The sequence below is a fragment of the Caloenas nicobarica genome, chromosome 18 (genome assembly GCF_036013445.1).
Source record: "Caloenas nicobarica isolate bCalNic1 chromosome 18, bCalNic1.hap1, whole genome shotgun sequence".
NCBI classification, from domain to species: Eukaryota; Metazoa; Chordata; class Aves; order Columbiformes; family Columbidae; genus Caloenas; species Caloenas nicobarica.
In genome coordinates, this window is record NC_088262.1 from 7543437 (window position 1) to 7682897 (window position 139461).

At 44.1% G+C, this 139461-nt stretch overlaps 2 protein-coding genes across 11 annotated transcripts; one reads left to right on the forward strand and one right to left on the reverse strand.

The window, feature by feature from the left end:
- The first annotated feature begins 23846 nt into the window (after window positions 1–23846).
- TNRC6C (trinucleotide repeat containing adaptor 6C) lies at window positions 23847–117580 on the forward strand. 10 transcript variants are annotated; one of them, XM_065647509.1, is made up of 25 exons: window positions 25332–25429; window positions 34417–34480; window positions 43261–43360; window positions 44291–44312; window positions 67049–67378; window positions 82125–84716; window positions 90275–90484; window positions 91697–91863; window positions 92528–92632; window positions 93079–93159; window positions 93825–93882; window positions 94082–94227; window positions 100772–100921; window positions 102160–102306; window positions 102780–102902; window positions 104227–104310; window positions 104603–104834; window positions 106549–106716; window positions 107837–108028; window positions 108176–108319; window positions 109689–109805; window positions 112172–112366; window positions 114034–114104; window positions 114748–114887; window positions 116821–117580. In XM_065647509.1, exons 3-25 carry the CDS (start codon window positions 43298–43300, stop codon window positions 117179–117181), a joined length of 5898 nt encoding a protein of 1965 aa, XP_065503581.1. In that variant the 5' UTR covers window positions 25332–25429; window positions 34417–34480; window positions 43261–43297; the 3' UTR covers window positions 117182–117580. The 10 variants fall into 10 exon arrangements, with proteins under 10 accessions (XP_065503572.1, XP_065503573.1, XP_065503577.1 ...); XM_065647500.1 differs by lacking the exon at window positions 34417–34480 and having other exon boundaries at window positions 23847–25429; XM_065647501.1 differs by lacking the exon at window positions 34417–34480 and having other exon boundaries at window positions 23847–25429; window positions 90278–90484.
- A 10297-nt stretch (window positions 117581–127877) lies between these two features.
- On the reverse strand, window positions 127878–128504 carry LOC135996270 (GTP-binding protein Rhes-like). The gene has a single exon (XM_065648091.1). The coding sequence runs from the start codon at window positions 128502–128504 to the stop codon at window positions 127878–127880; it is 627 nt and encodes a 208-aa protein (XP_065504163.1).
- Window positions 128505–139461: the final 10957 nt, after the last annotated feature.

A 139461-nucleotide genomic window follows, 5' to 3' on the forward strand; every position in this document is an offset into this window, starting at 1 on the left:
AAATACTCTTCATCCCATATATATTTTAAAATTTTGCTCACGCTAAGGAAGTAATGAGTGAAATCAGTGTTGGAGCCTGCCCTCTCCATCAGGAGTATCTATTGCGTGGACTTCATTACACTGCCCGACAGAAACAAGGTTAGAGAGAGTGGTCAAGAGGTGATGAGCTACTTTATTTATAAATGCCCATAGAAGGGCGTCCTGGGAAGTGTAGAACTGATCTGCAATTGCTCAAAGGACATGAAAGAGGTAGAAATGAATAAATCAACTATGAAAATTATACCCTTGCCTTTCCACTTAGGAAAACATTATCCGTTCACCCTGGTAGAGGTCCAGATAATGATAAATGGGTGCTAATGGAAAAGAGTGAGTAGATCTGCCAGTCATCATTACGTTTTACCCATTTCTTACCCAGCCTGCATCATGAGCATTGGGTTATGGGTTGAATCTTCATGCTCTTCATCACTTGTAGGAAAATAATGAGAGGGGCGTATGTGGGCACGCAACGAGTGTCTCTGAAGAATCATTTGAGCAAAGGCCACATCTCCTCCCCAGGGAGCTCCTGACACCGTGGGCTGAGGCTGTGTTGTGGACGCAGCTCACCTAACTGCAATTAAACATTTTAATAAGTAAAAGCTCATAACCAGCTGTGTGGAAACAGCGTCTTTGGCATTTGCTCTCACTGTGGTGTACATGTCTTTGTTTTGCAATACAACCTTGTTTGAGTTTAGCTCCCATTTCTTAGCAGGACTACAGCAATTGGGTTTACCCCAGTATGACAGTGCACAAGGCTTTTTTTCCCCCTTTCTGCAAATTATTCTATTTTAACACTTTATTTTTTCTTGGAGAAAGTCTTAACATCAAGACAAACCTGGCGTGTGTGTGGATAACGGCGTGATGAAGAGTGAATTCTCTCAGCACCGATCCTCCCTGTGAGCACAAGTAGGGCTGGAGCATAAAGTACCTGAATTTTGATGCGGTTTGGATCCAAATCTGCATCTCATTCTGGATGGGATTAGCCAAATCAGTCCCTTCAATCTTGAGGGTGGGTTGTAACTCATTGAAAAAAACAAAGCAGTTTCCTTTGTCCTTTCCCCTTCACTAAACATGCAAACCCCATTCTTTTATCGATCAGTCTCAAACATATTCACATTCTTCCTAACTATTATTGCTTACCTTAGTAATTTCATTCTATTGTATGGTGCTTCTTATATCAGGCATTAATACATTTCTCAAAGGTAATCTTTAAACACCAAGGCTGGTTTTGGGAAGGGGAAGATATTGTTGGTCTTTTCTAAATTATTTGTTTTGAGGGAGTCTTGCAGGAAGGGTTATATGTATATATTATGAAAATGCAATAGCATTTTAATGAGAAAATACTGCGTTAAATATATATCTCATGTAGTTATTTCTGAGAGAATTCATATTGTTCAATCTTTGGGTGAAAGCCAAGCACTTGTAATAGTTACCTGACATGATGTGGCCCCGTGACAGAAAGTCTAATGAAGACTTTCTTGATAGGAATGTAATTGTAAAGAAAAAAAATGATTAAAAAATTGGTTCCAGTGCTCTGTGATCCAAGAGTTCATTTGTTTCCTCATTCATGCACTAAACAAGTCCCTAATTAATCTTGAGCCTTGCAGAAAGGAGACTAGATTGGCATCTTCTGAATACGAACATACTTCTCATTTTGGAAAGTTTGAAGAGGCTCTTAAGCATTCTCTTTTAATGGTATTTTTGCAAGGGTTTAAAGTGGCTTCATTAGCCTGCCAAAGCCGTTAATTGCATTACCATATTTTTAAACTTCGGAGGTTCAGTTTTTAAAAAAAATAAAAAAAAAAAAAAAAAGAAAAGATTAATTTGCTGGTTGAAACCGACTGAAGTGTTGAAGTGTTCGGTGACTGTCACAGTCCCCAGCCAGAGCGGCGCGTGTGCCCCTGGGGCTCCTGCCACCCTCTGCCCACGGCTGGGCTGATTTAAACCTGCCCTAAGCTTAGTCCTGCCAACCTCAGCGCCTGAGCCAGACCCAAGTAAATACTTGTGCAGAGACCAACCCGCCCCTGTGCGAGATCTGCCGCTTTGACTATTTGGGTTAAAAAAGCAGAGCTAACATTTGGAGGAGCTCTTCTCCATCAGTGGGGGATCTCGAGCACAGCAGCCCAGGCTCAGGGAGCGCAGACCATCCCGGGGGGTTCGCTGGGCTCTGCACCTCTGGCCATCACCTGCTTGCAAAAGTGTCCTTGTGTAATCCCCGGCCTTTTGGAGGAAAAGTCCCCGTGCTGATTAACTCCGGCTCCTCCGTTCCTCTGTGCTGTGAAGTGTGAAAGGGATGGAGTCAAAGCCTGGGCTGGGAAGTGGCAGCCAAGTTCAAAGCGTGGCTGTGTTAGTCCAGCTGTTCTTATTACAGTAAATAGGCGTCTGAACTTTAATGAGGTCACTTTCTTGAATCTTGCTTGTGTTCAGCCCCAGGTGGCTTATCTAAGGTAATATGAATAATACGAACAAGATAAGATAAGGCTGTTAGCCCCAAACAATATTATCTGCCTGTGATTTTAGCTGCCTACCTACTCCATCCTGACAGTGAGGGATAAAAGAAAACCTAACACTCCAGCCTTGGAGACTTATAAAAGCTGTGTTAAAACCCGTATGAGAGCTCCAAGAAGAAATATTATCCTGGCTGGGGGAAGGGGGTGGAGGAGAATCAAGGGCACCAAGAAGAAAATACAGCTCACAGTTGAGGGAGTTGTTTTTTTTCCTCCTTTGCAAATGTGTTCTTGCTCATTTCATTGTGAGCACCGTGATATATTATCAGCTTTCAGGGAAGTGAAGAGTCGTCAGGGTTTCATTAGTTATGTTTATGCCAATAGAAATAAATCTTGGCAGTCATCAGAACAGGTTTGTTCATACTCCCGGCCCCATCTAGGGAATTTCACTGGCCACATCCCTGTTGTGCTGGTGGAGCAGATACAGTTTGAGATATACTTTGGCCTTATTGATTTGAAGGCTTCTTCATTACTTCTCCAGCACTGCAGATCAATAGCTGTGCCTAGAGCAGCATAATAGATTTTTTAAAAAAAATCAATTAAACAGAATATTTTTAACAGAGCCTAGTGCGAAATTCTGTTGCATTTTGATATGTGTGGTTGAAGCTTTGCTGCATTTCCCTGCCAACCCGTATGCCTTACTAAGGGATGGGAGTCTTTGTTTCGGCATCCCTGTACTGTGGTATTCACGCTTAACCCCCAAAGGAGGAGGAACGACTCAAGATTAGAAACAAGAACCACCCAGCTTTTCTCGTTTGAAACTGATATTCATCACTGCAGCCTCACTAGAAAGTGAAATAATGTTTGTGGTCTTAGCTCAATCCCCAGTGGACAATAATTCAGTTAAAATATACCAAAATCTGTCATGCTTTTTCCTTGCTCCGTGTCTCTGAACACAAGGAGATGAGTTCCTTTTAAATTAGCTTTCACGCTCCAAGGGTTTTCTTGTGTGTGCAGAGCCCGATCCCGTCCCCACCGAGGCCAGTGACAAATTCCCTATTGATTTGGGTGGCCCGGACTGGGGTCAGGCAGCAGCGCGGCCGCAGGGCAGCCCCGGGGCTCGCTGCCATCCCCGAGCTGGGAAAAGCCACCGGCAGCCACTCCTGTCCTGAATTCCTGTAGGATCGTGTAGGCACAGAAAACATTTATTTTTCAAAAGCTTTTCCCCAGTGGACGGATGTAATGAAGGATCCTGGTGATGTTCTGGATGGTGATGCTCAGTGAAACTTTTCTCCGGCCACCAGGTCCCCCGGATGGGACCACCTGAGATCATCTTACAGGCAGTTAAAACCAAATCTCCCCACCTTTATTCTTCGTTCTCCCTCCTTCCAACCTTCTCCAGCTCAACAGCAGCCTCTCTGGGCCGTCTCTCAGCCAGCAGCCACTCTCCCACCATTTCTTCCTAAGCCACGGGTTGAATTGTTTCTTTGAAACATTTGCATGTCAAATGACAAAAGTGGGTATTTTCAGAACCTGCATTTTCAGGTCCCAGCACAGCAGCTACAGCTGCATTGGGTTCGATCGGCCGGCACCCTTTTGCTTTGGAAAGTGCAAATATTTGTGGCCGTGATTCCCAACGCACTTAGACCCGATCCTGGAGGCTGCCAAGTTGTGAGGGTTTCTCGTCGATCCCAACCAGGTGTGGAATCAACACACCAAAGCCTGATGGCAGAGGGACCGACCAGCTCCCAGTGTGGGGGTGGCCTCAGTGCGTCACCAAACCAGCCGCTTCAGCCCGGTTCCCAGAGAGATGCTCTCCCAGGGGATGGTTTGGAGGAGATAAGCTGCTACAGGAGCGGCTCGTTGGCCAGGAGGAAGGTGAGGCTAATCTGACATAGCCAACTCCTCAGAAGTGTCCTAAGGAGACATCTGAATGTCTGCAGCTGAGAGGTCTCGAAACCATTTTTCTTCTTTCTGTCGTCTGTGTGTGTTGGGGGTGTGAGAACCACTTCCAGAAAGCCATTACCTCCCTCTGCTCCCCTCTTTTTATGCTTTAGCATCTCAAGCAATCCAAAGAGTTGGACTTTTATTTAAAAAAAAAAAAAAAATTTAAACCTGGAATGGCAAAAGGAGGGAGGCAGAGCCCGGCGTTGCTGAGCACATGGATTGGAGCCCACCCAGCCCTTCACAGCCCTGACAGCTCAAGCTCAAAGCCAAGTGGGGTGTTTTCTGTGTGGATGCAAACTGGGTAAGAGAAAAATTGTCCAAGCTGGTGCAGGTCTGTCGCCGGCAGCGGAGGCGAGCTGGGTGCCGCGGGGAGGGCGGCTTTGGGCTGCCAGCCGTGGTGGGCTCCGGCACGGAGCAGGTCGGGGCGGCAGCGCTCGCACCCGCGCTCTATTCATTCATTTTTCATGCCTCACTTTCAGGCCTGCCTGATTTATGAACCTCATTCTTGCTTCCCCTTGGTTTAAATTTATCTTCTGAAAACAAAGCCAGGCTTTAGAGCAGACCTTCCCTTCCCTTGAGACAGAGGAGCCTGAGTTGGTTTGAGGCCACTGGCTTTAGCAAGGGCACAAGCAGTGTCCTGGGGACCTGGGAGCCTCTCGGGGGAGCAGCTGCCACCAGAAATGACTGTCTCGCTTCCCCATGCCCTGCCTTTGCCCTGACGCCCATCCAGACCTGGACAAGCCAGCAGAAAGCTGCCCCGTTTCCCTGGGAAGCACCAGAGCTGAAATCTGGAGTGGGCTGAGAGCCCAGGGGAGGAACAGCAGGGAGATGGGACTGTTCATCCTGGAGAACAGGAGCTGAGGGGAGACCTTCTGATCTCTGACCTGCCTGAAAGGAGCTTGGAGCCAGGGGGGGTCGGGCTCTGCTCCCCAGGAACAAGCGCCAGGACCAGAGGAAACGGCCTCAAGTTGCACCAGGGGAGGTTGAGGCTGGATCTGGGGAACAATTTCTTCCCCAAAGGGCTGTGGGGCATTGGAACAGGCTGCCCAGGGCAGTGGTGGAGTCACCATCCCTGGAGGGGTTGGACAGACGGAGATGAGGTTCTCAGGGACATGGGGCAGTGTCAGGGTTGGGTTAATGGTTGGACTTGACGATCTTGAGGGTCTCTTCCAACCAAAATGATTGTATGATGCTATGGGGGGGAACGTGGAGAGAAGGGGAGCAGCTGGGTACTGTGGGGATGGGAGGTATCCTGCTGCTGGTCCTACTGTCCCACCCGTGACAGCCTCTGGCTGGTCCCACCGTGCTCTCTAACCCATCGGGGACCATGGCAGGGGCTGCAGCAGCTCCTCCCTCCCGCTGCTGCAGTTCCTCATTGGTGGCACCGCACGCCGTGATGTCCTGCACTGAGACAGTTCCTCTGGAATTGCCCCTTCTCTCTGCAGATCCGGAATAGGCACAAATTATCCACCTTCGCCTCTTGTGAATTCCTCATAGACAATGGGGGAGCAGAGGCATGAGCTGAAGTGCTCTGATTTAGAGGGAAAAAACAGCCCACGGAGCTGGGATGGTGCTTGCAGCCCTCCGTGGTGGCATCGCTGATGCCGAGCTGTCCCCTGGCAGCCAGGCTGTCGCCCGGGGCAGGTTTGATGGCTCAGGACTAGCTGGGTTTTGCCTTTCCCGTGCTGCAGGACTGAGGCGAGTCTCCGGCCCTTCCAAGGGTCATCCCGACCCCGCAGCAACCTTCTCCGCTGCGAGCCGCAAAGGTGCAAATGCCGGGAGGCAGCAAATCCCACGGTGGCACTGCCGCAGCACAGGTCCCCATGTGCCTGCGCATCTTCTGCCAGGCAGCGCTGACCTTCCAGTGGCATCGGCAGTGCCAGAGCTACAAATAATTACTCAGAGTGCTAAGAAGAGACTTTGTTATTAGCAAGTTTTTTTTTTTTCCCCCAGTTATTTTTCTAGCTAATTTTTCCCCCCTTAATTTGCGCCTCTCTCCTCGGAGTCGTTTCAGATCTGTCAAGCGCTCTCCGTGAAATGCTTGTTTTTGTTTGACTAACACGTTCTGGGGGAGGGGGACGCGCGGTGCTTTGGAAGAGCGGGTCTGTTTGCTTTGGTGATAGCAGTGATATTTGGGAGAGACAGATGGAAGGCACTTTTTATTTTCTGCAGACACTTCATGATCCAAGCTGCTCATATTGTATAAGAGAGGCCAGATGCCTTGTTAATTCATAGACATGTTTACAGCATGGAGCTTCTAATAGGTGAATATGAATACTAAATAGCGATTAGTGCTTGTCTGACAGACGTCTCCCTCCTGACTGAAATTGGATCTAAGTTTGACCTTTGGTGAGCAATGAAGGTATTCTGGTATATAATAAGCTTTTTTTTTCTTTTTTTTTTTTCTCTTTTTTTTTTTTTTTTTCTCATATCTTCTCTGCATGTAGAAAGACAAATCCTTTTCCTTCTTGCTGAAGGATGTATTTGCCCTAAAGACACACCAGCCTCCCTGTCCCTGTGCCTCTGCGGGAATGAAGGGGAAACACACGGCTGGGTGCAGGGAAACTGGGTGTTAAGTGCTGAGCGTGCACCTGATGGTGATTTAATGCCCATGGGAAGGATGGCATCTGGGCTTTCTGGAGAGGTAATGAGGAGCTCTGCAGCTTTTCTTTCGCACTGATGGGCTTTTCTGGGATGCACTGGATTGTACAAGAGCTGATGTGGCCCACGAGTGTCTGAGCATCCTGGGCAGGGGGTGAGAGCCGGTGCCTTGGAGTCCTGACACCAAACCAGACACACGGGATGAAAGGATTACACATGGAAGAAGGGAGAGGCAGTAGGGAGAGAAAAAAAAATAGCAAAGAGACTTAATTTAAGAATAATCTCCAGCACTGCTGGTGAAAGCGGCCGCCGGATCTTGAAGAGGATGGACCACAGCGCCGGGACCCTGTTCGTCCCATCCACAGGGTTTGTATCGCCTTCCTGCAGGACCCTAAGCTACTGTGTACATGAAAAGCTCATCTAGGAGCAGCGTTCAATGTACATTTAATTGTCCTCGATGGGATAGAACCCCTGAAAACCAGCAGAGAGCCAGCACCTGGGAGGGGAGTGCTGCTCCGGCGGGTGGCCGGGATGCTCCGGAGGCAGCAGCGGTAGGAGGGTGGTTGGTGGAGGTGAAAGCGAGGAGAGCAGGTCTCAAAAGCACAAAGAAAATAGGAACTGGGGGAAGCTGAGCCTAAACTCTTAAAATTCCTTAGGCAGAGTTCTGGGGTCCCACAGTGCATTGCCAAGTATTTCCCCCCAAAATGTCTGGAAATTGCATTAACGATGCCAAATTCCGCACATGCTTCTGTCTAGTAATTTATGGAGAGCACTGTATTTGTATGGGCCTTCATGGGCGCCTCTATAGAGTTCAAGGAGCTTCTGTATGATGCTCTTAGTCATAGGATTTAGTTTTAGGCAGTCCTGTGAGGAGCAGGGAGCTGGACACGATGATCCTTATGGGTCCCTTCCAACTTGAGATATTCTATGATTCTCCTTTGAAGCCGAGGGACAGCGAAGGTGCTCGTCACCCAGGAATCATCCCATTCGAGTGAGTGGAGCTGCACCCGAGATACAGGAGGTGGAGCTCAGCCCCGCACCCAGCACCCACCATCCCACCCTTCCCAGCACACAGAGGTTCAAGTTGAGGCTGCTCATCATTTTCCAAGCTCCGGAGGTTTCCCGTGCTGGCTGGCACCCCGTTCCCACCAGCTGTGTAGGAAAGCGAAGGGGCCGACTCCTGCCGCAGCCCCGCGGGCTGGGAGCCCAGCAAACAGAGCTGCTGGTTCCTCCAGAGATGCAAACCCAGCCTGCTGCTGGGGACCGCGGCAGGCTGCAGCGCTCGGCTTGACTTGCTTTCACCCCTTTTCACTTCGTCCTTAGAACTAGTTGTTAAGTTTATTCCCCAATTACATCAGGATAGGACAAAATGTTTGGTTTGGGGGATTTTTTTTTTTTTCTTTTACAGCCTTGCTCTTGCTGTGAATTTATTGGGTATTGCTGACTGCAGAGGAAATCTTGTGGTTTTTTGCTTTCCTTGCTTGTTGTTCAGATGTGAAGGTGCAGAGGACACCTCAACCCTTGAGTGAGCTCAGCTCTCACACAAGGCAAAGAGCTCAACCGGTTGAGCAAAATCAGCCCACGACTCTGGTTTCTGATCTCAGACTCCCCTCCGCTCGGCCTGGAAGCCGAAGCAGGAATGTGGTTTTGGCAAACAACGTCAAAAAGTAAATTGCTTGCTCTGTGGACCGAAAAACACACTCTTTCTCCTCTAACCACTGCCTTTCTGCAGGGAAACAAGCCGATAAATGAACAAGAGAAGAGACCTGGCCCAGAGAGCTCAGCAAAGCAAAAAGGCTCATGGGGGTGTTGTGGGTTATGGGGCTGATGCTGCAGCCGCGCTCTCAGCCTGGGACCAGCTCTGCCCCGGGGAGGAGGAGAAAAGGGGTTTGCTGCATGAAACACCATTAAGAACTTTGCTTTAGGTACCAGCTGAGTGCACTTTGGTGGCCGTAAATCAAATTACGTGTATATATTATGTATGTTTGTATGTATATGTACATATGCGAGCTCTTTGCTGACGGCACGGTGACACCGCTGTGGCTTTGCGGTCGTGCCCTGCTCCCATGTGTTTAAAACCCTCTGGGTCAGCAGGCAGGCGAAATGTCCTCTTTTTTAACAAAGCACAAAATGACTCCTCCGTTCTGCGTCTGTAACATTTACGCGGGGGCCCTGGCTGCCGCGCTGGGCTCTGGCGCTGAACTTCGCCCAAAAAAAATGCTGGTGTGTGGAGCTGGGATTTTGGCTCGGACCCATCTTGAGTAATACTGTTTCTGTTGCTTTTGAAACCATAATGCACTGCACTTGGTGGTGATGTCAGGTACTCGGGGATCATAATTACTGTGTAACCCGGCAGCCTGGAGAGAGATGTCTCAGGAGGGGCAGCCTGAAGGGAAGGAAAGTTACTTCTTTATGAAATGCAGATGTTTTTAAATGGCTGCAATTAACTGGACTGGATGCAGAGCATTTAAGATATAAACGCTAAACAGGCTTTCGTTTTTCTATGTTTGCTGAATGCTTCAAGGGGTCACTCCATTCTGTAGTGCGTTATTTCAGCCCCGTCCACGCTGCCCCCAGCATCACACTCTTGCTTCAGGTTCAGGTTTTTTTGTGGAGCTTTTTCTTCCTCATCCGAAAGCTGAGGAGCAGCTAAACGCTGCGTGCAGGGCTGCGTCCTCGGCTCCATCCCCCGACACAGCACAGGCTGGATACCGGCTTCGGGAGGACGCAGAGAATGAGGCGAGATGGGCAGCGTGAAAAAGAAAAACAAAACCCCCCCCAGCGCTCGCAGCTGAATAGGAGCGAGCTCTCCAACCCCAAGTTATGAATTTTGTCAATGAAATTAGCCAACCATGTTTGGGAAAGAATAAAAATAAAGCAGCGAGGGCTCAAAGAAAAGCCAGCAGAGCCCCGCAGTGAATGGGGGCTTTGTTCGGGGTCTGGCCCCTTCAATGGGCAGCCTGCAGCCCTGTGAGTCACCGCGCTGCCGGCCAGGCGCGGGGCCTCCCGAACGCGCCAGTGGAAAAATCTGCCTCGCTCTCATTTGACAGGCTAACCAGCAAAAGAATCAAGTTAATTTACTGTTAAAGTTAATTTGTTGAGTAAGAGAAGGGAACGAGGAGCATGTTGGCATAAATGCGGCAGCAGAGAGGCTGGCCTGCGGGAAGGGGTGGCCGAGGCGAGGGCTGGCGCTGTCCCCGCTAATTACTGGGTTCGTTATACCTGTGAGTGTCACAGCGCCAGGGACCCCGGGAACACTCTCTACAGGGAGAAACCGCCTTTACGTAGGAAGTCTGGTACAGCAGCGGCGTGATGGGGATGCAGGCATACGTGTGAGCCCAGCCACATCCACGCCTGCGCCTTCCCAGGACCCGCGCCCAGCCCAGTATTGGATCTATAGATATACGTTAGCGTGAGCTGGCTCTGCAGCCTGGCGCGGGTTCCAGGAGCTGAAATGCAGGCGGGCAGCCCACCTGCAGTTGGGGTGGGGATGGTTTGAGGGCTCTGCCGGGGCCGCACAAAGTGTCACATTCCCGGGCTGTGATTTCATCCCCCGTGGAGAATTGGGAAGCGCTCCCGGTGCCCTGCCAGCTCACGCTGTGCACACCTGTTGGGTTAGCACCGGGGATAGCAGGTGTTAATACCATTTTGTGCAAAATTATTTTGTATGTAAGCGGGGTTTTGCTCGCACTGATGCCCCGTGCCTGTTTCTGTGGGAGCAGCGGCTGTTTCCAAACAAAGGGCTCCTTTCTTCCCAGCAAATAGAGGTGGCTGGTGTGAGCCGAATACGACCTGCCTGCAGCCTTTGTTCTGCCGTCCCTAACACACCCCGTTGCTTGCTGTTTGGCATCTTCACAGAATCACACACAGAATCACAGAATGTCAGGGGTCGGAAGGGACCTCGAAAGCTCATCCAGTCCAATCCCCCCGCCGGAGCAGGAGCACCCAGGTGAGGTTACACAGGAAGGTGTCCAGGCGGGTTGGAATGTCTGCAGAGAAGGAGACTCCACAACCTCCCTGGGCAGCCTGGGCCAGTGTCCGTCACCCTGACTGAGAAGAAGTTTCTTCTCAAATTTAAGTGGAACCTCTTGCGCTCCAGCTTGAACCCATTACCCCTTGTCTTACTGTTGGTTGTCACCGAGAAAAGCCTGGCTCCATCTTCGTGCTGTATATCTTACAAATACAGGGCAGAAAGCGGTGGTCTGTCTCTCCGCGGGGCTCAGCGGAGCTGCATCGCTTTGTCCCACCGTCCCTGGTCCTTCCCGCAGCTGGGGATGCCCCAGCAAGGGGGATGGTTGTGCAGGGTGAAGGATTCCCTGCCTGGCACTGACCCGGCACACCAGGAGCTGTGCAAGTGCCTGTTCCCCCATGCCAGCCCCGCCACGGGTTCAGACAGGCATGGCTCGTCTGTGGAGGCTGCTGCCGAGCAGGGGAAATTAGGGCGTTTCTGAGTCTACCCGGGGAGCACAGCGGTGGCAGCTGAGCTGCTCAGCCGCTCCGAAGTGGAGCTGAGCCCGTCCCATCAGCCCAGGCACGGGTCCAGCATCCCCAGGGGCTGTCCTGCGGTCCAGACGTCGGGTCACATCACCTTCCTTGCCGTGGAAGCTGTATCTAGTGAAGCAGAGAGGTACCAAGATCGTTTCTGGATCACACCTTGTTTGGGAGGAGATTTTAATAATTTGTTACAATATTTTAAAATCTGGGTTAAGCCCGGAAACGACACAGCAGAGGCAACCGTTGGGCAACCAGCAGAACTGTTCCATCTCCCCTTCCTAGCTTTGAAAGGCCATGTCGTGACCAGAGTAATCCTCCTTTCTGCTCACATCACCTTTCTGGATTTATCATTTTAATGTTCTCTGGGCCACCAAGCCCCACAGCTGTAAATTAATTTTTAAAGTAATACAGGTTTTAAAACTTCCATCTGCTTTAATGAGCTTGGGGGAATCCTGTTGTATTAAAAAACATGCATGCAATTATTTTTCCATCTTGGGTTTCGCCAGCTCCCAGCACCACTTGGCAATGACATCTTCTGCCCCTCTCAAAAGTGTTTTCTTGTGATAATGTGGCGTTGTATCCTGATGGTGTGTGTTTTGCCGCACGTGGGCAAGGCTAGAGAGGACTTCTCTGAGGACAAAGCAGTATCATTAGCAGGTCCCTCGGTGGCTTCCCAGTCACCTTTCCATTAATCCAGTTCTGCATCACAGAATTACGAAGCGGCTAATGAACAGCTCCAGTGCCGGGAGCCTGGAGGTACCATATTAACTGGACGTCTCTTTGAACTGCAAGATTTCTGGTGGGAAAACTTCATGGAAAAATGAGATTGTGTTTGTTTTCACAGCCTTCTGCATCTGTTTTTAAATATTTGCTCACAGTAGATCTGGGGTTTTTTCTTTTTTTTCTTTCTTTCTTTTTTTTTTATTAGCAATTAGCCTAATAAGCCACCTTTTCATTGCTCCGCATGTAGATTAACCACTTCAGAGAGTACAAAATAAACATTTTGCAATGCATGCATGTATCTTCTGGAAAAGATGAGTAACCTGCTTCCACTGAGACAAAGTCCTCCTAACATCAGGGTTTTGCTCTAATCATTAGTACCCGAGATTTTTTTTCACTTTTATTTCCCATAAGACAACTTCTTGCAGCATTCGTTAACCTGAATTTTTAACACAATTACTTCTTATTTAGCCAGTGCATTCAAAATTATGTTCTTTATAAGTAACAAATAAATAGCCTGGGAATGTGCAGCTTCTGGTACCTGAGCATTCAGAAGATTCATCTCTGCCGAGATCAGGCAGAATTGAGCAACTCGGACAGATTTCAGCTGTCACATTATAAACGAGGCTGTAAGAGACAGTTCTTTGCAGCCCATGGATGAGCTGCTGGGTCTTTTGGAGGGACAGGAGATGCAGCATTTAAAAAGAATGGGTACACTGCAGTGCCTGCCCTTACTGCCTGGTGGAAATCGTGTTTTAATAGCAAAATCTCAGCGACTAAAATATTCCTGGTCCTGATGATGTGTAAAGGCAGAGCACCAGGCAGCGCTGCCGTCTCTTTGGTACCTCCGTGCTCGTCACTCCCGCGGTGCTCGAAGGCAGCGAAGCCAGAAAGGGCTGAACCGGCACCGAGGTGGAAGAGGCTGAAACCCACGGCTGGATGGGGCAGAATTATGGGAGATGCTGCCTGTGCAAGCTCTTTGCTGGGGAACGGGAGGACAACATCCACTTGATGTTTTCTGAGCTTTCAGGTAACTTGTTCCAGAACCAGTGGGATGAATGAAGCCTTTCCTCCAAATGGGAGATAAACCCCTATCTCTTGCCTGCTAGAAGAGCTCAGCACCCACATCTCCTCTTGCCATCGTCTCAGCAAGCGGTGGCACGGCTGGGACGGGGCCACGCGCAGTGGCCAGCCAAAGCAGGAGCACAGTCACTGTGCATCTCGGTGGAGACCCTCCTCTAGTCTTTTTTCCCCCTACATGCAAAATTTGTAAGATCTTAACATCTTCCTGACTTCTTCATCAAGCACGGCAAATGTGGTTTTCCAAAACGAGCTGGGGACAGCGGGTAGAAACCGGCAGCATGACTGCACGAGCTCGATTTCTTTGGCAAATAGGGTTAAAACTAACCAAGTTGTTTATGCTTATTCCTCGCAGTATTGCCACTCCTGCTGCAACACCTCCCTGCTCCTAAAGCAGAGGTCCTGGATGCAGCACTCTGCGTTTTCACGTTAAGTTTTGCTGTTCAACTTGAACTACCCAGCACTCGATTCGAAGGCACCGAGCACAAGCAAAGCCCTGAAACTGCAGCCAAAAATCAGGCCCTGTGAAGCCAAGTGTCCAAAATGACCCGAGATGGCCAGGAACGTGGCGGTTGCCTGTTCTTCGCACCCCGCGCTGAGCCCCGGGGGATGTGCCGGGCAGCCCCTCCCCGGCTGGCCCGGGCACAGCCCGAGCTCTAATATTATCTAACAAGATCAGTCCTGCAGCGTGTTTCCTGAGCAGCACGAACAATGAGCCTCTGTCCCACATGCCGCTGCAGTGAGAACAAGAACCAGACCGAAAAAAAGAAGAGGGAAAAAAAAATAGAAGAGGGGGAGGAGAAAGGTCTTAATCTTTCAGCAAAGCTGTGCTTGTGTTCACCTCCTGCGTTTGCAAAGCTGAACGCTCAGTGCCTACGCCCGCAGACAGACAATAAGTTGTCAGTGCTGGTGAAGGACAACATATATATTTTTTTTTTTTCCAATGCAAAGCCTTAACCACCCGCTCCAGGGACCCCTTGGCCTCCTTTCATGCCCGCGCGGCCCATTTCCAGAGCCGGTGACAAATTCCACATCACCGCAAAGGAATTTCCTTTCCCTTCCAGAGATGAGGGACCACAGGGGACGCAGCAGAGCTGTCCCCCCCGCCCCCGCGTCCCGGCTGGCATCTCCTGCCAGAGGGACCTGCCAGGTAACAACCTCCTCCCATCAGCAAATGAGCTCGGTGGTCCAAATGTGGGGGATAACTAACCAGTGAAACAGAGATCAATAAATGGTTGGACACCAGACTGTCTTAAGATCTCGTTTTGCTGTTGTTTAAGGCTCTCACCTAGATGACGGCGGCGGGTTCTTGGGGAATTTGATCCCTACCCCACCCTCACAGCCCTGCAGAGCTCCCCGGCCCCTGCCTCTGGGCTGGCTCCCCAAAAATACCCCTTACCCTCCCCGCCGGGAGCCCGTCCGCAGCACAGCCAAGGGCTTCAATGAAACAGTGACAGCCTTGGACCAGCCGGGCTGCGCTGGCCCCACTGCTCTGGATTTTCCTTTGGAGAGGTTTTTGGGAGAGAAGCTCTCCTAAAAAGTCCTTCAAGTGTGGCATGAATCGTGTTCTTCCCCTGCTGCTTTTCTGCCTGAAGCTTTCCCCTGGGCCAAGTGATTAGTTTGTGTGACTCAGTAGCTTTGATGGAGCAACGCTGATTTACACCAGTTGATGAGCTGCTCTGATTTTCTTATAGAAAATCACTGTTAGGCTGTTACACTTAACCTGTACTAAACTGTTCATGAATGATTTATTGTGTACTTCTCATGCAAATGACATTAATAGACTCTGTCATACATAGCAGAAGATGCTAGAAGATTGCTAAAAGCTGCTGCACTTAAAAATGTTTCAGAAGAAAATAATGTCTTATATTGTATTACCTGAGAAACACATCTGACTCTCCCCTTGAAGGCACATACATGAGAGAACAGCGTGAAGGTTGCATTGCGTCACATCGTGCATGAAGCACCTTGAGGCTTTAACAGAAAAGCTACAAGAAGTATTTTAAAGGAATATATATCGATAACCAGAGCTGCATTAGGGGGAAGGTGAGAACTGTTTTCCCTATGTATCTTGTTCAACCCGATTCACGATCCAGGCGTGTTTGATGACTTCAGGATCAGACTGCAGAGAAGAAACAAACCAAAAGCAGTCCTGTCTAATTAACTGAACATATTTACATGTGTAAAATTCTCCTGTAGTCCTCGTAATGACTAATGCATAATTATGCACAGACAAATCCCCACAGTAAACACAAATATTTTTTGTTTGTGATTATTTATCTCGGGAGAGCTTAGCAATTTGTCAAGGCTTTGCTGAGCTTCTCAGCTGAGCCCAGCGAGGTGTGGGCAGCAGGTGGCTGCCTGGGGTCACCCCAGGAGCTGTTTGAGCCAAGCGGCACTAGAGCTGGGCAGCCTCTTGCTCACAAACTGGGTTTTGTATTAAGGAATGTAAATTTGGGCCAAAAAAAAAAAAAAAAAAAAAAAAAGTATTCTGCAAGATTATTCCAATTTCACAAAAAATACTGTGGTTTCTCCCAAGTTTAGAAAACATTCCCAACCTTTTCATGCTACAAGCCTCTTTCTTATGCACTGCCTCCCCCGGACTGCCGGGATGCGAGCGGGCTCGTGTGTACTCATCGGGTCTAGATGTAATGCTACCAGCTGATGTTTGTCCAGTAAGAAAAGCCGTTTCCCTGTGGCTCCTGCCTCAGCCCGTGTTCAGTTCCCTGAACCGCACAGCTGAGCTGCAGGAGGCAAGGACAGGCATCCTCGAGGATGCAGCATCCCGGAGGGGCTGTCTGTAGAGGACAGGGACATCCTCCGGTGGCCAGATCACTCGTTCCCTTCACCATGAGAGGACCAGCATGGACACAGCAGGTTCCTGTAGGGATAGACCATATTTTCCTATTGCCTGCAGGAGAAATGATGAAAAAGCACTTGGAAAAAAAATTAATCCTTGTAGCCAATTTGGAATGAAGATTTTAGCTGGGATGGAAGGAGTCTATTGGCACATGGATCCGTGCACCATGCGTGCTGGGGAGCCGAGCGAGTGCTGAACAGAGCAGAAAGCAAGAGCGCTTGCAGGGTATAAAAATGTAGTTTTAAAGTCTTTCCACTGGCCTCAGCAGATGCCAGATTCTCATACTTTGACTTCAGCTTTTGTTGTCTGCTGGCTTGCACCAGAGCACTTCTCAGCTCAGCAGCAGGGATGGACAAATCTCCCCTACACACATGCCGACCGATGCATGTTTGACATCAGCTCTGATGCCCCCTGGTTTCAGTGTGGCATCTGTCTCAGAAAATGTGCGATGCTTTCCTCTTACGCAGCATGTCAGGCTGGTCTGGAAGCATCGGAACAGGCTGCCCAGGGCAGTGGTGGAGTCACCATCCCTGGAGGGGTTTAAAAGGCGTTTAGACGAGGTTCTTAGGGACATGGTTTAGTGCTGGAGTTAGGTTAGGGTGTGGTTGGACTCGATGATCCTGAGGGTCTCTTCCAACTGAAATGATTCTATGACTCTACGGGGGCCAAGGAAAGCAGGAGGCAGCATCCCCAAACCGACACCGCGGCTGTGCGCGGGCAGGGTCAGGCAGCTGTGGGTTTGTCTGCCTGGTGCCCCGAGCTGCCTGGACATGTGGGAGCTCTGATCCACCCCACCGGTGTCCCATCTCCTCCCTGACCGTGCTGTCACCCTGCCTGGGAGCAGCGTGGGCATCTCACCCCTCTCTGATACCCGTGTGGTGCAAAGAGCCTTCCTGAACCTCTCAGGAGTCACCAGCTCTGCTCTCCGAGTCCTCTGTGCCATGTCATCTTAATCCATGGAGCCATGTAACCTCTAGTGATAAATTCATCACTTAGTCAATGGCTTTCCTCCTAAAATCCTCTTCTGGGACCAATTCTCCTACGTCTGATACAGTGACTAATTGATAACTTTCTTTAAGGGAACTGCATGATAACTTTCTTTAAAGCAGTATATTACGATCAGTGGGTTTTCCAAGGAGCGTGCTGCTCTCTTAATTCTCACCTTCATTATTTTAATACCCCCGTAAAATGGATTTCTAATGGATCTATATTGCCATAAAACTTTAGGGGTGGTGGGTGCGTGTCAATAAATTCTTTGCAAACCGAGCGACTCCGCCAGCCGGGTCGGGCGCAGTGACAGGCGCTGAAGGAGAAGCCAGGTCTTGACTCAGGACTGCAGCTTCCAGCAGCGCGACCTTCCCTGATCTGACCCCATCCTGCTGTCTCCAAACACCTTGCAAAACTTCATTAAGCAACATGACTAGTATCTGTCACAAGCAATTCTTTCTCTCCCACCTCCTCACCCCAGGGATAAATCATATCAGCTGTCAGGAACACAGAAGCTGCTCTAGGTACAATCCAACCCGAGGTGTTGACACCTGGCAAGTCCGCGCAGAATAATACTCGTCATATCAGAGCATTTTCACCCAAAGATCCCAAGGCAGGCAATAAACGTACATTATATTGGCATCAACCCGCTTCAAAACGTTCTCTGCTACCAATGGGCCGGAGGGCAGCAGCCACTATCTCCAGCTTAATCAAAGGAAAAAAAGAAGTGGATGTTATGGCCTTACAAAAACGTGGGGAGATTTTAGAGAGGTCAAATTATTCCTATGATGATTAGCTAGGGCATTGGGAAAAACTCTTTTACCACTGGATCCATCACCTGGTCTCACAAAAACGGCCAAGAATCTTATTTTTGTCTCATCCAGGTTCTTGGGCTATAATAACTCATCTTTACATTGGACATTGAAGCAGAGGGCTCAGCAATTGCTTAGAAATAAGCTGCAGTCACGAGCATTTGCCATTTTGCCATCCCCTGCACTGAAGAGCTCCCAGGAACGGGAGGTGTTGGGGTGACGGTGACACCTGCACGTCCCAGCACATGTGTGGTACAAAGGAGTCCCCTATCAGAAGTGCAGGAGACTCAAATCAGATGTGTCAGCTCATTTAATTACTAGGATTTGAGGTCAGGTGTCTCATTTATATTTTAAACCCCACCAAAGGCTGTTGTTTGTGCTAACGAAATGATGTTCAGCTGCTACTGGTGTTGCAGAGGCACTAGGGGGAAAGTGCCTGGCCTTTTTCTTTCTTAAGTATTTCCAAGTCCTTTAACTGATGTTTTGATAGCTGGGGGGTGTGAGAAGATATTCTCCTCTCTACCACTTGTTTCTGAAGAATTTTTGTCCCTAGAGTTCTTTGTTGTGGTACAGCTGTTTGATCTATCCTTGTCAAAAAAGGTCGGGCTGGTATATACAGTGAATTTACCTTTTTGTGGACTGCCTCCCTCTCTGCTTTATTTCCATCAGGATAAGAGACTTGCAAATTGGTAGGAAAACTAAAAGCAGCTTGAGTTTTGAGTACATCAGTTCCAGTGCTTTCCATATGTGCATGAGGCTCTGTGTGGGATGAAGATAAAAATCAACAACCTGAAGGAAACTCTGAAAAACCTTTTTCTGAAAGGCCTTTTCAGCAAAGAAGCACTGGCACCTTCCTCGCAGTTCACCGAAAGGTTGGGTAATAGCTTTTTTTTTTCCCCCTTTCTGCTGCTGGATTTTTATTACAGACGCTTGGCTTGGCGTCCCTCCCGTCAGCCTGCCAGTGCCAGATGTAACAGCTTCAGTATTTCACTGGGGTTTTGCACACTCGGTGGTGGGGTTTCTGTAACATCTGCAGCTGTGGCTGGATGATGAGCACACTCTGTGCCACCAGAACACGCTGTGTCTTCCCTCTGCTTGGTCCAACCCCTGTGTACCAATAAATGATGTCCACGAAGGTAAAAACCAGAGCAAGAGAAACCTGTTCTTGGAAACACTTTTACTATCTGGAGCACAATGCATCTCTGCACATTTTTCCAGCCTCTAGACTTAACTCTGGGAGCTGTGTTCATATGTTACAGCCTCTAAAACATTGCTTTCCTTCCCTCAAAGTACGCTATAGGGGAGACTGTAGGGTCAAGTCCTGGGCTCTGCCCCCTCTGTTCAGGGCAGATTATGCGTTCGATGTTAAACAGCTATTGATAATAAGCAGAACGTGTTATCGCAGCTGCTGTGTGCTGTGGCAAGGAGGGTAGAGAGTCATGCGCCTCTTGCTTGCTTTTTGGCCTCAGGACACTTGTGTTCTTGTTTATACAATAGCTCTGCTTGGAGAGAAAGAATGAAAAATACATTGTTTTTCCCCCTTACCAGATTGCTGTTTAGCATCATGCTACATCTCTCTCGTGGGAAATACATCTTAGAGACGCTCAGGTTGGGAAGGGAATTGAATCCAGGTGTTACCTTTTCTGGGCAAGTGTTTGAAGTATTTGGTTATTCTACAAAAAGGGGAAGCAGATCATCCAACCTGGGAGTAATAGATGGGCTTTCAGACTGCCGTGACGGTGCTCGCTGCAGTGGGCTCACTGATGTTAAACGTCTGTGCCAGAGATCGGGAGGAACCTGGGGTACCCTGTTCTTGGGAGTCCTTTCTGCTTCTGGGCCAGCGCCATGGGGAGGACATTGCACAGCTGGACACAACCGCTGCGCTGCTGGTTGCCTCACACCGGGGCATGGTCACACCAAGCGGCCAAAGAACGGTTATTCTTTTTGCAGGAAAATGTGGGAAGAGCAGCATAAGATATTAAAATAAATTTTTCCATAAAAATAGTGACCTGTAAGTCCATTTAAGCATTCACCTTAAGGGCGCAGTTTGTTGGTAGGATGGCCAGGGGGTGTGTTTGCAACCTTCAGAGGGAACGGCCTCCACACAAGCGTCTTGCGCGTCCATAACCCCCTTGGAAACCTGAGGAAGGGCCTGTTGTATCCTGGATTCTGCCCTCCCAGTGCAGCCATATATATAAAACGCTGTCTCTGAGCATCAGCTCCGACAAGGGAAAGCTTTTGGGATGCAGCTTCACCTTGTGTGAGCTCTGAGGAAGCTTGTTCAGCATCAGAGACCAGGCTCTCCGTAAGGCATGAGGGTGCGTTTGTCATTAAAGCATGGCTAGTGCTGGTGTCAGGCTTTGAGATTAATTTTGTGTGTGCTCGTTATTGCTTGGTGACTATTTTGACCCACTTTTGTACTTGGATCATAGAAAAACAAGCAAGAGGTGTGAATTCTGCAGTGTGGGTTGAACTAGATGATGTCCAGAGGTCCCTTCCAACCCTAACCATTCTGCGATTCTGTAATATTTTGCATGAAGACCTCCGCTTAGCTTAGCTTTGTCGCTCTCAGCAAAGAAAATGCCATATCTGCATGAGTGCCTGGTTCCTCACACTCACGTCCATCCGTTCAGCGTGTCCAGCCCCCATGAACTTTTCTGTCACAGCCCTTTCCCCGAGACACGGGCGTATGAGGAAATTTGAGGTTTACAAGGCAGCAGTGAAAGCACAGGAATTCAGTGAACTGCTGGCATCGTATGTCCCCTTTCCTTCTCTTTGCACTAGATCACATCTGTTTTTACTCATGTGTGACAAAAAAAAAGGTACCTGAGCGCTGGGGGGAAGGAGAGAGTTCAAGGCAGCAGCAGATGCCCGAAGCGATGGTGCCCGTGCTGGAGCATCTCTGGGAAACAAAGCTCGAGGAGACCTGCCGAGGTCCTGCGATGGTGGCTCGGCTCGGGTCGAGGGGCTGTTTGGGGACAGATGTGGGGACACGGTGTGTGGTGGCAGCAGGGGGCACAGCCAAGGGAGGGCAAAACTGGGTCAAAAGCCCAGAGGGAGACCAAGGCAGGGGGAAAAAAACCCAAAAATGAAATTTGCATTGGATAAAGCCCTGCATTGAATGGTAAAAGAGCTCAGGTAAGAAAGGAATGATTTACTAGAATGTATTTTTCCCCATTACAGATAGTATTTTAGAACATGAGTATCAAACACAAGAGGCTGTGTCTGTGCGGCTGAGGTTACATCATGCTTTTTATGGTAGTTTTGCCAAGGCCAAGAAAACATATTAGTACACAAACCACTTTCAGTTTTATTCCATTTTGACATTTCAGGGTCTCCAGCAACTTGGCATCACTCTGTCGAGCCAGCCATTCTTGGAAATATTTGTGTGTTCAAAGTGTGTTTTGAATTACAAATATTTGCACATTCACAACACATAATTTAGGGCAACATTTGTGCAGGGACGTTCATGTGTGCGATTGCCAAGCAGAGTTTTTGGTCCAGGGCAATCTCCTGTAGGTACATCACGAGTACGAGGATGCTTGTCCCACACGCAGGCAAAAAGGGCACTTGCGGCTTTATCTGTTCTGCTTATTTGGGGTTGTTGGCTTATCAGAAGAGCAGAATCTCTTTCGAAAGAAGCGGTGTGGCAACCTCCTGCTGCTCTGGGGCGGGCATTGTGGGAAGGAGTCTATAGGTGCTGACCTACTTTTAAGAAAGAAGCCGGTGGGAGCTGTGCTGGCTGCAGCTGCTGCTCCTGGGACTGCACAAACCAAGGAGCACAAGAGCAAATATTCTCACTCCGGTCCAGGTCTGCCACCCTCGTGGTGTATGAATTCACTCCTGCTGAAAGGTGCCAGACTGACATTCAAAATGTGGGGGGGGAAAAAAGACCAACCCACCTCGTTCTTAATTTTTTTTCCTTTCTTTGTGCTGATGAATTACAATGGGACGTTTAAATCTGGGGTTTTTAATAACATTTTGCATATATATAGATCATGCTCTGACCTGGAGAAGACACTTTGTTCTGACTACAATGATCCGATATTTCATATTTTATTATTTTTTGTCTTCCGCGTAGTATTTCTGTGGCATTCTGGCACAATATGGGCTCCCTCCAGTGGTCGCGGGGCTCCGGGCTCCTGTGGCCGCTTGCCCAGGCGCTGGAGCTGGCAGGGTGGCTTTGGTGCACGGCATCACCAATCCAAACAGAAATCATATCGGGACTGCTCTTTTCTTATTCTTCCCCAGTCTCCTGCTGTGTGTGTCATCCCACTTGGAATAGTAAACGCCCTGCTCTGCAACCCACATTCAATTAATATTTAAATGGAACGACCTGCGCAAATAAAGATTCAGGCTTTAGATTGCCTTGCAGTTCCCCAAACGTTTGCTGCAGAAGGGGGAGAGGAAGCCAGAGAGGAGAGAGAACTGGAGAGGATCTGCTAAAAGACGCAGACACAACAATTTGTAGCAAAAATGACTCATTTTTGCATTCTCCTTTCCCCCGTGGTACTTGAGAACAGATCCTGACTTTCTCCTCAAACCTGCAAACAGTCAATGTGGTTGTTGTGGGGGGTAAACTGGTTCCTGTGAAATGCTGCATTCCCATCTCCCCTGTCCTGGGTACACCATTCCATCGGGTTCATTTAAAACATTGCAATTATATTTTGTAGGCACCTTGGCAGGGACGGGCATCCTCTCCCAACACCCGGGGCCAGCCTGACCCGAGGCGCTTGCAGAGTGGTTCAGGAGCACGCCCTGGAGCGCTGGGCCATGGAGCTCTACGTGTGGTTTAACACAAATGTATAAACGTGTATGTGTGGATATACATATATGCATACGTACTATATGAGTGTATCTGCTCAGAGATGCTATACATGCAGCCATGCGTGTCTGTGTCGCTGTAGGTGCTCGGGTACAAAGCCAGCTGGATGTATTTCTGGTGGCGAGGGGACCCCGGCAGGTGGGAGGGCTGGGGGCACCTCAGGGTGCTGCAGGGCCCCGTTTCACCTCCCCCCCAACGCCGGCCTCGTCTCGCTGCCCGCGACCCCTCCACCCCATCCTGCTGGAGTTGTTGCAGGATGGTGCTTCTTCGCACGGGGTGGGGTGTGAATGCACCGACACCCATTTTCACGGGTGGAGGTGTGAATGCACCGACACCCATTTGCACGGGGGGGCGGTGCGAATGCACCGACACCCGTTTGCACGGGGGTGTGAATGCACCGACACCCGTTTGCACGGGGAGGTGGGGGGGGTGAATGCACCGACACCCGTTTGCACAGGGGGGGTGTGCGAATGCACCGACACCCGTTTGCACGGGGGGTGTGAACACACCGACACCCGTTTGCACGGGGGGTGTGAACACACCGACACCCGTTTGCACGGGGGGGTGCGAACGCACCAACACCCATTTGCACGGGGGGTTGTGAATGCACCGACACCCGTTTGCACGGGGGTGTGAATGCACCGACACCCGTTTACACGGAGGGGTGCGAATGCATCGACACCCGTTTGCACGGGGAGGTGGGGGTGTGAACGCACCGACACCCGTTTGCACGGGGGGGTGAACGCACCGACACCCGTTTGCACGGGGAGGTGGGGGGGTGAAGGCACCGACACCCGTTTGCACGGGGGGGTGAACGCACCGACACCCGAGCGCAGGGCAGCTCTTCTCCCCCCGCAGGGCGCGGGCTGAGCGCGGGGGGCGGGGCCGGGAGCGCGCGGCCTCTCCGCTCTTTGGCTGCGGCCGCCGCTCATTTGCATGTGGCGGGGGCTCCCCTGTCACGTGTCCGCGCGCGGGCCGGAGAGGAGGGGGCGGGGGGGGGCAGACTTCCTGTTTGAGGTCAGCGCGGGGAGGGGAGCGGGCGCGCGCGGCAAGCCTCCCCGCGGTCTCGCGCTGCCTGGCGGGGCTCTTGTCAGTCAGCAACAAAATGGCCGCGGTGGCAGCAGCTCTGCTCCTGAGGACGGCGGCGGCGGCGGCGGCGTCCCTGGCGGTAGCGGCGGCAGCGAGGAGGAGCGGGGGATCGGCCCGGCAGCACTGAGCCTGACACCGCCTGCCTGCGAGCGGACGAGGCGAGAGCGAGCGGGAGAGACGGAGAGAGGCGCTGCGGCCTCCCCCCCCCCCAGCGAGGCCGGCTGACTGACCGACTCTGCCCGAGGAGCTGCTGCAGCCCCCTGGGGAGACGCTGCCGCCTCGGCCTCCCCCGCTCCCCGCCTTCCCCCGGGGGTTCGGGCGCCCGGGTTCGTCCCCCAGCGGCGAGGGGCTCCCGCCGCACACCCCCCGCCCGGAGCCGCTGCCGGATCCCTGCGGAGGAGACGGAGAGAGCCCGCGGGATCCCTCCCCCCTGCCCCCGGATCCCCTGTGCGAGCGGCGCACACAGACTGTCGGGTTTCCCCACTCCCCATCGTCTCGTCCCCCAGTCTCCGTGAAAGACTTTGGTGGATCCTCCTCCTCGGGTCCCCTCCCCGCGCTCGCTCTTTCCTGCGAGAGAGGCCGCCGGATCCTCCTCCCGCCGGAGAGGCCGCTGGATCGCTCGGCTGGGGCCCTGCCAGAGAGACGCGGATCCTCCTCCCGGCAGCGGCTGCTGCGGATCCTCCGCCCCTCGGATCTCCCTGGAGCCAGAGACTCGGCGGGATCCTCCTGCCCGGAGCCCCATGTGAGACTTTGGGTCCCCCCGTGGCTCCGTGGTGGTTTATTTTTTTTTTTTCGTTGTGTTGGTTTTTTTGGGGTTTTTTTTTTGTTTTTTTGAGGGGGGGATCCATCTCAAAACTATTTTCTGCGTCCCAGTTTCTCCTTTTTGATTTGCACTTTTAAAAAAAAAGACAAAACACCCTCAGATGTTCCTCCATGTGGACTGAGAACCCATCAAGACACACACTCGAGAACTCATCCCGATCAACCCCAAATCCTGGCTTTCGTGGGTTTTGCTGCAACACATAAAAGCAAACTTGTATCTAAGACACACTCGTGCAAAAATTTAGCTGGGGACTTCAAGGTGTATTCTGTCTTGGTTTCTTGTTCGTTTTTTTTAAAAAATTTTGCTTCACTGGAAGTCAAAAGCTTGTTTTGGAATTGGACCTGCCTTTGCTGCACTTCTCCTCTGGGCTGGATAACACTGAAGCTCTTTGCTTTTCTACTTGGATAGTGTTTTCCTGTTGATCTGTTGTGTGTTGGTTTTTTTTTTTTTTTCTTCTGTGTGGCAGACTTTTTTTTTTTAGGGAGGTAAACGACAACGACAAAAACTTACTTTTTTTGGCCGTGTGAGATTTTTTCGTATTCAGAGTCGTGAAATTACGGGTACATTTACAAAAAAAAAAAAGGCATTAAAATAAGAAAGGAACACGTCAGAAAGACCCCTACACAGTAGACAAAATACTCACTTGTTTCCTTACAGCAAGACTGAATCGAAAGCTGCCAAAGAGCCCCATAAAGAAAAGACTAAAAGGTAAGAAGGGATTATAGCCTCTTTTAATCTGGGCACGGTAGAAGTTAGCAGTGGAAGAGACCTGCTAAGCCAGTGCATACCTCCTTTTCTCACAAGTCTAAACCAGATTTTTTGTTTGTTTTTACTGTTTTTTAGCGTAGTAACACCCCCAAAATTTCAAAATCCATTTATTTCTGTTAGTTCTGCCTTTTTTTTTTTTTAAACAACTTGCAGAACTATTGTTTTAAATGCTAGAATTAATTCGATATTTTTCTCCGTACCATTTCCCAGTTCGAATAGCTGCAGTGGGCAAAACAGCAAAGAGAAGTGTGGTTTGTGAGTGTGTTTGTGCCACTTAAGACATGAAACCGGCTTCTGTTGCAGACATGGTCGTGGGCGCTTGCTTTATAACTCACACGTGTGAAAATGCCTGCAGAGCCTGTTGGAAATGAACCTAAATGTGGAAAATGAGCGGTGTGGGTATGGGCAGCACTGCTGCTCTGCTCGGTGAGCAGAGGAGGCTGCAGCTTTGTCCTTCGTGCTGCTTTCTGTTCAAAGTTAACATTTCTAGAGCTTTTTTTTTTTTTCCCCTCTCTTCGCCCACGTAATGAGATTATGGGGGAGCTACTGTAGTTTTCTCTTGGGTATTCAAGGAGCTTCGTCTAAACCTGAAATGTCGTCCGGTGAGGGAGAGAACATTAAACAGAATTTATACTTTTAACTGCGACGCTTAAGGGGAAGGAAATGGGGAGGGTTCGGTTGTTAACCTGAGAAATCTTGAAACGCTGGAAGTTTATTGTTTGAATCTTCTTTGTTTGTATCACAAGTTTGTGTCAAAGGTTAATCTTCTTAATATGTAATCAGTTGAAGGCCCAATTATGGGATTTATTGAACTCAATTGTTTACCCCCCTCCTTTTTCCATTAAATATCATACTGCTAGTCATACTTTGTGGCTGTTTTGTTTTGTGCTAAAATTGGAGTGTATCTATGGGAAGATATTTGTTCAATTAAAACAGCCAGTTTAAATTTAGAAACAATCTTTAGTACGTCATACCCATGTCTGTTGCATATTCTTCCTCTGCTATGCATATGTATGTATCAGACGAATTGACGCTAATTTATATACTGAAATTTGCTCTGGACATGAGACCAGTTAAGGTAATTAAAAATCCAATAAATCCTGCTGTTAGTGTCTGCTTGATGATGCAGAGCTTTAAATCAGGTGGATGTTGGTGGTGCTCTGAGGACAATGCAGTAGAGGAGCAGGAGAACATCTGCACTGCTCTTGGGTATCGCTGCAGAACAAAGTCGTGTCCTTAAAATCTTACCCTAGTTAAATACAGTGGGTGGGATTTTTGGATTCACTGAAGACTGAGAATTAAAATGTAGTTTCCTATCGGGTGTTACTTTCTTGACACGATCAAAAAAATAGTGGAAAGGCAGCACACACTGATTCTCACTTCTGTGTTTTCTAAGGAAGCAGTAGGTGACTTGCAGTGGGTGCAACCTGTGCTTAGCAAATTACAGGGTTTTCCATAATTACCATTCCTCAAATTCAGGAAGCTCTCGGATATGTGTCTGGCCAATTCCCTGTGTTATTGGTGAACCCAAAATAGCGTGCTGATGCTCTGCCGTTTGCTCCGGCTTCTAGAATTATTTCCAGAACGTTAGAGCAGAAATGTCGGACTTGTATACAACTAGTGAGAAATACCACTTTGGCCTGTGGCAGACTTGTTCTTTAATTTGTGCAACAACTAAAGATGCTTTTTGGGGTGAGGTTACAGAGGCTATGTTATGTGCAGGTGTTGGGTAACCTTGTTGCTTCTGAATCTGTGACTGTGGAGTCTATGAGACAAGCTATAGTAAGACAGATTAATCTGAACCTTTTTTAGTGGGTATGACTTTCTGGGGACTAGTAGTGTAGTAATGCTTTCCGTTGCTTTGTCCTTATCTTCAAAGGAGAACGTATCTTTTCGACTTAAGGTTTTCTGACTGGCATGTAGGTTGTGAAATGCAAAAAGGTGCTGCCATCAGAAAAACTGCTGGAGCCTGGGGGCAAGACTTGTTTCAGGGCAAGAGTGATGCAAATTGATAGGGATTGTATTTTAGAAAATATTCTGTACTTTTGACTAAACATTTCTAATAATAAAAAAACCCCAGGGCAAACCAACCTCTTTATTTAGAGCTCATCTGGATTGCAGCATAAAATACTTAAGATTTATTAATGTTTCTGTTCTCTGTACATGTGGGTGCTCATATTGACAAATTTAAGTATCGGTATGCATCAGACTAAAAGCTGACTTGGACGGAGCAGCGTATTATATATGTTTGGTTTATGTATGCTGTTACATCTGTTTCAGTCCATGAATTATTTTGTAATTAGGCTGTCATTGGTGCAGGGTGTTAGGGAATGGACTTGGGGGAGCCTTGGTCTGTGCCACTTCTGTACCAGTACAAAGCATAGTGGAATTTACTCCAGGATACCGCCATGGGGTTTCGATTCGGTGTTAAGAAGAATTTGGTACCTTTAATGTCCTCCCTCACCTTGCAGGGATGTCTGCAGCTTTCAAAATCTGGCTCTGATCACGGGTGAATGGGATGGGGTTCCCTTGGTCTGCTGCTGCAGCGCCTGCTGGAGCTTGCTGGGATGAATGAAAAATCCACCTTTCTGGCTTGGTTTATTTCCGGGGTTTGTCTTTCCTGTTGCAATAACAAGCTTTTGATGACTTCTGTCATCTTTTGCTGATGTTTAAGGGAAGGAAGATAATTCTCTCCTTTTTTTGTTCCAAAGACCTTGGAAAAAGTAATAGGATAAAATTTTATTAATGTGAGAAATAACATAATTGGGCATGAGTACTTCTAACTTGAAGATTATTTGCTGAAGTTCTCAAAGCTCCCAAGTTACATACCTTGCCAAACTGGAGTAAAAGGGTAAAGTTATGGGTTTTGTCAAGCAGAGGCTTGTAATCGCTTTGGGTCTTGAAGCAAATGGTTGCTGAATGGCAGCCTTATAGAAAGTGTAGCTTTAAACGAGCCTAGAAATAAAACCTCTCATTTTTCTGTTTCTCATACACTTCATTCAGAAAGGTCAGGAAATTTTATTCAAGTAAGGGATTTACTGCCTGCCGTTAGCTCAAAATGACCTGCGCTTTTACAGTCCATTCAGATACTAAATGCGATGTAGACACCTTTTCTCTTTCGTGTGCAGTTTGTTATTAAAAGCCTAATAGTAGCATTTACTTTCAGTTTGAGCTGTTAAGACTTAACCAAGGCTGGTGGATGTGGGAATGGGTAATATGTTAACTTAGCAGCTGGCCTTGCTGAGATAAACATGCGCTTTTCCAAATGCTGTCATCTGGCCCCTTTCCAAAACAAGCTGGAGGAGGAGGTCGGGGTGGAGCCATCCTTTGCTTTAGTAAAAAGAGGCTTTCATTTGGAAAGAATTGCTAGACAGCATTGATTTTTTTTTTTTTTTTTTTTTTTTCTCCTTCCCCCCACCCCCCACCCGCAGATTTAAAGATAAAATGACCAAACCTTTCCTAAGTAAACAAAATAGTCTCTGGTGATTACTTGTATCTCAGCGCCTGTTACTGTGCTGCTTCTTTTTGAAGGTACAGCAACTTAATGTCAAATGCGTGTTACTTTTTTTTGAAAAAAGAGTGCTTTTATATAAGACTTTGAACATGAGAACTGATGAAAAATTTATTATCTTTGGTTACAGTAGAGATGTACAACGCAAAAGTGCTATTGTTTTAATTGTTTAAAATTCAGATTACAAGATAACGGTAATACCATTAGAAGGTTTCCCTTTGGCCTAGAAGCTGCAGGTAGGCGCCTGTCCATCCCTTAGTATTAAAGATGAATGATAAGGAAACCTCTTAAATGCCTGTGACACTGCAGTCTAGCCAATTTAGGATCAGCTGATGCCTTCTAGTGATAATGGCTTGAGGTTTTCAGCTTTATTATGAAGATATCAGCCAGGGCAAATAGTATTTAGAAGTATACTTTATTGAATGGGAAGATGATCTAGAAGTGACAGTAAATTGCATTACTAAATGATCTATGCGCTCCACACAGTCTCTTCACTGGTAAATGCTAGTGGTAAAATGAAAAATGGTTATTCTTAATGTATGAAAGCAGAGGAATCAAAGTACTATTTGATCTTCTTTTAGGAATTTGAGCTATTTATGAAAATTGTCTACCAAAAGCACGGCTTAATTTTACATCTTAATTACCAAGTGTAGACGTACTTATGCTTATTTTATCATTACTTATTCATGATTAGCTTCACTGTGGATTCCCATACATCTTTATAACAGTTTTCTGAAACTTTCCTTTTGCAGCTTCCTACTTTGGCACTAGTATGTTTTAAAATCTCCTGCACAAGATAAAAATGTCTGAATTTGATCGTAGTAACAAACTGTCTCTTGCACAGTGCTCTTTAAGATTGTATCAATGATTATACTACTTGCAGAAATTGCATCAGTACTTTTAAATATGCAGCTGATTCTTTTGTAGTTTTTTAAATGTAACACCTCCCTCTCTTCATCCCAATAAAAAGGCTTCTTTCAGTGAAGACATCTGTAAAATAACTAGCTGTCCAGGGTACCAAGCATGCAAATCGAGGTTAGTTTTGGTCTTAGTTCTGAATGTGAATCAGCACTGTAACTTTTCAGTGTGGAGGTCTTGAAGGTAGTTTGTAATTGAAGCTCATGAAGCGGTAGAAGCTTTGAGCTCTGCTTTCTGGAGCTCTTCCCCGTGGGTTTCCAGCCAAGGATGGCTTGAGAGGAGCACAGTTATCTGTGCTGCAGCAGTGATGGGTTATGGCTGGATGCCCAGATTGCCTGGCTCTGCACACAGCTTTAAGAGTTTGCCTTTGAGGGCTGTGGAGGTGGAAGTCGTTGGTAATAAACAGCTATCTGCTGCTTGCTTTTTCTGTGTTTTGCAATGTACATCCATTTAAAAAAATTGCAAGCTAGATTCACATTTACTTAGATTCCTATCAAGAATTTCTGTGTTTTAGAAGCTCACTCATGAGAAATGTTAACGATTGCTTATTGTTTTGTATTTAAAAATAGCTAATATTTATCTCATGGCTGCCCAGGCATTTTTAGCAGTACGTTCTGAATTGCTAGAGAATGAGATTGGGGGGGGGCGGGGGGAGAAAAAATGACTTGTCAAATCAGTTGGCATCCTTCGTGGTAATTAAGCCCCAGAGAAAAAAATGTTTATCGGTCTCAAAATAGTTATCATGCAACTACCAACTATAGGCTCATTTAGGAAAAGATAACACCACCCTCTCCACTGAAAGGGAAAGGAAAAAACAAAAAGAACAGACAGAAAAATAACCCCTGGGCTATGAAGTGTTTAATATCTGCCCATGGGCAGTTTACTAAGGCAGATCCATTCCTTTTTTTCTTCCTATAGCTTGTTAATGGGGTCAGTGCCTGTTTTCCCATGGTGACTTTCTGAAGGGATAGTGGGAATGCCTTTGTTATGATCCTTCCTCAAGAGCATTCTCCTAGAATGGCATATCTGTTTTTTCTTAGCTGTGCTGTTTGCTTTCCTGTTCCTTACTTTCCTCCTTTTGCTCTGCCTGTGTGTTGTCTGCCCAAAGTTTACAGTTTTCTCTCTCAAACTGCATTTGCAAGACTTCCCGATGAGAAGTGGCAGAGCTTTTAGTTTTGTTTGAGGGATACGGAGTACTCCCAGTGGTTTGGATGCCATTCTGGGTGGTCAGTATGTACACGTATCGATTGTTAGTTCAAACTGGCTTCTGCCAAGTCGATTTTAAACTCAGACAGATATCTGTGTTATGTCAGTCTGCTTTTCAGTCCTACTCTGGTCTTGGACTCGCAGGTCTTTTAGCTCTTCAGAATTCCAAAATATTTTCGTGGCTGATGCTGATGTTACTGCTGACAATGGAGGTGCATATTTGTAAACAGTAGCTGGTTACTGGTAAACAAAAGATCATCAGCCCAGTGCTTTAACAAAAACAGTTCTAGAAAAGAGAAGCAGTTCAGTGAGAATGCAAAAGAATAATAAAACCCCCCCACAACTGTACAGATACGTATGTGCTGGTTACCATTTTACTATATTTTCTTACAAGGTTCTTAACAGAAGACTGTAGAAGGTGATCTTTTACATTGGTGATAATGTTTTTGCTTGAACTTAATGTATGTTTGCAAAGCCTTGAAGATTATATTTCATATGAAATGAGAAGTTAAAAACTTTACTAGCACTACAGGCATAGACTAACGGCATGTGTGTAAATCAAGACTCTACACAGTGTGTTAACAAAGCCAGTCTAGAGTAGGATTCCTGATTATTCTTCTATCTCTAGGTCTCAATGTTGTTAATCAATTACACAAGCTTAATTAACATAGGAGAATTGCTTCCAATGTCTGTTTTTTTCCAACTTTTCAACTTTGAAATGGATGCTCCACTTGCAAGTTTGTCTTTTACTCCCTGGCTATGGAATGAAAGGTGTTACATCTCTGCAAATCTAATCGTTTTTGTGTCTTTATGGCGTCATGGCTGTAATGCTGTAAGAGCACAGCATTGTACCTTGTTCTTGTTTTGTGATGCTGCAAAAACTTCCTCTTAGTTAAAAATAACCAATTTGCTTAAGATTGCTGATCACATCTGTTCATAACATAGCTCTTTGTTTTCCTGACTATGAAACTATTTGGTTTCTCTTTGCATCATCTGATGTAAACTATAAAGAGGTATGTGTTTATATTTTTAAGCCATTTAAAAATTAATATGGAAAATACAGCATCTTCTGATATGGAAGGAGAAGAGTCTGGTGGTAGCAGTCTAAATGCTATTTAGTATTTTCTAGTATGATCATCATAAAATATAACTGTCTGATCCAGGTGTGGAACTAAATTTGGTCTGTCACAGTAACAGAACTGCTGCTATTGAGGAGGAGAGTGTATAAATAGCACTGTTTCAGGTGAAAAATGTTATTGTATGTGACTTACTGGAGCTTGGTGGATGTGTAATTTTTACCGTTTCTATTCTTTTAATCAAACTTTTAGAAATCCTTCTCTTTTTGAAGAGAGCAATCCAAGATAAGTCTCATTGGGCACCAACAGTTCATTATCTAGTGATGTCAGTCTTTATACTGTGCTACCACACTTATCTGTAATAATTGAAGAAAGCAATGGTGGTGTTATTCAGTAGATGCTTACATAATGACTTGCTTAAAAATGGCCCTCAACTGTAATTTTTTTGTTGCATTTGTGAACATGAAATGTTCTTCACAAATTTCTAGGTGAAATATTACAGTGACAACACCACCACCCCACCCACCCCCCTTTTGAAGCAAATGACCCAGACTGATAGATATAATCTATTTTATCTGGATGATATTACAACACTCTTATAGTCCAACTGTATTGAAATCATGATTCTCCTCCATCCCCCATCCATCTATCAGCATCCAGACAAGCAAGAGCTGATCTTTCTGGAATTCTGTCTGCATCCACTGATCAGATAACATACTTGGAGACATTTTGGATATATTTCTGAGAACATTTGTTCCCCTGGGCATTTCATGGACAAACTGAGGGCATAAAATAGTTTTTACTAAGATCATAATTGACCATAAATTGATTTCCAAAGTAGTATTTACTGCAACTGGTTTTCCAGTCTCAGATGATAATTTATGGCTGTTTCCTTCCCCCATCTCTCCTCCACCCTGTCTCTCCTCCCCGCATGGAACCACTATTCATTTGCTAAGTGGATGATGGCCCATTCTGATGGTGGCTCTGATATTCTAATTTATTATTGACAGGGTTTGGCTTCAGATGCTTTTACTGTGGAAGGTGAAGTGGAGGAACAGAGAACTTTGAAAGTTGATTAAATGAATGGAAATCAGGATTACCTTTTCAGCAATGCCGAGTTAATCTTCTAGAATCTGGTAGATTTATGGAGGGAAGGGTGCTACGCTGGACCTTTCCATTTCCTCAATTTTTGAATGATAGAATAAGTTTTTCTGTATTTTATGGAGTCAGTTTCCAGCCCGAGGCTAGATACAGAGTAATGTAGGGGGTTTTTATCTCGCTTGAGTTATGTAGCAGAACAGCATTGTAGCTGAAGATGCAGTGAAACAAAAACAGAATTGCTTCAAAATTTATTATCTTTAAGTAGAATGAAATTATCATGGTGGGCAGTGTTTTGATTTTTGTGGTTAAACATTAAGAATGTATAAAAAGCGTGCAAAACAATTAAGTAGATTTTCTTCATTTGTGTTTAAACTTTCACATATTCGCAGTGCACAATTTTTTAGTAGAGTTTATTAGTCTATAGTATGTTTTGTCTTCCTTGACTCGGATCAAATTTGGTGTTAACCTCCTGTGGAGAATTCCAGGACCTCTGACATTTTATTGTGACTCTTGATTAGCTCACCAGGGTTCCTGCTAAGAATTCTTCTTTCATTCATTTGATAAATTGAATTCCCTATTCACAGTGCCTTTAAATAGAATGGTATTTGGAAAACTTGAAGACAACAACTTGAATGTTCAATGAGCTCACCAAGCAGATTTTAAAATGCAGGAGGAGGAAATTACGGGTTTGCATGTTCTGAAATTTTTTAAAAGAATAAACATTTTACAAAAACATAAGTCTCTATCTTCATATTCCCTTTAAATTTATTTTTGCAACAAGGAGTTCTGTTGATGTCTGCTTTCCCTTTTTCATCTTATCTTGCCTTGTTATGTCAGGAGCTGTGCATTCATTAATTTACCTCTGTATCTGAGCGCAAGTATACTAAGATGGTGTACACCCATATGGTGGAACTTCAGCTTTCCAAGGCAGCATGTGTGCAATGTGGAGGGCATCTTGTTCTTTAGACCCAGCATAGCCAAGCCTAGCTTATGCACACCTTATGCCATTCACCCACTCTTACTGTGTATTGGGATGCTGGCAGGGCCTGCACTGTGGAGTACCAGTCTGAGCTCTGCAGTGTGAGGGAGCGTGTAATCCTTTTTTTTGTTTCTAGGTCTGGAGGCACATCTTCCCTGTGAGGCCACTGTCCTTTCCCCATCCCATCTGGATCTTTCTTGGTGAGCTTGACCTGCAGCAGCATCCTGCACGTCCCTGCTGCTTGTGTGTCCTGAGGTGACACTCGACAGTTATATCTGGAGAGCTTGGTAGTGAGATGGCAGAGGCCCATTTACTGTATCAAATGCCATATTCCTAGAGGCTGGCTTCTGCCACATATTTGTGAAATAGTTTTAATATTGTAGGAAAACTCAGGCTGGAAGGGACCTCAGGAGGTCATCTCAGATAGGCAGGTCTGGATTTGAGTGACACGTGTGTGTCTGGTAACGTCTGCTGCTACTCACTGTGTTGCTGGTGTGTGTTGGTGTTATTCTTAGACTTGTCTGGCATGGTTTCCCTGCCTGTGGGTAGGAGTGAGGGAAGTGCACGTGCGTTTTTCTATTGCGCTTGTGGCAGGAATTCTACCTAAAGGAGAGGTATTTCTTTAAGACCTCACCTTCCAGCACACTGGAGCTACTCACGTAGGTGGCAATGGCTGCTGCAAGCTGGTGTCTTGTGGAAGATACGTCAACACCGCCTTTTCCCCAGAATAAGCACGAAGACAGCATCATTAACATATTTGTCTTCAGCATAAATTCTGCGGCCTGCTTTTCGATCCTATAGGTTGTCTTGTCTAGCTTGGCCTGTGGGAGAGTAGCAGCTTGGTCTTCAGCTCCTGCAATATGCACGTTGAATCTGCTTTTACCTGCGGATATCAAAGAGATTTGGCTCAGAAATAGTTTAGTGCTGGCATGTGACTGATGGAATGGGGGAAAGGAGGACTAGGGGTGTTGGAAATCCCTACAGGCAAAATGGTGCAAGCTCCCTTTTTTTTTTTTTTTTTTTTAATGAGCATGAAGGTTTAGCTATGCTTGCTTGAAGGGTGTGAAGGAATGCTACACAGAAACAGTGTTCCTACCTGTCTGTCCTGCAGCATGTGTCGTCCCTCCTGACCCTGTTACTGTTGGACAGGTGACACTCTGACTGGCTCCTCCATCCCTGGGAGTGCTCAGCTCTGAGAGCCTGGGGGGCTGTGGTGCATGGCATAACATCCTGTTCCTGGCATCCTGCTTTGCAGTATCCCTGTGCACCTGCTCCAGAGAGCAGTGCTCCTCTGACATGTTCTTCAAGTCCAGCTGAGTAATTCAAACCAGAAACTTGTCCACAGGTTGCTTCAGCTTCTAGGTCAGTTAATCTGGGTTATTTAGTTTAACAATTTGTCAGTGTGGGGCTTTGCCTCGGCTGGCACAGGACTCTTGTCATCTGAAGTATTTGCAGAAACCAAAATAACAAAGAAAGTACCTGGAAAGAAACAAACATGCTGCAGTCTTGCTGAGGTACTGGATTTCTTTGTATATTATGTCCCAGGAAGACTATGGAAGAGCTCTGGACTATATGCTGCATCAACTTCTGGTAAATATCAGGCCTGGGAGAGAGGCAGCGCTGTGCAAGTAAATCTAGTTATCTGCACTGTTCCCAGTCTGTAGGTTAATTGTCCAATACAGGAGTCAATCTGTGGTTGCTGGGGAGAAGAGATGTTCATAACATGTTTCTTGCTATTTGTAGCCTGCTTTGAATGGTGAGTGTAATGCAAGTGCTTTGGTTTGTGTTGTTTGGGGTTTTTTTGTTGGTTTGTTTTGGTTTGTTTTTTACTTGGTTCTTGCATAGCCTGAGTGGTGCACAAGATGAGATACTTGAGGTCTGCTGGGGTGTTGTCAGCAAACTGAGGGAGCAAATTCTGATATGGTTTGTGCCTGAAATGTATACAAGGGTGAGGTTTTGTGTACAGTGTTCTAGCCCATGCCCAGATTTCCCTACTAACTACTTAAGGTGCCCCAGGATGGAGCTTGTATGTACATCAATAGACCTGCACTGTGGAGAGCAACAACACCTTCATGGAAGATGTGGGTACCTGTGTGACAGCAGCTTCACACCATATAGGATTATCTGCTGAAATGTGTTAATATGGATTGGGAGTTTCATGTTGAAGCAAACCTTCTGACTGTCCTGCTTGCTGTGCTTTGATTGACATAATAGAGCGGTCTTGGAGGGCAATAGCTGGATTCTTCTTAAATAAAATTACACTGGATTATGTGCTCCAAAGGTCCAGTTAATGCTTTTGTGCTGCGAGCGGTCAGTACATTGGAACAGATTGTAGCTAGTCTCAAGTAATAAAATCACCTAAAACAGGGATAGTGTGGCTGTCAAGTCAGTTTTGCTCTGCAAATCCACTCCTATTGGTCTGTACTACTCTGTAATGAAGACTTAACATACATCTCCTGAAACACTCCCATTTGTACTCCAGAGCTCTCATTAGAATGCAGTCTCTCTCTGGTAACAGTCCAGGAGGATCTGAACAAAAGGAAGTCTGTAGATGATAAACAAAACCCTCAAACCCTACAAACGTTTACTGGGACCTGGGCAGTGCTCAAATAATGGACTTGTCAAACTCCTGATGTCTGACCTACCACTTATAGCTAATCTGCATCCTTAATTTATGAAGGCTTTTTCTTCTCTGGGACTTTTCCCCACTTCTAGTGCCTGGTACATAGGGATCAATCTGCTCCCTCACAGTTACAAGCAGCAGTGGAGAAGGGGCCACAGAGCAGCACAGATAGACCTGAAGATACCTACCAGCATTTTGTAACAAATCAATCAAATCGCTCAACACTGGTGGAATTTCTAGGTGACTTAAGAAATCAGACCGCAGTTCCTGTGAGGTGATCAGTTTTGTCTTGCATGCTTCAAGAGAAGTTGACCAGATACAGAAGCGTCAAAGTACCAGGCGTACAGTTGTTAGCAGTAGGTGATATTTTGGTGTTTCAGAGGAAGGGAGGAATCCCTCATCAAGGCAAATAATGTATTAAGGAGTGACAGGGGCATAATTTGATAGCTAGAAACCCCAAAGCATGGGATTAATAAGTTATAAATTGCGGTCAAGCAAAACCACTCAGCTAGCTTCATTTATTACTCCCCAGAGAAACAAATTTTGCACCCAGACTTTCAAATTACAGGGTTTAGTTTCAAGCTGCGTGATCACACCTATACATATAACCTGTCCATAAATTTATCTTGTCCACAGTGGTGTAGCTGAGGGCTTTCCCCCGTTAATTCTCTTGAAAGGATATTGTAGGATTCTAACCAAATGAAGAAAAATTAATTTCAGTTAAACCAACAACACATGCTTTAAAAAAAAATGCCTGTAACTATGCCAGAAGGAAAAAATTGGGCTTTTTTCCTCCACCAATCCTTGTTAGCTGTTAGTGATGTTTTTATTCCTTCCCCTTTTAAGTTATATGCACAGTCTTTGCCGTTTTCTAGTCTTCTGAAGTACCATCCATCTTCTGCTGATTCTTGAAGATAATCTGTGATGACTTAGACACAGTTGTTCTTATGATAAGTTACATCACGCCCAGCCAGTGGAAAAATATCCAATTTCTCTAGGGACTTTTTAAGCTATTCTTTCTTTTGTTGGCCTAGTTTCCTATTTGGAGTGGTAACAACATCTTTACTTCCATCTCCATTTTTTCCATACCAGTTCATGGAATTTTTCCTCAGAAATTGGACTGCTCCTTCTTCCCAGATTTGGGAAAAGACACTTAAGAAACACATCTTGAGATTCTCGCATGGAGCTGTGTTCACCAGCCCTTTTTGGCGAGGAAGCCAGGATGCATGATGTGGTGGTGGTGGCAGAGGTCATAGGGCAGGAGCAGCCTGGTTGTTGGCCCTTTGCTGTCCCTGCCACCAGCCTGGTGCAAAGCCCTCCTATGTGAGGCAGAGCACCACGAAATCCCTCCGTGTAGCCATCGTCATCTGTGGGCTGGGCACTAGTTCATGTCGTTTTTAGCATCTGTTTCCAGCTGACCTCTTTAGAGAAGGCTAAAGCAGAAAGAAAAGCACTGTCGCCTCAGCACTCGTGGCATCGTCCGGCATAGTCCTCCTTTCCCACTGAGTATCCAAACTAATGTTTCCTCTTGCTCATTAATGAAGCACTTAAAGATTGATGTTGTTACTTTTTATATACACAATGCTAATGCATTGTTGACCTTCCTCATTTTTGCCCCTGTGTTTGTGCTTCCCCCCCCCATATTCTTTCTTATTTATTTGACCTGGTTTTGTGTGCTTCTTTCTTTTTTGAGGTGATTGGATAGCTTGTAATTAGGGACTGGCTTGACTCTTCTTGATTAGTGACTGTGCCTAGATATCAAGGGAGAGAAGCTGGCACTTTTCCCACCAGCTGCTTGCCTCACTGATGTTTACTCTAGAAAGGTCTCAGGGAGCTGGGTGGGATATTTCTGAAGCAGGCAATAGGCAGATGTGGCATTTTAGTTTATCTGTTCTTGTAGTCATGAAAACAAGGGCTGATGATGATATGGTGACCTCTTCCTTTATGTGCTATTCCTCCTATGCATTAGGGTATCCACATTCTCACATTCTTGGCGATTTCCAAGAAACAACTCCCATCTCTTCTGATGTGACAGTATTTTTCAGTTGTCCTGAATTAATTGAAGCCTACCTTTCCAGTATTCGCTGCTCTTTATTTTGTCATTTTTTCATTCCATTTCATTGCCACCCTTCAAGCTGCTTTCTGCCTTTGTGATCTCAGCCACTTCTTTCTTACCATTTCAAGTCAGATCTTGAAGAACTTTTTAAATAGTAATTTTCCTCATTTCTGTTTGAAATGCACGATACTAGTTTTTGAGAACTTGGGAGGTGGTTACCTTGTATTTCATGTCTGTGCTGTTCAGACCCTCTGTCATCACCCATAACGATGCATGGCTCCGTTAGTTTCTTTGCCAATTCCTTACAATTCTGTTTTAAATATTTTTTTTTCTCTCTCTCTCATCATCATTTTTAGGAAAAATGTGTGTGCTTGAAATGCATGATGCCCTGTTCTATGGCGGGGGAAGTCAAAACCGGAGCAATATTTAAGCAATTGTATGTAATTTGTAGGATTTCTGTCAGTAACAGCAACTTTTACAACTGTCACAGGAGGTTTTTGCGGCATAAAGTAGGATGTAAATTTAGGCTACAAAGGTATTCCAGAATTAAGGTATGGGAGCTATTCTCTCATTGGGCTAAACCAGCAAAGACATCTGCAGACTGAGAATGCTATTCTGAAGAGAGATTCCAGGCAGTTTTCCTTGTAAATAACTAAACCTTCAACATCTTAAATGTATGCAAACGGAATTTATTAGGCTGCTAGGTTTGGAGCTGTGTCACATAGAGGGACAAGAGACAGGTCTCTGTTTAGTCCTCAGCTATTGCGGAAACTTTTGAACTATAAAACATCGTATGAGTATTAACCTTACAAGTAATAGCACAAGTAGACTCTGCTTGAAGTTCAAGAATACGATATTCCCAAAAGGCGTATTGCAAAATGCTGTTAGAATGTCACATCAGCACGAATTTGAAATACCAGCTGTGGCTTCAGACATTAAAGCAATCTAATGTCTGATACCAGCTAGAAAACTGAAGTTCTCACTTAGCTTAAAAAAAAGGCCTAGATGTGTAAATTTTTTAAAGGGATTAAGAAGCCTTTCTGCAATAGGCATTGACAGAACATAGCTGTAGTTTGAAGTTGTTCTGACCATGACCTGCATTTCGTCTTGCTTTCCTATGCAGAGAGAGCTCCTAAGCATGTGTACTTTAAAAATAACCTTAGTTTAGTTTTGGTTTTAATAAGTTAATTGCCATCTTTGAAAACAACATGATGCTATAGTAACACCCTTCGCTCTCTGCTCATAAAAATCACCCATGATTTTGATACATCAGATCCATATATGTGGAAAAGGCAAACTCCTACAAGTACATTGTAAGACACTTCTGGTTTAAATCATATGAGCTTTGTATTCGTAATTTTTTTTAGTGTATTTCCTGTAATAAAGATTAAATTGTCACTCAGGAAGTAAAACTGCAACACATGCCTTTGACAATGTAATCAAACTTTATATAGCAATGTTTTTATTGTTTTCCTTTTGTTTTGCTCTTAGATGACTAATTTCTGCCTAGAAATGACAGAAAGAGTTGTCATCTGAGAGGCCACTTGGAGCTTTATTTCTATTTTAAGCATATTTAAAGCACATGTATTCAGAAGTGTCATTATGTAAATCGGCTTTGAAAATTGAACTCCATTAAAAATTATAGTATAATTTTCTGAGTTAATCTGAGGCTATTTTAGTCTCAGAAATAAATAAATTAAAAAACAAAGACCCCACCCACCAAACAGGTTTTCGCTAAGAGTGGCACTTCTACCTCTTATGTTGTAATTGATATGATAATATGGTAATAAAATACATTGGTTTTTTAATGGAGCAAAATGTTTGCTCTTCTTTGATTTGGAAAATCCTCTGACATGGTGTATTACCTGCATAGGGGAGGGAATAACATAAAACAGTGCTTGAGAAACATCAAAACAGAACCATCTTTAGAGGACGGAAAGGCTGGAAATAGAGAAGTTTTGTAGTGGAGTCCAGTCCAAGTAACAAAACTTTGTCAATGGAGAAAGGAACTTGATTTTAGAAAAAAGGCCTAACAAGAAAGTTGGGACCTATGAACCTTCGCTGTTTAAAGAAAACTCAGGAAATTAAGTCCAGTGGTGGTGGTGTGTTTTGTTTTAATACTGCACTGACTGTTAAAAGGGATTTAAATGTAACTGTGGTGTTCTGGAATTGCTATAATGTCGTGGATTTTCTTAAGTACTAGCAAGAGGAAACCAAAAACTTCGGCATTTTGCACTGACTTGTTTCATTCACCTGCTTTAAAAAACAAAAAAGGCTGGAACTTCTCTTAGCAGTAGTCTGGCAGTTTGGGAGAGTTCACTTGAAGACATGAGCTTTGTAGAGTCTGCTGTGACTTGGGTAGGGAGCTCTGAAAATGAAGGGACTGGATATTGGTACTTTGTAGTTACTGAAATCCCCAGGACTTCTGTTCTTCTCTGGAGCTAACTGGAATAAAGTCAAATCTATTATGGTTTCAACTCAGCTTCTTTGGTAATGCAAGTCATCGCTTCTTGCAAAGTCCTAGAATAATCTGTTTTAAAGTACAATTTTAAGTACCCTTTTCTTAAGTGCAATCTGAACTATGTCATGCAAGTACCCACCCGCTACTCTTAAAAGCAAATGTTTCTCAAACATTGATTTACAATACAGTGGCCCTTTGAAATTGGCATCAAGTTGGACAGTCATGCAGGGGATGAATTTTTGGTTATGACAGAAAGTGATTCAAGTATTTAAAATACAAAGGTCTAATGCCACTGTAGGTGTCTTGACCTCCAGTTGTCCACCAAGCACTTCCCCATGTGCTTGATCTCCAGCTGCTCTTCCAGCCTCTGTCGATAGCTGGAGTGCTGTATGATGTTGAAAAGGGTGCTAACGGCTGTGTTTGGACCTCTGAATTGCTTCCTGTGGTGTTTATGGGTTTGTGTCACACAGGAAGGGAAGCTGCTTTTCTGGAGCACTGTGCAGGATCTCTGTAAGCATTAAAGCACCTACAGTAGCCAAAACGAGTATTTGTAGGCAAATGAAAAAGCCAAAACCCAGAACACCCTGCGATAGACAAAATTTAAAAAAAATTGACTACAGTATTCCTTGTAATAAAAAGGGAAATGATGTAAGAATGTGTGAACTTGTTAAAAGGAAAGCAAAATAAACAGTTGGGAGGCAAAATGTTTCATGGAGAATATTTGAAGACATGATGTGTGAAATCTGAATGGGTATCTGTTTCTCCTGTAGGTAAAGAGCAGACCTCCCTCGCCCCATAACTGTTGTGATAAAACAATTGAGCAAAGAGCATTATAACTAAAGAGACCTTTTTTAACAAAGAAAAAAAAAATCCAAACAAAAAGGGGGGAACCTGAGGCTTTGGCACGTTAGATGTAGAGCAATAATAAAGCTAAAAGTGATCTCAATGAATAATTGAAAGACATCAAATCTAATAATAATAATAGTAATGGTTTCAGCCTGTCAGACATGGAGTATTCTCAGATCTGTAAGGCTGATAAATGATCAGGACCTAAAGAGCTGTCAAGGAAGATAAAATAGTTTTAGGGAACTAAATGAATTATTTGCATTGGTATTTATTTGGGAGGATGTTGGGGAGATTCATTTTTATAACCATATGTTACGGTGATGGACAAAGAAAACAGAAATGGTGAGGTTTCAAATAGGTTTTCTTCTTGATTTGGTACAACTTAGGTTATATTTTAACCAAGATGCTAGTGGAACAGTCTTGTTTTGTATTAATGCAAGTTTTTCAGCTAGAATTTATAGGATGAACATAAAATATGGTTATTTGCATTCTTCTGGGCCTTAGTTTACTTACAACCCCTTAAGAACAAAATTGATGCATATGAGAAATTAATACAGTACGTGTTCGATCAAAAAAAGAACAACAGTTGGAAAATAAGGTACTTGCTCATGATCATTAAGGTATATTGTGAGCCATAGCTATCGAAAGCCAGCACAATGTGCCTACAGATGCACCTGGGGTTTGTTCTTTTTTTCTTTCAGTTTTAAACTTTATTTCTCTAGAATGTGCTAAATATTAAGTTGTACTTTTGAGTGATTGTGGAAAAAGCTTCCAAATAAAATCTATTATTTCTGAATTTTCATTGCCTACTATTTTATTTGTCATTGGTTTCAATTTTGGAACAGCTTTTTTTTTGATGCTTTGATTACAGCATTAGAAGTGGCCTTTTTAAGGCAGGAGATGTAGAAGGTTAGCAGTATAAGTACAGATTATTTACTTGCCTGGATAAACTTCATCTTATTGAAAAGCTCTTCCCAACCTTTATTCTTATCAGGGAGAAAGAACAAGAAACACAAGAAGAGGAACATTTGATGGAAGAAAAGAAAAAGAAAAAGCAGGAAGAAAAGAAAAAGAAGGAAGGTGCTCAGAAAAAGGTTTGTTCATGCCACTGTTTCAAATGATGTATTCACTTGTACATGTAACGTACAGATACTGATTCTGCAGCCTTCTGTGAATTATTCTGACACTAGCGAGCAGTCCTGGTGACTTTGAGTGAGCCTGCGGTCAGAAAATCCCTGCGAAAGCAGTTGTGACAGTTCATTGGTGCTTCCCAAGCTGCTCACCATTCCCTGATGTTAAGTTACTGCTCCCCCAGCTGTGTCACATGAATGTTCCTCATCAACGTCAATGCAAAGTTAACTGCATTAATCCCAACTGATACTCAAGTGGCTGTGGATTCTGAGGCTGTCGCGCATTTTCTGTGGTGTACATTCTTCTGCCTCATTTTCTGGATTACATAGTTAGTTTTAATATTAAACGTCCCTTAGGATGTGGATAGGAATTGATCACTGTCTTTTCTCATATAAAAATTAGGCATCATAAAAAAAAAAGGTGGGTGGATTTCAAGTAGATAAAAAAAATGGGTCTTCACAAAATGTGCATTTAATGAGTGTAAGCTAATAGTATGTATGGATTCGAAGGGATACTGGACAAATTCACAAAAGTTAATTCTGTTGAGTGTTAAAAAGTTCATAAATGTACTTTTTGCTTCAGGAAGCCTCTGAACCTCAAGAGGCAGGAGGCTGGGTGGGTAGATGGGGGCACTGCCATACTTACTGCTTGCTGTGTTTTACACTGTCTCTTTGGCATCTGCTTTGGCTTTAGTCAGTAGCCAGTCAGAGTAGCCATTCTTAAATTCCAAATACATGGAGTTAAATTAACATTCTCCAATCCTTAACTGGAACTAAGGCCTGATTTATGTCAGCAGTTTCTGCAAAAAGTTAGACCTGCAGCCCTTGTACTTGTTAGGTATCATTTTGCATATTGATAAGTAGTTGATTTGTTTTGTTGTTTTCTTCTTTCAGGCTGCTGAACAAAAAACCAAAGGTAAATTCAAGTTTTTTCTTTGTGAACCATTTGATATTTTCGTAAGTATGTTTCCAAAAAGTGCTTGTACTTTTTATTCTTTGTGTTTTCTTAATCAGGAGAGTTTATCTTACCAGGATAGTTCTGTTGTTTGTTTTGTTGGAGGAGCTGACTAAATGTTGGGATTCTCAGCATAAGCTTTTTCTTTGCTTCTCTTGCTGGGTATTGTGTGGCACCTTTTTGACAAAAATATACAGATTAAATTTCTGTGAAATATAACACAACATACATCATCTTTTTTTGTCTAGTATCAAGACAGATGTAGTTTTCCATTTAGGCGTTAGTAGTTCTATTTCAAAGACAGTTAATTACCAACAAAAAGAGTAAATTTCTACCCCGATATGCGCTGTTCAACTCAGTTTAGTGAGTGAACTCAATTCATCGAACTTGTGAGAAGGCTGTTGGCACCACCACCTTGTTTTCTTTCTGTGTGGGTTTTCTGCTTGATCAGTGAATTGAACTGGTTTGCAGCATGGTCCAGGAAGCAGCAGAGGTAAGGAAGACGTTGTCCCTTTGGGGACAGGGAACTCCAGGGTGCCCTAGGAGAAATCTTCCTTAAAAAAGGTGAGGAAGAGAGTCGAGGTAACGCCTCTCTTCTGCAACTGTTGGCTTACAGTTATTTTATCTAGTCTGTCCTTCGATTTCTGTGGCACCACACAGAACTCAGGGCTGCGGAAGAGTTCTGAACGAGTTAATACGCACTGTTATTTATTGCTGGATAATTAGGTGACAGACAGGCTAGTAGAGCTTCCGAGATTCCCAAGGACTGGGAATCAGAAAAGAGCCAAGCCTAACATATGAGGTTGACAAAACAACTTATGTTTCAAACACTTTTCATGTATTTATACAGCAGAAATTAAGTATTGCTTCAGTAATACTGAACTCAGAAAAATAAAGTCTAACTACACAATGAAGAAACTGTAACAAGTGAGTTATTGAAACTCTGTGCTTTCTTTTCTAAATTTTTCTTATGTAGAAAGTGTGAAATCAGAAGATTTTAGTCTGAATTCTGTTGCATCTGCCGTGTAAGATTTCATGTAGTTTGGAACAGGGGATTTGGATTTCAGAAGGTAGCACAGGTAGCTAAGCCCCTTAAAATCTTAAATAGGTGAAAAAATCCGGAATTAAGATAATTTCTATCTAAATGAAATATTTCTGTTTCCACAGTGTTACATTTTTTTGCTGTATCAGCTCATTTCTGTGTGAAAAGGTTTCAGTGTTCTATAATATATTATAATGACTTTTTAATACCATAATTCAATGGCAGATGTTTCTGCTGTCAAAGTAACTGAGTTCATTTTCCTGTGATAATACAGTGGCTCTTCATTTGTGTTAATATTGAAACACAGGGCCTTCTGCTTTCCTGTGTGGGATATTATAATTTCTTTCTTTGTTGTGACAGCTTTATTTTTAATTGCTTGCAAATGCCAACTTTAAATTTTTTAAAGTAGCATGGTAATAACTTCAGTTTTTCAGGTGCACTTGTGAATTAATTTGTTTCATATTTAGGGACTGCACTTTTCCATCTGTTTGATTTTTGTCCATTATTTTTGTATTTAAGCGTCCTATGCTACTGCTATAAAATATTAATTGAGAAGAAGACAACAGTGAATAAAGGTAGTTTTGTTACAGATTAAGCAGTTCTGGCTTTTAGTGTTTCATCTATCAGGAAGCAATAATGCGCTTCTTTGTCGTTAGATTTCATTGGAAAGAGCTGACCTGGCCTGTGGAGAAACCAAACCTCTCCCATTCATGTTTGGTGCAAGGGTTGGTGGTTATTTACAGTCATAGGGATGACTCTTCTTTTTATTTCCTTTGGTGGGCAACTACTAATTGCTTTTAAGGTTTCTCTGTGGGAATGTTTAATTTCCACTTAATGATGTTGTTCTCTTACGTTTAGGAGGAATGTACACAAGCTCGTGATAGGTAGCGGGAATTTCTTAAAATATAGAAAATATTAATTCAAAATTAATTAATTGGCTGATTTTTTTCATAGAATATTAAAAGTTGACTTTAATGCAGTACTGTGCCAAGCATTTTATTTTGATACATTTTCGAGATTGAGCGACAAATGCTACTGGAACCAAAAGACAACATAGAGATTATTATTGAATTTAGTTAATTTATTTCATATCTGGGACACAGTGATTCATGGTAAAGACAGGATGACACGGTAAAACTGGGTGAATTGACTGCAGCAGGTACGGTATGCTGATGTACGGGATGTATTAAATCAAAGATTAAAGCCAGGCTGGAGCTGAACCAAACGTTACTACATCCAGATTTTGGTAGTTAAGATCTTTATAAATCTGACTTAATGTAGTTGTTTGTGGTAACTTATATGAAATGAAGATATTTTTGTTAATCTATATATCATTCAGTTCTGCAGCTGGGTTGCTATAGCAATGAAAAATGCTTACACTATTTGGGTCATATTGGAGAAAAATAAATTATACAACTGGAGATGGAATATTGGAAGAATTTTTCAGTTTCTGTCTTTCAGCTGATTGGAGACAATATGTTTATACTGTTTCTTGTTTGCGCTCAGCTGTATTTTTGGAGGAGAAGGCACTTCGTTGAAGTAGCTAGGATGGGGCAGAAGGAAAGGTCGGTCCTTTTGGTCGCCTTGTTCTGTCCTAGAAATCTCCGCTGGGATAAAGGTGCTTTTTAATTTTTTTTAATTAAGTTTTTCATTTATTTCTCTAGCACAATGGAAAACGTGGAGATACTGTCCTATCTAGTAATTACCTTGTATGCGTTGTGAGTATGGTTATAATTTGCTGTAAGATGATACTGGCTGTTACATGTTCTGTCGCTGGAGGGGCCTCAGGAAAGAGAAACTAGTAAGGAGGAAAGAGGTTTCCTGTGGGTGTGTGTAAATGGTGCGTTGTCAGTTAAATATTGCTCTGAGGCCTCAGACCGAGCTGAATGTTTCCATTTGTGATGTGGAGCACAAAACCTTTCCAAAATAAACACACATTTCCACCAGTACAGGAAAGATATGTGGCTGCTGCTGGAATTACTGGTCCAGGGGTAGGAAGTGCTCCCTTATGCAGCTCTTGTGTCTCTTTAAACAACTTAATTTTTTCAGTTTAAACAGGATCCAACTCTGAGTCTTCTGCTTCTTCAGTTTCCAATTTTTTTTTCTGCAACATTGTTTGCCGGAGTGTTTTTTGTTTAGGCAGAATCTTTTATAAATACCCTATTGGCAACAATTCCAGGGAGTGTGTGAAAGGAAAAAAAGATTGAAGAGCTGATAAGTAGTTGAAATGTTTCTCAATTACTTGAAAACAAATGAAAGTAGTCTTCCTGTTCAGCTGGAGAGGAGCGCTGCAGAATTAGCTGAGGTGGGAAATGAAAATGTTTTTATTGCACGCTGTGCATTGTACTTCCACGTTACTGTTCTTTTATGGTAATTTTTTTGAGAACAGGGCTATTGAGCACAGCCTATTAGTGTTTATGTTAAATGCGTAAACTCTTGCCAGTTTATATACACTTGATAAAGAAACTTTGTGTCTAAAGGCTTTTGTAATGAAAACACTCAGCTGTAACTACCAGTAAGAGGCTTGTACTGCGTGGTAAATAGTCACTAGGATGGTAAATGGATGTTCCTTAGTAACTACAGGGGACTTTTAAGAGAGCTTGTGATAAATACTATGAGGTCAACGCCTTTTGCTGCCTTCTTTTCCTGTAGCCATCTTGCTGCAGGTTTAGTCAGCACACAGGTGATCGGTTCCTTGACTGCTCTATTCCTGTCCCGGCTGAATTCTGTGCGCTTGGGTGTGAATTACCTTCCTGTAACCTACACTCGATTCTGCTCGTACGGAAAATGCAGTTTTATGTACATTGATAATATGCTCTTTCTGGCTGTGGTAGGTGTTACTGACGTTTAATGGTAGCTCCATAGGAAATAAGGAAAACTAAACTTTGTAGAGAATCTCATCAGTATTTTCAGTGGAATTAAGACAGTGTGTGACACAGTCAGTCTTTTTTTTAAAAAAAAAAAAGCTTTGAGTTTTTCTAGTTTCTATCATTTTGTTGTAGGAACCAGCAGAGGTTTTTACATAAGATTAGGAAATGTGTTTCAGCCTACAAATCAGGTATGATTTACAACAGACTTACAACCTCTGACTCATTTCAGTATTTATAGCTTATGCTTGGATATCTGCCTCTGCCATCTTGTTAGTTAAGTGCTGTGTTTGTACTGAACTGCTGAATGTTGTCGTGACAAAATGTGCCATAAATCATCATTGCAGAAGGAGGAGGAGCAGTGTAATAAGTTCTTCAATTAGATCCTAATATGCCATCATTTGATAACCTAATGATAACCTATTGCTGTATGTTAAGGCTTTATAACACAAAAATGTTTTCTTTTTGATAAACGTTGTTATGGTGTTGTTTTGCTATTATAAGTATCTTTCAACAAACATGAATTTTTTGTTCTTATAACTGACTGAGGTACTGCTTCTCTGATAGGGAAGTAATTAAGATTTTACAATATGAAAAGAATAGAGTATGAGGATAATACGTAGGGTCCCTGCCATAATACTGGATGAAAAGGAGTAGAAAATACAAGAAGAAAAAAAAAGAGCAGACAAGAGAAGAAATTTGTGTATTCAAGGTGGCAAAGCAAGAAGAATGAGCTGGGAGGCTTGGAGTTAACTAGTACAGAAAAAAACTTTGGTTTCCTGCTTGTTGTTTCAGGTGGGATGGCTGTGACGTGCCATCTTCAGTTTCTGGTGGCACTAGTTTAGTGCTATTTAATAAGCTTTTTGCTCTCACAAGTGTAGCAACATTATATGTGTCTTCAACATGACTGTTAAGAAGTGAAAGAGAAAAATATAAGGTTACAAGTGTGTATGGATAATCTACAATTTATATTTGGATTTGTGAGCACTTTCTGTGTTGGGCTTGCTGGTTTGCTAGTCAAAGATCACAGAATCACAGAATGTTAGGGATTGGAAGGAACCTCGAAAGATCATCTAGTCCAATCCCCCTGCCAGAGCAGGAGCACCCAGGTGAGGTTACACAGGAAGGTGTCCAGGCGGGTTGGAATGTCTCCAGAGAAGGAGAATCCACAACCCCCCTGGGCAGCCTGTTCCAGTGTTCCGTCACCCTCACTGAGAAGAAGTTTCTTCTCAAATTTAAGTGGAACCTCTTGTGTTCCAGCTTGAAGCCATTACCCCTTGTCTTACTGTTGGTTGTCACCGAGAAGAGCCTGGCTCCATCCTCGTGACACCCACCCTTTATATATTTATAAACATTGATGAGGTCACCCCTCAGTCTCCTCTTCTCCAAGCTAAAGAGACCCAGCTCCCTCAGCCTTTCCTCATAAGGGAGATGCTCCACTCCCTTAATCATCTTTGTGGCCCTGCGCTGGACTCTCTCCAGCAGTTCCCTGTCCTTCTTGAACTGAGGGGCCCAGAACTGGACACAATATTCCAGATGAGGTCTCACCAGGGCAGAGTAGAGGGGAAGGAGAACCTCTCTGGACCTACTAACCACCCCCCTTCTAATACACCCCAGGATGCCATTGGCCTTCTTGGCCACAAGGGCACAGTGCTGGCTCATGGTCATCCTGCTGTCCACCAGGACCCCCAGGTCCCTTTCCCCTACACTGCTCTCTAATAGGTCATTCCCCAACCTGTACTGGAACCTGGGGTTGTTCCTGCCCAGATGCAAGACTCTACATTTCCCCTTGTTATATTTCATTAAATTTTTCCCCGCCCAACTCTCTATCCTGTCCAGATCTCGCTGGATGGCAGCACAGCCCTCTGGCGTGTCAGCCACTCCTCCCAGCTTGGTGTCATCAGCAAACTTGCTGATAGTACACTCAATTCCCTCATCCAAGTCATTGATGAATATATTGAACAGTATTGGTCCCAGAACTGACCCTTGAGGCACTCCACTAGATACAGGCCTCCAACCAGACTCTGCCCCATTGATCACAACTCTCTGGCTTCTCTCCTTCAGCCAGTTTGCAGTCCACCTCACTACCCAATCATCCAGTCCACAGTTCCTCAGTTTTGCCATGAGGATGCTGTGGGAGACGGTGTCAAATGCTTTGCTGAAGTCAAGGTAGACCACATCCACTGCTCTGCCATCGTCAATCCACCTTGTTACGTCTTCATAAAAGGCTATGAGGTTGGTCAAACACGACTTCCCCTTGGTGAAGCCATGTTGACTGTCCCTGATGACCCTCTTATCCTTGATATGTCTTAAGATGGCACCAAGGATAAGGTGTTCCATCACCAAAGATGTTCGACTAGAGGTTAGTCATGGGATTAAGAATTGGTGTTTGGGTTTGTTTTGTTGTTTTTTTGATTTTTTTTTTTTTCAGGAGAGAGGGTTTGTCAGGGCTGGACATCCTGAGCCCTGCAACTCAGGATTGATGGTTCCGAAGGTTTAAGTCTTCTGTAGTTCTTGTGAAGCTGTAGACTCTTTAGTTTCCAAATAAACACTCTTTTCAGACAATGAGGCACCAAAGCAATTAATTTGTGTTTTTGGCAAAAACATTTTCTCTCTTGAAGAAAAACAAACACACACAAAACTCCAGAGTTATTTGAAAATAAAACAGAAACCATGAGATGTAGCCTTCCTAATGTGCTGAGCTGGATTTACAGGACAACTGCTCCCAAAGAGATGCAAAGGGCTTCAACTTCTCTGCCTGGAGTTGCTGCTGCTTCTTACCGCTCAAGTGAGCACCTCCCATCCCACTCAGTGGTTGCCTTGTAAGCTTTGCAGGTTCCTTGGCTGGGAAGAGAAAAGTAGGTAAGAGCTCAAGTCAGAGATCCTCAATGCTCTTAGTACCGCTCAGAGGTGGTTTTTATTCTCTTCAGTGATAGTCTGTTGTAATTGCCATCAAGCAAATTTAGGCATGTGCTTATAGTGTATATACAGACAGAACAGTGCTCTAGTCTTCCATGTGGTTTGCCTTCTCTCAGCTTCCTGAATTAGGAAGTGATCTGGGCTTATCAGATTGAGGATGGCAATAGCCTGACCTGTATGTATTTAGTTTTAAAACTGGGTGAAAGTGGGAGCTTTCAAACACTAGGCACAGTTGATCAAAAGTATTTTTCGAATGCTCTAAATGTTGTAAGGGCTGATGCCCTGCTTGAAGGCAGTAGGAGTACATGCTTTCACCAGATCTTTCTTTACCTTGTCCATTGTTGAATAAATTTCAAGCCTGGGACATTATCTACAAGGTTACTCTGTGAAGAGAGAGTAAGAACAAATTAGATAACACCGGTTTGGCTTTTCTCATCTAGACCTAATTGTCAGGGTGCCCCTTGGTCATGCCTCTCAGATAAATCCCCGACTTCCTTTCTGGAAACCAGAACAACTGCCAATACAGTTGTTGATAACTGTATATTCTAGAATATGAATTTTAACAGAGCTACACAATGATAATAGTGGCAGTTATGATCAAACAGCATGCTGTTTTATGATTATTTATCTGCCTACAGTGTGTACTTTCATATGTGGCGATAGACCACTTTTTTGGTAATGGGCATTGCCTAATGGGGAATATTTAAGCATGTAGACTGTGAAATGGTCAAACTGCTACACTTTTACAACAGTCCAGACAATAGCATATATTCTGTTATTCTGTTGGTCGGCTTATCAAGTAACTATTTTTCAATTATAAATAGAATGTCATCTGATGCTTGTCTGTCAGAGCATATGTGCCCCAGTACTAGCGAGCAGATGCGTTTTTCCATTTCAGTGTACCACCGCAAGGGTTTGTATCTGCTGAGAAGAGTAGACAGGGAACATCCACCCTGCATCTCTTGGCTTTCTTACCTACCCAGCACAGTCTGACGTTTGTTTTCTTGGCAGTGGCTTTGTGGTACAGCTCATCGGTTTTATCCTTTACTTTTTGAACTAAAGTCTGTCATTCGCTTTTACGCTTCTTTTAAAGAAACATTTACCTGAGGCAGTTTCTTCTCTGCCTTGAGGACTATCTCACTTAGATCATTCTTTTATGGGAGACTCTGTTGTCTGCTCTGGTGCCTTCTCCATGAGAACCTGCAGTGTACTGACTGCTTTCCATTATTAGATTATCATCTTACTACCTGGAGGAGGCGTGTATCACACATAAATATAATATCTATAAGACCTGCAAACCATAAGCTTGAAAAGATGTTCACCAGTGAATGTTTAGCTCAGTTTGGTACTGATTGTTTTGAGATATATCCCAGTTTTCTAATATTTCTTGATCCCTTCCTTTGGAAGTATGAAACCAGCTTTGAACTGTAACGTTAGTGCACGCGTTTGGGGTAGTTACTCTACGAATGCTGAAGAGGGTTATCTTTGGAAAATGAAGGAAATGAAGATGTGTTTTGATTCTTCTGTGCTGTGTGTGAAGCCTTTGGCCCGAGGGACCTTGTGTTCTCCTGCTGACTCTCTGGTGTTGACATTCCTCTGCTCTGAGAACCTCGGCTGCCTCCTGACTTCCCTGTGTTTTGCTAGATTATTTTAATGCTTTTCCTGAGTTGTTAAAGGTGGTAGCCCATACTTTACAAATCCTATGGGACTACTTCAAATGTCTGTTTAACCAGCTCACGCTCTGGTAAATGCTCTGGAGCATTCTGGTTGGGTTTGCGTCGTGCACCTGATCATTCAGGTTATTCCTGAACTGGTTTAGGTGGTGTAGTGTGTATGAGCACCCGAAGGGGTGGTTACTCATGAGGCTGATGGTAGGTTCAGGATCACCGTGAGAGGAGGTGATTTTCTTTTCAAGCCTCCTGCCCCAGCTTTGTGGCAGGGCAGCAGAGGCTCATCCTGAGCCGTCTCGTGGGACCTATGGTTCATAGCACCGAATGCTTTGGACACTCCTCAGCTGCACTGAGCGTGGCAGCAACCGTTATTGCCATTGCCCTGGAAAACAGCTGAATTTGGGGTCTGATTCAAGCTCTTTATTTCCTCTTCTCATGTTAGCAGAAGTAGTTCTCCTCTGTCTTATCACAGAGTTTCCTGAACATCCATCCTCTTGTTTTTGGGATGCCCTTGACATTTCTGGCATAACTTCTGATTTGGCTGCTTCTTCTGTCTTTTTTTTTTTTTTTTCCCCAGCAGTTTTTCACCTTTCCAAGGCCGGAGAGGCTCTTGTGAACTTTGGTTTTGGAGCACACGAGTTACTAAGCTCCAGAACTGACAAGTCCTCCACTCCATCAAAAATTCAAATGCCACGCTGAAGTCTTAGACTCGTGGGACTAAATATATTCCTTTAGATGAGTAAGAGGGGATTGTCTTATCCATCTCCCCACTGTCAGACAGGCCCAACAGATGTTCTTGAAAGACATTTTGATTATTACTGGAAAGTATTAATAGTCTTTGCACTTGGCCTGAACAGTCTTCAGTCTTTCCTATAACTTATGCCTGTTATTTCTTGGCTGATTTGCCCAGTATGTGGAGAGCAGATCTTTCCCCTCCTCTGCAGGGGCCTTTTTGTGTATCCTCTTTTTTACTTAACAGCCCATGCAGTTTTTCGTTGTGTTAGTGTTTTCAGGCTGTTTTCCAAACCATAATAATTTATGTTTCTCATCTTTGGAAAAGTTTCTCTAGTTTGGTCCCTGAATACTAATTTACATTTTTGAACATGAAGACTGCTCCGTTGAATTGTTGCTGCATTAATGCACCTTTGCTTTTTGCATTTGCTTTCATGCCTGTTTTTCAACTGAGATTCAGGAAATGTTTTTAAATAATCATTTCCCATGTTCCTTTAATGGACGTATTGACTTTTCTGTGGGTGTTTAACAGGACTCGAAGTGGACCTTGTTCTTGGGCAGATGTCATGGTCAGCGCGGCCAGTGCAGATATGACAATATCGTGTGCTCCCCCTGCTGTTAATAGCTGCTTCCTCACATATAAGCCAAGTTTCTTTTTGAAAAGTGAAGTAATAACGTGGTTTGTAACTCTGAAAGATGATTAATGTTATATAAGGTTGCATAGGCCCCATTTTTGCCTGAAGTATTTTGGTGAGTCTTTAATATGAGTTAAAGTCAGGGTTATCAGCACAGCGTTAATAGCATCAGTTGACAATTATAACTTGCCATTTATTTACACTGGGAACTGGGGCACCTTAGATTTTTGCCTCCCAGCTGACTATCCAATGTGCAAGAAACTAAACAAAGAAGTTAATAATGCATTGTTAGGCAGATATGTAAAGCCATTAAAGAGTTCTTACTTTTGTAACCTGCCTAGACAGCCATAATGTTTTCTTCTTCCTTTGCACTTGGACTTATTGCAAAATGGTTTAATTTTTTTTTGCAAAAAGCAGAAACAGAACTCTTTGAAGACTGGACCATACCATTGAAGGTGTGTGAATTTACCAAAAACTTAAGGTGTGCGTGTGGAAGAAAAAACTTAGGGTGTCACATATTAAACCAAGCTGTATTTCACAGGGGAACAGTCCTTAAAATACTGGTATTATTTCTTTTGGATAAGTCTAAGCCCATCTATATGAAATAGATGTGTGTAACGCATGTGGAGTAATTAAGTATTCCTTCCTAGTAAGGGGAAGACATGTGTCTAAAATAAACTGAGCAGAATTTTTGAATTAAAATGAAGTAATAATATTAAGTTATTATTAGTAATCTTTATTAAAACATCTTTAATTTCTTTTAACATTCATGTAATAGAATCTGATTTACTGGGAGTGGCATTTAATTAATTTAATTCAATTTAGAGAGTTAACTCTATTACATATTAGTACAGAAAATTACCTCTGAACAGTCATTTCTCACTGGTGACACGCAATAAGTTAATTTAGCTCGGAGTTCGTTTGGGTGCATTGTGAGTTCTGGGTGAAAGTTGCTATGGTGACAGCCTGATCAACCAGAGCTGTCATCTAAACCAACAGATACACCAGCGACACTGCTGCTGCCAGCCTGTAAACACGGCCAGATGGATCCGCGCTGCTCCCTGCTTTTTTCTCATCCCGCTCTTCTTTGTGAACTCGGTCGCTTCAATGTGCAGCGCTGCCAAGGTTGGACTGGAAGGAGCAGGGAAAAGCTTCCTAAGGAATGCTCAGTCATTAATAGACCTGCCACGGCCGTACCCTTCTCACAAAAGAGGTTTTCTGTCAGACCGTGTTCAACAAATTGAACTGAGGGTTGGTTTGGGTTGGTTTTTTTTTTTTTGCTTCATCTTAGCTGCAGTGAAATGTTTACGGGATCCCAGTCAAATTGTAGTTTGCTTTTATTCAGGGAATTTTCCTGAAGAATCTGAAAAGGAGGTCCGAAAACTACTGGAACTGCTTTTTTCATGTTTCTGAATAATTTCAGTCCTGTTTTCCACATGCGGCATTAATGCACGGTGGCACTGGAGACATGAAATTCTGTTCAGCTTAAGCAGAGTTAATGAAGAGTTTGCTTCAGGTTCTCCAGGCTTCTCTATCAGGCAGATTAACTCTTAGTTCAAAACTTCCAGTGAGAAGGGTGTCTTTGGGAAACTCCATCAGAAAAACATTATCTGCATACCAAATGTCACATTAAGATTAAAGAGGAAGTATCAAAAGAACTGAAATATTAAGTTCAGTATTTTTTTCCCCTTATAGATCAGTATGCAGACTTAAGCAGTAGTGTGTTTGGTTTTTCTCTAGAGCATGCCTCTAACTGGGTTTATCTGAGTAAGGGATCATTCTAATTTTTGATCTTCAATTTTTTCTCAGCTGCTCATTTTTGAAGGCAAGAGAATGACATTTCCATAGGACTGCTTGTCTTTCCAATACTAGGAACTGCATTCAAAATAGGATGTAGAACTACAAGTGTTTCTCTAGATACAAAATCTGTCAAATTTTGTAGGTACAGTAGCGATGTCTCTATGGTTTTTACATGTTTTTAAGAACCTACTTGCTCAAAGCATTGATTCTCAAAATAATTTTGTTAAATATAAATTAACACATCTTGAATTAGTCCAGTAAGGATTCAGACTTCAAAATCTAAGGGAAAAATATTTCAGGTTTAGCTTTCATTGAGCTGGCTAGGTAGCCAGTTTCTCTGGGTGATGCTACTTGAGACTTGGAATAGATCTGCAGTGCTGGGAGGAGGGGAAGCTGCTCCATGCTGGACTCTACTGCTTTGTTTATTCGTGCTGACTGATTTAAGATGATAGCTCAGATACCTCTATGCTATCTTTAGGACTGCAGTATAAACACCCTCGTAAGCCACCTTTTGAGATGGAATATGAGCTGGAAGGGTTATGCCAAAATTGCAGAGGCCTTTTACTGGTTGCCCACAAAATTGTTCCTGTTTTAGTATTGCACATTAAATATTCATTTGATACCATAAATGTGCATGACAGTAGAGCCAAGGCTTTGTGTATACACAGGGCTCTAGTCAGTTTGACATGTGTAGTCCCATGATTTCAGCAGCACAGCCAGTGTCAGTAAAAATTATGCTTAATATCTCACCAGCAGACTTGTAATCTGCAAGCGGTCGACACTATGCTTCCATAGAAATGTCTAAAAGGAGTTTAGTTGCAGTGCAGCCTGCTCCCCCTACATCCACCCCAAAACATAAATAAAATAATTGGAGAAGCTGTATTTCTGGTCTCCAGAATAAAAATGTGTGTTCTGGGACACCTCGAGCTCCAGGAGCTCCCACCTTGCGTGTACAGACCGTGGGTGCAGCATGGACGTTCCACATGTGATATGATCTGTGCACAATCTACTGCACCTGAACAGATTTCTGTAGAGGCAATCCGAGATAGAAATGGATACACGAGGTGTCTCTGTACAGTACCCAACCATTTATATATTTGAAACTGGAAATATTTATGCTGCGATTCATTCTCTTCAAGCCCCAACCGAAGAGCTGATTCTAACAGCAGTTGTTTGACACAGTATAGGCATTAATCACTTCCTAAGGCACAGGTTTCTTTATAATGGGATTTTTGCCTCTGCTTACTTAAATTAAAAGCCACACGTTCATCTGCAAAATAGCGATCCATCAGATTGTTCTGCTTTCTAAATTGTTTTAAACAAGTCTCAAGGCTTGTTCGTGTGAACTGTAACCTGTAGATTTATCGCTGTGCAAGGCGCAAATGAAATTTAAGGCTCTTGTGTACAGTAAACTGATCAACACGGAGATTATCCTAATTGTCAATTCCTTATGAACATACTAATTACTGTGAATTTAAATATCTATCTGTTTGCGCGAATGGTTTAACAATGGGTGGATTTCTACTCTAAAGAATATTTACTGTTCAGTCTGTGCCTGGAAGTGGCTTGTTAAATTAAGAAAAAATAAGTTTGCTAGTGTGATGACTTAGCACCATTTGTAAATTTGTTTTTAAAAAAATTATTTTATATATGAAAGCTGTATGTGAAATGTTGCCTAATGAGATTAAATGCACGCAGTCATCTTAAAATTAAAGGATTCAGTTCCTGGTTCTGCCCAGACTTCTTATGTGACTCTGTATGAAATTATTTAATCTGTTGTTATATGCTTGGATTTTCCACTAGTGCTTGTGCCGATGATAGTGTTAGCATTGTGTAATTCAGCTGTAAGCTGCTCCCTGTTTTCTCCAGCTCTTGTATAGTTACCAATGGGGTTGTGTTGCCTGGTGCAACACTTAGGAAGGGTTTGGAGGATGACAGGAGAGGTGCAAGAGAGAGCTTCACAACACCTGCCTGCGACTCGTTCCTGATGCATAAAATGGTTTAATCCTTTACTGTGTTACCGAACGGTTGAGATTGTGTGTTGTGAGACCCTCGTATCCAGTTCGTGGGTTGGAACTTGATCTGTGTTTGCCTAGTGGGTCTTATTAAAATGAGTTAGTGGAGTTTCGATATTTCCGAATACTCTGGGAAGGAATACAAGATGTGAATTCTCTAGCTGTGAAGAGGGCTTTCTAGGAAAATCTTATATCCGAAATCTGAAAAAACTGTGACTGTTTGTAAGTGCTGGCTGAGCAATCCCTCTGTTCATTCAGAGCTGCCCTCTCCTGTCATCGGAGAGTGGTAGTTTATTCATCTCAGCAATGACTTATCTCCCTTTCATCCTTTTCAGACAGTTATTAATGCTGTTGTTTCTTTGTTTTATAAACACGAGTGATTAAAAACTTCTAATAGCTTCATTATTTTTCTTTTTCAATAGGCAAGTTTTCTGGTGTCAGTGTGTCCTGCTCTGGAGGTGGGAACTGAGTTTGCTCCAGGAGCCTGAAATCAAAGTTAAATGTATGATGACATGTTAAACAAAATATGCCTGTGCTGAAATGTCAGAGGCTTCAGGACAAACGTAGTCTAGAGACCAGCTTCTAGCAAGATGTCTTTATTTATTCGTCATTTTACAATGGGCGCGTATTTGGACAAGTCTGTGTGTAGAGAGATGTATGTGATTAGTAGTGGTATTTGAGTTACATGAATTAATAAATGTGGCTTCACATCGCCTGTAAATTGAAGAACTATCGCTTGAAAGAAAACAGACAAATTGTTAAATCTTGAAAGTTACCATCTGTTAGCGGTTCAGGTCCTGAAGGAATGCAGCTATGATAATTTAACTGTTCCGTTACCCAAAACCTTGATTTGTGATTTGGTCCTCTAAGTTGGAGGCCTGATGTATAAGGTCCAATTTCTGTTCATCAGTTGTACCGTGGTAAACCATGTGTGTGCATTCAGGGCCTCCAATAAACATGAGTTTGATTTGCAGTCAAAGAGCATCATATTTGCTTTGGATTATCAATCTATTGTTGATGACAGCCTATCAACCTAATTAGCTCTACCATTTTTTATGACACAGCTAATTAATTGTGAATTTAAAATTAAAATTATAATCAGTGCTAACATGGAGGAAAGCAATGAGGAAAATATTAGAAGCTCTTAAAAGTGTAAGTATTCTTCACAAGACTACTGCATATAAAAACCAGCCTGGGAAATGTAGAATGGGATGGAAGAAAACTTTCAAAAATATATATTGAATCACACAAACCAGGTTTTGTATCTTTCTCTGAAAAGAAGTATTTGGCACCTTCCCAGCTGGCAGATCTGAAAGAGAAAAATGTAGATACTGTTCGAGAAAGGGAAACAAAAGCCAGTGTCTGAGCTCTGAAGTGTTCAAGGATCTATGTTTTCATTAGGAGCTTCTTAAGTTAAATTAATGGTAAAACCCTATATTCACAAGAGTTGGGCTCGGGCTGTTTGGTGCGCAGAAGTTGTGCAGCAGGGTGGGCTGTGCTGGGCTTACAAACAGAATGCAAACCCCTTTTGGGGGAGGCATAAAATGTCACTCAGTACTGATAGAATTTCAAGTTAACGTTAATCAAGAACAAAACGGAGAGGGTCTGGACAAGTGGGGTTGATGAAGAAAGACCATGCCTTAAACTTATTTTAAAAACTGCAGAAGCAGGAGAGAGTGCTGTGACTGTCAGCCTGAGAGAAAAATGATTTCTTTGGAATGGCCGAGGGAGGTGGGAGGACCAAGTAAGTTGGATTTAGAGCTCCGTTTTACATGTAGGATTGCAGAAAATAATGATGGAAAGTTTCTTGTGAGGTCATCTATTCCATCCTCTTGCCCTGAGACAAGATCACCAAACCTGTATCATGTCTGCAGATAATCCTTAATCATCCTGATTGTTAGAAATGTAAATCATAATCTCCCTGGCTGCCATTTAAACCCAGCAAGTCTTGACTTTATTGTGGGATGGGCTTCTGCCTCTTCCTTTGCATTTTTTTCTCTTTTTTTTTTTTTCTTTGTGTGCCCAATGTCTTGTAGACTGAATTACTTCTTTGCCTTGTGTCTGCTGTGGTAGTTCATGTTCTCAGATTTCTGTATCCTTTGGACTCTTCCCAGGTGGTCCAGCTCTTTCCTGAAGAGAGATGGTCAACCTTGGGGATGGGCAGTGCTCTGGTGAAGGCTTTAAGATGCCACACTGAAGTAGAAGGGTCACTTTGAGCCTCATAGCTGGTTATTCCATTACAACACTTGACACTTGGCAGATATTTATACTTCTCTTTGTTTTGTGATCTGCTAAAACATGGCGTTTTTTTCTGCAGAACTGATATGGAGTAAGTTGATGACTGATGCATTTAATTCTTCCTGCCTAATAACGTTGACTTTCCTTATTGAATTGTGGTTGCTTTTTTCACACCATTTCTTCAGTTTATCATCGCTGAGTTCTGATCCTATCACGCAGCAATCTGATCACCCCCATCTTCTTTCTCCCTAGCTTGGTGTCATTTGCAGATTTAATAGGGATATTCTCTAGTCCATCATCCAGTTGTTAATGAAAATATTGAACAGCGTAGGCTCGGATCAAGTCCCTGTGGAATCTATTCTGAAACATACTTCTGTTTTGACAGCAAACCATTGATTCTCTCAGAGAATATTTCAACCAATTTTACATTTAGCTCACATTTTCCCAATTTGCTCATGACAATATCAAGTAAGAATTTCATGTCAGAAACGATTATGAAGTTAAGATGCATAGAGAGCGCTTTGGATAGTAGGACACTGATGGAAAATGTGAGAAAATAGGGTAGAATTTTTTTGAACTGAAGCAGGTGACTGGGTCTGAAATGCAACCAAATGGAATACACTTGCCAGCTTCCTTTAGTATTTATTGTTCTAGCAGATCCAGGAATGAAGATTAAAATCAAACCTTTAATTTCTAAGAGGTAATACAGAAGTCTCACTCTTGGGAAGAGGATTTGTAACTGACTTGTCACTGTGGGCCCTGTAACTTATTGAAGTTTCCTCATAGAATACTGGTTTCCCACAGATGGTTGTAAAATCTTTCTGGATGAGATATTTTCAAAGGAGGTTTCCCAGCATCAAAGACCATCTTGGTAAACATGACTTTAAAACTATTCCAAAACAAGTGGGGAGGCCCTCATCTCTAGGTTATTTCCTGAATAAAATGTCCATCTTTTCACAGAATCAATTTTTAAAAACTGTCTTTTTACAACAACAGGAGAAAGGCCTTTTCAAATGTGATTCAGGTATAAGTTGGTGCAGTTCTAGATGGGTGGGCGTGTATTCAGAGCTTTGTCTTTTTCTTTTCTGGAGTTGCAAGCTCACTCTGTTCTAATTAATTATGCAGTGTATAACCATGCATTAAAATACGAGTTTTAATCAGTTGCAGTTTAGGTAATTTATAAAGAATAGCAATTATTAAGAACTAAAGCTGATTTCTGGAGGCGCGAGGCTGAGACTGGCGGTATGACCACACCGCACACCGCCACTCCTAATGCAGGGATGAGGCATTAGGTAAAATATCTTTCCAAGAAACTTCCTTGCTTATCTCCTACCACTAAGTCACAGAACACTGAGTTACCAAAGATGGTCGAGGAATCCTAACAATTGATTTAGAGGTTTTCCATTAACTTTGCAGCTTCCTGTTAATTCCTAGTCTGGCTTCAAATTTCCTGGCAAAAAAAAAAAGAGTTCTGTATAGGAGATCTAAGTTGCTAGAAGTGAGAGACGTCTGTAGAGACCGTCGGGAAAGGTGGGTTAGGGTAAGAGGTTTTAGAAGTAGGATGTTGAAATACTAAGGAAGGAGGCGGGAAACATTGCAAAAGGTGAGGGAAGGAAGTGGAGATGAGACACCTGGAAAAGGAAGAAGATGCGCTGTGGTCAGTTAGGACACACAGAGCGGGGAATAAACCAGGGAAAGACTATTTGTTCTTAGTATTAAATAAATGGTATGTTCAGGAATTAGTACAAAATCAAAGCATTTCTTAAAATAAGTGGTGTTGAAGTTCTGAGGCCATAGTAATGCATATGATTTTAACCCTGAATGTGGGATTTGATGTCAAACTGCAGCTTCTGGTTACATTTTTAAAGTCAGCATGAGTACTACTGAAAACTAATTTTGGAATATTTCTTGGCTTTAGACTGTAACTTTTTGGCAGTTTTTTTCATGGGAGGTATGTGTGCTTGGGGAAGGGAAGATCCGGACAGAAAATTACCCACTTTTGTACAGAAACAGTAGGAAGCAGGTTTTTATGCAGTAGTTTACTGAAATACCTTTACTGTTGCCAGTAGATGTCACTGTGGATAAAAAATACCAGCTCCTAGTAGACAAAGGAGGTAATTTGCTAAATGAAAATTCATCCTTTGAAAGTAGATTGGGGGGGCAGGATTTTTTTCCTAAAGAAAGACCTTTTTCAGCATATGAAAATGGATTTCATACTTATCAGGACATCTATTTTTGCCCACTACGATCCTACATTTTTTATTATCTTCGCCCGACTTGGGTAAGTTCACGTCTTTCCGTGTGACTTCAGAGGGGTGTCTGTGTACGAGCGTGCTCCTGTTCAGCTTGATTTTGAAAGCGTTTCGTGTTTGGAGGTTGCTTTAATAAGCAGCAGTTGTCGCTACAGTGTGGATGTGCGGGGAATTGGACATGGAGGAAGTGGCTTCATTAAGGTTGATTTGGAGGGGGGAGCAAGACGAGGAAAAAAATTGTCCATATGATTGGCTGGGAGAATAGCTCTGAATTATGGGATCCATCTGTTTCCTGTAATGAATTCATAAACCCATCAAACAATGACCCGAACGAATTGCTGAAGGAAAAAAATAATACACTGGCATGATATGTTTAACGCAGTGAGGCATTGGCGTTGTATAATCAAAAATTCTTCTCACATCCAGCACTTTGTAATGGAGCTGCTGTGTTTAATAGAAGCTGTAAATAAATCCTGTCACAGTAGCAGCCAAGAATGCATTTCTGGGTTTAACTGTTTCTCTTCTGGAATGTCTGGTCCTTGAAGGCTTTAGAAATGCAAGTTTTATAGAGCTGAAGTGAAGGATTCTGAAATATAGAGAAATGTTAATGAGGTGAATGAAAGGAAAAAGCTGCCATAAATCAGTATTATGTGGCTTAACCAGTTTCTTTCATTTATGCCTGTTCTTTCCTTATGTCATAGAAATGTACTTAAAAGCTATTGTTGTAATTGAAATCTGTTAGACTGATCCTATTCATTATATTAATAAAATCCACCTACAATTGCTCGTAACACTTTTTTATGCAGTTGGGATTCCCGAGATTGTAATCATCGAAAAGCATATGGAGTAATTATTGGATTTGTTTGGGTAAAATTGGATTAAGAAGTTTAGATACCATTAAGTACTGATAATTATTACAAGCAACCTCATTGTTTAGTGTATGTACAGCTCTCAGAATGTAGAATAAGCAGATACCCATCACAAACATCTTAAGAGCAAGCAATCTCAAGACTCTTATTTTACGCCTTTAATTGTGTTTCTGCAAAAGGCTTTCTACTTAAATGTTTTTGCTTAGCTCTTTGATCGTGTGCTAGTTATGAAAATCACTTTGTATTAAATCTTTTCCCCCACACATTGTAAAGAATATTTTTAGCATTAAAACAAATTTAGCCATAAAGGCTACATTAAAATTCCTGGATTTCCAGCAGCTGCCCACACAGCATTAGCCATGACAGTGGATTACTTTCAGGTGAAAGGGTAGACAGGCTGCTCCTTCGGGGACTGCCAGGGTCTCTCTATAGATTGGCAGGTTGGCCCTTGGGGCTGATTAAATGTATAGCGCACAGAGCATCAGCGTTGCCGGCAGCCCCTGCTGACCAGAGCTCTGCTGGGCTCTCTGCAAATGGTTGCTGTCTGGTTCACTCTTAGCCTGCAGTTTGCTAAAATATTATGTCTTTGTACGTTGTGTGTTCTGCCAGGGATAGCCATCATCTCGGAATACATCTGTTGCAGGAAGGAGAATGTCTAAATGGTTTACAAAAAAGCTCTTTGAGCAAATATCGTATGACAATTAATACTTAGGAGAGCTAAGGTAGACACTTTGAACGGTAGGTGTTTCTCGGAGTGCATATCAAATGAAAACTGCTGCTTAAACATTGCCGAAGATGACTTTAATAAATAGGTGTTGAGTGTTTCAAAGAATACAGTCACATTGTATTTGTAACATATACTCTGCAAATATTATTGCTCTATTTGAAGGCTAAATTCTAGACTGATAAGAAGCTGGAATTTGGGGATCAAGCCCATTCCTATTATGTTCTTCACATTTTGCTTTATTTCCTGTCAATGGTGTAATTAAATGGTGATTTTTCCAGCTACCATGATCTGTATACACAGTATTCTTGCAAGAGCTTCCATTTAACTCAAAGAGATTTTCATATACAAAAAGAACCTATCATTGGTATGTTGATTAGAGAAAAAACATTATTATTAATAGGCAGAAATATTTTTATTCTAAAATACAGCATATTTAAAATCTCGATTTCTTTGTTCTTATTTTTGCTCATCTGTGATTCAGATATTTAGAGGGAAGCATTGTTTCTAACACTGGAATTGGGTTTCTCTGGCCACACCTTTGTGATGAAGCTGCTTTGTTAATTGACATTACATTAAAGCAAAAAATTGTTTTTACTCTATGACTTAGATTAGTGATTTTTAATAGGTATACATATAAGCATGCACGTGCCTATTTGGAAGTATCAGGTGTGTTATAATACTTTTTAAAAAGCAGCCTGCCTTGCTCTCTCAAATATGTTTCCAATGAATTAGTATTGCTGAAGATGATCTTGGGGCCAGACAAATATCAACTGTTGACATTGCGCCAGTTAATGGTTTTAATTCTCTTGTGTACTTATTTAATTCCATGGCAAAATAATTTCTTAGTTTAAAAAAAAAAAAAAAGCAAAAGCACATCAAGGCAGGGTCTAGTAGTGTCTCACTTTTCTGGGTGGTTGATCCTTCCAACCTTTTTTACCAGCTGTTCAGAACAATGGAGTGGTTGAGTGTGCAATGGCCAGAGCTGAGCTGGCTGGGGAGAGCTGGTGCGTGACAGTGAGACCTGCGCTCGGGTCCCCAGCACAGGACAGACATGGACCTGCTGGAGAGGGGTCAGAGGAGCCACAGAAATGATCCAAGGCTGGAGCAGCTCTGCTGGGAGGACAGGCTGAGAGAGTTGGGGTGTTCAGCTGGAGAAGAGAAGCTCCGGGGAGACCTTATTGCAGCCTTATTTTTTACACTGAGGGTGGTGAGAGCCTGGCCCAGGTTGGCCAGAGAGGTGGTGGATGAACCATCCCTGGAGACATCCCAGGCCAGGCTGGACGGGGCTCTGAGCAACCTGAGCTGGTGCAGATGTCCCTGCTCATGGCAGGGCTGGCACCGGATGGGCTCTGAAGGTCCCTTCAACCCAAACCATTCTATGATTGTATGAATGTTGGGGAGCAACCCTCATCCTCACTCTTCTGCCTGTCCCCTTTTCCTCCTTGTCCCCGGTGTTCCTCTCATCTGCTGGCACAGGGGTTGATCTGACCGGTCTGCCAGCCCAATGGGAGAAACCCCCTGGCTGAAATGGTTTGTTGGTTTTGGTAGATCAGACTGTGTCTGGAGTGCTCTTTCTGAATCTTCTGGCTGTAGGCAAATCACATACAGCGTCATCCTTTGCACAAGTACTTAGTACTTCAAATTTCAGTGTTTGTAAATGCTTACATCTTTGGAATAATAATAATAGTAGGAGTAGTAGTAGGTGGTAAAAGCTTACATCTCTGTAATAATAGTAGCAGTAGTAATAATAATAACACTACCCCAAGATCTCTAATTTTCTCTTTCTGCTCTCCATCTCCCAAATGAAATGGAAATACGCACTTTGTTCAAAAGCATAAAAAGTGATTCTGTTTTAATTATATTTTCAATTTTTGGCTTTGGACAACAGGCACTTGAACAGCAGGTGCCTGACTGTGCGCATACACCGGTCTGAGCGGTGTGGCCTGAGCCTGGGTTTGCCCTGCAGCAGGTCTGGTACCTGCAGGCAGGTGATGGTGCTGACCCATAGAAGCCGTACATGCCCTCCCGTGGCAGCCTGTCCAGCATGCTTGGTGTCCTAATAACTCTTCCATTTTCTTTTTTTAAAAGAGAGTTACTCTGTGCCACTATTTTTTAATAATTATTTGAGCATAACAATTTTTAGCCATACTTTTTATTTTTTGAGCTTTTACTTACTGCTTTAGGATAAGTGTACTTAGACATCATGGTGTGACGCAAATCCAAGATGTCCTAGAGATGCTGGAAGTGAAAACATCGAAGAAGTTTTTTCACATGCCCTGTTGTAGAGTTTATAGGAAATCAGTGTTTTTCTTCTTAGTGTTATTATTTCCCTAAATCATATTTAGTGTAAACACGCAGACACACGCATAGACACATACATTTGTGTATATGGGAGCCGTTTGAGTGTCGGCATGAACTTGGTTGTGTGAACATCGACTGCTCCGTCTTCAGCCTGTGTGCTCCCTCTCCTCTCCTCAGGCACCGGCTATGAGACATTTATAGGAACCAACTTCTGTTGGGTGCTGCTGACTTCTGAGGCCGCCTGGGAAGCGGGAGGTGTGTGAGATAAAGCCGGGGGGGTTGCACAGTTAAAAAAAGATGTGTAGGCTCTCACTAAGGGTTGGGTGTGAAGCCTGTGTCAGCTGTATTCTGGTTTATGCTTTACAGTATACAAAATCAGGGTTTTAGTCATAGCCTGCTGAAACATATTTGCAATCTACATACATAGCAAACTAGCCCTGAGTTCTGGTTGTAACAGTTTTCTGTTTAGAATATATTTTATAGTCCATGTTTTGCCAGCTGTTTGGGAGACTGAAAAACATTATCCCTTTTCTCAGTTCCAGAAAACAACCAACCAAAACAAAACACAACTATTCTGATACTAAAGCAATTTTTCTTTTTGTTTCCTTTATTTTTTTTTTTTTAATGTAGTGCCAGAACCTATTAAGACCAGTTTAAGCCAGCCCCAACCTGCCGGTACCGGTACCAGTACTTCCACCAGCACTATTCCCAACAGCAGCAATGGCAAGCGTGCGTCTGCTAATGGGCAGCAGGCAGCTGCGTCCCGTTACCTGCCTCGTGAGGTGCCTCCACGCTTCCGCCAGCAAGAACAGAAGCAGCTCCTAAAGCGGGGACAACCACTGCCTACTGGGACGCTGAGCGGCACCAGCCCAGCACCGGCTACTGGCCAAGCAGGGGCGAGTCCTCCTCCGACGCAGCAAGGAGCAGGTGGGCAGCATCATCCCAGTAAGACCCAAACAGGTAAGGATCGAAACCCAGGGGGATGTCAACTCCTTTCTGTGGTTATGCCGTCCACTGTTAGCGTGGGTGTTGCAAAAATTGAAGCGATGTTAAGAATTGTCTTCGAATAACAAGATTTGAAGCGAAGCGTATGCTGTTGCTCTTTTTCTTACAGGATATATTATGTCATTTCTAGGATTCAGTTCTAAAAGGTTTTCCTATTTATTCAGATGCTCAGACCTGTGTCTTTTTCCAGTTTTTTTTCTATTTCCTTGATATTTATAATGGATATGATCATCAGGAAATGTAAACGTGTCTTTAGTGATCATTCTTACGGAAGCTTTGTTAATTTGGGTGTTTCCAAGTTTTTTTCTATAATTTTGGCAATTTTAATGTTCGTTAAAGAGAGTTTTGCATAAAATTATATATAAATAAAAAATAGGAACTTTGCTTATGTTGTGACACTTGTATGCCTTTATTTGCTTATGCTCTCAATTGTTATTTTCACATTAGGAAAATAATATTTTGGGAAGAGTAGTTGAGTATCTTAGGCCTTTCTACCACTTCATTCTGTCCTTTGCAGATAGGCACACTGGCCTTCTTTTGCCTACTGGAAATAGTATGTCGAGGAAATAGTATGTCTTAGCTACCTTTTTTCCCTGAGGCTGCAATGAGAAAGTCTGAAACACCTCTCTTCTTATTTGCCCTTCTGTGCTAGAGATCGTGTAACTTTTACAATGGAGATGAGCTTAGTCAGTAATTGGTATAAATCACCTTTTCATCACTGCTGTGTATGCGTGTTTGCAAAGCAGGGAATGTTCTAAGGTACAGTTATCTGTGACTTAGGAAAAGTTATCTGGATTAAGTCACAAGGGGTTTTTTGATATCTTGAATATTAGTAATTTCTGCGTGATCTCGAGTGTCGCTCATTATCACTCATTAGCTCTGTCAGACATCACAAAATTTGGATCTGAACTGTCTGCAGTTTTTTCCTTTGGGCATTAGTGAATCTTTCACTATTTTTGCTGTGCTTGCTGCTGTGATACTGAACTCCAGCAGAGAAAATTATTTGGTGTTGTCCTTAGAAGTTTTAGTTAGATAAGAAAAATTATCTCTCTCAGAAATTATAGCTTTTATGGTTATCGAGATGCATTTGAAAATAATACTCAACCACTCCCAAGAAACACAAATCCGAAAAGGGAAAATAAAATAAGTGTTTATTTACTTAAAATGTTGGGTTTTTTAGGGAGGGAAAGAGGTTCTACTTCTGTATTCTCAAGTATTTGGGTTTGGTGAGGTGGGAAGTAATCACATCCCACCAGTCTGAGCAGCATTCTCATCTTCTTTGCAAATCACAGGTCAGGAGGGGTGGTGGCTGACATTGATGATTTCTTTTTGATTTGGAGATGTTTGATACCTGTCAGACTAATATTCCGTGTTAGATGTATTTTTTCATATAGAAATATATTAATATATGTGTATATATATAGCTAGAGGTTTATTATTTTATTTTCAGAAAGACAGATTGACCAACTCAAGTGGCTCAGGCTGAGGGCCAGTATTAGACTTTTTGTAAGCATCATTGTAGATGTATCTGAAACATCTTTGTTTGATCTTTAAGAAACACACTGTAAATCGTGAAAGAAAGTCCACCATAAATCATAACATAATCCATAAAAGAACTTAGCTTGTAAGAGCATAGAACGAGCTGTCTGACTTTGATCTTGCCAGATGCAGTTGTACATCGAGGTTTTAGACTACTTTTCCTGATTCCTATTTTAACTTGCTGTATAAAATTAGCACTTTTTTCTGTAGTTTGTCAGCCTGGCAACTATGAGCAGATGTTTTACACTGTTAAATTAATTTGCTTTTTTACTCTTTTGCTACTTTTCTGTCACTGTTGGAAAAATTCAGCACACAGTAAAAGCCACTACAAATGAGCGGAGGAGTGCAGCAGTTTTTCTGCTTCATATTATATTCCACGTTTCACAAAAATAAGTTAACCCCTATCAAATTCTTAGCAAAAGTATTACCTGAAAGCAATTAGTGCACAGGTTCAGAATTGTTAGGTTGTTGTTTGCTGTGTAAACTCTAAACAAAAGCTTTCAAAGGCACCTGAAAACCTGTGTGCACTTCTTGGAGCAGCAAAGAGAATCTTAACCAAGCTAAATGCTTGGCTACTTTTTTGTCTGCTGGCAGCAAGAGGTTATGTTTTGAGACTTCAGTAGTTGCATCTTCCTTATAAAAAGAACTTGCTGAGTGCTAGAGCTCATTTAGTTCTCTTTCCAGCAGGTGGAGCATCAGTTCATTTACTAACTACAGTTACAGGAGAAAAAAACCATAAGCCTATCTAGCTCAGTTTTTAACGACAGCCGTGGGCCTGGCTGCTTTCTGAGGATCTCACTTGTGAGAGAGTTTGTAGCCATGAAGTACATATATTGGCAGGCTTACTCAGTCTTCTTGCTGGCTTCGTCTTCACCTTCATGAGCATGAAGAGCAAAAAGTAAGAAGTGTATCCAGGGAAGGCCAAAACCTTTTCGTCTCAGCTGTTAGGATTTGAGTAACTATTAGCCTTGAGATTCTATATCCTGAAAGCCTCCAGCACGTAAGTTATAAATTTTCCTTGAAGTTTAGTTCAAACTGGGTCATATTTTTGTGAATATGAAAATAATGAATTTTAAACATGAGGATTCTGACTGAGCAATACCTTGTAAGAAGGAAACTATTCACCGCTCTCCTCTTATCATCAGTAGGAACTATATTCCTTTAAATATGTCTCTGGTTCCCTGTGCATTCCACTTACTAAAGAGTCTTTGCAAGTAAAAGTTCTCTGGGAAAGAGAAGGGAAGGAACAAAGTAATCAAAATTGTCCAGAAGAATCAGCGTAGGTGCCTGTTCCGCATATAAACAGGAATTTTGTCTGAACAGCACCTGCATTGTGGGAGAGCGATCACTTCATGAAATTCAGTGTCTTCAAAGTCTTCAGGCAGTCGCTGGTGTGTCAGTGCTTGGGGTTTCTCCCGCCCTGGTAACCTGGCCTGACCAGAGCTGGTTACACCTGAGCGGGGTTCTGCCCAAGCAAGACTCTGTATGCGGCTCCTTTATCCTCGTGGTGAACAATAGTAACTTTCTTTCGATGCATGACCTGGTATTAATCAAGGAGCCAGGAACATTTAAGGTAGGATCTTCTATCCGGAAGATGCTGAGTAAATTCATATCTGTAGCCTTTCTTTTTGTAGAGTCATATTTCTTCATATTTGACTTGAAATTATGCAACCATGTTCCTTCCAGGCCTGATACATAAGAACGTGGATACAAGGAAGGCTGTTATAGAGGCAATGCCAGCCTCTTCACTGTAAAAATCACGCCGTTTTATCTCTTTATTCTCTTATCAGCAGTCTGTGTTATCTGCTGCCTTGGCCTATCCAAAACACTTATCAGAACTCTGACTGCAGTGTCATGAATTAAAAAGGATGTTCTGCCAATGTAAGGGAAGTGGGAATTAATGACCACTAATATATTCTTTGTCAGGTTTATCATCTGGAAATATCAGTGAAGTAGATGAGAGTGGTGATTTTTTGTTTTTCTCTTTTAAGGTAATCTGTAAAACATTAACTAGGCAAACTTAAGGGAAGAAATTAAAATGTTTCAAATTGCCTAGAATATTTTAGAAATGTTATTCCTTGAAAAGTCTTTTATTCATTGTTAACTATTATGAAACTTTTCTATAGTACTTTAAAGCATTTTCTGTAGAACAGTTATTTGTCTGGAACTTTTATCTTGAGCTATAAAGCTTGTTCTTGACATGCCACCTCTGATCCCTTTCAGGATTACACTGAGGGAAAGCTGTATCTGTAATTTATGAGCATATTCTAATATCTAGTCTAGTTTCTTATTTTTACTTAAAGATGGAGCATTTTCTCTTTTCCCTCCCCACTTGGTCAACCAACTCCAGTAAATTTAGACAATGGTTAACTTCCCTTATTAGGGTGTGAGGCATTAATGGAATGATCCTTTTGCCATGTGATCTGAAAGAATTAAGGTAATTTTGGGAAAAAGCCATGGGAGATTAAAAATAACAAGTAATATATCCTTCTTTGTTTCTTTACAAATTATGGAGTTTGTATAGGAGTCTCCAGGCAATCACTGTGTGTTTGATGATTATAAGAAAGAAGATCAAAAGAAGTAATCAGTTTTTCTTGAAGATGCCTTTCACTTTTCTGCAATTCAGCAAAGTGAAACCAACATCCATCAACTCCAAAGAAATGTACCGTGTCCTACAGGAGTCATGATGAAACTTCTACATGTCTTTTTTATTTGCAAGTAGAGTATTTTGTGGAACGGATCTGTAACATATGTTTCCAAAAGTCTAAAAAGAAATGAAAGCCAGTAATTCATGCAGGAGTCAAAATGAGAGAACACACCAGCATTGTGGAAACTGAGGAGTTACACTTTTAATTTGTTTTATCTGTTTTTTTCTGGGACGTGAGCATTTGACAGCAGTAACAGAGTATTTTCCTGCTGTGGGCTGACTCCAGATTCTGCGCTAAGCTTTTCTATTCTATGAAGCTGGAAGTTTTATGTAATGTTTCAAGATTTCTTTAGGTGCAGTTTGCATATTCGTGCTTCTGGCGTTGGTATGTGCTTGTTGAAGTGTTGTGTCCAGTTGGAAGTTGCTGAGTGCCATTGTGTGGCAGGTTAACTTTTCACAGAAATCTGTATTAACTTTGCTTTTGGTAATTTTTTTTTTAGGACGCAAGATTAGAAAACAACCTGCTTTCTGTTAAAATCATGTCTGATAATACTAGTTTCAAACATCCATTCTTTTAACTGTGGGTTACTTTATTGTTCCTTCTAACAGCGATTTTATTCAGTTGTAAAGTCAAATTTGGATAAAAGTTTTAGGGAGAGATAAGATCTTTTCTAAACCACTCAATATAGTTGGGAAACACAGATAAGCTTTTTTGTCTCCCATGTAAATTTTCAAAAATTCCATATAATGCTTTGAATATAGATGGAGAAGTGCCAAGCTCTGTGTAGCACAAATACAAGCATTATGAATGAAAAATGATGGTAAAAACTCATCAGTAAACTAATCTGTGGAATGAATTTTTCTGTATTGTATATGTTATCCGACATCAGGCAGCAGAGCGTGAAAAATAAATCTGCTGCTTCAAATCTATTTGACAGTGATTAGAATTTTTCACTGGGAGAAGGAAAAATAGAAATCCGTAAAAGGATGAATAACTGAGATGCCTTTATGGTTTTGCTGTCCTCACTTCCAAAGAGAGAGGCTGTGCAAAAGCGTAATGACTCAAAGGCCGCTGCTTTTGCTTTGGAATCGGCAGACCTGCGTCCTACCTGTCGAGGGCTGTGCCCTAGTGATGGCCAGAAACATGAACTGCCCAGGTGTCTGCGGGGAAAAGGTCAGGAGGCAAAGAGTCTGGCAAGTTGCTAAAATGTGCAGATGGCAATTTTCTGACAAAGCGTGTGGAGAGCCCGAGTAGCAGGACCTGTCTCTGATGGCGGAGAACTAAAAGGCAGAAAGCACCTAAAGTCAAAGTGACTGGGAAATAAGAGTTTGGTCCTGAGGAAGAGCAGCAAGGGAGTAACGTCGTGTGAAAATAATCAGAAAGCTGAATTTGTACAGCTCAACAAACAGGTATCACACCACAACAAACATATAAAACAAAGAAGTTTGTAGCTTTTAGGAAAAAAACCCAAAGAACAAAAAGACAACATTTTCTTAAGTCAATTATTGAAAGGAAGGCCAAGGGAACTGGTCTGACGTTCAACAGGGAGAACCATTGATCAGTGGCATCAGGAATACTTCAAATGGTTTTCCCTTCGTCTATGAACTAATGATTGACTTAGAACCAGGGCTACAGTGAGTCAGAGTACTTAAGGCAAGAAAATATTTCAAATTGTTTAGAAGTGATGAAGTTCATAGTAGACTACATTGAGGATGGGTTGGAGCAATCTGGCCTGCCAGCATTCTTTCAGAGCGCGAGAACGTGAAAACAGAAAATAAACCAACCAGTGTTAAAAGTTGAGAAAGGGGAGACCGGGGATTTACAGATCAGTGATTGTAATCCACTAGAATGATATTGGAAAAAAATAACCAAAGCAGCTATTTCTGTGCATTTAGAACTGTGCAAGAGAGAAGAACAGAGCCAGCTTGGGTTTGTGGAGAGCAGGTCATGCCAAAGGAGGGTAGTTCCTGTCAGCACTGCGAAATGGGAGGGAAAGTCATGTCCTAGAAGTTGACTTTGTGCTTTTAACAGTGCCCCAGAAGATTTTCTCCCACTGGATGTGTGGTGATGTAAATACGTGGGAAGTATAAGATTAAACTAGTGCAAGAAGTGTCACAGCTGCTCAGGAAGCTGTAGACAGGGAGTTGCTATCAGTCCTTATTGGCAAAGCGAGAACATTTTGAGTGAGTGCAAATTTGTACTCTTTGATATTTCCATCAATCTTTTGGCAATAAACAACAGCCTTCATTACCAAAGTAGAGAGAGGCAACTGTAAGGCAAAATTACGATATGGAATAGTGCTGGCAAAATTCTGTAATTGAATGAGAGATAAAGAAAAGGGAAAAGTTCTTTAATTTAGTCAGAGCAGCTCTGTACACAAATACAGTTATGTGAGCATCACACTGCAAAAACGGATCTGGAGTTGGTCACAGGGTAGACCAGATCAATGCTGTCATGCTGTTGAAAAGAAGACAAATGTGCTGAGGGAAATAAATACTGCTTTCCGTGAGGCCCTTCTGATAAAGCCTCTGAATATTGAGTCCAGTTTGGGATACTGTGCTTTCAGAAGGAAGGGAAGAACAGCAGAGGAATGCAACAGGAGTGAGTAGAGATCTTGAAAACAAGCCTTGCAAAGAGTGAAGGAATTGGAGGTGCTAAGTCGAAGAAAGACTGGCATTAGAAATGCACAAACACCTAAATGACTGCTGCAAGGATGAAAATTATATGTTCTGTATGCCTGTGATGGATTAGATAAGAAGTCATGGACTTAAATTTCAACAAGGAAGATGAAGGTTAGACATTAGGAAAAATGTGCCAAGATGAAAGCTATCTTAGAGGTGAGACAAAGCCCAGGGGAAGGTGCAGTCCCTCTTACCTGAGGGCTTCCTCGTTGGGTTGGGTGAGTGTCACTGATGTCAGGAATAGTTCCTTAGACCCAGCGAGTGGTCTGCATGACCTCTCTAATCCCCTTTTTTAATCTTCAGGGCTGCAGTGGGACCTGGGCTTGAGTTTGGTGCCAAACTTTGGGGTGGGCTCTGGCGCTGCCTTGGGGTTCTGCGTTGCCTTCCCCTGTACCCTGCCTGGAAAACAGAGGCCTCTTGAATTTAGAAGTACCTGCCTCCATAAGTTGAAGTAGATTTCAGTAAGTTTACAATATGAATAAGAAAAATAGAAGCAACATGTGAATGTGTCTTACATTCTCTTCCAGTTTTGACATGCCATTTTAACTAATGGAAACTTCAAACATGCATAGCTGATATAAAGGAATATAACAATCCACAACAATATTTTGATTTTAAAGTTATTTCAAATTTGACTCTCCAGCATAGTTTGTAGTTGCATTTGAAATAGTTTTCTAAATGAAAACAAAACCAAGCAGATTTGATTTTCATTCATCTGTTGTTCTTAAAATGAGGTTAAACCCGTCCAGTATTTAGAGACTATTGCAAAGAAACATGTCTTCAGAAGGAAACCAACTATTTTCAGGAGTACTTTAGTGGAACAGTTCTTGAGCCAAGAATAGCAGCAGCGATTGTGCTTTGGTAGTGAAGTGGCAGCAATTCTGAGAATGCAGCCAGACCTTTAAAGAGACATGAGTTGTGTGCAAGCCAGTGCAAAAGGATGACACTGCTCAGGTGAACACCTGACAAGAATTGAAACAGCAAATTTAAAACGTGCTCCGCTTACTGTGTAATTAATATGTATTTGGGGCAGATAGGAGGAGGAGGAAGAGCAAAGAAGCGAGCAGGGGAAATAATTGCAAAAGAGTGTATTAGACATACTGAAAGCTTGTTTGTAAATGATCCTTTGGAATTTGTATATATGCATTGAAAAAAGTTCTCTACATGTGTTCTTATAGAATTTGTGATGAAAACATTAATCTTCCCCCCCCCCCCCCACCTTCTGTTCACACTCTGCATGTTCAAATGCCTCAAAGAGAGCCAGCCCCCTCCAGCCTGCGGTTGGGAAAAGATGGTGCGTCCCCCCTTCTGCGGGACGCAGAGAGTGCCCTGGTCTGTGGTGTTCAGGGCAGTTTTTGTGTTTATAAACAGCAGTGCCTTTGATTAATACGCTCGCATGTTTGCCACTTAGATCTTTTTGCGATAGAGGCAGGGAAGTCATTAGGGGCTTGGCAGCAGGCCCATGTGCAGCTGGGGCTGCTGCTCCCCCAACAAGGCGGGAGCTGCCGAGGCGCTGGCAGTGGGGCAGGCAGGAGGGGTCGGTGGGGCAGGCAGGAGGGGTCGGTGGGGCAGGCAGGAGGTGTCTGGGGCAGGAGGGGTCGGTGGGGCAGGCAGGAGGGGTCGGCAGGGCAGGCAGGGGGTGTCGGCGGGGCAGGCAGGGGGTGTCGGCGGGGCAGGAGGGGCCGGCGGGGCAGGCAGGAGGGGTTGGTGGGGCAGGGGGTGTTGGTGGGGCAGGAGGGGTCGGCGGGGCAGGCAGGAGGGGTTGGTGGGGCAGGAGGGGTCGGCGGGGCAGGAGGGGTCGGCAGGGCAGGAGGGGTCAGCGGGGCAGGCAGGAGGGGTCGGTGGGGCAGGCAGGAGGGTTTGGCGGGGCAGGGGGTGTCGGTGGGGCAGGAGGCAGGAGCCACTGCCCGCGCAGGCGGTCGGCAGCGCCCGCGTCTTCTCTTGGCTGACTTTCAAAACCAGAAGAAAAGCAGCCAGGCTGCTAATTGTAGCTGCGTCCTGAAGTGAAAATGTTTTGTGACAGTTGAAAGAATTTAAAGAGGAAGGAAGATCGGTTTAGTGTCAGCTGCAATTAGATAATCAAAGCTTAAAAACCCCACTCTGTTGATACCCTCACCTAGAGCGGGGGAGCGGAGCGAGGGAAGGGGGAGGCGGGCTGTGTGTGGAAAGGGCATTTCCACAGCCAGTGCAGCCGAGGCCCGAGCGAGCTCGCAGGTTGTCTGGGCGCTTGCTCGCACAGAGCGATTTTCTTGGCAGCTCTACAGGATGAGGCTCACACTGTACACAGCCGACATATTGAAGCCGAGAGCCCTGGAGAACGTAGATGCAGGAGTAGAAACAGCTCTGCACACAATGTAGCGTCTCCTAGGATGGTTGGGCGACTCCTTTCTTCAGGTATTTTATTACCCATCAGCCCTTTTTAGAGCCAAAAAAAAAAAAAAAAAGGAAAGTAACCCTAACCCTGAGAAAATAGCATCTGCTTCTGTTAAATCAATTTATTACATAACATTTCAGAGCGAGCGCAGCAGCACAGCGTCCTAAGCTTTTGGCTGCATTTCAGGTTTGATAAAATGGCGTCTTCGCAGCGAGCTGCTTGCTAAAGATACATTGCACTGAGCAGAAAAATGCTGTTATTTGATGTTTTCTACTGCTGCTTTTGTTTTGGAGAGGTAGCACTTAGTGAAATCTCTACTAATAATGAAAAATGTTTAGTTTTGCTTGTGTTCTTAATGCATTTAGAAGCTTTCAGCATCAGAGGAAAGGAACTACATTTTAATGTTGTGGTGCAGAAAATTAAAACAGGATAATAGGCTTTCCCTCTTGTGTACTTAACTATGGTTTAGTTTTAAAATAAATAAAGCTGCTTTATTCAGTGCTTCCATCTCTTTTGTGTCTTTCCACATTATGTACGCTGTTCAAGATTTCAGCTTGCTAACATCTGTGGGGCTTGCTGTAAGTCAGCTTTGTAAGTGGCTTCAAAGAGGTGACAGCTTTGAAATGTGTCCCTTGCCTCAGCGAATGCATAGAGCTGGATGTAGCAGGCAACCCGAAATATTAGCGCTACAGTTCCCAGATTTTCTGCTTTATTTTATTTTATTCTTTAGAGTAGGTGCTTGTGTCATCTTTTCTTTTTCTCTCAGGAATTAGCCTATGTTTGATCCAGCACTTAAAATGTTTCTGGAAATTCTTATTTAATTCAAACTTTAAAAAAAGAAAATAATAGTCTTTTAAAGATCTGCTCATGTTGAATTGAAAACTGTTTCTTCTGGGGAGAGAAAGTAATTTGCCCTTTTTTCCTGATTTCCTGCTGACGATCACTAACCTTTGTGTGACAAGTAAAACCCCAGCAGGCCTGTCACTGGCCTTGGGGATTTTTCTGTCTCCTGCGTGTCAAAGCAAACAACAGCGCTGTCCGTGATCTGTCCTCTGGGCAGGACGGGACGAGCCCATGAACCTGGTTGGTGTTACGCTGACATGAGCTGAAAAATAAAACTAGGAATAAGAGAGAGAGTCACTAGTAGATCTGATTTAAAATTGGACGGGCAAAACTTATTATTAATGTGGTTCTCATTAAAAGTTTATCCCAGGCTTTGCCATTGCTCACCCTCTCCATACATCGGCTCCTAAATCAGCTGAGTGTTATGTTATAGTTGAGGATGCAGAATTTTACCAAGCAGCGTTTGAACTAATGACAGTAATGGAAGTTCTGAAGATAGAGTTTCTTTTAGCTCAGCTGAATAAAAATGAAAAATGTTACTGTAAATGACATTTTCAGAGGAGGATTGAAGCTTTGGGTAAAGTGCTTGTGCAGGCAAAGTGTTTTGCTTGTATAAGAAATGAACAGCTTCTCCCATTTCACTCCAGTCATACTTTACATTTGTAATCTATGTAAACATGAAACTGATTTTGTAAGTGATTATTCATGTTCATTATCAAACACAGCCAAAATGTTTTCTATTTTTAATACGTACTAAATTGAAGTTGGTACTGGGTACAGTGTAGAATAACACCAGCAATCTCCTCCCAGCTCATTAAAGATATTATTTGAAAAACAAAACAAAATACAGCCCTCATGCTTATTGGTAGCGCTGATGCATTTTTCAGGTAGTGTGAATGATTGCAATTTGACAGAAGTTGTATGCTTGTTTAAAACAACTTAGAGCTGTTATTTGCAGATTATTTTTTCCTTCCTGATTGCTGAAGAAACGTTGTTAATCAAGGGAACCATATTTTTTAAAAAAGATGCGTAATTAAGTTTTTCAAACACAAAGTTCTAATTTAAAACTCAATTTCACTTTGCGGTGTACCTGCACCAGGATTTCCTGCCACCAAATACCTGCGGTTGCTGTTCCTGAGGTTTTGTTTAAAGTCTTTGCTCGGTTCAGAGGAAGGATAGAAGTGCTTCTGGTGGACTGTGGTGCCTTGTGTCTGACCTTTGCGTAAATAAAGAGCAACTGATTCTTAAGAATTCTTTTTCTAAATGTGTTTCCCATTTCTGTCTTAACAGCTTTGAAAATAAAAGAAAATACTGGCAATTTTTATGAAGAGTTGGTTTCCTAGAAAGTTGCAGGAAATTTCTGTGTTCAAAAAAAACAACCAACCGAACAAAAAATTCTCTAGATTTAATAATGTAAAATATTTCGCTTTCCTTATTTTTCCCTGATGTTTAAAGTCCTTATGGATTAAGTAGGACTGTGCTACTCTTTGGTTATTTAAATTATAGGAACGATATTTTAATCTAGGGAAAATGGAAAATCTTTTGGTTATTTGCTTGTAGAGACGAGAATATAAAAAGTTCTCTCTTCAGCAGAGTCACAGTTTTTGCATCTTGCTCTTTATATTGTGATATTTTTTTTTCCTTTATCTGTCCTGTTTCTTCCAAGTTTTAGAGCAGCAGCCTTGGTGTTAAACTAACTGTTCCAGTAACTGTTTGGACACAGCGAAGTTATTGCATGTCTCTGGTTTTGTTCTTTTTCTTTTTTGAATCTGTGACTTGTGAAAGGTACCAGGAAGGCGCAGCACAGGTACACGGCTTATTTTATGTCACCTAAAAAAATTCTCGTAATCCCGGTCAAAGTAACCATGTTCTGATCACTCAGTGGTTATTGTTGGGGGTATAATCTGAATCTCAGTAACAAGAACTATGCTGCTGGTACACGAAAAGGAGGAATTATGAGTTGCAAACCAAAAGCGAAAGGGTTTGAACTGCTGCCACGCCAGATGTACCGGGTGCGGTACGGTGATGTGCTTATCCCAGCTGAGACATTTGGCCATTTTCTGCTTTTAACGTGGGCATCTCTTGGTCTTCATAGTTCTCACCCCTCATAATTTTATTTTCTTCTCATTTATGTGACTGCTCTTCAAAATCCTGGAATCTTATTTAGTGAACCATTTTGCTCCCCACTCTCAGGAGTCTTTCGAAGCTGTTTTGTCATCTTCCCCTTCCAATCCCACCCCTTCCCGCTGTCTCCTGGCTGCTCTCAAACTTGAGCACCACTTTGACCACCATCCTTGGGGGAGAGGGTGAAGAGAAAGCAATGATTAAACCAGCAGCTCTCTTTCATCTCGTTGGTCCTAGTGCCGTTTTTGTGGGGTTTGAGACATCTCACACTGTGCTCTTGATCCTTCTTCTCACACCTGCCTTGCACAGACACTCTCTTGCCTTGAGCAGCACCATCCTGCTCCCTGGCACTCGCACATGTAGCTTAGATTTCAGCCTTGACAAGACCTTTCTATTGGAACAATGTATTTCAAGCCGCTTTAAAACCCTTCCGTCACGTCTGAACTGTAGTGCTGAATCTCACCACCCACAGTGTTGAAAAAAATCTCGCATAACTCTTCTTATCTGGTTCCTTGCTTGCCTCAACTTCTTATCTTCTGGCCTGGCCTGCCGCGGCTTTTTTCCTTTGTTCGTTTCTGTTCTGCTAAGAATGCCGCTTGGCTCATTTTTCTGACCCTGTTGACCCTTTTAAAGTCGTTTGAATGGCTTTCTTTCACCTTCCGTGCCTTATCTGGGATTCTCGTCTCTGTTTAACACCTGTGCAGCAAACTTGGATTATCAGGTAAATTTTCAACCTACTTCCTTAGCTCTGCAATGTAACCGGTTGGCTTTATCCAGGACTAACGTGATGCTTTTCCTTTCTAGCCGTTGCACGTAGGGGAGAGGATCCACATAAATCCAAGTGGCTCCTTTCACCTTCTCTTTTGGATTTGTCACATGCTTTTCAATTATTTAGCTCTTTCTGTTGGGCTTTTCCTGGCATCACGAGAAGTCAGGTGATGAGCTAAGCCTGTTTTCCTTTCTCTGACATTCATACTTTGTCTTCAATTGATTTATGTTAAAAAAATAAGGAAGGTGCACTCTCTCCTGGTTTGGTGTGTTCTTTCTTCATCTTGATAAATCTTCATGAGGCAACCAAGTAATCACCCCTCTTTCTTGAAAAGCTACAGATGAAATGTGTGAATGAGAAGACTTTGTCAAAGAGAGAGGACTTTTTATATTCTTGGAACAATTTTCTGCAGTATTAGAACACCTCTAATTGGAGGCAGTTAGAAGAGCTAATCACACCAAAATATTTGTGATTTAAATTAATGCATATTAGGCATCCACTGTTAACAGCTTATTTGGGAGGTTCGTTGCATCCATCTTCCCCGCAAAATATTCTTCTTATTAAAATAATAAAAAATAAGAAGTCATGTTTCTACAGATTTACAGCAAGTAAAAATTAATGACATCTGAAACTTTTAACTTACACGTATGAAGTTTTGTCATTTATTTAGACAAGCAGTTAAGAGGATCTGTTCTGTCAATTGTCTCTAATATATATCCCTGGAATCAAACTGAATTACTTGCTATAAAACTATCAAAAGAAACTAAAAGGAGTAATCTGTACTAGAAATCTTGTAGAGAACAATCAGGATAGAAAGTAAATGCAAAAACTTGACCTAAGCTTGAGTTCTTAGCACGAGATGTGTCTTCCAGTTTTATTTTGTACTCTAGCAAGCAATTCGGATGCTCAAGAGCTTTTGTTTAATTTTTGGGGTTAGCATCAATGTTCGAGGATGTGGGAGATGCTCAGAAAAGACTGCGTTCTATCTATCTTACAACATAGCATTGATTTTCATTGCTTCGGGGGGAAACTGGACTGTGTCTGCAAGTGCAAAAGCATGTTTAAACTGCACGTAAATCATAAGTTTCTTGACAGAACTGTTATTTAGAAATGCTCAAGTTCTCTGCTAAAATGTAAGATACAGTAGTGGTGTTTAAGTGTATAATTGACACTGAACACTGAAGGTAGCTGTCAGTATTTGTTCCTTGATTTGCAGGAAGGGTTGAAAACCTAAATGCAGTATGAATTTAATGTGTTGAGTCTGATGGGGATGTGGATGTAATATCTAATGGCAGGCAGACATTTTACATTTTGTATTGGATGTTCTTTCTTTGTGTTTCTCTGAAAACTGAGAATTGAATCAAAGTAGATGTAAGAGTCTGCTAGATATTTTTCTGGTTTTTTTCCAAATTTGCCTTTTAGATTTTTCACATAGGTTAGTGTATTTGCTATCCTTATTTATTGCCTGCTTGTCATGGTTACTAATATACTGAGGGATACAAAACACTCTTGTTGCTTTGTTCTGAAACTGAATCATTCCATTATTTTAATTGAGACTTCTGCCAGATTAAAAAAAAAAGCATCGTGCTTTATTGTGGTGAGGAAAATTACTATATTATGTTAGAGAATGTAGTCTACATTAGCAGGATGCAGTGCTGTGCCTAGCAATGTAAAATAGTGCTTGAACAGTGGACTCATTCTGAACCTTGTTGGATCCTTTCAGATCTCAGCCACAGTGGATTGGGAGACCATTATGAGAATTCCCACTGGGGACAGCAGCCCGCTTTCAGGAGTGAAGGCAACTGCAGCTGGGATAAAGTGATAATAGACAGGACTGACAAGGAAGCGTGGCCTTCCATTACCGGAGCTGAGACTGAGTCTGCCTCAGAATGTACTACAGACACTGACTCTGCCTCCAACTGTGGCTCAGAGAACAGTAGCATGGCTACAGGGAGTGCCCAAGGCAACTTCACTGGACATACAAAGAAAACTAATGGCAATAATGGCGCCAACGGAGCACTCGTCCAAAGCACTTCGAACCAGAGTGCCCTTGGAGCTGGTGGAGCAAACGGCAACGGCAACTCGGCCAGAGTGTGGGGGGTGGCCGGGGGCTCCGGCTCTGGCCTAGCTCACTGCTCTGCCAGCGGTGGGGATGGAAAGATGGACAACATGATGGGAGATGGTAGAAGTCAGAACTGCTGGGGTGCTTCCAACTCGAATGCTGGCATTAATCTTAACCTTAACCCTAATGCCAATCCAGCTGCCTGGCCTGTACTTGGACATGAAGGAACTGTGGGAGCAGGCAACCCTTCCAGTATTTGCAGTCCGGTCAGTGCCATAGGTCAGAACATGGGCAACCAGAATGGGAACCCAACAGGCACCTTAGGTGCTTGGGGAAACTTGCTGCCGCAAGAGAGCACAGAACCACAAACGTCCACTTCTCAGAATGTGTCTTTCAGCGTACAACCTCAGAACCTTAACACTGATGGACCAAATAACACTAACCCCATGAACTCTTCACCAAACCCTATCAATGCAATGCAGACAAACGGACTGCCGAACTGGGGGATGGCCGTTGGCATGGGGGCCATCATCCCGCCCCACCTGCAAGGCCTTCCTGGTGCTAACGGAACATCAGTTTCTCAAGTCAGTGGGGGCAGTGGTGAAGGAATGGGCAGTTCAGTGTGGGGGATGTCCCCAGGTAATCCTGCCACAGGAAACAGCAATTCTGGGTTCAGTCAGGGGAATGGAGACACTGTGAACTCAGCATTAAGTGCTAAACAAAATGGATCCAGCAGTGCTGCGCAAAAGGAAGGAAACGGCGCGAGCGCCTGGGACTCGGGGCCTCCTTCTGGTCCCGGGGTGCTCGCGTGGGGCAGGGGCGGTGGCAACGGCAGCGTGGGCAGTATGCATTCTGGAGCTTGGGGCCACCCCAACCGTAGCACCAGTAACGGGGTGAACGGTGAATGGGGCAAGCCCCCCAACCAGCATTCCAATAGCGACATCAATGGGAAAGGATCAACAGGGTGGGATGGCTCTAGTGTTAGCAGTCCGAATCCTGCCATGCAGCAGGGCAACGAACAAATGAACTCTTGGGCCAAAGCTGCGGCGTCTGGCACCACAGCTAGCGAAGGGAGTAACGACAGCGGCGGGAGTCAAAACGAAGGCGGTACCGGGAGGGAGGGAGCTGGAGAGGGCAGGAGGAGAGACAAAGGGATGATAGACCAAGGGCAAATTCAGTTGCCAAGAAATGACCTTGACCCCAGGGTCCTGTCCAATACGGGGTGGGGACAGACCCCTGTAAAGCAAAACACTGCCTGGGAATTTGAAGAGTCCCCAAGGTCTGAACGCAAGAATGACAATGGAACAGAGGCCTGGGGTTGTGCAGCTACTCAATCTTCAAACTCAGGGGGGAAGAACGATGGGTCCATCATGAACAGTACAAATACCTCTTCAGTATCTGGGTGGGTCAACTCTCCACCGGCAGCTGTTCCAACAAATACAAGTTGGGGAGACAATAACAACAAAGCACCAAACGGCCCAGGGGGGTGGGGAGAGTCAGCAAGCTCTACTACTGTTAATAATGCTGCTGCTGCCAAAAGCGGCCACGCTTGGAGTGGGACCGCAAATCAGGAGGACAAATCACCTACCTGGGGTGAACCTCAGAAACCCAAATCTCAAAACTGGGGAGATGGACAGAAATCAAACCCAAGCTGGACTTCAGGAGGTGGTGACTGGACAGATTCATCGTCTGTTCCTGGACACTTGGGTGATGGGAAGAAGAATGGATCTGGATGGGATTCTGACAATAGGTCGGGGTCTGGCTGGAACGATTCCACAAGGTCTGGGACCAGCGGGTGGGGAAATGGCACAAACAGCAAGGCTAATACAGGTACAAGTTGGGGGGAATCTTTAAAGCCAGGCCCCCAACAAAACTGGGCTAATAAACCCCAGGACAGCAATGTGAGTAACTGGGGAGGAGCTGCTTCTGTCAAACAGACGGGGTCAGGGTGGGTTGGTGGGCCAGTGCCAGCCAAACAAAAAGAGAACTGTGAGGCAACTGGCTGGGAAGAGCCATCTCCACCGTCCATTCGCCGCAAGATGGAAATCGATGATGGTACCTCAGCTTGGGGCGACCCAAATTACAACAACAACAAGACTGTAAACATGTGGGATAGAAATAATCCTATAATTCAGAGCAGTACCACAACCAATACCACCACCACTAGCACCATTATCAACACAAATATGGTTGAACCTCAGCCATCGCACCAGTCAAGTGCCCAGCCGAACCGGTCCCCACTGCTTGGTCCAGGTATGAAAATAGTTTTATAATATACTTTATGCCAGTACTGATTACTGAAGGCTGTCTGGCCTGCTCACTGTGTAGTTACCCGTCCTGTATTTATGTCATACAATAAGTTCATTCATTTACTCTGAAGCGGCGTTAACTTTTGTCTTGAGGGCAGAACTGTGGAACCTGACACACAAACTTGCACGGTCCAGTGAACTTAAGAAAGGCTTGAAACAACACCCAGTCAAAATCATGCTGGATCCTTGCATTGCTGATCCCTATTTATCTCTTCAGGCCTTCCACAGTTCTTAGCATTTTCTTGTAGTTCAACCACTTGAGAGTTCGGGGTCGTCTTGCTACTTTTTTCGCTTATTTGTTTCTGTTACCGTCTCTTGGGCATTGTTCTTGTTTAGACACTGTGCATCTGTTTCTTTTCTATAAACCATATTTCTTTGCAATAGATGTTTTTCAACAACTGCATGAATCTAGATGGTTGCTGTTCCTCTGTTATCTTTTATGAAGAAACAGTTCTCTTCCATAGTTCAGGTTTCAAGCACGTGTAGTATCCTGGACTTTCATGTGATTCTCATAAAGCCGGATTGGTAAAAGATGTTAATATTCAGGGTGGCTGGGAAAAGTCATTATAACTTCAGCTGGGTTCCAAAGAAAGTTTTTAAGCATTTAGAAATTTTTCTAATCAAAGATGAGATGCTGTTGTAGACAAGCAGCAAGGAATAAAAATGGGGGAAAAAATGAGAGAAATGCTTAGGAGGGAGGTATTTAAATAAAACTTACCAGCAGCCCTGCTCTGTATCATGACCACAGACTTCTCAAAATAAATCCAATCTTGCAATGCACTTTAAAATTCTTCATTGGATTTTTGTCTCCAAGTTTTTGTTTCGTCTTGGTCATGGCTAAATATTGACTTTTTTACTGTGTTTTTCTCCAAGTGGGATTTGTTCTACTTCTCTTATTTCCATCATTTTTCTCTTTGATGTTTTGAAATAATTCAAACTTTAATGTCTGTGTAAAAATAGTCTCATATTCCCTCGTCTGGTCAAATATTTTAATAGTTGAGTGTTTCTATTTTAATAAAACAACATGTTCTCCAGAAAGAGAAATCTTTAAATAGGTTTGTACTTGTCAGTCCAACACATGCGATCTGTAATTCGTTTACTTTAGACTTATTTCATCCATATTTAAAACTTTACCCATGAAGCTGACAATTGAAACTTCTGATCTGTAGAGGAGGTATCATGAAAGTGGGTTTTTGTTTGGTTTTGGGTGGGTTCTTTTTTCGTTAAGCTGATTTGTGGATAATTACATCTGTGCTTGTAAAACTGGTCACATACAGCAAGGTATTGTTAATGCTGTTCAAATAATCTAACACCTTGCAGAGGAAAGTTTACTGCTTTGCCAATCACTTTATCGTTCGCTGTTATTCAGGGAATATCATGAATAAGAAGCCCTGGATTCTGTTCTGTGTTAGCTGTAAGATGGCACAGTTACGAGTGCTGAAAGCAAAGAAGTGGGTTCTGATTTTGCTGTACATCTAGTTTGCTGTTCACAAAGGAGTGACAGTCCATTTTGAGTTTTAAGTTTATACTGTATTAGTTTAGAAACGGAGGCCAAGTTACAGTCTTGTTATTCAAGTTGTCACCCAGCCCCAGAAGTTCTCAAAATTCTTTTGAATACAGAACTTAAAAGCTGTTGATGGGAAGCAGATGTTGGTACACACTTGCTGGAAATGCATAAGGCTCTAAGGAGTTTCTTTTTCTATCGGAAAAAAAAAAGATAGAAAATGTGTTAAACATAATCCTTTCTGGCTATAGGAGCTTGCTTCCAAACCAGTGGTGAGTTTAGGAAGATGAGCAGAAAGCTAGTGGTTTGGATTTAGATTCAATTTTAATTTAAATTACTTTTGCGTTCTTTTTTTAACTCTTGTGACTTTGATATGAAGGGAACGAGAAGTGAGAAAATGTTTTCCAAAAAGGGATGATTCAAAGAGAGGTTTCTGGGTCCTGAACAGCACCGAGTCCTTCCTCCAAGTGCTGAGGAGGGGACTCGGTGCTCTCCTGTTCCCCTTAGGCAGGTTCCAACCACCATCCTCCAGCTGAGGAAAGAAACAATGAAAGATAATATAGGCTTCCATATGGGTTGAAAATTAAGGTCTTTGTGGTTCCTAAAGATTAAGGAGCTTAAGTTTTAAAAATCTGAACCAGGTCTAAATTCTGAAAGCTCTGAACATCTCCCTGTTCCTTTCAGAATCCAGTGCCATTGTCTCAGTGCGACTTCTGTGCCATTCACAGCATGAAATTTATGTGAAACACTGATTATAAGTGATGTGGTTTCCTCGCTTCGAACTTTGATCAGGGCGGATTTGAAACCAGATCAGTTTTGAGCTCCTGTAGGGTGCTCATGTGTAAGAACCTGAAATCCTGCTGTGGGTGCCCAGGCCTCGAACAGCCGAGTTCTGGGGGGCAGCCGGGGGATGCCGAGAGACCTGCCCTCATTTTCAAACAAGGGTGGAAGCCAAATAAGAGCGTCCCTAACACTGAGCGATACAAGAAGCTGTGGAGCCCCAGCACGTGAACTGGGATACCTTTCAAAACACAAAGACTTGAAAGGTTAAGGGTTACAGGTGACTCTTAAATACATATATAACCCTCCCTTTTACACACACCCTGCCTGCCAGATTATGTATTTTCTATTATTAGCACGCTAACTAGTGACTACTTAGTAAACAATCTCTTTTCTACCTAATTTCTTCCTTCTTCATCTACATAAGGTTCTAATATTTTGGTTTGCCTGTATTGTAGTCATACGCTCTGGTATTTATCGCAGACCAAACAACTTCAAGGAAAACAATTTCTGCCATCCAAATGGCCATGGGGTTATTTTGAGGGAAAACAACTGCATCCTGCCACAGCTTAGTGAACATTTCACTTTCCCTTGAGGATTTCCTGTTGGCTGTGGCCCAATGTTAATTATGTTTTTATTTCTATAAAACAAAGCTCTGCCAATGTGTCCATGTTTATTACTCGCTGTGATCTTTTTGTTTCTTGCAATTCTAACAGTGCTTTAAAACTTCAGTATTAAAACCTCACTTTCTTGCCAAAGAACCCTTTGATGGAGCTTATTCTGTTGCAAAACGACATTCGTGCAGATCTGAGTGTTATTTAAGGCATGGAGCTTTTTCTCAGGAAAGCCTAAATGCATATTGTTTTCCTAGAGAAAAGAAGTTTTCTCTTGAGCAGAATTTTTGAAAATTTTAGGCAGGTTTGGATTTTGAGACCACTGAAGGTGTTTTCCTTTCAAACAGCTGTGGAAAGGAACTTAAAAGTAGCTTCTTACTTGGATTCAACCACTGTAACGCTGTTTGTGAGCTGCCTTTATTGCGAGGTACGTGATGGTGCTGGAGAGCATCCCGCTGCCAGAGGGAAACCGATGGCACTGCAGACTCCTTGACCCAATATTCCACCTTCTCTGGTTCAAATATGAAGCCTACTGGCTTATTTTTGAAATTGAGGAAAAACTTTGTTTTAACCAAAAAAAAAAAAGGTCCTTTGGCAAATATAAAGTAAATTTCTGCTTGGACCAGTAGAATTTTGCATCATTCATTCAAAAATGTAACTTTATCCACCTTTTTAAGTTTCTAAAATTGAGTCATATGGAGTCATTAAAAAGTAGCCCAGAGATAGTAACATTAAGGTAGCAGATACCACAGAGAGGAAAACAGGTTCATCATGGAGAAGTAAACTGGAGTTTACATATGGGTTAATTTCTGCAACGCACAAGTTACTCCTCCAGCAACCTTCAAGTTTTATTTGCTGTTTTCCTGCACTTAATTTTATCTGTTAAGATAGTTTTGAAAGCTTTTAGTTAATGGATTTTTTTTTCATTTTTATGTATTTGCAAGTATTTTCTTTCAGTAGAGGCTGGCTCGCTCATTATTTATAATCCCGTATTTACTGCTCAGCACATTCGAAGCACTTAACTCAAAATAACTTGGATGTTACACATCTGTGGTCTTTTATCAGTGTTGTTGAATTTATAATAAATAGCAACAGAGGCCCAGTTCTTTTGAGTTTTTATTCTACAGCCTGGCACACTTTGCCTTTTCAATATACGACTTGTGTTTTAAGGTTGATTTCATAAATTGGAGGAGCTTCCAGCATAGTTTGTGTGAACTCAAGGAAACAGTAGTATTCGGTGCTCTCTCTATTTTGTTTATATCCTGGTTGCTGCTTTTGAGATGTTTTGGTTTGTGTTTCATTTGCCTGCAGTTCATCTTTTTCAGGTGCCAGTATGGTTAAATACATACAGTTGTCTAACAAGGTTGCCTCCTGAGTAGTGAGGCAGAAATTCAAATAAAGCATTCCTTAAATGAAGTTGGCTTAAAGATACAAGCAGAAAGCTTGAATCAGTATTTTTAGGTGCTCCACCAGGGAAGTTGTCACGTTAAGTACAGGTTCATTTCTACACATACACGTGTGTCTCTGTGTTTTTCTGTACACACTTTAGAATAACCAGGAATTTAAGATACGTTGCTAGAGCTTAGAACACAGTATTTTTGTTTCAGATGGAAATCTTGCCTGTTATGTGTCTGGCTCTTTTGTATACTTTTTAAAAGTATTAATACCTTGAACTCCATCTATGATTTGAATGTGTCTCTTCAGAGAAAACTTTTTTAAGACGTAGTAGTCATTTTAAATTCATCAATGCTTTTGCTGTGTTGCTCTTAGGACTCAGAAGCTCTATGGCTGTTTGTAGAGCATTTGACTTCAGTGCTGGAATCGGTGTCTCATGGATTTAAGCACATTATATTCAAGCCAAGCCAGACTAAGACAGCTTCTATATAGTACCTTATACCTCATGTTTTTCAGTGAGTTAAAAATAGTACTCTGTAGGAAAACAGCAACTTCTTCTTGCTATTTCTCATGTTTTGAATATAGATTCTAATCGCGGTCTTCTCTGGTTCTCCTTAAAAATCATATTTATTACAATATAGAGACTCAGTGATGAAGAGGTACACAGGGAACACAGTCGACCATGAGCTGTGATAAAAGGAATGCATAAAACAATTACATTGAAAGTGGTAACAAACGTATCTTACTTGTAGGGCATGGGAAAAAAGATTTGATAATTTGTAAATAGTTAAAAGGAATTATAGCTTAAAATGCTTCAGTGAAACAAGGTCCAGCTCAAACTGAGGTCCTGGAGGGAGCGCTGGGGCTGGTCTCTTGCTCCACGAGCCCTGTCCCGTCTGCTCTGAGAAGTCACACTGGAAACAGCTGGTCCCTGGAGACCATTCTGGTGCTCACCTGGAGCCTGGCTGCTCCTGTCAGTGCTGAAAAACACTTCGTCTTGACAACTTGGCATTAGTATTTCATTAAGACGACGACTTTTGAGACCAAATCAAAGGGATAGGTTTTTATATGCTTAGTTAGAGTCACTGTGTCTAGTTACTGGTTCATGCTCTTTCCAGACAAAGCCTTTAATAAAATGTCCGTCTTTGAAAGAATTGATGAAAAGAAACCATTCCTCTCGTCACTGTTCTCTCCTTCCCCTTGCTCCAGCAGGCTGGGGAGAAATGCCTACTGTCCACACAAAGACCGAAGCTCCTTGGGGCGAGCCCTCGTCCCCTTCTGCTGCGGTGGATAATGGCACTTCGGCCTGGGGGAAGCCCCCCAGCAGCGGAACCGGGTGGGGAGATAATCCTGCCGAGCCGGCAGGGACGTACGGAAGAACAAACGCTCCAGCTGCTGCCCCAGCACTGTGCAAACCAGGTGTGTGCGTGGGTGTCACCGTCTCAAAACTGGGGGAAAGGGCCGAGTGTGTTTGCTTCTCCCAGTATTTTTAAACAGCACTTCTTCTGGTTTCCTGTGCGTTTACATCAGAGGCCTTCTTAATAAGTTCGTGCTCAAAACTCCATTAGCTGTCTCAAGACATCAGTATTCCAGATACCAAACTCATACAAAAGTATGAATATAGTGCATCGATCCAGACAATTTAAAGATATTCCCTAGAGTATTTTTGCGTACTTTGGAAGCAGTACAGTAGGGACACAGGAAACTGTGAAAATGCCGAAGAACACGAACAGTACTTATCACTTGCTGCCTAAAAGAAACCTGTACTGGGCTGTGAAGCAGCTGAGGTCAATCAAGATAGGATTGATTGTCGTAGGAGAAGCAGCACATGAGAATGACTAGTCATAACTATTTTGTTAAGCCGAGGGAGTGGATATTTTCTTCAGCTATTTAAACTGTTCCTAGGTTCAGGAACTGCTTCCTGCTTCGTGGTTCCTAACTAATGTTATTTGATAAAAATCCTCCATCTCAAAATGCCTTGAAAGCTTCAGTGCTTGTTTTAGACTTCTGTTTTGATGGTGATAGTCTTTAAGTTTCCACCCTGTAAAATGCTATACTGAGAGATAGTTAGAAGGCCCAGAAAAACCTAAAAAGAGGAGTGAGAGGCCTTAACATGAGTAATCCCAGCTTTAAACAGAATGAAATGGAATGATGTGACACAGCCTGTTCACTGAATGTAAAGCGGTCCCTGCAGCTCAGATCTCATTCTTCTGAGGTGGGAACAAGTTTCTGACCATTCATGACCTTGAAATTTGGTTTTGTTCATCAGAGAATGTGGCAGGTAAAATGGTGAGATTCATTGAAAGCAAAAATAACACTTAACAAGTGTGTGGTCATACTTTTGGTTCCTTGTTCCTAGGAGACCAAAATGATCACGACCACAGATCTTATTTGTTGAGGAAAAAGCCAGACTTGCTGTTGGTGGACTTATTCTGCTATAAAGTATTTAGAGTACTTTTTTTGCTAGCTTCAAAGAAGTTATCATTTAATGCCAGTTAAGCTGATTGATGAACCTCTGTATCTCTTGAAAATACTCAAATGTTATACTGGATATGGCATAGAAGGATATTTCTGCAAAATTTGCAGGAAATTGAATCTGATTTTTCTTCTCCCTCTTTCTTTTCCCTCCAGCTTCAAAATCTATGCAAGAAGGCTGGGGCAGTGGTGGGGATGAAGTGAATCTCAGTACTAGTCAGTGGGAAGATGAAGAAGGAGATATGTGGAATAATACTGCTTCACAGGAGAGCAGCTCCTCCTGTAATTCCTGGGGGAACGCCCCGAAGAAAGGACTTCAAAAGGTAAGACAAAAATAAAGGCATTCTCTAGAAAAGAGTGGAACTAGTATAACATTTCTAGAATAAGTTGTCACAGATTTTCTGTTGTGTACACCTGAGCTCTTAAATGAGAGCTCTGACACTTGAATGCAAACCCAGCTTGCCACTACAGTGGCTCAAGTACAGCCGACCTGCTCACGGGGGAAAATGGGAGATCTTTGACTTTAAGCATGTCAGATGCTTCGGGAGTTTTGTTGTTACTGCTTTCGTTTTCTCTAAGTTTTATAAGCTTCCGTGTATTCTAAAGAAATGATAATGTATTAACGGAAACAGAAAAAGCGTTAAGGCGGCTTTCAGACCCTTTCCATGGTGGTAGAAAAGCAAACACTTTGTGATGAAGTGGTTCAACAATAAGTATCTGTTTCCTATTTGTGAGGAACAAATAGATAATTGTAAGGTGTGTGCTGGTATGAGAACATAGCTAACTTGTATTAATACTGCACTCAACCGTGAACAAAGACAATTGTGTTGGGAAGTTTTCCATTGCACAGTCTTTTATTTCAGGACAAGGCCAGGCTGTAACTTAAAGGAATTGGGAATGCATTTAGCCAGTTTGTTTATTATTCCAATAGCCAACAGTTAGGCCAGTGATTTGATCAAGTATGGTTGTTTCTTGTACTGTCCGCAGCCCAAAACAAATCCACGCTTGTCCCTTGGTACTTTCTGGAGAACTGAAAGGAAGAGACTTCTTAAGGATTTTGTGATAGAAAAGCTGCACAGAGATCTTTTGAAGGTGTTTATCTAGACGCTCTTGTTTGTTTTAAGAAAATACACTGAGTAACGTTCTTAACTTCAAGGTTACAAACTCGGTTTTGGGAATGTTTTTCAGGAGGTGTTTTACTATTTCAGAAATTTTTATCTCATTATGTTTTCCTGCCAAGGATTAAAATGAAATACATAAATTCAAAGGTGGCTTTAATTCAGTGGTCAGCAAATCAAATACTAAATAGTACACTGAACACCTATTCAGCCGAGATAAAATTTGTACACTTTGTGGGGGAGCAGAATCATAGTTACGTTGGTCGGAGGGTTCTTCAATTCTTTCTAAATTAATGTACTAATACATCTTTCGGTAGCATGTGTTATTAATAAAAAAACTCACTATATATTTTATGTACATCTAACTAGTATGAATTTTGGTACCAGACCGTTAATGGAATCTCCCATTTATTTACTAAGGGCATGAAGACATCTAGCAAGCAAGACGAGGCCTGGATCATGAACCGTCTGATAAAACAGCTCACAGACATGGGCTTCCCTGTGAGTAGCGTCCACAGCTCACACATCCGTGGCTTGGCTCTTGTAGCTTGTAGTTCTTTCAACGTTTCGGACTGTAGCTGCAAAAAGATCTTCACTCTCCTGCTGAGATTACTTGATGATATACTTTGCTCGATGACATTTTAGAACTTCTGAAGTTCAGAGTAACCTCTGTTATAAAATTCCGAACTTCAGTAATAATTCCATTTCTGTACGCCTTTCCATATTAAACAGGTGAAATTAGACTATAGCTGTGGGTTTGGGGTTTTGGTTGGTTGGTTGGTTTTGGTTTTTTTGGTTTGGGTTTTTTTGTTTTTGTTTTGTTGGGGTTGTTTTGTTTGTTGTTTTGGGGTGTTTTGTTGGTTTGGGTTTTTTTTTTGAGAGAGGCATATCATGGTGATATTTGAGTTCTCTATAAAAGCAGGAAGAAATTTAAATAGAAGAATATAATTTGATCTTGTAGAACTGGTACTTACTTGACAAACTGAAATGAATCCAATTGCTGTGGGAGTTGGTAAAAGGAGAAAAAAAAATGTGTGGATGTTATTTGTGCTGCTGAGTAAATACTAAATCCACTGTTTTAAGAGACTTATCTGTTTTCTCAATTTGCTTTGGAATCATGTAAGCATGATTACTTTTTCTCTTAACATAATGTGTATTTTTGACAGAGAGAGCCAGCGGAAGAGGCCTTGAAGAGCAACAATATGAATCTCGATCAGGCCATGAGTAAGTATCTGTATGATTAAGTTTTTCTTGGAAGCAACACAGGAACTATTCATAATTCTGAGAGTTTGATCTTGTCCAGTTCAATTGGATATTATTTATTCTTTTGCTTTTGTAAGCAAGACATACTTCTGTGAGCTACTGTTGGCAAATTCACTGTCTTTGCATTACCTTTTTCAATCCGTTTCCCCTTTCTGTGAAGGTGCTCTGCTGGAAAAGAAGGTGGAAATGGACAAGCGTGGAATGGGAGTGACCGACTATAATGGAATGGTCACCAAACCCCTTGGCTGCCGCCCACCACCAATCTCCAAAGAGTCTTCCATGGACCGCCCCACTTTCCTTGACAAGGTAAGTTCAGAAATATGAATATGACTTGCAAGTCGAAACTGTACATGATGTAGAAATATCGGTGTTTTCCACTGCCTGTTTCGAAAACTCTAGAGAGAAATGTGATGCGTAGTTACATATTGCTTTATTCTTTTTCTTCTCTTGTTTAATCTTGTGGTAATTTAGTCCTTGTGAAAAGGTCCAGTGATTTGGTTCCCCCATAGAAATAAGCAATGGTCCTTCCCAGCATTACACCTGAAAAGAAAACCTACAAAGGAATTAGTAACGCAATGGAACTAGAAATGGGAAAGACAAAGAAACAGAGCATGGGAGGCCACTCCCTCTGTAAAAGTCCAGAGAGCCGGTGACCGTTGCCTAAATTAATGATCAGGCCGGACCAAGGCGAAAATCTTCAAGAATTAGGCACCTAATTCCTCTTGTTAGTTTTGAGCTCCTTATAGTTCAGTACTTTTAATAGGAATGAGGAGCTGAGGTATTTTCGTTAAGTCAAAGAGTAGACACGCAGAGTCATAAATGGCTTCTCTGATGAGCTTCCCTTTCTGTGATCACGTATGACCAATTCTCCAGCAGCATTTAATGATGGAGGAGAACACTCCACAAGTTTGTTATGTCAGAGATTCAAAGCGCCTAAAGAAGAGAATGTAGGAAAAAGGGCAGCCACATCTTTAGTAGGAAATGAGATTTACAACCTGACACAAAGTCCTACAAAGAGACCCACCAAATCACCTTAGAATCTCCCTGACAATTATTAGTAAGGAAAGAACAGTCTCTGGTGCCATTCTTTATTTCACAAGTTATTTGAAATGTTCATAAAGATGGGCAGTGGTGGTTTCTGAATGCAGAAATCAATACTTTCAATAAACTGTGCTGAAACCAATTCATTTTACATAAGCTGTTTACATGACACGAGACAGCAATGACATCTAGTCTTGTTAACACAAACTGTATTTACACAAACACAACTTTACCAACCCTGAATAATTATCTTTCCAGTCCTCCACCCTGTGTTTTCTTATAGTCTTAACTATAGTGTTGTCCGTAAAGTTATGGTTTGTGTTGTGACAGGTTCCCAGGTGCTGCGCTAAGAAAATAAGTGTGGCGTTATGCTGGGACATCTGATAAATGTTGCCCTTTTAATGACAACTATTACTATTTCTGCTGTCATCACAGTCTAAACAGTTTGCTGGTACGATGCAAACTGTAAACAAGTTAATTTGATTAAACACAAATGCATCTTACATAATTATGGAATATTTATATTAAGGAAAAATTGGCATCTATACAAAATTTTCGAGGGTCCTTACATGCCAAAAGTTTTTGTGATAGTTCAGATGCTGCCACAGTGCTGTGCAATCTAGCCTCATGACAGTGTCCTCCAAAGATTATATATTAGAAAACTGCTTTTCTGTTTTTGGAGGATTGATAACATTTGTTCTTTCTGGGCTCCCTACTTATACTGGAATGACGTGGTGTCCCTTATGTTGTTCCCTAAACCAGACTAAACTGATTGTGTTATTTCCTACAGTGTAAGGCTCAACCTGGCTCTTCTTCCCTTCTTCTCTTCCTGCCATGTAACGTTCATTCCTAAGTATGTCAAATCTATTCATTTATGGCAAACTTTAATGAAGATGTTAATTGAAAGATCTCTCTCCTGATGAAGGTCACAAAATGAATGAATATGTGCCAGTTCACCTTTACTCTTCTGAAGTAACAGTATCTTGAGCAGTAAAATTATTGCCAGAGAGAGAAGTGCATTATGTGCAGCATAATGCACAATTATGGAAACATATGTTAAACCCAACTATTGAGAAGGGAGTACTAAAATCATTAATATTCATACAGCAAGTAAAATCTGTCAGTCTGGGCGTAATCTGTCACAGCGACTTTACTATAACAAAGGAAATAATCCCCAACTATATTTGTTAGCTATCAGAGTGTTGAGCAACTTGCTAATTGAATTAAACAAATATAGTTCCTACTCTAAGAAGAGATTTTTTTTTCCAAAGAAATTCTTTCCAGATTTACAGCTCATGCTACTAGAGCAATTCCTCTTCTCCAAAATTGCCCTTTGAGGTGCTATTTCAGAGGATAAGCCTGGAGCTGCCTCGCTTCCAGCTCAGCTCGTCCTTGGGCAGCAGAGAAGCTCTCTCTCGCACAGCTGCACAAAGCACTCCAGCCAATGCTCCTTATTTTACTGAGGTCTTCTTAAGTCATTATCCTTTTGCTTGGCTTTGCTGAGCCTTCAATAAGTTATGGGAGGTTCCTCCTCATGGAATTGTAAGCTGAGTTAGTGTGCTCATTGCTACCACTCTTTCTCAGGTGATTCTCTCAGCTCACCTGAGTTGAATCTCCATGATTTTTCTCCTGCATTTTCTTTGACAGGTAAAGCCAAACTTAATTTTTTTTGGTTTTTTAACCTTATGCATTTGAGGAGAGACAATTTCCAGCCCTGACATTTGCTCCTCAACCCATTGAACTCTCTGTTCTTTCTGGATTGGTAGTGGTCTGTGCAGCTGAATATCACCTTTGAATATTTGTTTTCACTTATTCCTCAACGTTTGCTGCAGGTACTCTGTGTGTGTCACATGGAGGCAATCTTTGGCACTCAGTGCTTTGTTAATTTTATTATTTTTTTCAGTGTATTATCTTGCTCTGTAGCACCATAAAAGGAGAAGGGGGAAAATCCAATGGCTTTGAGGAAATAAAGATCTAGGCTAGCAGTACCCTGATACGTGATCTCAACTGCTTTATCTTATATGTGGTGGCGAGCATGCTGTACCTTGGGTACCAGGTTTGCTTGAAGATGTTACCTCATGTCTTCTGGAGCCGTCAAATTTGTAAAAAGCATGTAAGATTTTCCTGGAAGCACCACAAAAAAGCCCAGAGTCCTTCAAAGTGCAGGGATTTGGTTTGCGTACCACTCCCGAGTAGTGGGTCTCAAGTTTGGTGTGTATTTCGTCGCACCTACCACGTGTTCTTCTAAGCTCAGAAGAAAAATTTGGTGGTTTGCTGATCTGCGCTGACCACTCGGTAATTGAAAATCTTGAACCATACAGAGGCATCACTTAATTTTTTAGCACAGATTGCAAGTGCTGAACTCTGGACCGCTGTATTAGATCTATGTGACCAAAAGGTCAGCTCCTCAGAGGAGTAACATCAGCCTGCTTTGGCGTTAGCTCGAGCTTGCCTTCCATGAGGCTTCTCTTAGTTCCACGGCAGACTCATTTTCCCTTCTGCTCTCCTCTAGCTTTGTTTTTTTATGATTTATCCCATACTGCCAGCAGAGAGTTCTGTCGTCCTTTGCCCTGACGCTGCTTCCAAGTTTTCTCCCAAATTCTTGAGCACAGAGGAGACTGTGAAATTCTCGCCTTAGAAACTAAGTCTCCTTTTCACTGCTGTCTTATTCACTAGTCAGCTCTTCTCTACTATTGAGAAATCCAGGTATACAGGTCTTGATGCCCGTTGGCTGCAGTCATGTTCTTCCAAAAACATTCTGACTTCTTCCATGTTTCTAATTCAAACAAACTGTTGGGTTTTTTTTCAATCTTGTCCTTCACGTTCTTGATCCCAGTGAGTGTGATTGCTTTTTGTCTTTGGGACAGCAAATGGGATATTTTTTCATTACACAGAAACACCTTTGCAGGCTTTGCAGTTAGATGGTGATCACTAGAATTTTAAGGTTGACATTTAAATTCTTCTTTCCTCGATCTCCACTTTCTATGGTCCAGTGATTTGTTTCTTTTTTGAACTTCCAAATTTTGAAGCTTCTTTCATATTCCCACGTTTACAAAATGAAAAGTACTTCTTTGAGTCTTGCATTTCCTGTAAGCTTTTTTTGCCTGTACCTGACTCCTATCAGATTTGAAGACAACCTATTTTGAGGTGAGATTTTATTACGTTAGCTTCCTCTTTTGGAAAATGTTTTTTTCTGTTTTAAGAAGCTATTAATACGTATTTTCTACTAACTATGTCTGTAACTGACTTTGTGTAAAGACCTCTGGCAAATTCATCAGTCTCGCATCTGTCCGTTGGGATGTTTTGATTCATGAAGTGGCATTTGTTGGCAGGCGACTGCTTAAGTGTCCAGGAATCCTCTGCTAAATTATCCATATCACAGGGCCAAAACATCTTTGAGTAACGCCGCTTGCATTCTGTGATATTTAGTACATGAGACTATTGCAAGAGACCTCCCAAAGTCCTAAAAGTAATGTATTGTGGAGCTCCAGTGTGGTGCTTTCTGTTGGATAACTGTAGAAGGAAATGCTGCCACCAGTAGGATTTTACAGTTGTGTCAAATCAAAACCCAAAAAAAAGTTAAATGCAGTCCTGGATTGAGCATGATTTTGATGATTTGGATGTAGGGGATTTGTTTAATTGATTAGCCTGAGGGAGAAATGTAACATAAATTTGTAAAAGCATCACTGAAGAGGAAAGGTTAGGTAGAAAATATTATTCTTCAGGAAGCAATTATTGCATGAAGGAGCCTGAAAAATAACGGGTCACAAACCACTGTGAGCAGTAAAGGTATCACCTAGTTTAGGTTAGAATGACTGCTGAGCACTTTATGTTGACCGACTAAAATGCTTTATGTTAAATGAATTGATTTCAGTTCCACTTACAGAGCACAGGTTTATGCAGCACAGTTGACACCTTACCATAAGTTCAAATTTAAAAAAAATGGAACGAAGCGAATGTGAACAATGCGTTATAAACTTGCTCCAAAAGACGTTTGCAGTTCGGCCAAGGAGCACACTTGTGCAAGTGGCTTTGAGCAGGAGTCCACCGGGGCTGGAAATTGGATTCCTGAGTCTCCAGTGTGGCTTGTCCTCCACCATCCTGGCACTGCCTGTTTGCAAAATGTGAAAAAAATCACGTCAACGAGACAAGAATTGAACAAATTTTGAGGGCAGGGTGGGATTGCATTGGTCTTTCATGGTCAATAGGTCTGTTCACGCAGGAAACAATGGCATCTGAAGGAGAGAGCACGCACGAAGCTTGAAATTATTTTCGCTTTAAAGGGGGAAGGGTAGAATTGTGAACATATGTCTGTGATCTAAGGAGAAATCCTTGAACCTGTTACTGTCATGCAAGCTGCAGTTGTTTGTGGAGTGTGACTGATGTCCAGTAGAATGTAAAATATCTTGAGCTGAAAGGCCTTGGGGATATCATTAGAAAATGTCAGTGTTCCCCTCAGGATAGGCAGATAGCATGTCAAGTGTCACTTTGCCTGATAGTAAAGAAACTTTTTCTTTGCATCAAAGGAGAGCTGTTGAAAATGCATTTTTCAGGATTAACTTAGAACATGAAATTTACTGAGCGTGCTTGCTGCATTAAGTCATTTGTTTGGGTATCTGGTTAGCAGACTGGGCTGCTTTTTTAACAAAGGAGGTTTATCAGTTTCTCACAATCTTCTGGGGCATTGAATTTATGAGGCTGAAATAACCTAGCTCCTCACCTATTTAGCAGCCTTTCTTTGCAATGAATATATTGCCTGAAAAACACCAGTCCAGCACATTGCAAATTAAAGATTTTTCACTCTGCCTGTTTTTGGAGCTCTACTTTGTACACAGTGTTATTTGATCACGCTTGCCGCAGGCTTCCCAGACATCAAAGCACAGTTTGAGATAGAACTCGGTACCCCACTGTAATACTAGCTAGATATCTACCTGTTTGATTGGGGATTATACGATTTATTTTCTTTTCTGACTTGCTGTTTGGCCCCCGTGGGGGCTGCCTTCTGTGCATCGTATCCATGTTCAACTGTGGTTCCTTACAGCCTGGTTATCAGAGGGGGCTCCTTATGTCTTGCTAAAATCTGCCTCCTCCTGGGGGACGTTCAGACAGTGACTTAATCACTTTCCTAGGAAGGCTACGCAGACATCGGTCTTGTTTTTAAGGATTTTTGTGTTTGTTGGGTGCGTTAGGGTTTAATGCTTCGTAGTGGATAATAATAACTCAGTGCTATGTGAATATTAAAAGAGAGTCTCCTGTCTCAGTTAGGAAAGGGGATTAATACAAAAATGCTTTTTAAGAGCAGAGCTATGATGTGGAACCAAATGGGGACTGATATCAAAGCAGCTGATCTGGCCTTTCCCAGGTTCTGGGTTAGCAAAAGCGGTGTGTCAGAGCCCTTGCTCCACTGCTGAGGATTTACCCCACTGACAGAGGTCTTCCCTGAATTGTGTTGGGTCTCTTCCCTTTCCACCTTTCAATCTGGTGGAGGAGAGAGGGGAAAATCTACGAGGGGAGGAGGCGGCGGCTGCATGGTAGCTCTGCAAAGGGTTCCTTCTGGAGAGGTGGTGGTGGGGCATTGTACATTTGTGGATTAAGTGTAACAAAGAAAAACAATACCTTAATCCTATTTCTCTCTTTCTTCTCCCTTCACTCCATACTTTTCTTTCCTTGTTATTCATGCCTTTTTTTTTTTTTTTTTTTTTTAATATTTGTATTCATCCATGCCCTTTTGTATTTCCATGGGACACTGTTTTGTGCACTGTCTGCTCCTGGGCCCCGCACACAGCTCACCCTTTCTTTCTCCAATCAGGATGGCGGCCTAGTGGAAGAGCCCACTACTTCACCATTTTTGCCTTCACCAAGCCTGAAGCTCCCCCTTTCAAACAGTGCACTCCCTAATCAGACCCTGGGCGGGATTGCCTCAGGGCTGGGCATGCAAAACTTGAATTCTTCTAGACAGGTAAGGCTGTTGGGTGAGAGCCCAAGTTGAATTTCAGCTCTCCTCACTTTCCAGGGGAAAATGGTGGTTTAAACTGAAAGGGTGTGCAACATCTTTGTTCACATGAAATATCAGTGGAGAAACTACCTGCTGTGTTAACGTTTCACGTTGTAGGACATGAAACAACTGCTTAGTTGTAATTAGCCTGCTAATTGTACACATCCATTGAGAAGAGCCTGCAGTGTTATGGATTTATACCACTCAACACAGGTATAGCTCTGCCTTGATGGATGTGAGGTTTCTCTCTTTTGAGGCATTACTCATTGTCACAGACTCTAAGGCAGAGATGTTGCTCTAATTCGTCTTTCCTGGCTGGCATAATTATTCAGTGATGAGATGGGTGAGAAGTGATGGGGGCTTTTTTATTCCTGCTCTAAGTGTCGAGACAGCTCATAGCTTTGACAGGTGGTAAGAAAGAAACTGTGCTTCTAGCACCTCTGGTCAGATAGAGCATTGTGGCAAGAGGGATGTTTTGGCCCCTGGGTAGAACATGCTGAAAGGGAAAGAAGGGGAAAGGAGATGGAGAGGAAGATTTGTAAACAACCACGAGACTGAGTTCATAAACTTCTGTTAACTATGAAAAGGTTATTTTTGCCATATAAATTGGAACTTCCAGCAAAGATAAGAAATAACAACACAGAAAAACTCTATATATCATTCTACGGTGGCTTTTCTTACATATATTCTTTTAAAGCTAGTTTTCTAAAGGCAGTACTTGTGCCACACGGCACATTAAGCATATCTTTCAGAAGCAGTGATGGCACTAATAGCATGTCCATAGCTTTATAAAATGACTAAGTATCAAAACTGCGTAGCTAATTTAACATCGGGATGCTGTGAGTTTAATGCTGCCATTCTCCTGTCCCTTGCTACACAAATACAACCATTTTTGGCGAGTGCTTCTCATTGTTCATCTTGTGACCCTCTAGTGTTATGCATCCTCATAAAAGTGATCTTCACCTCCGGCTGCCTTTTGTTCAAGCGTCTCTACAAGGTTTTGGAGGTTTGGGAGGTTGGGTACATGCCAGTCTTTGCCATCCCTGATTCTAAACCTGATTGTCAGTACAGTCTGTATGTACTGGTTTCTTTATCCGTTCTTGTCATAATCACTGAAGATAAAGACTGCACAGCTAAGTAGCTTCCAGTTTATACGTTGAATGATGTCTTTAAGTGCCGATGTCTGTCTTGCCCTGCTGTAGATACCGAGTGGCAATCTGGGTATGTTTGGCAATAGCGGAGCAGCACAAGCCAGGACCATGCAACAGCCGCAGCAACCGCCAGTGCAACCTCTTAATTCATCCCAGCCTAGTCTTCGTGCTCAAGTGCCTCAGTTTCTATCCCCTCAGGTTAGACAGCACTTTTACTCTCGAGTTTTCCGTTTCCCTGGAACTCTTCCACATTGCCTCTCCTCTCCACATGCGTTCTGTCATGCTCCTGAGGCTTTGCAGCCGCTCTTGCCTGGCTGTATCTCTGCTGATTTATTTCCTAGCCAGCAAGCACATTACGTGGGTAAGAAGTTCTAGTGTGTACACTCTGTACATCATCTGTGTGGGCACGTTCTCTTGCTTCTTTTTACAAAAAGTAGTGTTTCTAGAGAGCTGGGGAGTTCGTTCTCAGCCCTTTTTCTATAAATGGACGTTTGAGTATGGTTATTAAGATTTCTATTAGAGTCTCTTGTAAATTTTTTTGGTGGCTTGTGGTACTACTTCTGGTAATAGTAATATTTTCCAGCTGATGTCCTGTGACTCTTATTAACAGCTTACACAGTTGCCAGTGTTAAAAGTAAATGTACAATGCTTAATACACTGTTCTTTCTTAGGTTCAAGCACAGCTTTTGCAGTTTGCAGCAAAAAACATTGGTCTCAGCCCTGCACAGTTAACCTCGCCAATTAATAATCCTCAGCATATGACGATGTTGAACCAGCTCTATCAGCTGCAGCTGGTAAGTTAAAAGACACTGCAAATAAGCTCTAAAGCAGAACTGAAGGCATGAAGATAAAATAAGAGAATGGCTAACTAAGTTTTTAAGTGGACGTGATGGAGCTTTAAAACAATCAGATGTCAGTTTCTTTAAGAAAGTTTCCTTTCAAAGAAACAAAATCATGGGTTTTGCCTCAGGCTTTATAAATAGTAATTTGTGGAATAATTATCCTCTATAGCTGATCAGTGGAACTAAAACATCAGTTCTCTTTGTACTGGTATGAATAACATATATTCTCAAAGAGCACTGATCTGTGGATTACACGCCAGTGTATGCAACTAATTGACCAACTGGGAAGTTTGTGTCACAACATAACGAGAGAAATCTTGGCAGTACTGGTCACCTGAGTTACCTGGATGATTTCCTTCAGTTGCCTCACTAAATAATAAAGGGTAGGGTAAATTTCCTGTAATTAATGGAATGGATATTAAAAACATCATGTGATAAGAACTACTTTTTTTTAAGTTGGGTACTTTTGCTAGATTTGCAAATTTCATGTACGCGTGTATGTGTATGAAAATATTTAATTGGATTTTATGAATATTTTAAAAAGAGATACTGGTAACAGTAAGTCAGTATTTGCTGGGGTTAAATATAAAATTGAGGATGACAAACTAGTTTAGTTGCTGATCTCAATGTGCTAATCAAACTCTTTTATTAGTAACAGTGTTTGGTACTGTTGTTCATTTCTGGTTATGCTTCCTAGTTTTGAGGAGCACAGCATTGATCTCATGCCATGATAATAACTGAGTGGCATCCAGCTACTTAAAAAAATATCTGTACAGAACGTTTTTGGATTTCAAATTCACGTGTTTCAGAGAAACACCTTGGAAAAAAAATTACTGTCCAGTTAACCACATTTTAATTGTGGATTTTTTTCTGGAATAAAGCAGCACAACTGATTAAATACAAAGTGTTGTCAGAACTCAAAATGGCCAAACCAAAATTAACTATTGGTATTTATCCTGTTTGTATGATATTATACACTTCTATTTTAATTTTGCTTTGTCTTACTTTTTTTAGAGAAAAAATAGGTTCCTATCTTTAAATAATACTCATTGGTCACAAACTTACTCATCAGGTGTTTTTATTGACATGTTTGGTTTTATACTGGACTTAAATTTATTTTATAATGCATTTTAAGCAAGATTGCTACTTTTGCCTCATTGACTGTTTTCAGAAAACTCCAGTGTTTCCCTTTTCTATTTTATAATGTTCCGGAGCAGTTCAAGCAAGGGCTTGTTGTATCTGTCAGGACCTCTGACCTCTCCTCTCTCTCTCGCAGGCGTACCAACGTTTACAAATCCAGCAGCAGATGTTACAGGCTCAGCGTAATGTTTCCGGACCCATGAGACAACAGGAGCAGCAAGTAGGTTTCCCTGCCGTTAGAGTTTGGTTTCAATAGCTTAAAGCAATTGTGCTACGTTATACCAAAGCAGCCAGAGCATCCCTAGAAACAATTACACAGCACATGGCTTGAATATTGAAAAGGGAGAGTGCTAGAGTAATAAAGCTATTTTAGTTGGAAGAAAGCTCTTCAACCGTTCAGTCTGGTTTTATTTGTAAATAGATCTATTGTGTTATTTCACTGTAGAGAAAGACACAAGAAACCTGGTGCCTTTTTGTTCAATTGAGCATTTATTGATTCTTTTTCTCACCAGGTTGCACGTACAATCAATAACATGCAGCAGCAGATCCAGCAGCACCAGCGCCAGCTGGCCCAGGCCCTGCTTATGAAGCAGCAGCCTCCCCCTCCACATCTATCTTTGCACCCCTCTGCAGGCAAATCAGCCATGGATAGCTTTTCACCCCATCCCCAGGCTCCCGGCCTTCCTGACCTGCAGACCAAAGAGCAACAGTCTTCACCGAACACCTTTGCTCCTTACCCTCTTGGTGAGTGCCCTGCATTAAAGCTATTCCATACAAAAAAGATAGAGGGAGTATATTTCATTAATTCAGCATCTAAATGTTTTGCTTCACAGTGTAACAAATACAGAAACACAGAAGATATGTTTATTAAATAACGTTGAAATGCCAAAACGAAATCATGGTGTTATGTGCCTGTCTGGTAGCTGTTCAGGTGGGCTGTATTTGCTCACCTCTGCTCTGCCTACAAGTATCACAACAGAAGATTTGCTTAATTAACTATCTATGTATGTTGCTATCTGTGAACTAAACATAAATTAACAGCATCATGTTGTAAAATACACAAATGTTATATTGAAGTCAGGCAAAGTGAGTAGTTAGTTTTCCACTCTAATCAGCACTGGTAAAGCATCAATGTTAATCAATGTCTTTCAAGAAAGATACGGATAAGTTTGAAAGAGTGCAGTGAGTGTTGTGCAGATGATTAGATGTTTCAAAAACAAAACTGCTAAGGAAAAAATGAAATCCTCTGCTCACTTTAGTCTAAAGAGAAGACTTAAGAGACATGCAGAAATCTTCAAAAATGTAAAAGATAGCTTTGAAGATGTTTTCTTGCATGTGGCTAATGCAAGAGGTAATAAATTTCTGTTGCATCAAAGGAGATCCAGTTAAACATTAAGGATCACTTATTTACTTTAAGCAAAGTAGAATACTGGAATAAATTACCTGGGAAGTTTCTGAAATCTTCTTTACCAGTTATTTTGTGGTAGGTTAGACACAACTCTGTCAAATAGGATTGATTTCAAAATAATGTATTTGGCCTTGAGACAGGGTTAACAGAAGAACCTTTCAGACCTATTTTCTGTGTTTGTTTTATATATGCTACAGACTTCATTTATGACATAAAGGAATTAATTTAATCTCTTTGTGACTCTTTATGCTGTGTACAATAGAATTGCCAAGCTTTATCTACCATGCAGCAGTTAAGAAGGTAATTTTGAGTGCTATGGTGAGCTGTTATACAGCAGGAAGCATCAGAAGGCAGAAGAATTTATGAATTAAAGGCCTAAGTCTGAGGTTCTTATCATATCTCAGCTTCCTGTGATCTGCTAACATTCAGGATTACATATCCAAAAGGACCCAGATTCGTGTCACAGAAGCACGTAAAAATTATTCCCTAAATACAGTCGGAGTGATTTTGTTCTGTGTATACAAAATGTATGCCCAAATAGTACAATACCTGCTCTGATGAATAGCTGCTGTTTCTCTGACCTTTTAATTAGTTGCTTTGTTTGGGATTTTTAAAATGTTGTTAGCAAAATAAAGTGGCAGACATCATGGGGGTGTGCTGGTGAGACATGAGGAATATTTTGGCTTAGCAATGGAATGCTCCAAATTCTTCACTGGTTTAAATGTAGTTCCAGCACATTCTTCCAGATTCTGAGGCAAGGGAAGAGACTGCGAGTAGAAATACTGACAGCTTTAAAATATTATCCCCACATCTTTTTTCTTTTTTCCTTCTAGCAAAGTTTTAACATTTTCTGAATTCATGGGAGTTATATTGGTCTTCACATAAAAGCAAAAGTTCTTGACAGCAGGTTAAAAATGTGTGTAATAAATAACTACAGATACGTGCCGATGTCTGGAAATCAATGTTTAATAATGTCTTTAGCTGGATTTTTAAACACCTCTTTTAATCCTCCAGTGTATTGTGGATATCTAACGACCTGTTTCCCCTTAGCTGGACTGAACCCGAACATGAATGTAAATAACATGGACATTACTGGTGGTTTGTCAGTGAAGGACACTTCTCAGTCCCAGTCTCGCCTTCCTCAGTGGACACACCCCAACTCAATGGATAATCTGTCTAGTGCTGCTTCTTCGCTTGACCAGAACTCCAGCAAGCACGGTACGTCGCTTCTAATCTCCGTGTCCGTCTGGCTGCTTGAGACTTGAGTCATATCGCACTTGTAATGTTTTTCTCATGTTACTATTTTCAGTTAGCGCTCATAAATGGTTGGTATGAAACACTCTTTGAGACTCTTGATATTTTTAAGATGGTTTCTGCAGCCACATTCAGCAATGCATTGAAGCTCTTGCTGCTATCACTCCCTACATGCAACGTAGGAATGTTTTTATAATTTGCTGAATTTCGTTGCTCAGAATGTGGATTTCAAGTATAACAAACCATGGGTGTTGGCAAAACAAGTCCCACAAGTTTCCCCTTACTCCAGGTCTGCATACCTTCAATCCAAAAAAACTTTACGTTGGCTTTCTCCCACAATTTTTCCAGTATCATCCACCTTTCACAGCCAGTGCTGTACAAAGGCGTGATGGATTGCTTAGTTACCGCCCTGGGAGTTAGGAGCAGAAGCTTCATATTTTTCCAGAAGTAACTGCTAATCTGTTTGAACACCTTTATCCCTAAACGCCTCCAGTATCCTGACTCGTTTATTCCTCTGTTTCCTGTACCAAGTTTATTCTGTTAGAACATGGTGCTCTGTCATTGTATCCTGGATTTTATTATGAGTGGTGTTAATTGTTTCTTTTACAGTAGTTTTTCGTTCTGCAAGTAGCTGTGGTCCTTATGCCAAATTCTTGTTTGATAGTTTGTAGGAATGTGAGAAAGGCTGTTTCTAATCATCCATCCTGTTAGCAATGAACACCAAGAGAAGGATGAGGAGGGAGCTTGCCTACAGTGATATTCTTTAGTATGCTGTCTCAGTAAATTCCTATTTACCATCAGTGTAATGATTTGAATTACTTAGTCTCTTTTTGGCAGTAACGTAGTCCAAATTTCTTTAACTTGAGTGTCTAGATTGTACCAGTGGTTTATCTCACAGCTATAATTCCTAGTAAGGCTTCAGAGGCTGCTAAGCCTTGCTTGCTGTGTTTATATTTTAATTTTCTTTTTATCTTTGTAATACAGAAAGAAAAAAAAAAAATAACAAAATGTAAGGACTGATGAAAACCCATACCCCAAATTAGTCCCACTCCTAAACAAAGCCTTTCTATTTCATTCATTACAGGTGCTATACCTGGAGGTTTAAGTATTGGTCCTCCGGGGAAGTCCTCCATTGATGACTCTTATGGCCGGTACGATCTGATTCAAAACAGTGAATCGCCTGCCAGTCCACCCGTAGCTGTTCCTCACAGCTGGTCACGTGCCAAAACCGATAGTGATAAAATTTCCAATGGCTCCAGCATAAACTGGCCACCAGGTAACAAAATACAAGGCATTCGTGTTTAACTGCTGTCCTTAAAAAGTATCGCTGTTTTTATTTATTGAATACTCATGCCTTCTGATATACAGGAACTTTGGAGAATTCCGACTTTATATACTCTTCTTTTTATTATCTTTGAAACAGAGTTTCATCCAGGAGTGCCGTGGAAAGGATTGCAGAATATTGATCCTGAAAATGACCCCGATGTTACTCCTGGAAGTGTTCCAACGGGGCCTACCATAAACACCACGATACAGGATGTTAATCGCTATCTTCTCAAAAGTGGAGGTAAACACACAAATTACATTCACATCTCATACAACCTAGCTGTTTGCCCCTAGGTAAGATTACCTGTTATTGTCAATACCCCTTCCGTTGAGATTGGAGCTTTCATGACATGCTGCCAGGAAGAGACTGTTTGAATACTGCACATGGAAGTGCACGGATCATATCAACAGAGCTGAGCTCCGTTGCTCTGGACACTTGGACAAAACCTGAGGTTTTGGGCTGATTTTTGGTTTACCCTGTTTACTAAATAAACTTCGCAGGGTCAGCTACTATGAGCTGAAAGTCTTAGCCACATGGAATCAGGAACAGTTTCAGCTCTGTGGGCATATGGGCCTTTGAATCTGATATAATTCCCTCACTCCTGCCTGGGAGTAGATTATTTCCAGAGAAGACATTGATAAATAGTTATTTTGCTTACAACTGATGTCTGTAGTAGTGTGTCCTGTGGAGCACAGAGGGTAAAGGTAAAGTTTGGTTGGTTGCTATTCCAGTTGAAAATGTGGCCTGTGTTTTTTACTGAGCCATAAGGGATGGGATTGTCTTTCTAACTCCTCCCTTCTGTCTCAGTACAGCGCTCTTTTCCAAAGAACTCACCTGTTTTTATTAGTCAGTTAAAGGTGTTTCAGCATCACAGTCCATCTGTGTATGTCAGGAATGCTAAGTCAGTTAGGATACATGCTTAATTTTGTTGGTGGCTAGAGAGAATACTTCCAGCTCTTCTGGTCTTTATAATGAAGGTATTTTGTGTTACATTCAGTTTCTGTATTTGCTGCCAGTAAGGAAATTGTGTGTATGCTTAGATAGCTCCTGCGATTGTAAGTGATGTACCATTTCATTTAATGTTATCAGTTTGAGAAGCGATTGCTAAAATATATGCTTGCTTTACTGAAAGTCTGCAAAAATCTGAAGATGTTTGTGAGCATTAGGATGTAGGAGAAGTGCTTAGCTTGGGTAATTTAGGACAAATCTCCCATGGTAAGAGGTTAGTTTATCACATGCATCTATGCTCATCTAGAGTTGCCATTGCTTAAGTCAGCTGGCAGAGCACTTGCATAAATCAAGCCTGTTCCTTGAGACAAAACACTTTAACACTAGTGTTTTGAGAGTCACGTAGCTTAAAGGAAATGAAGAATTTATCTTCTGCACAGGCGCTAGCACATTTGCTACTGTGCCAGCTTGCTTTTCTACTAAAGACTTCTGCTTCACTTTATCATGCTTTCTATAACATGTCATTCCTAGACTTCAGAAACCAGGCTGATTAAGGGAAATGCCTTGCATGGTTTGTATTTGCACGTTAATAGATTTGCTTATGTCACACCAAACATCATTATGCCCATCTTTCTTAGTTGCTTCTCTGCTGGTTCTGCAGGGTCATCCCCAACATCATCTCAGAATGCCACGCTGCCTTCATCGAGTGCCTGGCCGCTTAGTGCCTCCGGCTACAGTAGCTCTTTCAGCAGCATTGCATCCGCACCTAGCATTGCAGGTACGAAAAATGGCCTTTCTACTTTCACATCTTTCTGCATTCTGAGAAAAGGCCCTAGAAAGCGCTTTCCCAGTTATTACAGTAGTGCTACTACAGACAGAAGCACGTTTTTCAGTCCTGTGCTGGGTAGGCAGCTCTGCTGGCAGCTCTTCGGTGCTGAGCGTTGGATGGTATTTATTCCACGTGGTGCCACATCCTGTCACTCTCTAGTGGCATCAAGATCTCTTGATGACCATTTCCGTTGCAACTTTGAGGAGGAATATTCTATTGTCTTAGGACCTCAGTAGAAACACCCCCACTCTTCCAGTAAGAGCTGATACGAAATTTTTGTTACAAAACTCACTGTTAAAAGTGAACCATCTTCAGCTCAGGAAAATAGTAGTACTTCAAGGAGGTACTCTGCATGGCTCTGGAGGGGTTGCGTTTGAGACTCTTAAATGTCTTTTAACAGTAAATCCAAAGCCTGGTGCTCCTCTGTAATATGTCTGAGCCTGTAGATGGTCTATATAATATGTGAATTACCCCATTTTTTTAATAAGCTATAAATTCTGGAGTATCTCTCTCTGCAAATCATGGAAATTTTGCTTGTGAATTGGCTACCTAAATATCCAGATTAACCCATTATAAAAATGTGTTGGGGCTGTTGTATGGATTGTATTAGCATTTTCATATCTAATTGGTGAAAATCCTCCACTCCTTTGAATAAATGAAGCTGCAGCCTCCAGGTCCTACTGCAGAATGCAGAACAAAAAGGGTTTGTTTGAAATGTTTTGCTCCAATGAAAGGAAAAGAAAGGAATGGGTTGCTTTTCTTTTATCTGCCATGCGTTTCTGCTTTATTTGCTTTTTATTTTTTTGCGGTACCATCTAATCTTCGTGTTAACCCCCTGAGAAATAGTGACATAGCAACATCTAATCTGTGGTAATGTGCATGTGTCATGTCCTACATCACAGGCTGAATTGCTCTGAGTTCTAAAACTCGAACCTTCCCCCTTTCTCCCCACCATTTTACCCTAGTTAATGTCTTCGTTATCATTGTCAACTTATTTTTTTTGCTACATTTTGCAAGAAGATGGGAGAGTGGTTGCCCTGTCACTTAAATTGTTATGATTAAGTTTAAAATCTTTTCAGTTAAATGGTATGGAAATATAGATGCAATTTGAAGAATGTGTGTGTAACTGAGGCTGTGATTTGGTGACTGGTAAATTTGGCTTTAGGACTAAAAAAACAAACAACAAACAAAACAACCTCAATGGCTGCCTGATGCAAAGCACTGCTTCAGTATAAGCTTAATCTGCCAGTGCAAATCTGCTTTTTAAAAATATCACAAGATCTTTGGATCTTGGACTTCGTCAGACCAAGTATTTTCTCACTCTCTGCAGCCAACATTAAAGCATTAAGGTAGCATAATGCCAAGATCATTTGCTCTGGCAGAAGACGCAATGACGTGGCCATTTCAGTCCATTCCAGGCAAACACGTGCTGCTAATGTTGGTAACGGTGGGACTCTGGTGTGACAAGGAAATTGGACTGTAATTTCACAACATATGCTGGTACAAGGAAGAAAGGCAGGGATGTGAAAGTCTAAAGCTGAATAAAGAGTTTTGGTTTGGTATCCATAATTTGGATCAATTTTGTCTGAATGCTAAACTGTTATTTTGGGGGTTTATATTATTTTATAAAACATTGATTTAGCAAGAACACTAGTAAGGTAGTTTAAAAACTGGTTAGGGAAATAAACTGAGCAGTAAAAAGTTACAAAGAGAGACAGGTTGTGATATGACCTAATCTTCTGAAGACTTCATTTTTCTCAAAGACACTTGGAAAAAAGAGTATCTGTCACTTTGAATAGTCAGAAATACAGTTTTTGTTGGTCTTTGATCTTTGAAATTTCAATAATAAATCAGAATATGGATATACTGTTTATATTTGGTAAAATAAGTTGTGTAAGAAAAAGTGGTTAAGTTCTATTAAACCTTGGAGAGAGACAATCTTGAAGTGTTTTATTATAATTTTGATGAAATTAGATTTCAAATACTGAAGTCCATTTTCTGCTCTTTTTACATATATTGTCTTTTACAAGAAAGCAAACTAGATTTTAACAAGGGAGCTGTATACGTAGCAGGTGTTGTGAGATTCATTAAATATAAAATTCTTTGAAAACGTAAATGCGTTAGCAAACATTAAAGTGTTAGGAGGTGCAAAGGCTATAGGATTTATATCACTGGATGGTACAGAATGCTGTTCTTTCCTCTCCTGGAAAGCTGTAAGAATGTAGTCAATGCAGAAGCTTGATGATTACCCATCCTACTTGGTGTAACAGTTGTTGCTAACTAAAACTACACCAATATATTTTTTTCTGTTGCAGGTAAATTGTCAGACATCAAGTCTACTTGGTCCTCTGGCCCGATCTCTCACACACAAGCCTCTCTGTCCCATGAACTATGGAAGGTACCCAGAAACACTACTGCTCCGACGAGACCACCGCCAGGCTTAACCAACGCCAAGCCATCATCCACGTGGGGTGCCAGTCCCCTGGGCTGGACCAGCTCCTACTCCTCCGGTACTCCAGGCTTCTGTGGTTTATACCACCCCACTCCCTTCTTTTTATAATTGTTTGGGGTTTTTTTTCCTATGTTACAATAATGAGGTACCTCACAGCTGTGTATTGGGCTCCAGAAACTTGAGGTTTAATACAAGTAGAGTGCTTCTGGTTTGGGGATGAAGCTCATGTCTGTTTATTTTAGGTAGGATATGTTGTAAATGAAGCTGTCATCTTTTAGGTGGTTGTAGCGAGGAGGGGTTGGTCTCTCTTCCCAGGTAACAACAAGTCATAGGATGAGAGGAAATGACCTCAGGTTGTGCCAGGGAGGTTGAGGTTGGATCTGGGGAACAATTTCTTCCCCAAAGGGCTGTGGGGCATTGGAACAGGCTGCCCAGGGCAGTGGTGGAGTCACCATCCCTGGAGGGGTTGGACAGACAGAGATGAGGCTCTCAGGGACATGGTTAGTGGTGGACTCGGTGGTGTTGGGTTAATGGTTGGACTCAATGACCTTACAGCTCTTTTCCAACTAAAATGATTCTATGATTCTATTAGTAATTGTAGGAATTGGCAAGTCACTTAATTCCAACCAGGATTTTTTTCCCATTTCCTTAATTTCTAAAAATACCTTTTAAATATGTTTCTTTTTTTGTGGTATGATCTATGATTGCCTACAAGGCTTCAAGATGAATGAATCAGCCCATGGAATTTAATATGAAACACACTTTTGGAGCATGGATGTGAAGCATTTAGGACCTGATGGCATTGCAGGAACCTCAGGGAATGTCTTAATTTTTTCATGCAGGCTCTTCTTTTAAATGTCATGGTTTTGCTTAAGTACAAATATGAGAAAACATTTATCTGGCTATATAAATATATCTGTCATCTTTGTGAAGTATTGACAGCTTCAAAGTATTACACCTGCTTTATAAAGCTGGCTGTTTCATTAATCTTCTTTCACTAAGTTGAGAATTAAATGATCTTCCCTCTTCTTGGCATTTATTTTGGATCTGTTTTCTTCACTGAAACCCCACCTGGTGGGCAGATACTGCTGGCACCAGGATTCTCCCTGGAGCCTGAGTGTGGTCATGCATGTCACAACAGAAGTACTGCGGTTTCTCAAATGCCACTTAGAAATATCAAGCTTGTAGAGTTTCTCATTGTAAAACATCAGGCTGGAGTTGGAAAAGCAGGTTTTGTTAGTTATGTCTTTGTCTCTTTAATCAGAACACTGTTAGTGCAGAAATGCGTGTTTTGAATAAGTCACATACATTAATTTATCATTGGCAAGATAGAATGCTGCAGTGCTGTAGAAATCTTTAATAGCAAGCAGCGATCTGAGCTTGCACGTCTGAATGGCTTTTAAAATGTATCTGCTGGATTAATTCTAACGTAACCTGAAGGTGCAGTTTGTTGCAGTGTCATACCGGCATCCCCTTGTTTCCTAATAGTTATTGTGGGAATGTGAAAAATGCCACAGATGTTTTAAATGTAACAAAAGCAGGTTTGCATTCAGCAACCTTTCATTCTGAAGAAGACAATAAATGAAGATGTGGGGAAACTGCTGTAGGATTTGTTTTCAGTAGCAATAACGCTTGCTAGTATGTGGTGATTCCAGATAAGTTTTCTTCTTGTAATGTGCTCTCTACATCATGATAAAATGTTTTGTTGTGGAATTTGTGTTGTAGGTTCTGCATGGAGTACTGACAGCTCAGGGAGAACAAGCAGCTGGCTGGTTCTTCGAAACCTCACACCCCAGGTAAATGGAATTGTACATAAGCAGTTCTGAAAACAGACCTGGCACATTTAAGAGATAATAAGAAGGACGTTTGTCAACCTTGGGCATTTGGTTCATTTGAAGGGAAAAGAATTATTCTGCATTTATTACAAGCGTCTGTCTTCTACAGAGAATTTTTTAAGTTTTCGAAGTGCTGTCAAATCAAGTATGAACTTTTAATACTGTAATTAGTCATTCAGTGCGCGCCATTTGCATATGTGGAAGTTTGGAAGTGAATGATGTTTTAGAGCAGATACAGAGATGTAAAATCTCCTTTTCCTATGTGTTTGGGGTTTTTTTTATTATTCTCCTAAGTCTGTCAAATCCTCTAGTCCTCCTTGTAGTGCCACTCACAAGGAAGAACATAGGCCACAAAGCTTTGGATATAAACATCCAAATTAATTTTGGGGAAAATTTAGTTATATTTATGAGCTATGTGTTTTTCCTTTGACTTATTTCTGGACTTTTGATAAGTTTATAATTAAATTCTTCGTACGGAAGAAGGACTTTTTTTTTTTCTTTCACCTGTACTTGTTCTTTAGCTTTTAAAACTTGTTTAGTTAACAAGTATTTAAAGTGAAATCACACAAATACAGATAACCTTTCCCCTCTTCCCTCTCACCAGATCGATGGTTCCACGCTGCGGACACTGTGTTTGCAACATGGCCCTCTGATAACATTCCACTTGAACCTGACGCAAGGGAATGCTGTGGTCCGATACAGTTCCAAGGAAGAAGCAGCCAAGGCCCAAAAGTCTCTGCATATGTACGTTTCTGCCCTCTCTTCCCTTTGTTATGAAACCGGTTTTATCTCAGAAACTATTTTCTTAGGCATTTAGGTAGTTTAATCCAATTTTGGAAAATACCTAATGAGAGTGACAAAAAATAACTGGGGACTAGATACTCATATACTACTGAATAAGAGATCGTTACAAATTTCGATAATAGGTATTGGCATTAATAATACACTCAGTAAAGAGAAAGTAAACAGAAAGGACAAAACAGTGATAAATAAAGGATGTGTTTGTGGTGGTCACCTTTTTTAAAGGAGTTAGGAAAGAAATTGAAAGAAATGTATGACAACAAAATGTGTTTTAAGTGGTTTAAAATCCATGGGACTAACTAGTGTGCTACACAAGAGCTGGAGAATTTTAGTGATAAAATCAGTGACATGAGAGAGGACTAAGAATAGAGGCTGATATTTCAGAAGAATACTTAGGTCCTTATAGTTGGGAAGCAATTTTCTTTATCAACAGGTTATAGGGTGAGTATAGTGAAAAATACTGATCATAGCAGACACGTCATTTGGAGCCAGCTGTACTACTGGCCAATTACCTTCCTGTACTTAGAAATTCAGGAGCAATGGTTACTCCCTATGTAAAGTTGCAACTGTGTTCCCATTATGAACGTGATCAACAGAAATTGTAGTAATAATTATTATGTTAATGACCACGTTGTTTCTTCAACTGTTGAACATTCCTTAATTAAATACTACAAAATAGCATTCAGAACAACTGGAGATGAAAAATTGACCCTTCTTAGTTACATCAGTTTAGGTGTGGACATCAGATAAAAGAAATAATGCCGAAGGCAAAATTAATATGTGCGTTTAAACATAAGTGCATATTTGAAATATGTACGCGGCGGCATCCTTACATTATCAGTGGTCTGGAAGGCCTCTGTTTAAATTGGTTTTTAATGTGTTGTGGCACAACTATAGTTACACGCTGGCAAGGATAAGACAGCCCTTTCTGAATGAAAAGGCTTGAGCTATTAATATACGTGTGTTTGGTTTACTGGCAGGGTGACAATGTAAAATACAACAGGATTTGTGGAAGCCAGTGTTAGCGTGCCAAGGGATATCGGCCACTATCTGTTTCACAGATAAATGTTTACATGGAGTTGATCACTGGAAAATACATCTCAGAGCCAACAGTCCCAGATCCCATCTGATCCGAGAACAGCTTGCTCACACTCTCCACCTCTGGTTGTGTGGGGTTTTTCGCTCTGTTAATTAGGAGGAGCGGTGATTGGCATAACTCTTCACCTCAAATTCAACTTGAGGGAACATGGATTTAGATTCATAGAATCATAGAATCATTTCAGTTGGAAGAGACCCTCAGGATCACTGAGTCCAACCATAACCTAACCTAACTCTAGCACTAAACCATGTCCCTGAGAACCTCGTCTAAACGCCTTTTAAACCCCTCCAGGGATGGTGACTCCACCACTGCCGTGGGCAACCTGTTCCAATGCCCGGCAGCCCTTTGGGGAAGAAATTGTTCCCAAGATCCAACCCCAACCTCCCCTGGCGCAACTTGAGGCCGTTTCCTCTGGTCCTGGCGCTTGTTCCTGGGGAGCAGAGCCCGACCCCCCTGGCTCCAAGCTCCTTTCAGGCAGGTCAGAGATCAGAAGGTCTCCCCTCAGCTCCTGTTCTCCAGCTGAACCCCCAGCTCCCTCAGCTGTTCCCATCACACTTGTGCTCCAGCCCCTTCCCCAGCTCCGTTCCCTTCTCCCAACTCTCTCTAGTATTTCAATGTCCTTCGTATGACGAAGGGCCCAAAACCAAACACAGTATTCAAGGTGCGGCCTCACCAGTGCCGAGCACAGTGGCACAATCACATTCACGTCAGATATTCCCCAAAACGCCCTTTGCGCCCCGTGTTTCATACCGCTGCGCCTTTTGCTTTTCTCCGCAGGTGTGTCCTGGGAAACACTACCATCCTGGCCGAGTTTGCTGGCGAAGAAGAAGTGAACCGTTTCTTAGCGCAGGGCCAGGCGCTGCCGCCCACCTCCAGCTGGCAATCCAACAGCAGCACCGGCCAGAGCCGCCTGGGCTCCTCCAGCAGCTCCCACGCTTTGGTGCGCAGCGACGCCGGGCACTGGAACCCTTCCTGCCTGGGGGGCAAGGGGAGCAGCGACCTGCTCTGGGGGGGGGTCCCCCAGTACTCCAGCAGCCTCTGGGGACCCCCCAGCACCGACGACGGCAGAGTTATCGGGAGCCCCACACCTTTGAATACTCTTCTTCCGGGTGATCTTCTCAGCGGGGAGTCCATCTAGGAAAAAAAAAAAAAAAAAAGAGAAACAAAATGGAAATAACAATCATCAGCACTAAAGGAAAAAAAAAAATTGTAACCCTTTCCAGTCCTGGGTTTGATGAAGAAATCCAGCTTTAACCGATCAGACTGGCAGCCCTTTTTTTAGTACCTCTGTCCGGTATCAAAAATGAAACTGCAGAAGTCCTTGTGAACTGTTCATGAAACAGTATGGGCTACTCTTGGTCAGTGTCACATGCTAATGACAGGTTTGTTTTGTTTTTTTGTTTCATGGCTTTTTGTTTTATGTCGTCTTTTTATGTTTGTATGGTGATTTTAAAAACCGAGTATAAAAGCTGCTTAGAATAGGTCTATCATGAAGGGCACTTTTCAGAATTTGGGCTGGAAAGGGTTATTTTATCAACTTGGGGGTGGGGAGGGGGGGAAGGGGAAATGAAAGCCTATTAAAAATGAGCCTGTGACTATTATGCACATTACCAGAGGCGGACCCAATAATCAGAAAGGGTGAAGTGAGATATTTACCATTGGTACAGAAAAGTGACGAATCTGGATGGAAACTCTTGACTGTACAGGTTGAAGGGGGAGGGAGGGCAGGGTGGGGTATCTCTGTGTCCACTACTCCCATGGATCTGCCTATGCACATTACCCTTGTTTCATTACTTTTTCATGTCATTTTTTTAAATCCCAAAAAAAAGAAAAAGTTTAAAAAAAAAATTTAAAAAAAAAGGAAAAACAACAAAAAAAAAAAGAAAAAAAACATATCAACATGCAAATACTTGAATCCAGCAGGCCAACAACAAAATGTGAACACTTTCTAAGTCTAATTATTACACTTCCAGGTCAGCATCAGTACACAAAAAACAGGCTCTAAGAAGTTTTTTTAAAGTTCAGACTATACGTTTTTGTTGGAAAAGTGTATGTGCGAGTGTGTGTGTGTTTGCGTGTATGTGTGTGCCCATGTGTGGTTTAACTACAAGTGTGAATTTTTTTCCTTTTATTCAGTATATGCTTTTTATTTGCTCATTGGTCAAATGTTTAATTGTTATTAGCTTCTAACTTTGCACTGAGTGTCCGCAGCCCTTCTTGTAGCTAATCCTATGATGTTAAAAAGAAAAAAAAAGAAAAAAAAAAAAAAGAAACTGATAGAAGGGGCCGGCGACAATTCACGTGTAAATGTTTACTCAAGGACTCTTATCGCATTTTAAAAATTACAGTGTGTATCTCTGGAGAATAATATGTATATCTACCTTTAGCGGCTTTTTATTGTGGACTAATGCAAGAAAATTATTACCGGAGTATTGCACCATTTTTCCATTTGGAATATAAAGTTTAAAAAAAAAAATAACTCTTGTTGAACTGTGGCCATAGATAATTGTAAAGAGTGAATAGTTCCCTTGCAAGCAGGAACAGAAACAAGCACTTGGACATAGGTTTTGACTGCTTTTGGAGGAGCCAGGAGTTTTGGCTCCCACCTGTTTACAGACCTTTTTTTCTCCTTCAAACTTTAAAATAAAAAAAGGAATTAAAAAAAAAAAAAAAAAAAAAAAAGACTTCCATCGTAAAGAAAACTTATTTTCAGAATGAAGATATGCTACTTCAGAGCTCTGGGATTGAACAGTGTTGTTGTATTATTCTTTCCTTTGGCCATTGCTGTGTACTATTTTTGTTGTTGTTTTCCTCCTCTTCGTCGAAGTGGCGAAAACTTTGTGATCACTATCTTGCACATGGTGGAAGATGTCTCAGGAAAGCCGGGTTTCCCGAGGAGCAACTCCACACCATTTCATGTATTTTTAAAAACCCAACTCCTAGCACTGAAGATATTATTAAAAAACAAAATAAAATAAAAAAAAGACAGTAAGAAAGAAGAAAATACCTAATCTAATGTGTAGCAGTTACATATTTACCAAATAATGGACTCAAAAGAAATAGATGTTTGAAGAGTGCTTTATATATTAAAAAATCGCTTTATGTTTAAAAAAAGATCAATGTTTTTGATTGTTTTGAAAGGAAGAAAGACAATGGAATAACATACACTTCATGTATGTTTTAAAAATTATATGAACATTGTGCTCCCTGCCTGCTTGGATCAGGAAACTTGTGCATTACTTTTTTTTTTTCTTTATTTTTTTTTCTTTTTCTTTTTTTTTTTTTTTGGAAGATTAGCTTTTTAATGGTTTTATCAGATTTAAAGGGTCCTGCAAGATTGCAAATTAACAAAAGCTGGTTTTATAGAGGATCATGAACTATGCACAAACTGGGTTCAAGACTTGTTTTGTTTCTCAAGTTTTAGTAGTGTATTTAGCTGAGTAACCTTTCCTCAGAGTAATTGCATCTCATTGCCATTACACGCCTCCTACATATATATTTTATATATATATACACACACACTCTTATATAAAATATGTATGTGTGTATGTGCGTGTTTACATACAATTTTCCATGCTGAAGTTTAGCATTGAGTTGTAGAAAAACTCCTGATATTTTAAAATTGGGAATGAAAATTTCTGTTTCAGGGTTGGGGGGGAGCGGGGTGGGGTTGTTTTGAGGCTTTTTTTTTTTTTTTTGCCTTTTTGGATTAAAGATGTCTGTAACTCTGAGATTAAAAACAAAAACAATTGTGGCTTTTAATGTTTATTCTCCTCATAGAATGTGATTGTTAAAAGAACATGCACCGAAAGTTGCTTTCAAGAGTACGAAGATTCTTTGAAACTTAATAAATCGCAGTTTTTTCTTGGCTGTTCAAATAATGTGTATTTTTCTTTTTATGCAGGGGATACTAAAGTATATATATATATATAGTTAAGTGTGTTGAGGTATTTCATGGAAGAAGTTGAACTCTTTCGGTGTTACTGAGAATCCATTGGGCAGTCAGGCAGGTCCCACTTGGTGATCGATTTCTCACCAGCTTGTGCCACCAACACTTTGCATATCGCAGCCAGGAGTGCTGCATCAAAAGCAGTCAGCCTTTTTTTTTTTTTTTTTTGGCTAGAATTACGTTTTTCTCCTTTATTCATGTCTTTTGTAGGTGAATTGCTAACATCTATAAATATTGCGAGGCTGATGGGTCCTCGCTAGCGCTACCATTCAGTCACCCTCTGCCCTTCTGTTTTCTGCACCTGGATGTCTGGCTCTAAAAAGCCAGTTCCACTAAATTTTATGAGTTGGCCAAATAGCCCGTAAATAAAATAGGTTAGAAACACCAAAATGTTTGGCCTTTCAGGTTTTGAAGTTAAGGGAGATGTTGGCAGTGGCTCACGTTAGGAGACAAATCACAGGCTTGTGGAGGGACCCAAACTTGCTCCATCTCCCTTTTTTGTGTGAAGAGGAGCTTGTGTTCTCCACCGATCCATTTGAGAAGGCAAAAAAACCCTAAGGTGAAGAACTGGAATAATAAAAAAGCCGTTCACAGCCTCACCCGCTGGGACGGAGCCCGTCTGCCGTCACTGGGATTACTGGTTGCTGTGCCGCAAACTGGAAGTTTAATAACGCCCGTGGGGCGGGGGGACCCCAACAACTCTTGAGAGTTTGCTGGCTGATAAAATACACTTAAAAATCATCAAATCTTAGACTTGGGGGTGACTTCTGTTACCTAAACTGCTACAATACCCAGTCGGAAGCCTCTTCTAAATTTAATTCTCAATATCGCCCCGAAGTTGCTCAGCTGTTGCCGTGGTGGTTTTTCTCTGTGAGCTGCTTCCCCTCCCATCTCCTATTTTTAATTCCCCTCTTCCAGGCGTTCGTAATGGAACTCACAGAAGAGAGTTGCCTTCTCTTTTCTTTCCCTTGGTTTTTTGTTTGGTTTGTATTTTGTTTGGTTTTTTTCTTAGCAAGAATTGTCCCTGGGGTTTGTTTGCTGAGATGTCAAAGTCCAAAGTCCATTACAGAGTCGGATGTTGTAGCTAACGGGAGTTTTCGTCTTCCATAAGGTTGGCCAAGGTGGCTTTGTGTAAATCAGATGCACTCCTAAAATTTAGTATCCACCTTGGTGTATTAAGAGAATTACAGCTTTTGGCCAAAATCAGTCTTTTGGTGTTTGCATAGCTCTTTTTATTTTCAGTGCCATACTCTTTTCTGCTTTAACGCTGTCCGCTATTTCTGAAATTGTAAAGATAGCTCCTGATGATAAGGATTCACCTTATGGCTCCAGAGTCTTTACAAGAAAACATTTTTAGCAGGGTGTGTTTTTCTGTATATTGCATTTACTGTATCCTCCATCGCACTTTCACTGCATGGCTCCCCTGTCTTTAGGCCAAGAGAGTTTCTCTTTCCTAAGTGCTCTGAAACTGTCAAACTTCTTCTTAGTCACTTGTCTAGTTTGTGGGTGGCACTGGCGGAGCAGATCGTTTTGCTATTCTGCTCCAAAAATATATTATTGTTCTTGATAATTCAATATGATTGTGTGTGTGAAGGAGCATTTTAACTAAAAAAAAATGTATATGGATATCTGTATATGTTAAGCATTATTGGAGTTGGAGAAGTCTGGAAAATGGAATTGAAAAACCCTTAAGGGTTTGGGGTCTGGGCAGCCGTAGTGTGGAGGATGCCTGTGGTACCGGACCAACGCTTGCCGTAGGATCATCTCCTGACGTGTAGGAACTGCTGCTGAATGTCTGCCGGAGTTCCTGCGTTGTACAAATGCCAGGTGTACTAATTGTGCCGCGGCGCCGATGCTGAATGTACAATCTCTGCTCAAGCCCTGCGTTAGCCAGTTTCAGGGAAGGGGAGCTTGGAAATATCGGATATCGAGCTCAAGAACTCTGTAAACCATGCGGATGCCTGGCGTACCCGCCGTCCCCTGCTGAACCCCGGGCTGAACCACAGCTCCGGAGTTGTCTGGAAACGGCCGTGGTTCACGCTGTTCTCTTAGCGGGGAGCTGAAGGAGACCGTCCGCGGCCCGCACAGGACGATTTCCGCTCCCTGCAGGTCTCTCGGACTGTCCCACCCAGGTCCTCGCGTCGCTTCGACGGTGGTAACGCACCCGTGAACCCTTAACGTCCGCGGGCGCCGGCCTCGCGTCCCCCTCCTGCCCGCGGGGTCTCTTCCACTCGCACCCGTCTGCAATTCGGGAGGCACCTCCCGCACCCATCCCCACCGTAGCTTTCCTGAGGGAGGACGGACCCGCGTGCCCGTGTTCTAGCGGGGTCGGGGTGTCCTCGGCGGACGCCCCATCTCTCAGGTTAACGCTTGCTGCGAGTTGCCAGACTCCATCCTCCACCAGCCCGTGCAAAGACAGTCGAGCTGACCAGTCGAAAACCCCTCGCGCTCCCACCGTTCGCTTCTCTCTAATGGAAAGCGTTTCATTAGAAAACGAATATGACACTTTGTCCTGTGTGCGCCCCCGGTGTTTGTTTTGGTTTGGGTTTTTTACTGTCGGATGCATTGGAAATGAGTTGCTTGTACATTTTCTCTGATGAAAACGTGGTCCCGGCGCAGTCATGATTTCAGGGTTATTAAAATGTTGTAAAACACAAGAAGCGGGAAGATTGCTTTGCTTTCAATGAATATGATTATTAGTAAAGGTGGCTTGACCTGAACGAGCCGTGAGGCCGCTCGGTGCGAAATCCCCCCACCTGCTCCCTGCCTGTGGTCTGTCCTGAGTTAATGAAATACTTTATTGTTTTAAATATTCATTTTGTGCAAGGGAGTGGACTTGGTAATATTCAAAACTGTGCCAGACTCCTCTATAATTTCTCTGTAGTTTTATCTCCTGGATGCTTTGCCCACTTAATCTTTTCTTAATTCATACTGAAAAAATATATTCAAGCAGACTAAACACCTGTTTACTGATGCTACTGGAAAGGAGCAGGTTCTCTTTCCATTTTTGCAGCAGGAGTTCATAGCAAGAGTAACATTTATGCTGACCAGCTGTGCGCTTGCCAAGCGTTACACACTACCGGCTTTCTCTCATATACAGAGTTCCATTTCATGACATTTCTCCCCAGAAGAAGCGGGACGCTCCGCCGAAACCCCGGGCGAGTCCTGTTGGCGGAATCCTTTGCACGAGCAATTCTCAGCCACTTGGACAGCGCTCCAAACAAGTATTCGCTGGCCGTGCCCGTGTCCCCGTGCTTTTGTCGTGCACCAGGTCAAAATGAAGCGCGTTATCTGGGCAGCCCTGACGAACAGAAGCGACGCTCGGCCCGCCTGTCCCCTCCCGTCCCGTCAAAAAGGTGGGTCCCCCCCCCGCTTACACCGCGTTTTCAAACGCTCCAGCCTTCCCTGCGGCAGGAAATGGGAGGAAGCGCTTCGCTTTCACAAAATGTCCTCGGCTGTAATTGGCAGTTTTCCCCACGAGGTGGTGGCAGGGAATTGCTGTCAGCCCCGGCCCGGGAACAGGGACCCCAGCGCGCTGCCCGGGGCCGCATCGGCAGCGCTGGGACCGGCCTGCGCCCGGCGCTGCGGGGCCGAACGGCGAGTGCCGGCGGCGGTTCTGGGCCCCACAACAAAGCCCTGGAGGTGCTGGAGCGAGTTGGGAGAAGGAACGGGGCTGGTGAGGGGCTGGAGCACAAGGGTGATGGGAGCGGCTGAGGGAGCTGGGGGTTCGGCTGGAGAACAGGAGCTGAGGGGAGACCTTCTGATCTCTGACCTGCCTGAAAGGAGCTTGGAGCCAGGGGGGTCGGGCTCTGCTCCCCAGGAACAAGCGCCAGGACCAGAGGAAACGGCCTCAAGTTGCGCCAGGGGAGGTTGAGGTTGGACATTGGGAACAATTTCTTCCCCAAAGGGCTGTGGGGCATTGGAACAGGCTGCCCAGGGCAGTGGGGGAGTCACCGTCCCTGGAGGGGTTGGACAGACGGAGATGAGGTTCTCAGGGACATGGGGCAGTGCCAGGGCTGGGGTAACGGTTGGACTTGACGATCTTGCTGGTCTCTTCCAAACAAAATGATTCTGTGATTCCATACACCTGCACCCAGCACTGCCTGCACCCACCGAGCTCCTTGGAAAGGGCTTTGACACTCTCGTACCACCCGTTTGCAGCCCTAATGCGATGTGTGCCGTGGGTCGAGCTCCTCGGGGACGAGGGGAGGCTCTCCTCCCAAAAGTGACTTGAACTGAGCCGTTTATTTTTAAAAATTCCTTGCTTGGAAGCAATTTCAGATTGAATTTTGAACGAGGCTTTCTGCATTGCTGGAAGGCTGTTACAGCGCAGAGTGCAAACTGAGCGAGCGGTGTTTGCGAGGGGCTGCGCTGCACCCAGCCGGCCCCATGGCCAGCACAGAGCCGGCCGTGGGTGAGCGAGGAAAGCAGGCACCGTGTCCTGGACACGCCGTTATTAGACTGAAAAAAAAAAACTGCGAGAGAGGGCTGCTCTGCAAAACCGTCCTGCAGTGGGATCCCAGCCACGCTGCGGGACGGGACCCGCCAGGAGAACCCCAGTGGGGCTCGGGTGACGCGGGGGCGGCAGGTTTGCTTTTTCCAGAGCACTGAGCACATCGGCTTGTTTTCCCCGGCGCTGAGCCTCGCTTAGCGAAAGGCCCTAAAAACAAATACAGCTAATTATATCCTCAATGAGAAGTGCCGCTTTTAGTTTTAAAATGTTTTGCTTTCTCGCTCGGTGTCCTTGGTTTAAGTGTTTGTGCCACAGCTTTCCATCAATCAGGACCTGAGCAAACTGCAGCAGCCAGCACCAATTAGTCACAGCGGGGGCTCGCAGCTGATGTCCCCCCCCGGCTGTCACTGGGGCGCAGCTCTCGCAGGCGGCATCTTGATGCTCCCTGATTGTTTGTGTACTCAAATTAAGCGGGAGCATCTCGCGGCAGTTTGATGGGGTGTGCTACGTGATGTGGAACAGAACAGGAGGGATCACTCAGAGCTCTTCTCTGCGGGGTGATGTGGTCAAGCACAGGGACAAGGCTGGTGTCTGCTCCGGAGGCAAGGCTGGAGTGAAATGGTCTGACTGGGGAGAAGGGGGAGGCAGAGGGAAGGAGAAGAAAGAAATAAAAGAAAAGAAAAGAAAAGGAAAGGAAAGGAAAGGAAAGGAAAGGAAGGAAGGAAGGAAGGAAGGAAGGAAGGAAGGAAGGAAGGAAGGAAGGAAGGAAGGAAGGAAGGAAGGAAGGAAGGAAGGGAGAAAGAGAGAAAGAAAGAGAGAGAGAGAGAAAGAGAGAGAAAGAAAGAAAGAAAGAGAAATAGAGAAAGAAAGAGAGAAAGGAAAGGAAGGAAGGAAGGAAGGAAGGAAGGAAGGAAAGAAGGAAGGAAAGAAGGAAGGAAGGAAGGAAGGGAGAAAGAAAGAGAAAGAGAAAGGAAGGAAGAAAGGAAGGAAGAAAGAAAGGGAGAAAGAAAGAGAGAAAGAAAGAGAGAGAGAGAGAAAGAGAGAGAGAAAGAAAGAAAGAAAGAGAAATAGAGAAAGAAAGAGAGAAAGGAAAGGAAGGAAGGAAGGAAGAAAAGAGTTGCAATGGAAAGATGTTCAGGATCTTTCTGATATTTTGGGGATGGAAAGAGCAGCTCTTGGTTCTGCACGTGGATGGGCCAAGTTCACTGCAATGTGGGTTTTTTTGGTAGAAAAGCAGCACCAGAGACGTCAGCACCAGCCGGGGCAGCACTGAGAAGTGGTGGGTGTCCCGGCACAGACCTCACTGCTTCCAAGGGGTTGTGATTTACACAACGACTTGGTCACCCCACAGTGGCAGGGAACCCCATGTCCTTGTCCCGCTGGCTCACTGGGGCGTTACAGCAGCCTTGGGCACACAGCTAAGGGAGATGATGGCACTGATTGCCCCAGGACCACGGTCACGGGCATCTTCCCCAGCACGTGCTGCATCTCCTGTGCAGGGACTGCTTTGAGCAGCTGCTCTGGAGGTGGGAGCCCCTTCATCTGCTGTTCCCCTGACCCAGAGAGGTGTCCCAGGCTGCAAGTGCCTGGGGGTACAGGTAAATCCTCTGTTCCCCACGGCTCTGCTGGGGACAACCGAGCTCTCCGGGGCAGAGCTGAGCCAGGGGGACCTGGATGGCTGTTTGCATGGATCCTGCTCTGCCCTGGCTCTCCCCAGAGGCTCTGGCCTGAAGCCCCAGCTGCCCTGTCCTCCTGGGAGGGGATGCAGAAGGAAAGGCAAAGTTTGCTTCTCTCGTTCGGTGTGTCCCTGTAGGATGTTTGCAGGGACAGCTCTGGCCAAGCCCTGCGTACGCAGCTCGGTCTATCACACGCTGCGGCTGCGCTCCCCGGCTCTTCCCCAGGCTCGGCTGCAGATATTCTGTGTTCAGGAGCTGTGAGCCGTGTCTGGGTAAGAAAAGCAGTTTCACTTGTTGCTGCTTGTTGAAAGAAAGTGAGCTGCAGGTGTTCATAGTTCTTCACCACATCGCACTGTAAAGAGACGCAGCTCCAGCCCTCAGTTGGGCTTTACCACCTCTGCACGACCCAGCTACCCCGGGAGTGCCCTGAGCTGCGTTTTTCTGCTAAAACAGGGGCCAACCAGAAGTTACACACCCATATCTCAGGCCACACTGTAGGGCTGGGCTTCTGAAAGCTGAGGCTGCCAAGTTGCCCAGCTCCTTCGGGTGTGAACCAGGGTGGATAGGTCTTTAATCCACCAAGCTTTAGTATCTTTATTTATTGTGCTTGTGTAGCTGCCGAGCAGGTTAAATGCTTGTTACAGCAAGGATGGGCTGTGCGAGGGGAGAGTAAATCAGTGCAGTGCACGCTAAAGCACAGTAAATACTGCCCTTCTGTGCTCTTCTCCCACTCCTTTTTTATCTCCTTTTAATGTGTTTATGGTTTTTATTTCAGCGGATCAGCTGTCTTTTAATGGCTGTTGTTCTTTTCTGTACTTGGATGTGAGAAGGGCTGGTTTATTTTTAGTTACTGCTGCTTGGTAAAAACTTCAGTGGTTAAATTGTCAGGAAAATCATAACACCAAATGTCCTGACACACCAGGGGATGCTGGAGAGCTGGGGAGGCTCCGCCAGTGCCGGGATGCTCTGGATAAGGATGGAGCATAGAGGAGAGAAAGCAAATGCAGTGATAAGGGGTCCAGGCATAAAACCCTGATTATCAGGCACTGCAACATTTGAAGTACAGGAGAAAGAAACCCAGACATTTTCCAGCTCCGCTTTGCAACAACAGGTTTATTGGGTATGCTTAAAAAACCCCACAAAAAATAGAAAAGAGGAAAACCGAAGAGATGCACAGACTGCCCTATTGCATGCTCTACGCGCATACCCAAGGTACAAAACCAAAACTACTTTGGACACTGGGTCTGTCGTAGCCACACCAGGAGGTTGTACGTGCAAGTGCTCGGCGCGAGGTGACACAGGACCTGAAGGAGACCCGGGAGAGGGCACCGCTGCGTGGATGCAGCTGCGCAGGTGCCCGCAATTACCTTCTGATGGATGTAGCGAAGACCTGTTGTTTGTCCGCCTTTCCTAGCACACAAGGAGCTGCCTGCCTGCTGCCAGCTGCAAGCTCGCCGCGGCACAGACGCGTGGTGCTGGCTGACCGACGGCGGTTTCCCCGGCACACCTCCCACCTTTTTGGGGTCTCACCCTCTCCCCGCTCCCTTTTGGTGACCAGCATCCCTTCCAGGTCCCTCCTCCTTGCTCTCTCCAACTCTCCCCGGTCCCGGCGGGCTGGGTGAGGAAGAGGAGGGAAAGGGTGGGAGGCAGCAGGGTTGGTTTTGGCCGAGGCGGCGCCTCTCCCCACCCAGCCCACCTGAGTTTCCAGCCGGTGCCGGTGCTGCCGGCGCCTTCCCCCCAGCCCCGGGCGGCCGGCTCAGCACACCGAGCAGCTGTTGGTCTTGTTCATGGGCGGCCTCAGCCCCTGCTCCCTGGGCAGCGTCTCCCTCCTCTTGCAGAGCGCGGGGCTGAGCCGGCTGGGCAGGTTGGCTTGCTGCAGCAGCTCCCTGAAGACCTCCAGGACGTTCTCGTTGTCCTTGGCCGACGTCTCCACGAAGCGGCTGTTCCAGTCCAGCTCCACCAGCGACAGGGCGTCCTCCGCCGGCACCTGCCGCTCGCTGCCGCTCTCCGCCTTGTTGCCGACCACCACGATGGGAGGGAACTTGTCTTCCTTCACCTCCAGGATCTCCTCCCGCAGGCTCTTGACGCTCTCGAAGGACTCGGCATCGTCTACGGCGTAGACCAGGGCAAAAGCATCGCTGTTCTGGATCGAGAGCTTCCTCATGGCCGGGAAGGAGTAGCTGCCGCTGGTGTCCAGGATTTCCACCTTGACCGTGGCCCCGCTCACCTCGTACTCCTTGCTGTGCAGCTCCTCCACCGTGCGCCGGTGCTTGGGCTCGAAGGTGTCCATCAGGAAGCGGCGGATGAGGGACGTCTTGCCCACGCCGGCAGCACCCAAGAAGACCAACCGCACGTGGTTCTTCTCCTTCACCACCAGGGACATGGCTGGGCGCAGAGGGGCCGGGATGCTCCGCAGCTGGTGGAGCGTCCCTGGGTGGCCACAGCCCCGGCGTCAGTCCTTTTTTCTGTCTGTGTGTCTGTCCTCCTCTGCGCTGGCTCGATGCAGCCGGGGAAGTTTGGTGCCACCTCCCTGCGAACTTCAGCCGGCTGTTCTGCCGCAGACGCTACATTCCCCAAGTCCAGCTCGTCTTTTATCCTGGTTCCCCCGCCATGTGGCACCAGGCTGTCCAATCTCCGTGGGTTGGAGGGTGCTGGAGGAGGGAGGGCAGGGAGGGGGAGAGCGGGGTGCTCCGGGCCAATCCGCGGAGCTCGGTGCTGGAAAGCCGCCGGAGAGCACTGCGCCACGGCGCACATCGCGCTCGCATCGCCCAGCGCTGCCGGGGAGCCGGCAGCAGCCCAGCCCTCGCGCTGCGCCAGCCGTCCTGCCCTTTTGTCCCCCCCGGGAGATTAACGTGTGTTTCTTGGCGTGGGCTCACTGGGGGGGTCCCCCACCCATTGGGTGGCTCATGTAAGGGGTTGGTGTCACCCACATCTTTTTCTTGCGCTTGTCTGGGGCTGGGGACTTGTTTGCAGATGGGGTTGCTGCAAACGTGCCCAACTCTTCTGTAAACCTATGAAATATTTGACCTGAGGGGGAAAATAAGAGCTCTCTGAAACCCATATGTCATAATCTCCACATTCAGCTGTCCGTTATTCTTTGATTTTGCAGAATATTTAACCAGAGGGGAAAATAAGCTCTCCGTGAAAGCGATCGCGATCTCCATGAGCGGATGCCAAGCAGGCAGGACCGCTGGCGCTGACCCGGCTTCAGCAGGACTGGGGCCCAGATGGGCTGGCTGATTACTGGGGTGCGAGGCGGGATGCGTGTCGGTCCCAGCTCCGTGGGGACGGGCAGCACGTTTGCTGGTAGAGCTGCAGGCTGCCCCGTCTGGGTGTGTGTCCCCAGCCGTCACCTTCCCTGTTTCATGCTACAGTTGTTCCAGAAGCTGATTTATGCAAAATGCAAACAGAAAGGGAACTTGACTGAAAGTTAAAATAAGTCTTTATCCTCAATTTGGTTATGTATTTTTTTTTCTAGCTTTGGACTAGTTTTTGTAGTTTTAATGCAGTTCGTTTTCTTTCTGTAGTTTCTGTGTTTAGTTCTGGCTGAATTTGTTGATTTCAAAAGCCCTTTTCACAAGAATTATTCCTGCCTTGTAATTCCCCAGTTAATGTTTCAGCCATATCAAGAGCCTTCCCTGTCTGATCCTATCATGAGGAGGGCCAAGAGGTTGCATCGGGGTGAGCAGCGTCCTCTCCTCGGCTCAGCCTGCCCGGGGAGCAGGACAAGGTTGGGTCCCAAACAGGACTGGGACTGATGTGCACACCTACCCAGTGCACCAGTTTTGCACCATCCCATGAGGCACCTTCCCTGGCGCAAGTGAAGCTCTTGCTGTGCCATGAGGAGAGCCAAGAGGAGCCAAGGACTGAGCCGTGGTGCTCAGGCAGAGCTGAGCGTGCAGAAGATGTGATGGCACAGCCATAGGACCTCGACGGGCCAAAACCAGGAGAAGGGGCGGATGAGCAGAGGGTGCCGGGTTTAGGCACGTGAATGAAACAGTGATCATGTTTTGGTGCATGGCGTGCCATCGGCATCGGCGGAAACAAAGAGCCAAAGGCAGTGAGCAAGCACAACATGGCAAGTAATCTAAGCCCAGCTTCGGAAGATGTTGAAACCCAAAAAGCTTTTTTTTTTTTCTAATTAGAAAATAATTCTTTAATGCTTCATTGTGCTTAGATAGCCATAGTGACAGGGGTTTTCAAGAGAGGAGATGAACCTGTTTCCCGCGGTTGCTCCCAGCCAACTTGGGCAAAGCTCTGCAGGGCTCAGCCAGCTCTCGGGAAGTGCCTGGGGCTGTGCGATGCCCTTGCCACTGCTTGATTTCCCAAAATTTTGTTTCAATGGACCTCAAAACATGGGTCTGTTCAATGTCACAACACTCAACCAGTATCTCTCTCTCTTACAGGTGCAGAAGTGGTGCCCAAGGTGAAGGAGGAAGCCGTGGCAAGAGGGAACGGGAACCCCAGTCCTCAAATGCTCCGTCCTGGGACTGAACCATCCCCGTTATTGCTGGCACCCTGTGGGGAAGTTGCTGTGAGCTAAAGGACACGCTGGGAAACCTTGGAGAGCATCACCAGCCATGGAAAGTGTCCCAAATTGTGGCAAGGAAGGTGACCCTGGTGCCATGGGACCCACATCATACAAGTGTCTGCCGTCTGAGTCGTTTTTGCAAAGCGTGGACGTGTCCTGTGTGGTCTGGCCAGGACGGAGAGCCAGCCCTGGTCATGTTAGACAACGAAACGCGTTGTAAGAATGAACCTGCCCTGCCTTGGTGCTGCAGTCGCACACAGCCTGTCTGTACATCCTCGATGATTTCTCACATCAGTTGTCTCCCCTTTGCTTTTTTACATCTGTGCTGCTATGGTTACCAAGAGCCTGAAAGGTTTTAAATCTCCCTCAGAGCAATGGAGGATTTCAGGGGTAATCTTGTTAAGAGATGAGCAATGAATATTTCCAAAGGCCTTTTGCATGAATATCTTGTTCCATATTAGCTTATGTCCACTGACAGCAGGGAAAGCAAAGCGCGGGGGGACTGTGTGCAAATAGGGTGGCTTGTTTTCCATTGCAGCCTTTTGTGTCCAGGATGATGTGCCTTAATACTGTACTTTGCAGGGATGGTTTGGCCAGCCAGCTTGGGTCAGGTATTATAAAAAAAAAAAAAATAATAATTGAAGCCTGTGTTTCCCCTAGGGAGAGATTCACAGGACCTTTATGTGCACTCAGAGATGGGGACACTCAGAGAATCACAGAATGGTTTGGGTTGGCAGGGATGTGTTTTGCGGGAGCTCCGTGGGCACAGTTCAGAGGGGACGGTGCTGCTGAGGCAGCCAGCAGCAGTGTTCTCCAGCTCGGCACTGGAGCAGCTGGTACTGGGCATCGCTCCAGTCCCGGACACGGTGCCCCGGTAACCTGCACTGCCCAGTGAGCCCATCACACAGGGCGAAGAGCTTTCCCAGCTGACAGGAGCCGTGTGCCTTGCTCATTGCTCGCGGCCAGCGAAGCATCGATATAAATGTGGTGGCAAATAGTCTGCAGCACCGTGACGCGTTTCCATGAGTCTGGGCCAGCTTCTGGAACCTGATGGAGCTGGTACATCGCTCCCTCCCGCGATGGGGTGCCTGGTGCCCCGGCACCCTGTCCCTTTGCCCCCCCATCCCAGCACACAGAGGCAGCCTGTGCCCGCAGGGTGCTCCCACCCCGCGCCATCCCCTGTGCCTCCTGTTCCTGCCCATGGTTAAATTCACAGTGTACGTGGCAGCGGCTGCATTTTCAGCAGGGCTTGCTGGCGTTCAGCTGAGAAGGTGGGGAGGAAGCGGTCAGTAATGAGAAACCCCGCGACACCGTCTCTGCTGAGCAGCATGTCCCCGGCTGCATCATCAGCGTGTCCCCAGCTGCTGCCCATCACCAGAGGTGGTGGCTGGGCAACAGCCTCTCGGGGAGAAGCATCGCTGCTCCTGCCGGGAATGAGCCGTGGGTGGGAGACCAGGCAGAATCGAGAGAGGGCAGGAGGCAGCTGTCTGTCTGTCTGTCCCCTGTACCCAAGGTCGGCGAGGCAGGTCCTCACCCCGGCGTGGGGACACCCAGGAGAGGGTTAAACCCGCCTCTCCCGGAGATTAAATCCAAATGGCCTTTGATTTAGCGACAGGTGAGAGGAGAAATCTGAACCGCTATAGCTTCCGCCCCCACTTTAAAGGGGAGCCGCGGCCCCCCCAGCGCGATGCATAGATGGATCAGCCATACGTGAGCTCCGTGCTGCCTGTCTGGAACAACCTGTCGCGCGACGGACCCTGTTCCCCGGGGGCCGCCGGGGGGTACGTGCCACCCCCAGCAGGGAAAGCCTGCGGCTCAGCCCCGTTTCGGGGGGTGCATGGGGGTGACCAGCCCTGGAGAGGGTCACACCAACCCCAGCTCTCACCCCGCCGTCTGCCTGGCGACCTCAATGCCAGGTGGGGTTAGTGGCTTAATTAAAGGCTGTAATTGCAAGGTTGCAAGAGATGAGGGCTGAGGTTTTTCATAGCCTGGGGTGAGGGAAGGAGAGAGGGGCTGGATTTGGGGTTCTCCGGTGCTGCTGGAGGAGGGACAAGGTAAGATCCCGGCTGGCATCATCCCTGCTGGCATCATCTCTGCTGGCATCACCTGCCTCTTCGGGAGGACCAAGGGCATCCTCATGCCATGTCCTGCCCGAGGGGATGGGACCTTCCCAGGATTGGGACTGATCCAGCGCCAGCCAGGCTCATGGAAGCAACGTGACACGTGCAGCCGCCAGTGTCACAGCTGCAGCAGCCGGCCTCAGGCACGGGGGCAAAGGGACACTGTCCCTGGCACGGTGCTCCCCAGCTCGTCCTCCAGATGCTCTTCCAAGCAAAAGAGAACATCTCAGGTTTGAAAACCCACCATGACCCAAACCCCCCCACTAAGGGAGCCAAGGGACCAGCACCGGTGCTGCGGGGGGGTGGGCAGGGAGCCACGGACAGCCTGTACTAGACAACCTCAGGTAATAAAATCTAGTCTCCCTGTAAACAAATGTCTTGCTGAGGACTAAAGGGATTTAGTGCAGCTGTTCTGCAGCTTGGAGGAGTTTCTATAGCATCTCTTATCTTGCCCTGGCTGGGATTATTAGCTGGAGTGGAAAGCTCGCCTCCTCTTTGGGCCACTGACATGGCTTTTCCTCAGGTGACAGGGGTGACACGCTCTGCAGCAACACTCTCAGGTCATCAGGAGATGAAATGCGTGGTGCTGGGCTCTCTGCAGCCCTGAGGTGCCGTGTGGGAGCAGGGTCCTGCCTGGCCCCTTCCCCGTCAGGCTGCATTGGTCCCAGTGGTCCCAGTGGTCCCAGTGGTCCCAGTGCCCAGCTCTGCCTGACGTTGCCCACTGCGGTGGCACGGAGGAGGGAAGCCCAGACGCGGCACGTACCTTCCCCTCTCTACACACAGGCACACGGCTTCACAGAGTGCTGATCCACCTCGAGGGCCAACAAAGCCTTCGGCTGGTCAACCGATGGCTGTTACAAGGTACGCCGAGCAGCCGGTTACCCCCGCGGTGCTCCGAGTGGGGCTGAGCCTCCTCCGCTGGGTGCGTGGGCTGGGGATGGGGAGGATGCTGTGGCCGTCCCCATGCATGGCTGATGTTAGTTTGGGGCATGAAAGCCCCAGAACAAGACCAATCTGATTGTCCTGGGTTCGAGGTGCAGGTGGGGAAGGGCAGGGAGGGGGCCCAGGGATGCTGACAGGCCAGTGGGGCAGAGCGTGAAGAATGAAAAGAAATGGCACGAAGTGGGAAAGCATTCACCAGGGCAGGACCGGCAGGGGCATACCTGGCAGTGCAGCTCTGGATGACTGGTATCTGGCCTAAGGAAGGTATTTCCAGGAGAAAAATGGCAGAATTAGGTAAGAACACCCCTGAAATACAGCATAGGGTCCTGCCATTGTCCAAGGAACTTATATGTGAAGTGAGGAGAGGAGCTACTCTGAAGCTCAGAGAAAGCCTTGCACCTCCAAGGGATGGCTTTGGGGAGCCAGGAGTGGATACGTGGTTTCTTGTGGCAGTGTCAGAAGGGAAGTGGGATCTTCAGTGGATCCACAGCGTTAGCACAAGGTTGGGTGCATCAGGGCAGGAGATGCCCAAGATCCCAGACTCAGGAGATGGGAGCACAGAGGGGGTTTTACAGGCATTGCCATGGAGCTGGACCAAACCCCCTGCTTGTCTTCACCCAGCCAGGGTGGTCCTGCGGCTCGGGTGGGGACACAGCCCCACTCCCCAGCTGTCACTGCAGCCAGCGTCACGTCTCACCTCAGACCCCAAGCCGCTGGGCTGCTGCTCCTGTCCCCGAGCAGCGCTGGCAGCCGTGCGTCCCCTGACCCGTGTCCTAATGCGAGCAGCGCTCAACATCATGCCCCGCTGCAAAGGCAGCAGCCGTGACGCTCTTGCCCTGAAAACCAACCGCAATTTTTTTTTTTTTTTTTTCCAGAGTGCATGAAAATGTCATGTTGTAAACATCCCCAGTGATGGTGCCTGTCACTGCCCATGAGAGCCCGATCCCTGTTGACTGTATGGCCTCGACACTTTGGGCTTTCATACCATGGTCCTCTACCCTTCCCCCGGTGACCCCTTGTCCTTAAATAATAAAATAAACCTTTACGTCATGGGGCAAAAGTGACCCATGGTGTTGTCCCAGCTCTGAGCTGATTTTTGCCATAGTCATATTTATGGTCCAACTGCTCATTCCTTTTCAGAGTATGTGCAAAGGATGGGTGTAGCAGAAAGCAAGAAAGCAGAAAGCAAGCAAAAAAAAAAAAAAAAAAGAGGTTTTCATTCATTTTACAAGGGTACTTGATGTTCCCTCTGAATGTGCCTGGTCCCACAGTGTGGGCTGGGTGTCCCCTGTCCCGGCATCCTGCAAGCTTGGAGACCGGTGACCAGGGTGGCAGCTCCTTGGCTGCGACCTTCAGCTGTTGAGTCTCAGCATTTTGGTCTGGCTTCCCCCAAAACCGCTCCTCTGGCCCTTTTTGATTTTGGAGGAGGAAACCTCACCCCTGTTCCCCAGCCACCCCCACGCCGAAGCCATTGTCACCGTAAGAGCTCCTGACAGCGCTGCTGGAGCCACCGCTCTCTCGGCTCTGCAGACAGTGCCGGGGGCTCCAGCACAACAGCAGCCTGTCAGGACATTTCATTTTTAAAACATATTTTCTGTCCTTGAGTATCAGCTGCAATGTCCCTGCTCAGCCCAGGGGTACCATCCTGCTGAGCTCCTGCATCCCCAGCTCGGTGCTGCTCCCCGAACTCCTGGCATCCACCCGGCCCTTGAGCTCTCCTGGTTTCCCCAGGTTGTCCTCGTTTTGCAGGATGCAAACTGGTGTCTGGTGAGCTGTGAAACGGCGCCATCCCCTCGCTGCCAGCAGCTGGACTCTGCTGTCGTGGGGCTCTGCCCTGCCCCAAAGGACAGGTCCTGCCATGTCTCTGGTTTGCAGAACACCCTGGGTGCCCGTAAATCCACTGTGAACAGGAAAGGATCCTCTCGTGGTGGTCAGTGGGGTGGCTGTGTCCCCGTGTGAGCGGCAGCATTGGGGACAGTCCCCAGGGACTGCCAGCCAAGCCAGGAGTGATGCTCTGGGAATAAAAGACGAAGAACCTCAAAGAGTGTTTGTAAGAGGGGAGGGAAGGCAGGGGACGTTGCACGAGCCGACCTGGGGGAGCGGTGGGGAAAGGGGGGGACTCGGGGCTTCACAGGGCACGGCTGCAAGCCACGGTGTCCCCTGGCATCAGAGCTGCTCCCGAGAGCCTGAGCAGGGCTCTGCGGATCTCTGGATGGGGGACGGCCAGCACTTCACTTCCACCAGCCTCCTCCGGCAGCAGTGTGAAGCAGAGCTGAGCTGGCAGAGCTAAGATACCCTGTGCAGCTGCTTTATGCTCAAAATCAGGTCTCGTTTTCATCAAGGCCAGCGTAACTCCAGTGGCACTGGGCAGGCAGGGGATGCTGCTCTAACACCAGGACTTGAAGACCTCTGCACATCTCCCACGCTCGCCCCGTGGGTCAGGCAGGACCTTCTGCAGCAACCGACTGGCTTTATTTTCCTTGTGCAGTGACCTGTGTGTGTGCTCATGTGATTTCTCTCCCTTCCAATAAAGTTTGAAACAATTGTCCGTATTTAACCAGGGCTGATGGATGTGGCTTGTTGTGCTGACACTGGCCAAGTGCCTTCTCATTTCACAGCAGGGACGTGGGAAGGGAAAAAGTCTCAGCCTTCAATCCACAGCTCTGGTTCCTCAGCTCTGTCCCTCTGGCTGAGTGCAGCCAAAAAACTCTGCAGGAGCAGCTGCATGGGGAAGAGAGGAGAGTTTGGGGTTTTTTTTGGTTTTTTAGTTGGTTTTTTTGGTTGTTTTTTTTTGTTTTTACAAGGAAGTCAAGGAAGGCAAAGCACTAGAACCCAGGGGCTGGGCAGTAGCATCTCGCTGGACTCATGGGGTCCAAGCAGAGCTGGAGCAGCTCGAGTCTACTCTTTGTACTGGGGACCAACTCCCAGTGACTGAGGCTGTTTCAGGACAGCTCATGGCAAGTCCCCACCACCACAGCCACCCCCTGACCCCTTCGGAGTCACCCTAAGGGACCAGCTCAGCCCAGCTCACGCTAGTTTGTTAGAGAAGAACCATCCAGACTGAGCCCTTCCTTCAAGGATACTGTTTCTTGTCACTCTGTCACGTCCTCGAAATGCTAAGGCAGGGCCATGAAGCAGAAATGACACGTTCTGGCAGATGACATCTCCAGGAAGAGTTCAGCAAGAAGACAAAATAACCCTACGGTGAGTTAATGTTCCCGAGCTGCCATTCTGCAAAGCCCAGGATGCTCATGATGCCCAAACAGGAGCAAACAAAGGCGAGGGTTTGTCCTGGATCCGTATGACGAGCGCCAGCGGTGCGGGGCGACCCGACACGGCCAGATGTGTTTGGCATTTCTCTGGCCCTGCTGCCTCATAAATTGGATTCGCTGCCGCCGCGTCACGCTCCGGATGGCACAGGAGCTGTGCCCTGGTGTCAGGGGGTGACGGTGGCGTGGTGAGACTCGGACAAGCGCTGGCATCTGCTCCTGCCTTCAGGTGGGCTCAGAGAGAAGGGTCTTCCAGGGCTGCGTTCACCTGCGAATGAGAGGAGCGGTGTTTGCACACACATGGCCATGTTCATGCACGGTGTTTGCAAAAAACAATAGTGTTTGCAAAAAACAATAGTGTTTGCAGAGGCAGTGCTGAGCCAAGGCTCGGTGGAGCTGCTGGGAACGGGGTGTCCTCCTGCAAGCTGTGTTTTACTTCTACCTGCTGCCTGCTCCGTTCTGGCTTGTTTAAAGCCACTCCCTCCCCTTTTTCCCTCATATATTAATTTTTATATAGGGGCCGTCATACAGGCACTTTGTAAAGCTTGTGTGCGAGCATAAGTGTGATGGGAGCGGCTGAGGGAGCTGGGGGTTCAGCTGGAGAACAGGAGCTGAGGGGAGACCTTCTGATCTCTGACCTGCCCGAAAGGAGCTTGGAGCCAGGGGGGGTCGGGCTCTGCTCCCCAGGAACAAGCGCCGGGACCAGAGGAAACGGCCTCAAGTTGCGCCAGGGGAGGTTGAGGTTGGACATTGGGAACAATTTCTTCCCCAAAGGGCTGTCGGGCATTGGAACAGGCTGCCCAGGGCAGTGCTGGAGTCACCATCCCTGGAGGGGTTGGACAGACGGAGATGAGGTTCTCAGGACATGGGGCAGTGCCAGGGCTGGGTTAATGGTTGGACTTGATGCTCTTCCTATCAAAATGATCCTATGAAGATGTGGCTTCTGCCCTGTCCCTCACAGCTGAGGTGGGTTGGGATGCAGGACTGGAGAGGAGGCTCCGGCCAGGACAGGACGCTGCCCCGAGGCTGATGCTGCTTTGCTGCATCACCCCCTGAGACTCTGCAGTTTAGAGGGCGTTAAGAACCCTCTTTGCAAAGCTCCTTGCCAAGAGGGGCTGCAGGAGGTTAGGAAAAGAACTCACACTGTCAGGGCGGGGTAGTTTTGCCACCCAACACTCTCTGGCCCATGTCAGCTGCCTCCTGGCACCTGTCCATCTTCATTGTCCCTCTGCCCTCCGCCAGGCATTTGCTCCGTGGCTGAAAACAATTTTTTTGGCAGCGTTTTCCATGGAGCTGCAAACTGCAGACAGCTGAAATTTATGACTTCACCCTCTCTGAACCAAGAGACCAAAACCTGTGGGATGAAGGCAGCAGCTCGGCTCTTTGCTCTGCCTTCGCCTGCTGGCTTTGAGCTCCCCAGGTCTCTCCCTCAACCTCCTCCAGTGAGCACTGACCCCAGCAGCATCTCCCCTCCACCACGGGGTTCCCCGGGGCCACCAGCGTCACAGGAGCTTGTGATGTTGGGGGCTGAGTCAGAGCCCCGAGGTCCTGCCTACTCCGTCCCCATCCGTCCCTGCCTGCCCCAGCATCTCCACGCTCTCCTGCTCTCCTGGGGGAGGTTGGTATGTGTGTGCCAGGTGTCACTCCAAGTCCCCACGATCTTTTTCTTCATCCCTGATGGGCTCCTGAATTGTTTTTTTTTTAAGCAGGGGTGGGTTAGGGCTGCTGTTTGGGCTGGACAGGAGGAGCAGATGAGCGCATCTCCCAGCTGATCTGCTCTCACCCTGGGGCAGCTGTGGGCACCACCAGTTTCCCAACAAGCCATGAAGCCACCGCAGCTTTCCAAGAACCCAGTGCTGTGTGTTATCCACTGACCTACTTCTCCCCGACTCCCCCAGCCCATCGCTAATTAACCCACGTCCTCCTCCTGCAGCTCCACAGCTGTTCCTCTTGATCTCTGGACTAGATGAGCTTTGCAGGTCCCTCCCAACCCAAAGTATTCTGTGATTCTATGATTTTATGATCCCGTTTTGTCCTAGGCAGAGAAGAAGGCTGCTGCTCGCCCCCGGGGACGCCCCTTGTTCCAGCATACAGGATTTGCCATTCCTCCCTCTTTTCAGCTCTTTGCAGTACCTCTCAGCAGCATCTAGGGCTCAGCAGAGCATTAAATATCTTCAAAGAGAATTGCTCCTTGCAGCTGCTGCAGCCCGGCCAGTCCTGGGGAGCTCTGCCCGGCCCAAACCCTGAGCTCTGGGGAGGAGGACGATGGTGCAAAGCAGAGCTGGAGCTGCCCTGGGATGCTGAGGGTCCCACGGGTGGTGGGGTGGGGCTGCAGCTCTGCCCCACTGCCTAGGTTGCTGTGGGTTTATCTGGGAAGCATTACTGGGCAGGCTGGAGGGGACTGGTGACCCTGCCCATGGTGACATCCTCCTGCCAGTGCCTGGCAGCCGTCCCCAGGGATTGCTCACACCATCCTTC

Excerpts from the sequence above, each read along its gene's own strand:
- TNRC6C (XM_065647500.1), top strand. The coding sequence starts at position 43,298 with ATGGAAGAAAAGAAAAAGAAAAAGCAGGAAGAAAAGAAAAAGAAGGAA. Across the intron at positions 106,717-107,836 it reads CCAGAACTCCAGCAAGCACG|GTGCTATACCTGGAGGTTTA; the intron begins GTACGTCGCTTC and ends CATTCATTACAG. Across the intron at positions 108,320-109,688 it reads CTATCTTCTCAAAAGTGGAG|GGTCATCCCCAACATCATCT; the intron begins GTAAACACACAA and ends CTGGTTCTGCAG.
- LOC135996270 (XM_065648091.1), bottom strand. The coding sequence starts at position 128,504 with ATGTCCCTGGTGGTGAAGGAGAAGAACCACGTGCGGTTGGTCTTCTTG.